Source organism: Tasmannia lanceolata, unplaced genomic scaffold (genome assembly GCF_043159265.1).
Source record: "Tasmannia lanceolata isolate RefF3 unplaced genomic scaffold, GAP_Taslan_0.1 ptg000020l, whole genome shotgun sequence".
Taxonomy (NCBI): domain Eukaryota; kingdom Viridiplantae; phylum Streptophyta; class Magnoliopsida; order Canellales; family Winteraceae; genus Tasmannia; species Tasmannia lanceolata.
The window spans coordinates 17,172,562-17,316,740 of NW_027518697.1; the positions used below are offsets into that span (position 1 = coordinate 17,172,562).

The 144,179-nt window shown below is 40.8% G+C and overlaps 4 protein-coding genes across 5 annotated transcripts; 3 read left to right on the forward strand and 1 right to left on the reverse strand.

The window, feature by feature from the left end:
• The first annotated feature begins 25,511 nt into the window (after window positions 1-25,511).
• On the forward strand, window positions 25,512-46,157 carry LOC143854209 (synaptotagmin-2-like). Its single transcript, XM_077364059.1, has 12 exons — window positions 25,512-26,040; window positions 30,681-30,779; window positions 30,920-30,970; window positions 31,087-31,210; window positions 31,322-31,440; window positions 31,643-31,744; window positions 31,851-31,925; window positions 33,127-33,203; window positions 33,301-33,547; window positions 33,671-34,024; window positions 34,433-34,561; window positions 45,843-46,157. The coding sequence occupies exons 1-12, from the start codon at window positions 25,930-25,932 to the stop codon at window positions 45,966-45,968; spliced, it is 1,614 nt and encodes a 537-aa protein (XP_077220174.1). The 5' UTR covers window positions 25,512-25,929; the 3' UTR covers window positions 45,969-46,157.
• A 5,840-nt stretch (window positions 46,158-51,997) lies between these two features.
• Window positions 51,998-83,404, forward strand: LOC143854846 (cysteine protease ATG4-like). Of its 2 annotated transcripts, none has more exons than XM_077364952.1 (9): window positions 51,998-52,139; window positions 60,733-61,198; window positions 61,299-61,384; window positions 61,761-61,811; window positions 61,977-62,362; window positions 64,288-64,426; window positions 82,169-82,224; window positions 82,344-82,414; window positions 82,852-83,404. In XM_077364952.1, exons 2-9 carry the CDS (start codon window positions 60,736-60,738, stop codon window positions 83,064-83,066), a joined length of 1,467 nt encoding a protein of 488 aa, XP_077221067.1. In that variant the 5' UTR covers window positions 51,998-52,139; window positions 60,733-60,735; the 3' UTR covers window positions 83,067-83,404. The 2 variants fall into 2 exon arrangements, with proteins under 2 accessions (XP_077221067.1, XP_077221068.1); XM_077364953.1 differs by having other exon boundaries at window positions 52,005-52,139; window positions 60,782-61,198.
• Window positions 83,405-90,036: 6,632 nt separating this feature from the next.
• APX3 (ascorbate peroxidase 3) lies at window positions 90,037-105,862 on the forward strand. The gene is made up of 9 exons (XM_077363423.1): window positions 90,037-90,341; window positions 91,152-91,276; window positions 99,659-99,708; window positions 102,446-102,511; window positions 102,636-102,684; window positions 103,378-103,460; window positions 104,307-104,386; window positions 104,513-104,615; window positions 105,455-105,862. Exons 1-9 carry the CDS (start codon window positions 90,229-90,231, stop codon window positions 105,644-105,646), a joined length of 861 nt encoding a protein of 286 aa, XP_077219538.1. The 5' UTR covers window positions 90,037-90,228; the 3' UTR covers window positions 105,647-105,862.
• A 22,075-nt stretch (window positions 105,863-127,937) lies between these two features.
• On the reverse strand, window positions 127,938-133,683 carry LOC143854903 (proteasome subunit alpha type-7-like). The gene is made up of 3 exons (XM_077365033.1): window positions 133,361-133,683; window positions 130,149-130,563; window positions 127,938-128,389 (listed from the first exon to the last, which is right to left on the reverse strand). The coding sequence occupies exons 1-3, from the start codon at window positions 133,531-133,533 to the stop codon at window positions 128,228-128,230; spliced, it is 750 nt and encodes a 249-aa protein (XP_077221148.1). The 5' UTR covers window positions 133,534-133,683; the 3' UTR covers window positions 127,938-128,227.
• Between the last annotated feature and the right edge of the window lie 10,496 nt (window positions 133,684-144,179).

Sequence of the window (144,179 nt, forward strand, 5' to 3'; positions counted from 1 at the left end):
GAGTTCAGTCACCATTTTTACATCACCCTTTCTTTTTACACCATTTTGCAAATATTTCCCACAACTTCATAACTTTCACAACTTCAAAACCTTCCAAAACTACAAAAATTCTTCAAAATAACTTTACCAACAATTTTCAAAAGATCTTCCCATAGAGTTAGGAGTCAGTCCTAGACTTTTGGGGTGTCTTAGAGTTAGGAGTCTGTCCTGATTTGTTGCTTTGTCATGTCCGGTCGTATGAGTGTCCCTAGAGTTAGGAGGCCTCAGGTCGTGGTCGGTTAGACACTTAGTCGAGCCGATGGCTAGACTAGAACGCGCTTAGATAGCCCACGGTTTTCCTTAGGACGCACAGCCTAGTCACACCTAGGGTGTAGGGTTCACTGGCATTAGTTAGGGCATACAGGGAGTCCTAAAAATCACCATTCACTTGAACTTAAGTAATGTCGCAAGAAGCTTTAAAAACTAGTCGGGTCTAGTTAATCGAGTCTAGGATAGCGGTTCTAGAGGGTTAGGCATTGTAGTTTAGAATAGGTCGCCGAACTACGTTGGCTCTGATTCTTCCCGAGGCCGGGATACGTAGTGCAGCTAAGATGGATGGCCATCTTGGTCCGAGTCAATTATCGCATTAGAGTTTAGAGTTTGTCGTGTGGAGTCGTGTTGTGTTGTGTGTTTTGCTATGTTTTCTTACTTTAATGTACAGATCCTATACTTTTAGCTGTAGCATGCATGTGTTTGTCCACCAGAACATAGACACCAATTAGGCATGACACTCATAACCTAGCTATCCTTAGGTGTCATATCTTTCATTTCTTTTTGTGTGTGCTTCTTATTCATCTCCGAGATATGCATGATTAGCTAGACGTTATCTCGGGGATATTCGTTCCCATTTCACATGATTTTTGCCCAAAACTCCTCAAAGTTAATAATAAATGGCATAAGAGACCAGGTGCTCGCACTTGGGCGAATCGGGGGCGCCTAATCCCTTCCCCATTCGTCATCAGGCACGGACCTTTTATATCTCTGGTTATCTGTTGCGACAGAGCACAGCATGGGATCCAGGGCCCACTTCCTTGGATGGCGACTCTTTCTTTGTTTAAGGTGCGTCTCGAATCCGGGCTAGTCCCCGAATCGAGAGGTATCTCACTTGACATCGCCGCTCATGCTGTGAGGGGCACTCTTTCGAGAGTTCCTTGGCGGAGCTCTCCTTCACGTGGATGATCCCGAGACTCGCGTGGGGGCACGTCCCCCCGCCCCTCTCGGATCGGGTTCCACACATGTCCATGGATGGCGACTCTGAGTTATTTTCAGATATATCTCGGTTTCGAACCTCGGTTCCGGATCAGGATGTATCTCTTTCGTTTTATATCGTCACTCGTGCTATGCTGTGAGGGTGGCATCCGTTTCGAGAGTTCCTTGGCAGAGCTCTCTTCCGTTGTGGAGATCTTAGAGGATTGCAGGAGGGATCTCGCGTCCCTCGGCACCGTCCTCTCAGGATCGGGGTCCACAATACTGTGTTCCCCCAAGGTTTGGGCTGAGGGAGGCGACAGAGGGAGATAGGGCCTGCAACGAAAGCTCTGACGTCTGCATCTACGATGAGTCGTTGAGGGCTGGACTCAGGTTCCCCTTGCACCCGTTATTCACCGCGGTGCTTCGATATTACGGACTGGCCCCAGCTCAGGTTGCCCCGAACTCGTGGAGGTTGCTGACGAGCTTTGTCTATCTTGTCCAGGGCCGGTTAGAGAGAAACTTATCTATGCCGTTATTCCGCGCTTGTGCCCACTTAAAGAGGCACAAGGAGGGGGGCAAGATTTACATTTGCCAGCGCCCAGAGTTGAAAATAATCACTGGCATTCCTTCTTCCATACACTTGTGGAAGAATAGGTTCTTCTATGTTGAGGACAGGGAGTCCAGCGAGCCCTGGCCGGTGCTTCTAACATGGGATGTTCCTGACACAGTGGCACTAAGTCGCAAGCCGCTTCTAGAGGACGAAGATATGAGGACATTCGCCCTAATGCGTGAGGAGGTGGAACGAGGGGGCCTTATTCATTGTGGAGAGTTCTCGGGGGAACCAGTTTTGGTCGGGCTGGGTCTTAGTACTGCGACCTCGGCACGTGGCTAGACTTGTTTTAAACTCCTTGTTTGTTTTCTTTTTGCTTCTGATTGTCCTATTCATGTTCACTTGCAGAGATGCAGCAACAATCAACGGTCGAGAGAATAAGGCAAGGGGCTTTTCCAAGGGCTCAGCAGGGGGCTCAACAAGTGGCCCAGTAGAGTCATGTAGACACCCCATTTTGACTAAGCCCTAAATCCTCCTGGCTTGTGCCAAATCCATCCGAATCTCAGCATTAGGGTCCCAAGCTTCACCCTAGTCTGGATTAGGGTCTCTCCTAACCCCCTGCAAAATTTCATCGAGATCGGAGCTCGTTTGCCTAGCAAAAAGGCTGAGAGAGCGTGTATAGTGCAATGAAGGGTGGCCCACTAAATTTTCATTTTCCCCTAAAATCCTTGTATTTTAGGAAAAATCCAAGTCAAATCAAGCCCCTAAATACCCATGAATACATTTTTAGAAGCCTTAAAACCTCAGAAATGCCCCGGCAGAGTTTCAGAAAAATCCGACAAAAAAATTCAGAAAAGACAAGGCAAGTTTGTGCAGATATCAAAAATAAGGGGTGCATTATCCGGGCAGATTCGTGCGTTTGTGCGCTCATCAAAATGGTGGTGCAGATATCAATTCTCTTATTTTCTCTATAAATACAAATCTAAGCTCATTTTTTTTTTTAAAAAAAAAAGAATTTTCATTTTCCTTTTTTAGAGAGAGAAAGAGAGAGAAAAGGAGGAGAGAGAGAGTAGATCTGTCATCATCTCCGGCCATTCTCCGGCCGATTTGCGGTCAAATTCCGGTTATTCTTCATCTATTACCTCTTAGTCTTCAATCTTTTTCAACTAGGAGACCTTAGATCATTGATTTTCGTTTTCAGCTGCTATCCAAAGTTTTTTTTTTTACTAATCATAAAGGAAAGGGGATCGGTATTGTCTTCTTTTTCTTCTCCGGTAAGGATCCGATCCTCTTCTCCGGTAAAACCGACGAAACTCCAGCTAACCTCCGATCAAGCTTTCTTCATCATAATCCTGCTGTTTTGATCTTCCACTGAGCCTTAAAATCTCTGACCTTTTCTGGAAACCCTCATTTCTTCATCTCATGCCCTAGATCTGGACATCTCTTACTTAGATCCGATTATTCTTGTTCCAAATCTTGTCAAAACTCTTATTATCCGATCATCTTCTCCGATCGCTTTTGCCGGAGCTCCGGCCAAATTCCGGTCGGATCTTTTCCTTCGATTCTATTTAGATCAACTATTACTCTCTTGTTAGACATCATTAAAACCTAGATCTATCCTCTGTTTTCTTATGCTAAAATCCTAAGTCCAATCCATAAAAAAATTCTAGAAATTGCAGATTTGTGTTAGAAAAAGAAATGCAGATAAAAAGCTTTATTGCTGGAGTTTAAAGAAAAGGGCGAAAGATTGGATCAGATCTAAGGTATTGAAGGTGTACTCTGCGAGTAATTCATCATTTCTGAAGAATCAAGATAAAAAAAAAGAGGTAGCAAAAGAGGTATTTTTTTCTTTAGTGCTATTTAATTTCGTTTATCTCTTTGGTGATCATTTAATAGTAAAATGCAGAAATAATATTATGATGAGTTTCTTATGCTTTGTGTATGATTTTATGAGGTTAATGTCCTAATTGATTTCCAATTTTTGTTTTTCAAATGCTATGAAGGATAAAATTTCAGTTCCATATGCTTTATGCGAAATCTATTGAACATTATAATTTTTTTTTTCGTGATGAGTCGATTATGATTCTTACTATCGCATTATCAATAATTTTCAGACATAATTTATATATCTTCAGGCCATTTGCATAATGTTTGTGTATTTTCTTTTCAAAAACATTTGAAACAGCATATGCATTCTTGATTCGTGTGATTGTACATGTATTTTGCTTTGTGTGACTGTACATTAGGGTGTTAGTGGCAAGAAGAATATTTATAGGTCTTATCTTTTATTTATTTAATTTTTTTTGGCTGATATCAATTTTGCCATGTCCTGTGGTTGTACTAAAAGTCATCTTGTAGAGAGAATTTATACAGTTATCAGAATATTTCCATGTCAATATCATTTGTTTTAACAAAAGGAAAGATGATCCTATTGCACAGGATTAGTAAATAAGGATGACATGTTTTGTTTGGGTCAATTTCATGGCTTTAAGAGGCTCTCTGTTTTGTTAGTATTGACTTTATTGTGCTTCTGCAATTACACCTTCTATTTTAGTTTATTTCCTTTTTCAATTTGGCTTACAAAAGCTGCTGTTTAGTGTATAAGTGGTGCTGTAAGTGCAAATATTATTCAAATTTTCAGGATTAAATGGTAAGAAATAATACTTTAGTTGTACATTTATATATTATCAGTAGTATCAGTTTAATGTATTTCTCTGAGTCAACTGTTACTTCTAATCTGGAAATTTTGAATGGAAATACGTTTATTGTCGTTGTGTATATGGGATAAAGGTCTTAGGATTTATTTCCAATTAACTTAAACTCCACTATATCTCATAAGGTTGATTGGGGCGGAGGGCTGTTGTGTTGGATCGATTCCATTTTTGTTCAAGATAGGCTTATTGGTTCAACAGTGCGATTGGAAATAATTTTCATCCAACTATATATCAGTTGATACTTGATATATATTTTTAGCTTAATATCAATATAGTAATGTTATGCTCGGTTATATGATTTATTTTGTATTATCTCACTTTATTTGCCTAGCATATGAGGTGGTTTAGCGAACTTGTTCATACTCTAATCTGTTATTATACTAATAGGTGTTTGCATTATATGTTATTGATCCAGTTATGGGAGTTGTTCATGGTCTGTATATCAGCTCATCTGTTCGAATTTCAGTTCATTATCTGTGAATTATAAGGGTAGCTCATGTATCCTTAGATTAATCCATTTTATTTTTATTTTTAAAAAAAAAAAAATTTAGCTTATCTGTTTGAAGTGGAGTTTATGTCTAATGTGTTGAGTTAAAATGAAAATAAAAATGGAGCCGTCTATTTCTATTGTGTTAAATTAAGAGTTCATGTGAATCATGTTCAAGTTTTGACACATGATAATTGATCCTAATTTATGCCTGAGTCAATGGCAGTCCTTATTTTATTTTATTTTATTTTTTATGTGTCAATGGTCAATTGTCTGTAGTTCAAAAATGCTTATAACAGTCCCTCCCTTGCTGTCGAGTCACAGTTTTATTTTGTCATTGAAGCCTAAATATCGTTCATTGTAGCTCGTCCATTTATTGTTGACAAGAATGTCGCCACGTTTTGATAATTATATAGCTTTACTTTAAGTCTTGTGAATAATTGTAATAAACTTTGGACAGTCATATAAGCATTGAAAGATAAGATGTCTAATTGAAAAGTTAAGAATAATGGAAGAGTTCCTATTATTTCTTTATCTAATTGCTTGCAATTACTTATAGAAGGTCATGAAAGATTATTAAGGTTTGGGTTAATTAGAGTTGTGGTGTCAATATTATCTTCTGGATCGATCGTTAATTACTTTGTCATATCTAGGTGATGTCACATGGTTGTACCTATTAATTGAAATATTTGTTCTGAAGGAAGCAAGGAAAATATCTAGATGAGTAACTGTGCCTTAAATTGGATATTGATGTTATCTATATGTAAAAATGCAAGCATTACTCTTTGGAAATAGATGTAATATTAAAGAGTTTTAATATTTTACAATATATTGATCTTTAAGAGATTCATCCTTAGGGGACCTGCATAGTCTGTATAATGTTCCCCTTTTCTGTTTTAAGACTTGCCCAGTCTTTTGTATCCCTTAAAGCATAAGGTCTTTCTCATTGCAAGGGCGATGAAGGAGTTATCCCAAGCCCATCTTTTAGGGTGATGTAAATATCATTTAATGTGTTTCTATAATCTGTTGGAAATTTAATATTTCTCTTTCATCTTATAGTTTTGAATTAGATTCTGAAGATAAATGGATTATTCAGGTGTGATTATCTCAAAGCTTCTTATACTCATTCCTATTTATTTAAATAAATTGTTAATAGGAAGAAGGAGATCAGATGACTACTCTGTTCGGTATTATCGACATGAGTACTGTCTGATCTCAAGGCGGGATTAGAAATATTATCATGTGTATTTGATATCAGATGATTACTTTGGCATCATCTGATTTCATTGGAGTCCCCGTATTGGGGTTTGTGGTTGGTTTTGAAGTGTTTGATATTGTTTTTATTTTATTAGGCTATCCAGCGGCTGGTCTGGACTAATTAATGTTGTTTATCATTTTATAATTGCTATAGATTGTGTATTGTTTTATTGAAAATTTTTCTTTGTTTAGTACTTGATTTATTTTTATAAGAATAGGATGGAATTTGTGATTATCTGGTAGACTTTCCTTCTCTCTTTGATAGACTAACACAGTCTTTTAGATTTTTGTTAAATTCTTTAGATATTAGAATTCCCTCTCGTTGCAAGGGCGATGAAGGCGCTAGCCTAAGCCCATCCTTAGGGGACTCGCTTAGTCCAAGTAGCACCCCTCTCATTTATTTAAAGACTTGTCTAAGTCTTTATGGTGTGTATCCCCTAGAAATTAGAAATCTATTCATTGCAAGGGCAATGAAAGAGTTCTCTAGAGCCCTCTCAGGGAGACAGGCTATGTCTCAGACAGAGAAAGTTGTATCCTTTAGAGACAAGCTTTGTCTCGTTAGTGAGTCCATCCTTAGGAGACATGCCGTGTCTCGTCAGCACCTCTCTTGGAGCTTATCTTTTTGTTTAGGAGTCTCACACAATCTCATTTTTCTTTCTAAACCTCATCTTTGTGCGTTTCTTGGTTTTTGGAAGAACACCTTGCTCGGCTTGGCATCATACCCCTTACCCTATGGGTATTGGGTTGCACATTTGTTGCACCCTAGGGCTAGGTAGCTGTCCGGCCCGGTTGAGTGTTTTACCTAAACCAAATATGCACAAGGTCTCTTTTTCCTTGTTCGCATTTTTTCTCTATCCTACCTATATGTCTAAGAGACTTGCCCAGTCTCATTCTATTAGCATCCTCCTCTTTGTGCATCATTTGGTTTTGGGAGAACATCCTACTCGGCTTGGCATCATACCCCTTACCCTTATGGGTATTGGGTTGCACATTTGTTGCACCCTAGGGCTAGGTAGCTGTCCGGCCCGGCTGGATGTTTTACCTTTGCCAAATATGCACAAGGTCTTTCCTTATTACTTGTTGAGCTTTATCTTAGTTTGATTAGTCCACTAGCACAGGAATCCGTCCTTAGTTTAGAGAGTCAATCCTCTTGTTCAGGAATCAAATTCTATCATCATAGGGGCTAGGATTCTATTCTACCTCTCATCGTATCATGTTTTTATCCACTCTTGCAAGGTATAGGATGCTGTCCAACCCTTGCAGAGCTGTGTTTCTGTTCTTTTCCCCCGCAAAGCATAGGATGCTGTCCAACCTTTGCGGGATATCAGGAGTCTGTCCTCCCCTTATGATGATAGGATTTGTCCCCCTTGGGTCAAAAATACTTAAAAACAACAAAAACATCTAAAAACCAAAAATCTCAAAAATCTTGAGTCATTAGGAGTAGTTAGGAAATCTGTTCCGAACTACGTTGGCTTGATCCCTTTCAACAGGGTACGTAGTGCAGCTTGGGATCCACATCCCAAGTCCAGCCAAACCTTTAAAAATAAGCATTTTAAATCTTTCAAAATTACAAAAAATCTTTCAAAATATTGTTTTTTCGAAAGGATCTTCCTCTAGAGTTAGGAGGTTGTCCTAGTTAGAGAGTTTTTGAGTCAGGAGTTACTCCCTCGTTCGTTGTTTGTTCGTTGTGTGTTTTATTTGTTTGTGTTAGAGTTAGGAGTGAGTCCTAGCTAGGAGTTTTACGCCTCCGTCCGGTCAGTTGGCGATCCACATCGCCAATTGATGACTAGGTCTAAGATGCGATAGATCCTACTGTTTTTCTTAGGATATACAGCCTAGCTACACATAGATTATAGGAACCAATTGCATTAGCTTAGGGCTAACCTGCATTTAGTTAGGGCATATAGGGTGTCCTAAAATCTACAATCCATTGGAATTTAAATAATTACACAAGAAACTTTAAGAACTAGTCCGGTCTTTTAGATCGAGTCTAAGATAGAGGTCTAGATGTCTTAGGCATCATAGCTTAGAATAGGTGCGAAGAACTACGTTGCCTTGATTCTCGTGGAGGCGGGGATACGTAGGCTTCTTTGGATGAACATCAGATCATCTAAAGACTCGGGCCTAGGTATAGATTAGAGTTTTAGGGTTGTATGGTATCGAGTCATTTTCTATGTTTTGCAGTGTTTTCTTACTTTATTGCGCAGACCTTATACTTTTTTGGTGTGTCATGCATGTGTTTGTTCATTAGAACTTAGACACCAATTTAGGTTTGACATTCATAACCTAGTTATTCTCAGGTGACACTTTTATTTCTTTTATGTGTGTTTATTATTCCTCCGAGACATGCATGATTAGATAGACGTCTTCTCGGAGATTTGTGTTCCCATTTCATATGATTCTCGTCCAAAACTCTTCAAAATTATTAAGTAAATGGCATAAGAGACCAGGTGTTTGCACTTGGGCGGATGAGGTGCTCTTTAGACCTTCCGAATTCGTAACCAGGCACGAACCTTATTTTATATCTCTGGTTATCCGTTGCAACAGAGCATAGTATGGGATCCAGGGCCCATTTGCCTTTTTCCTTGGATGGCGACTCTTCTTTGTTTAAGGTACGCCTCGAATCTGGGCTAGTCCCCGAATCGAGAGGTATCTCACCTTTTATATCGCCACTCATGCTGTGAGGGGCATTCTTCTTTCGAGAGTTCCTTGGTAGAGCTCTCCATTCACGTGGATGATCCTGAGACTGTTAGCGCGTGGGACACGTCCTCCGCCGCCTCGCTCTCGGATCGGGGTCCACAAGTCACAAAAGGAAAGCCGCCGAGATGGCGAGTCCGGCTCCTACCCAAGACACTGCGCCTTCCCTGCCTCCCAAAGGCAAAACTACGGTGAAACTAGTTAGTGCCTACGGCCGAGCGGCTGGCCCTTCAAAGTCTGGTGGCGCATCCGCGGGAGCTGGAGCCCGTCCTCCCTTGACAAGGACGGGAGACCATGTTTTTCGGCCCAACTGGGCCGTTCAGAAAAATGATACTGGCCTTGGAGAGAGCCGAGTAGCTGCCGAGATCCTGAGCAAGTGTATCCTCAGCAAAGACAAACAGCAGGTTCTCTTCACTTTATCAGGTAAGATGGCCAACGAGTATGCTCATTTTCTGTCCGTCTTTTGCTTCGCTTTCCTGTGTTAACACTTGCTTGTCTGTGTCTGTAGATTGGAGTGTACTTCAATGATCTTCAGGGGAAGAGTAAGAAGTTCTCTGAGGCGATCACGAAGTCAGAAGCGGAGAATGGGAAGCTGGCGAAGGAGGCGGAGGAGCTTAAAACGAACATCGGGCGGGTAGAGGCGGAGAAGAAGCTGCTTAGAGAGGAGCTGGCCCATCAGAAGCAGAAGGCAGCCGAAGCCCTCAACGCCCAGAGGGAGAGAGCTAAGGAGAGACAGATAGCGGCCGTGGCGGAAGCCGTCGCGGAGGCCATACAGAAAAAGGAGAACATCCGCGGGAGCTGGAGCCCGTCCTCCCCTGACGAGGACGGGAGACCATGTTTTTCGGCCCAACTGGGCCGTTCAGAAAAATGATACTGGCCTTGGCGAGAGCCGAGTAGCTGCCGAGATCCTGAGCAAGTGTATCCTCAGCAAAGACAAACAGCAGGTTCTCCACGAACCGCTAGCTACGGCCGAAGAGGCCGTATTCTCTTCACTTTATCAGGTAAGATGGCGAACGAGTATGCTCATTTTCTGTTCGTCTTTTGCTTCGCTTTCCTGTGTTAACACTTGCTTGTCTGTGTCGGTAGATTGGAGTGTACTTCAATGATCTTCAGGGGAAGAGTAAGAAGTTCTCTGAGGCGATCACGAAGTCAGAAGCGGAGAATGGGAAACTGGCGAAGGAGGAGCTTCAAACGAACATCGGGCGGGTAGAGGCGGAGAAGAAGCTGCTTAGAGAGGAGCTGGCCCATCAGAAGCAGAAGGCAGCCGAAGCCCTCAACGCCCAGAGGGAGAGAGCCAAGGAGAGACAGATAGCGGCCGTGGCGGAAGCCGTCGCGAAGGCCATACAGAAAAAGGAGAACATCCGCGGGAGCTGGAGCCCGTCCTCCCCTGACGAGGACGGGAGACCATGTTTTCGGCCCAACTGGGCCGTTCAAAAAAATGATACTGGCCTTGGCGAGAGCCGAGTAGCTGCCGAGATCCTGAGCAAGTGTATCCTCAGCAAAGACAAACAGCAGGTTCTCCACGAACCGCTAGCTACGGCCGAAGAGGCCGTATTCTCTTCACTTTATCAGGTAAGATGGCCAACGAGTATGCTCATTTTCTGTTCGTCTTTTGCTTCGCTTTCCTGTGTTAACACTTGCTTGTCTGTGTCTGTAGATTGGAGTGTACTTCAATGATCTTCAGGGGAAGAGTAAGAAGTTCTCTGAGGCGATCACGAAGTCAGAAGCGGAGAATGGGAAACTGGCGAAGGAGGCGCAGGAGGAGCTTCAAACGAACATCGGGCGGGTAGAGGCGGAGAAGAAGCTGCTTAGAGAGGAGCTGGCCCATCAGAAGCAGAAGGCAGCCGAAGCCCTCAACGCCCAGAGGGAGAGAGCCAAGGAGAGACAGATAGCGGCCGTGGCGGAAGCCGTCGCGGAGGCCATACAGAAAAAGGAGAACGAACTCTTTAGTTTGTCCAGTGAGGCCTACAAGATTGGATTCTTTGACTGTCTTGAGCAGGTCAAAGCGTCCAATCCAGCCGTGACCCTGACCGGCCTGAATATCCCTGATCCACCGGCGCTTGACGACGAGGAGCCGTTAACCACTGCTGCCATAGTAGTCCCGGAGACGGACTTACCTCGGGGCAGTAGTCACGGGGTCTCTTGAGCTCTCTTCTTTTTTCTTTCTGAGCCATCTCATCTGATTCTTTCTATAATGGTCCTTAGAGACCCAACTTTTGTAACAGCCTTTTGAGGCCTCACTTTTTGTAATGGTCCTTAGAGACCCAACTTCTTCATGAATAGAAATCATGTTTTGATGTCTACTTGCTCTCCATTTGTCTGCCTCTGAATAATAATACTGTTTGATTTCTTGATGTGGGCAGACATTTGAGATGAATTAACTTGCGAGTTTCCAAGTTTTGGTAAACCGGGTTTCCAAGCGTCAGATACCCAGGTTTAGAGAACTAGGTTCCAGATAAATAATAAGTACCTGAGTTTTTAGAGAACTGGGTTTCCAGATATAAGTACCCGAGTTTTAGCGAACTGGTTTTCCAGATAAAAAGTACCCAAGTTTTAGCGAACTGGGTTTCCAGATATAAGTATCCGAGTTTTAGCGAACTAGGTTTCCAGATATAAGTACCCGAGTTTTGGCGAACTGGGTTTCCAAGCGGCTTTGGTTTCTGCTGTCCGGGTTGGTTCCGGACCAGGAGTGAGCTCCCGGTCTTTGCGGAGACGAGCCGTGGCGAACCAAGCAGCGAGTACCCTAGTTTTAGTGAACTGGGTTTCCAAATAATAAGTACCCGAGTTTTTAGCGAACTGGGTTTCCATATATAAGTACCCGAGTTTTGGCGAACTGGGTTTTCAAGCGGCTTTGGTTTCTACTGTCCGGGCAGGTTCCGGACCAGGAGTGAGCTCCCGGTCTTTGCGGAGACGAGCCATGGCGAACCAAGCAGCGAGTACCCTAGTTTTAGTGAACTGGGTTTCCAAATAATAAGTACCCGAGTTTTTAGAGAACTGGTTTCCAGATAATAAGTACCCAAATTTTAGCGAACTGGGTTTCCAGATATAAGTACCCGAGTTTTTAGAGAAATGGGTTTCCAGATATAAGTACCCGAGTTTTTGCGAACTGGGTTTCCAAATATAAGTACCCGAGTTTTTAGAGAACTGGGTTTCCAAGCGGCTTTGGTTTCTGCTGTTCGGGCTAGTTCAGGACCAGGAGTGAGCTCCCGGTCTTTGCGAAGATGAGCCGGGGCGAACCAAGCAGTGAGTACCCTAGTTTTAACGAACTGGGTTTCCAGAAGGCGAGGGGATCTGCAAAAGAGTTTCCATATCATTTATATTTAACACGTATTTTCATTTACAAAATCACCTTTCACGCCCGACGTTTGGCTACTGATAGTATTTCCTGAGATTCTTGGAGTTCCATGCGTGGGGTAATAGGTGCTCCTCCAGTGTCTCCAGCTTATAACTTCCTGGGCGAATTACTTCTTTCACTCGATACGGTCCCTCCCAGGTCGGGGAGAGTTTTCCGACTTTCGTTGGTTGGGAGATGGCAGCTTTCCTCAGGACTAAATCCCCTGTTCGGAATTCTTTGGGGCGTATCTTTGAATCATGGTATTTGGATACTTTCTACTTGTAGGCGGCGACCCTGATTCGGGACTCTTCCCGGGCTTCCTCCAGCAAGTCGAGGTTCGCACGGAGCCCGTCATCATTGAGTTGCTCACTGAAGTTGGTGACTCTGGGGGATGGGGCGCCCACATTGACGGGTATTACTGCCTCCGTCCCAAAGGACAAGTTGAATGGTGACTCTCCCGTCAATGTGCGCGGGGTGGTTCGATACGCCCACAGGACATGATAAAGCTCATCTGCCCATCGGCCAGCCTTATCATCCAGTCTCTTTTTAATCCCCTGAAGAAGGATTCTATTTGTCATTTCTGTTTGCCCATTCGTCTGAGGGTGCGCCACTGAAGTAAACCTCTGCTCGATCTTCAGGTCAGAGCAGAATTTCCAAAAGTTGCGGCAGTCGAATTGTCTACCATTGTCCATTATCAAAACGCGGGGAATCCCAAACCTGCAAACTACTGACTTCCAGAAGAAGTTATGAACGTTTTGCTCTGTGATCTGGGCCAGAGGTTCAGCCTCCACCCACTTGGTAAAATAGTCAATAGCAACTACTACAAACGTGCGCTTCCCGGAGGCCGGTGGAAAGGGGCCTAGGATGTCCATCCCCCATACTGCGAAGGGGAGTGGGCTGATGATCGGGCCCATCGACACAGCAGGCTGGTGGATAGTGGGAGAGAATTTCTGGCATCTCTCGCACCTTTTAACCAGACTCAGTGCGTCTTGCCTTAAGGTAGGCCAGTACAGGCCTCTGAGCAACACTTTGATCGCCAGGGCCTTGCCCCCGAGATGTTCTCCGCAGATCCCTTCGTGCGTCTCTTGCAGGGCGTAAGAGGCGTCGCCGGGGCGGAGGCACTTTAGGTACGGGAGGGTGTACGATCTTTTGTACAGACTCTCACCACTGAGGGAAAATCGGGCGGCTCTCTGTATCACTTTGCGGGCTTCTTTCTTGGCTTCAGGAAGTTTACCACTGCGCAGGTATTCAATGATTTCGTCCATCCAGCACGACTCATTCTCCACCTGCATTACTTCACCGGCCTCACTTTCGATACTGGATTTTTGTAAGAACTCCATGCATATACTCCCAAGAGTAGTGTATCCGGAGGCGGCAAGCTTGGACAGCACATCTGCTTTTGCATTCTCTGTTCTGGGGATTCTGATGACCTCAAAACTTTTGAACTTGCTGGCTAGCTGGCGGACCTTGGAGAGGTATTTGATCATACGCTCGTCGCGGGCCTCATAGACTCCTTGAATCTGGTTTGCAACCAGCTGAGAGTCGCAGTACGCTTTAAGCCTCTGGGCTCTGGTATGGACTGCAAGATTCATTCCGGCGAGGAGGGCTTCATACTCTGCCTCTTTGTTGGACGTGCGGAATCCGAACCTCAAGGCATAATCTGCAGTGAGGTTATCAGGTCCGGTGAGAATCAGACCGGCTCCACAGCCACCCTTGTTCGAAGACCCGTCCACGTACACTTCCCAGAGTGGTTCGGCGGTCGATAGACCCTGCTCTGCTGGTGAGGGGATGAATTCTGCTTCAATCCCCCCTGCTGTGCATTCCTCAGTCGTGATTGACTTTTCCACAACTGGGGTTTGAACAACTTCAGATTCGGTGATCTGTTGGGGGATAGTGCACTCGGCCACGAAGTTTGCCAGTACTTGAGCCTTGATCGCTGGTCTTGGTATGTACTGAATATCAAACTCGCTCAGCTCTACGGCCCATTTTACGAGCCGTCCCGAGATGTCTGGTCTGTGGAGAACTTGCCTGAGCGGCTGATCAGTCAGGACTTTTATAGTGTGGGCTTGAAAATACGGCCTCAACTTCCTTGCTGCCATTACCAGCGCGTAAGCCAATTTCTCGACCCGCTGGTACCTGATTTCGGCGTCATGGAGAACTTTGCTGACATAATAGACAGGCTTTTGCTAGCGGTGCTCTTCACAGACTAGGACAACTGCTAGGGCGGTGGGGCTGACGGACAGATATAGGAGTAACTCCTCACCTGGCTCCGGCTTTGTCACGAGTGGTGGAGAGGACAAATACTGCTTTAATTCCTCGAATGCGGTTTGGCACTCCGCTGTCCAGGGCGCAGTCTTGAGTCATTTGACTGCGTTGAAGAAGCGTAGGCACCTCTCTGCAGATTTCGAGATGAAGCGCCCCAGTGCGGCCACCATTCCTGTGAGCCGCTGCACTTCTCTGATAGTTCTCGGTGGAGTGAGCTCCACCACGGCCTTGATCTTCTCTAGATTGGCCTCTATCCCTCGTTGGCTTACCATAAACCCCAAGAACTTTTCTGAGCTGACGCCGAAGGTGCATTTGGTGGGGTTGAGCTTCATGCTGTACTTTTTCAGGACCTGGAATGTTTCTCTCAGATCAGACACATGATCCTATGCGCTTCGGCTTTTGACCAGCATATCGTCAACATAGACTTCCATGTTACAGCCGATCTAGTTCTGGAAGAGTCTGTTTACGAGCCTCTGATATGTGGCCCCGACATTTTTGAGACCGAAGGGCATGACACGGTAACAGTAGGTCCCTTGATCTGTCACGAATGAGGTCTTTGGTATATCTGATTCATACATCCTGATCTGGTTGTATTCGGAGAAAGCGTCCATGAAGCTCAGCAATTCGTGACCTGCAGTGGCGTCAATGAGCTGATCAATTTTTGGGAGTGGATAGTTGTCCTTAGGACAGGCCTTATTCAGATCAGTGAAATCAACGTAGGTCCTCCATTTTCCATTTGTCTTCTTGACCAGGACTACGTTTGCCACCGCACGAATCAGGTTCTGGCCAGGCCGTCCTAAGATAGCGTTATAGACCGAAGTGGCCCTCACTACCAGAAAATTGACCATGGTGAAAGCTTGACAAGGTGGTTCTCCGACGAGGACTGGGAGTTCAATCTGCCGCCCCTCCACTTTTACGACCTCCCCTGAGAAACCGAAGAGATCCGAGTTCGCCGGCTTCAGACGGTCGTCACCTATCATCATTTTCTGGAAGGCGTGATAGTATAAGATATCTGCTGAACTCTCGTTGTCGACAAGAATTTTCTTCACCTCCCAGTTCGCGACGAGCATGGTTAAGACCAAGGCGTCGTCGTGGGGCAGTATCAGGTTGTCGAGGTCTGCATCTGAAAAGGAGATCTCATCCTTTACCTTCAACTTTTCACTGCATGTGTGCACGGCGCTTACCCGGCGGGCATATGCTTTGCTAGCGGCGGTTGATGTGCCCCCTGTAGCCGGTCCGCCCATAATTGTGCCGATGACTCCCCTTGGTTGAGATCGCTGCGCCTCTGGCTGCGAACTGGATGGCAGAGAAGACTTGTTCCGGGTAGTGGACGGCTGTGACCGTCGAGGGCTGCGACCCCGATGACTCTTCTCTCTTTTCTCTGGTCTACGGCTGTCACTTCGGACATATTTTTTTAAGTAACCCCGGCCTATTAGCTGCTCGATTTCTTCCTTGAGCTGCCAGCATTCGTCTGTGACGTGGCCGTGGTCCTTGTGGAACCGACAGTATTTTGATTGGTCTCTCTTATTTCCCTTGGAAATCATTCTGGTCGGCCACCTTACGAATTCTTCTCCGCTGATGGCGGCCAATATGTGCTTCCGGGAGGTGTTGAGAGGCGTGAAGTTCTCTTCTCTCCTCTGGGGGGACTTTTCTCTTCTGTTGGCCTTATCGTCTCTACGTTGCTTGGTAGGGTTCTTGTCTTCAGAGGTTCTCCTCCGATTCGAGTCGAGGGCTGCCAGTGTCTCTTCCACTGATATATATTCCTCTGCCCCGGCCATAAGATCTGCCAGTGAGTGTGGATTTTGGCGAGCTACTGACTGGCGGAAGTCGTTGGATCTAGCACCCGCGAGGAGCGCATTCATGGCAGCTAAGGGATCTAGGTTTGGCACTTGGAGTGCCTCCCTGTTGAAGTGGCGGACGAACATTTTCAGAGGCTCATTGTCCTCCTGGCGCAAGGCCATCAAGGAGGCTGTTGTTTTCCTTGGCCTGCGGCTACTAATGAAATGGCGGACCAGATCGTCCCCAAAATCTTCAAAGCTGCTGACGGAGTTTGGTTTGATCCTGGAGTACCAGTCCCGGGCCGCACCGGTCAGTGTTGTCGGGAATGCTCTGCAGAGGAAGCCATCGGACGCTCCGTGGAGGAGCATCATCGTCCTGAACGTTTCCAAGTGATCCACAGGATCAGTGGTTCCATCATATTGTGGGATGGTTGGCATTTTAAATCATCTGGGTGCTGGGGCACCCATGACGTCGTCGGTAAACGGCGTTCTGCTTGAGAACGCCCGCACAGTAGGCCGGCTCTGATCTCTTGCCAGCTCTTCTATGCGGTGGTCCATTTCTTCCATCCTTTGAAGCATTGGATCACCTCTGCGGTCCAGTTGGTCCAGTGACCTGTTTCTCTCCACTGATGGGCTCGCCGCAGAGCCGGACTGACTTTCCGGACTCCTTCGACGAGGCCGGGACTTTTCTTGTGGTGCGTGCCCTTCATGAGCTCGGTGCCTTTGTGCAGAGCGGGACCGCGGCCTCTGGCGGCGGTGTGGCTCTGTATGAGCATGCCTGGCTCTGGGGGGATGGACTTGCCTTGAGTGGTGAGTTCGGTCTTCTCCTTGGCGAGTTGACTCTCCCCCGTGGACATTCGACCTTTCCCGTATAGGTCGTGGAGCTTCTGGAGGAGGTTGGGGGGGCCTGAAGTAGTTGCTGGTACTGACCGACGAGGGCCGTCATCTGCTGAAAAAGGGCTTGAACTTGATCCAGAGTAGGTGCAGGATTGAGGTGTTCTGAGCGAGTAGGGCTATGTTCAGCTGTAGCAGAGGCTGCCACCATCAGCGAGGCGATTCGCTCACTTTGAGTCCTGCGAGGCAACACGGCTCGATCAGTCCGTGCAGTTGGTACCCGCGCACTCTTGCGCCCTGCCATTTTTATAAGAGATCTAAACAGCTTTTAGTTCTGGGGTCCCACGGATGGCGCCAATCTGTTAGGCCAAAAATCGGTAACAGGTACAGCAGTGACGTAAGGGCTGATCTGGATGACCAGAGGAACCGAAGTGAAGGAGTCGAGTTCGGCGGGATTGAAATGAAGTGGCTGTGTACTGCACAGAAGCAAACGAGGTTAGAAGACCAACCCGGGTGTTACTCCGGACAGGCCCTTCCACACTCAAGTCAGTATATGAGCATGAGTGCAGAGCTAGTTTAAGAGTTTTTTTGGGGAGAGGAAGGTTTTCATTACCCATTGGTTTGAGCTTTGAACCCCCTTTTATAGGGGGAAGATCGATGATGTGGGATGACCTACGCCAGGATAGGTGCAGACCTGCTATAGGCTGGAGTTCACCTACTCCAGGACAGGTGGCAGCTTGCTATAGACTGGAGTTTACCTACTCCAGGACAGGTGTCGGCCTGTGATAGGCTGCTGTTTTTACACCCCATCAAGCGTCCATGGCAAAAGGCATTGAAAAATGATCCTATGTGGTTGGTCTCACATGCGACAGACCATCTGCAAAATGGCTATTGCGATGGAAGCTAGCAAATCCCTTAAACTATATATATTTCTATATATTTTCCCTTCATGGCCAAAATCATACGAGTCGTGTATCCATGCACGTCATTCTGTTTAGATAAGTAGTGTTTGAATTTGTAAAAAAGAGGTATGATCTAGAAGATCCTGGCCCTTGCTTACATGTGGGTCCCGGTTTGATCAAGGTGAGCTTGTATGCAGTGACGGAGCCAGGATTTATACACAAGGGGGGCAAGCTTATACAGGCTTATACATAAGGAGGGCAGGCCTTCAAATTTTAAAGGTGGATGGACCCAATTGAGTTGGGGTTACTAAGGACAACAGGGCAACTGCCCTCCTTATGCTACATGTAGCTCCGTCCCTGCCTGTATGTGTAAGGTGGGACCTATGATCCACCATAATATGGTGAAGTCGAGCTCCATTGGATCGATCATTTCTCTAAGGCCCTATTTGTTTTAGATTTTGAGACCGTAAGTAGGACCCATGACATTCTGATGGATGCCCGATTCGAAAATGGAACGTGACCTAGACTCGTAATGTAAGATTAAAAAAAACACTTCAAAAAGGATCCTACCCAAAAGAGATCCGAACGGGTTGAGACCAAGACATAGGTGAATCCGATCCAAAGTGGATCCGAAGGTCCTTATCAAAGGTGGCGACCCACTATGCTCTTGTGTGTGCGCCTCATTGTATTACAATAATACAATGAGGTCATGACCTACTAAATCAGTCATCCCTCCCCCTTTTTGGTAGTTAATGTGGGATTGAACCTCTAACCTCTAGGTTGAAGAACAAAGCCTATGACCATTTTGTTAGAGGCTCAATCCCTCCCCTCTCTGGTTGGTTGCAGGCGTTTACCTTGTAGAGTAGTGGTATAAGTAGTCAACATGGAGGAGTGAAGCCTTGGATTTACCTGGAACTTGCCTCGTAGAATATTGGACAGTAGTGTTTTTTTTTTTTTTTTTGGTGATTAAGCTGGGTTAGGCAGGACCCCTACCAGATATCATTGGACAGTAGTGTTTGGTTGTCAGTAGAGTAGTGGTAGGGAGTGCCGAGAGAGAGAGAGAGAGAGAGAGAGAGGACTAATTTACTATAAACACCCTTTTTTCCACATTACTTCAACAATTGAAGGATGGACGGCAAATCCATCCAAGCTTTTAAAGCTTTTAAAGCTTTACTATACCAAAAGTGACTCTTTTGGTATAGATAACCGAAAGTAGATTTGTTTGGTTAAACAACATATTCAATGCTGATTAAAATTACTCACAGATAAAATTAGGGCAGCGATAAATCGACCCCCATATATCTTAAATCGACCCCTTTTAAATGTAGAACGTTAGGGCGTTGAAAGTTGCCAACAGCCGTTAAATGCCGTACAAGTGGACAACTCAAACGCCCTAACGTTTAAGGGGTCGATTTATCACTCTCCTAAAATTATTCTTAGTTAAGCTTTTTTGTAAATGGGATATTAAGACCTCTTTGGAAGCCATTAAATATATCATCTCTAACGTTGTTATAACCATTATTTGCAAATAATCATAATTAACTTCAAAAACATTTGCTATAAGATTAGGGTGATGATTTTTTCGCCCCCTGTAGGATAATGCACCCCCCTTTTAACGTGGATTCTGGGCAGACTTTAAAGCTTTTCATGTTAAAGGGGGGCGCATTATCCTTTGGGGGGGGGGGGGGGGGGGGGCGGGGGGAGGGGTGGGTGGACCATCTCCCTTATTGCAATTTGCAAATAGGATTTGGCCTAATTTGTTTTGGATAATATTGAGAACTGATTGTGAGTCCAAAATTGATTATTGGACTCAAATTAGGGGTTCTCAAAATCCAAAAACAAAAGAGCCCAAGTCATAGAAAGGTGAATTGATGAATGGTTTGGATCATTGACCAATGACCCACTCAATTTTTTGGCCCAGACAAACTTGTTATTGCTTCTCTAACGGGCTAAGTGAGCATGCAATGGTTATTGTTCCTTTCCACACTACTTGTAATTTGTAAGTGAGCATGTAATGGTTAGTGTTCCGTTCCACACCCATCTTGTAATTTCCATGTGGATCTAGATTCTTGACACGTTGCTTTCTTCTTATTCTCAATGAGGGGACTTCTTTACTCATGGTGAAAGACAACCCCCTTCTTGTCATCGTAGATGGAGAAAGACATGTAGGTTCTCTTATCTAATGACAACTGATGTGTATGAAAAACAACAACTAATTAGCTGTCGACACGTGGCCCCAGAAGGGCCCACCAGAAATCTAGCATCGGCCCAGGGGCAATCCGGTAATTACCTAAGAGTGGGTAAACCTAAACCCACAAAAGAGCCGACAATTGTCCTGGGGTAGGTAATCCAACCACCCCAGGTCTCCCTCTATAAAAGGCCTCTCAAGGCTCAAAGCAAGAGGTAATAACTTCTAAGCTACCACTCCTAAATTTTTGGCTCTGCACTCCTGCTCATACTGACTTGAGTGTCGAAGGGCCTGTCCGGAGCAACGACTCCGGATTGGTCTTCTGACCTCGTGTGCTCTTGTGCAGGACTCAGCTCCTTCACTTCGGCTCCTCGGCTCCTCCAGCTCAGCTCTTACGTCACTGCCGTATCTGTTATCGATTTTAGGCCTAACAACAACTATGGGTATGATTATGGAAGAAAACCATATATATATATCTCTTATCTTCTTCACAAATCTAAACTTCATTTTCTTGAAATGACCTTGCAACTAAAGTCTCATTACCATTATTATGGGTCTTGCAGAAATATAGAAATCAGAAATGATATCAACACTCCCCATGTTTTGATAATGACACTTTTCTCTTTAGTTTATGCTTTCAGATTAACTACTATGGGCTGGTACAATTCACAAAAGCCTATCAAAGCCCATTAGAAAGGGAGATTTGGTAGGCAAATTCACAGAAGCCATTTCGGGCTCACTTTTGCAGGAGAGAACAGCTACTTTAGATGAATTAGGTGAATAAGACAAAATCTGCTAAAAAGTGAGCATGTGTGGCCGTTCTCTCCTGCAAAAGTGGGCCGCGAATTGGATTTATGCGAAATTGCCTAGCAAATCCCATCTGACAATTAAGGTTTTGCTAATTGGTGGGGCCCATATCTTGACCAATTCCGATCACCGTACAGCTGAGCATGTAGGGTTAAGATTAGGGAGAGCCACAATTTCTAGATGTGGAGTGGATTTCACCACTCATCTCCATCCCAAAACCTGTTACCAACGGAAACTTGTCTCCTTATAAATGCTATAGCTAAGGACCATGTCCTCCACAGGACCTTGTCCTTTCATCATCGTAAATAGAGAAAAAAAATTTTCAAAAAAAATTTCCTTGGAAATGATTGCTCGAATGTTATGGTAAACTTATTTTTCATGGAAAATACTTTAACTAACTTGTATATGTACTTACTAGCATGCATGTTCCCACCATGAATGGTATGTCATAAATGTTGATGACATTGCACAATTGCCATGTGTACCACATACATACATACATACATATATATATATATATATATATATATATATATATATAGAGAATAGAGTTCCTAAGGTGTCACCTCATATAGCTTATATGAGGTGGCGCTTAATAACATAAGGGGCCCACTTTGTATGGATGATCCAAAGCATTCATTTGATAGGCCCTCACATAGATAGGGTGTGCCCAAAAAATCAACTTCATAGGATCATCCTAACCCTTCCATTTGTGGAGGTTGAAATGAATGGGTATAAACCTCCATAAATATGCCCATTTTTTACCTCCATAAATGGAAGGGCTAGGATGATCCTATGAAGTTGATTTTTTGGGCACACCCTATCTATGTGAGGGCCTATCAAATGAATGCTTTGGATCATCCATACAAAGTGGGCCCCTTATGTTATTAAGCGCCACCTCTTAGTCTGGTGCCACCATGATCGGATGATCCTAATCCTTGATAAAGTCGTTGATGAGATTAAAGGTTTGATTGCCTCATTGCTTTATCTAATGGATGGGATATACATTCCGCATGGGAATTGGGTATTGGTAGGACCATCATAGTCCGATGGATCCTTTGGAGATCCTTAGATCCTTTGGATCCGACTCCAAATGGGATGGAAATAAACAAATGATGTTGATCCCTTGGGTGTCTCGAGTGGGGCGACATAGATACAACAACCCTTACTTAATAGATGGGTCTAGACATTGAGTGTCTCATGTGGGACATAATGTGCGAGATTTTGAAGGTCGTATGAACTCTTTCCCTCACAATGATCTACATGAAGAGGCTTACATGAAACTTCCACTAGGTTTTTTTCGTATGGGGGAGACTCATATATGCCCTCTATGTAATATGGTCTTAAGCAGGCATCACACAACTGCTTTGAGAACTTCACTGATTTCTTAGAAAAACATTTTGATCATTGCTTTCATATTAAAGATCTCAGTACCTTGAAATATTTTCTTGGGATTGATTAATTTAACCATTACTCGACCAAAGATTACTTATTCTGTTCATATCTTAAGTCAATTCATGCATGCTCCACAAGAAGCTCATTACAATGCTCCTTTTACCGGTGTTTCAATATCTTAAATCTTCTCCGAGACAATGCATTCTTCTTCCCTCTTCTAGTGATATGACACTACGAGCTTATTTGCGATTCAGATTGGGCCAGTTGTCCCATTACCCGTTGATCCACTACTGGTTATTTTAGGGCCCGTTGGATGCTGAGAAGATTTTGATTTGCATTTCCCACATTTGCAGCCCTTTTTGTGTTGTGACTTGGATCCGGGTCAAATCCTTGGATTTCCAAATCAGCGACTGACAATGGAAAAAATCAGATTTCCAAATATGCTGTAGAAATAAGTAATTGGAAATCCACAAATCTGGCAGTTTCTTGCACCCTCTTTGCTCCACAACCTCTCCCCTCCCGTAGGAAGTACCCACTTCCCTCTCTGGTCTCCCTCAACATGAGCTGGCGGAACTATTCATTTTGTATTCAAAACTCAATTACAAATCCAAATACAAAATTTGAGGTATCCAAACAGGCCCTTACAGTATTTGGTTCCTGTCCAATTTCTTGATAGACCAAAAAACAATCTACAATCACGTTTTTCTGATGATGCTGAGTACTGGTCAATGGCAGCTGCTATTTGTGAACTTCTTTGTCTCAAAGCTCAACCTTTCAATCTTCATTCTCACCCTGTGGAACTATTTTGTGATAACCAGGCTCCTTTTTCAATCATGAACGCCTTCACTCTCAGGATATTGTAACTAAGTTCGTTCCAACTGCACATTGCCTAGCCGATATCTTCACTAAAGCTCTTGAGCAGGATCAATTTCATCATTTACTTAGCGAGTTGGGCATACAGATCCTCATGCTCCAACTTGAGGGGATAGAGTTTACTGAGACTCTCTTCACATTAGTGTTTGATGTGGGATATGTTGTATATAACACTATTTTGTTTAATAAAATCGTAAGTGGCTGTTTTCACCATAATGTTTTCACGCAAGGACTTGGAACTTGAATGTGCGGACGTCCAGGCTCTCGTGAACTTATGTGAAATTTGACGGGAACTTTGAGTCTCGTAGAATTTGAAGTTGCCCCTTAGTCTTAAGCAAATAAATGCACGAACTTTGGACTCTTGGAAGTTTAACATTCAATTTTTAAATGTTATGTATCCAAATATTATTGGGGTATGTGGACCCAAATAGTGAATCGAAATACTACTAGGGCCCGTTTGGATACCCCCCATTTTGTATTTGGATTTTGAATTGAGTTTTGAATACAAATTGAATAGACCCTGCAGCTCATGTAGAGGGAGACATAGAGGGAAGAGGGTACTTCCTAGTGGAGGGGAGAGGTTGAGGAGCTAAGAGGGTGAAGAAAACTCCCAGTTCTGAGGATTTTCAATTTCTTATTTCCACAGCAAACTTAGAAATCTGATTTTTTTCACTGTCAGCTTCTGAATTAGAAATCCAAGAATTTGATCCGATACAAATTACAGTGCAAAAAGGGCTGCAAATGTGAGAAATCCAAATCAAAATCTTCTCGGCATCCAAACGGGCCCCTACAGAGTTTGTTAATATTTTACCCAAATGAGAGAAAACAAGAGGTATTAGGTGGACACTAGTCTCGGGCGATTTGATTCTTGGAATTTCAACGAGAAACATAACAAGCTTGTTTCTCAATCACCCTTCTTCGCAAAAAACAGACTAATAATAAACAAAAACTATTTTGTCTTTGCAAGTGGCGGAAAACACATTAAAAATACTAGCTTTGTACCTAATTTTAATTAATTATGTTAAACAATATTAAAACCTTGGGCACTCCGATGACCACTAACTCTTAATGGGATCATGACGCTGATACAAAAAATAGGATCTACCAATCTGATCGAGTAAGTCACAACCGAATTAGGATTCGAGTGGCCATGGGACAGACATATGAGGGTTCCATCCGAAGTGGGTCCTTGGACAACCCTAGACATGCTTGTCCAAACTAATTTGGATCGATGAGCAAAAGGTCTGCCGTTGGATCAAAGGTCTCATCAATCAGACAATCTTTACCATTGGATCAATTGCCTACAAACAAGTCATAAAATAATATGACCACAAACATTTCACATTTAGTAAGAAAGAGTCCACCCAAACAACGGCTAAGATTGCTTGATATATGAGATTTATCAGTCTTGACTCATCCATGATAGGTCCCACCAGATGTTTGGGTTGCAGGAATTTTCTGGAAGAGCTTAAAATCAAAAAATATTTCTAAAATTTTCTACCTTTTTTTACCCACTAAAAAGGATAAATTGAACCAATCCTATCCATTTTTATTTAGAGAGGTTTTCAATTTATCGGGGGAGCGAATCAGGTCGATTTTTGAGAATTCGGGTTGAGCTTTTACCTTAAAATCGGGTCAGGTTCAGGTTGATTCCTATTCAATTTATGATGATATCCCTCTAAATTAACCATATTCATATTATTTTCCTCTAAACTGTCAAAAGAAAAAATTTTGCCTAGAAAAAGAGTTCCACCAGGAATGTTTTTCTTGCTATCCAAACATCAATTCTTGAACCCATTATCGGAATTTTCTAGAAAAGTTTGGAGAGAAAAATATTTTTCTAAAATTTCTCCATTTTTTAATTTTTTACAGACGAAAAAGAGCCAACCCTGTTCCATTTTTATACAGGGTCTTTCAAGTTATGATGATACTCCTCTAAATAGCCATATCTCTCCCTCTAAATCTTAGAAAGAAAAATTTTCTTTTCAAAAATGTTTTTCTAGCAATCCAAAATTCCAAACTGGGTCGGCAAGTGTTTGACCGAAAATCACGTGTGGGTGAATCTTAAATGTAGAAAAACATGGCGCACGTTAGCATCCACCGATGTAATAAATAGATGACCTCATTTTGGGAAGGCCCCACCACCCATCTATAATATAAAACTGTAATAAATTGGCGATTTGGATCGGTGGAGTTTATTACAAGGGTGGTGGAATTGGCAAGAAGAAAGAGATCATTTTATGCTCACCCACTTAAAACCCAAAACGTTAAAGTTGAAATAATCCAACAAAAAATGGAAAAAAAATAGAGAAAAAATGGTTTGGTTTTTCATTTTTACTTAGTTTCTTCTATGAAATAGTTTTGGTCTTTACACATGATCTTTGACAGTGTTCATTTGATCTTATAATTTACTTATTTCCAATCCTACCCCACGTCACATGCGTTACCGACATAGACCTTTTACTTGAAGATTGCAGAATAAATGCTCTCTTTCTTGATGGGTTGGTGATAAAGACGGCATAAATAGACTAAGGGAGAAAGTGGGTTATTGTTTTTGTTGGATTTTATATCTGGGTTTTTATTTTAGATGTTAGAGGAGTGGAGATTCAAGTGATTTGGAGATGGGGTTTTTCAGTTTTTTGCTGGGGTTTTGGGGATTTGGAGTGGGGATCTCCTTTGGACTTGTTATTGGTTATTTTCTCTTCATCTACTATCAACCCAATGATGTGAAGGTTAGTCTTTTCTTTTCTCTACCTTTTGGGCTGTTTTTCTTTTAAAAGCAAATATGGAGATTCTCCTTTTTCTTCTATGTTCTTTGACTTAATTTGGTTTGGTTCTCTTATTCTCTAAGATTTGTGTTTGTATGTGATGTGCTATCTTTGGATGCGTGTTTAGTTTCTTGGTTATAATCCAGAAATTAAAGATATGATACGAATTTTTCTCCCTGGAGAAAGCAGTAAGCACCAGAAAGAGAAGAAAAATCAAAACATACAATGGAAACAGCTGATGCATAAACAGAAGTTTAAGTTTGGAAATTGCCTTGGGGATTTATCTGAATTATAGAAATGTTTTTGAGGCATGTGGAGCAAAGTCTTATGGTGATGGGAGGAATTTCAGCAATTTGATTTCTGAACTGTGAAACAACCAATTACTCCAAAAGCCAAGCAATTAGAGTTAGTGTTTTTTAATCATCTATACTTAACACTCTCCCTCGCGGGTGGAATTTTCGTGCTAAGTAGTTGGGTTTTGAGCCCAAGACCTGTCGTGAGGCAATTGCTCTGATACCATGTGAACCAACCAATTAATCCAGAAGCTTAAGCTGTTAAGAGTTGGTGTTATTTATTCATCTATACTTCAACTTGAATGATTATCGTAATGTTCCGTGATTCATGTAAATTTGGTATGTGCTCAAATTACAATAGACATGCCGATTATTGTTTAATGAGGATATTTCAGTTTCACACTTTCACCATGTAGTTCGCTTTTTAGTCTTTGCTTGCCTATATTCTTGTGACTGATTTTGGATGAAATTTGCTTTCTCTGAATTTGGTTATGTAGAGTGATTAATATATAGTAACCCCAACTAGTTTGGGACAAATGCTTAGTTGAGTTGAGTTGAGAGTGATTTATATATGAACAGTTAGGGTCAGTTTGGTTGTAGGTAGTTACCTCATAGAGTAGTAGTAAGTAGGTGTTAAGTAGTCAACAAGTGTAATAGCTGTTAAAAGACTTGTTTCCATAATTGTTTGTGAGCGTTGTGCTAAAGGAAGAGTTTGTCAGTGATAACATGGACAAAAGGAATGAGAAGGTCATATGGAAACCTCAGTTCAAACGAAACTTCTTTGATCAAGAGCTTACATCCATTGCTAGGCTGTTGGAATTGCTAGAAGAAGGATACATTAAATAGGATGGGGAAGATAACGGGTTTGGATCTGGAATACCTCTGGTGAATTCACAGTAAAGTCCTTCTACCATAACTTAGCGGCCATCCCTGAGTCTGCCTCAGTAACTAGAGTGTGGACCTTCCATGCCCCTCCAAGAGTTAGCTTTTTTGGGTGGGCGGCTATTCTTGAAAGAATTCAGACTGGATTTTCTGCGAAAGAGGAAGATTCTCATTGTAGATCATTGCTCGTTATGCATAGAGAGGCAGGGGAATCTGTGGACCATTTACTCTTACATTGCAAGGTGGCTAGAGAGGTATAGTGCAAAATTTTATGCAAGTTTGGTATCCATTGGGTGTTTCCAACAAACCTAATGGATCTTCTTCAAGAATGGTAGTTTGTTCCTTGGAAGAAAAGAGGAAGGATTCTATGGAATATATCTTTTCTGGCTTCCTTGTGGGTCTTATGGAAGGAAAGAAATGCTAGAGTCTTCCCATCAAAGTCATTGCTCTCTTCAACAAAGACCCTCCCAAGTTTCAAGTTTATATCTGCTTATGCATTATGGGAAGGTTGGAGAGAAGAATGTTCAAATGTTGAGAGGAGATTGGGTCGCCCCTCCATCTGGTTATTTGAAACTCAATGTTGATGGCTCTAGCTTTGGTAACCTCGGCCCAACTGGGGTAGGCCTTTTGAGAAATGATCTTGGGGAGGTTTTGTGGGCGTTTGCAGGTCCTATTAGAATAGCGGATGCATTGGAAGTAGAGGTGTGCGTAGCTTACCTAGGTTTAAAGCTCTCAAAGACAGATGGCAATCCAATGTGATAATTGAAGTGGCTCTTTAAATGTGATTCGTTGGCTAAACAAATCTGCGAAACACCCGCGGCGGTTTGATAAGTTGTTCAATGAGATGTGTGATTGGTTAAAGTCTTCTTTGATGGTCTTCCATCATGTTCGGCGTTCTGCAAATTCGGTAGTAGTCAGCTTAGCTAGAGAGGGGGTCTCTAAAGAATCCTTGGCTCTTTTTTACTGTCTCCCTCCTTAACTTTTATTATATCTTGTATCTTTTATTTCTTCAGGCTTTCCCCTTTGATCATCTTGGTCATTTTTTCAATATAATGGCTATCATTTTCAAAAAACAAAGTGTAATAGCAGTGAAGTAGTCTCCTTGTAGTGTAGTGGTAGGTGTTTGGTTGTTGACTAAAGTAGTTTTCCGCCCTGGAGTGTCATTAACAAAATAAAGGGGCAGTAAGGGTGTCATAACCAATATAGAGAGAAAAGAGATTTAAAGAGAGTTAAAAGCCAAAATCCCGAGACTCTTCTTGCAAAAACCCATCTTTTCGATAGTTTTTTGCTTGTAGTGTGCTAATATGTCATGTGGGCAAACAAGGCAGAGACAAGCCAAGTAGTCTCCTAGTAGTCTGAATGACAACATGCAACAAAGTACTATTTTTAGATGACATGGCACCCCAAAACGGGTCAAAATACCTAGTAAAGCCGAAAAATTATGAAACCAACAGACCCTTAAGTGAAAAACTAGCATCTTCTTTTGGTAAGTCTGTTAAGAGTTTGCAGTACAAAAATAATCTTTCTAAGTATTTCATGAGTTTGGTCATGGGAAATCATCATGCCTTTTGTTTCATAGAATCATAACACAATCAGCGTTCTCATGGCAAATGATAAAGCTTATATTAGGCTAAAGGATGCAACTGATGCTGAACTGAAACATCATAATTGTTTTGCCATGTGGGAACGGGAATGAAAAATGGTTAACATGTAATGGTTATTTCCAGAGCAAACAGAAAGCATTGGAGAATGGACTACCATATCGTCTGGAAAATTTAAATATAGAATGTGGAAACTTACCGATGTCTCCAAAAGCTTAGGCTGTTGGAGAAAAGCAGTATTTAATCTTTTATACTTTAACATTCCCCTCATGTGTAGCTCACTTGGCAAACACGTGGCACATGTGGCCCCATTTCTTGGGTTGACCATTGCATGTGGATTTTTTATAACAAGGAGCTTTGAACTCAAGACCTTTGGCTCTGATACCATGTGGAAACTTACCAATGTCTCCAAAAGCTTAAGATGTTGGAGAAAGGCAGTATTTAATCTTTTATACTTTCACATAGAACGAACTCTTCTATCCTTCTATTCCAGTCTAGTAAAGGAGTTGTATGAGTTCTCTTGGTACGACCCTTGATCCGCCCAGAAACTAACCCACTTCACATATCAGACCAAGAAGCCCCTGAATTGCCCCTGAATTGTACAACATCAAAAGGATGTCAAAGGAAACATATTTGGTGGCTGATTATTTTTTCCTTAAAGATGAATGATATCCTCTATAATTACTTAGTCTCTGAATTTTCTTACTTTATTTCTTTGTGTTTATATCTTCCTTCAAGCTGCAGTTTGCTTGTCCAATGTGCATATAGGCATTTCTTAGCTTCATCTGATACCTGGTATCTGTGTACAACACTATTACAAGCATCTGCTTGTACATTCTTCCAAGAGCTCAGTAAAATGTTTTTAAGGCAATATTTTTGTAACATCTTTTTTTATTCATAAATATAGGCAATTTTCATTGCATCATTTTAAATGTTTCTTCCAAACATGGTTAGCTGAATTTTGAAGATATTATGAATCTGTTTTGAATTTTGGTAGATTAAATTTTGTTTATTTGGGTTAATGCAGTTTAGATGGCATGTTAGTGAGTTCAGCAACAAAAAGTTTCATGCTCTAGCTAATTCACTCTTCTTATACAACTCAACTCAACTAAACCTTTGTCCCAAACTGATTGGGGTCGGCTAATGAATCCTTTAGAAAATTTTCATGAAGAAGGTGAAAGGATCTACCCGGCTCCTATTGACTAAGTCTAATCCTGACACTAGTTGGGTTCGTCTACATGGATCATTTTCTTCCATTATCTCCTATCCAAGGTCATGTTCTTTGTTATGTTCCTAGCCCTCAAGTCTTTCCTCAATGTTTCTACCCAAGTTGTTTTCGGTCTGCCCCTACCTCTTTTTACTCCATTAACTTGGCACGGGTCACTTCTCACTGGAGCATCCAAAGGCTTACGTTGGATACGCCCAAACCATCTTAAGCGGTGCTCTCTCATCCTCTCCTCAATTGGTGCTACCCCCACCTTTTTTACGGGTGTCTTCATTTTTAATTCTATCTAATTTACTCCTCTTATGTGAAACATTTTTAGGCTGACTGAATTTTGCTGTTAAATAAGTTTATTGAGTTCTTTTTTCTTTGTACAAGAGAAAATATAAGCAGCTCTTGTGGAATGTTCTCACTTTGTTTCTTCCTTCATCGAGATCTTTTGATTACCGGTGTTGGGGCTGAGTATATTAATTATGCTTCCAGAAAGGAACTACATATGTGTTGGTTGTTAGAAGTTGTTTAATTTACCTATGGGCCTAGTCTCAAAAGAAAAGAAGAAGCTCTGCATTCATTTAAATGGACTGATAAGTTTTCACTGTTGACCAGGATCCTATAATTCGACCACTTGTAGAACAAGACTCAAAATCTCTTGAGCGCATGCTTCCAGAAATACCCCTATGGGTGAAAAATCCGGACTTTGATCGAGTATGTGTATTGAAGTTACTGGGCTAATCTCGTGATTCTACTTTTATTTTTGGGAGATTTAAATATTGGAGAATCCCCTTTCTCCTTTCAATTCATTATTGTCATTTCTAATTACTCCTTGATGTTTTGTTTTCTTGAAGGTTGATTGGTTAAACAAATTTCTGGAACATATGTGGCCTTATCTGGATAAGGTGTGCACGTTTGGTCCTTTTCCTGCAAAATTTTTGAAGCTTTTTGAATCTTCTGCGGTGTTCATGTGCTTTTCTCACTTCTATTGATTATTTATGAGTCAACCTTCTTTTTTTAGGCAATATGCAAAACAGCAAAGCAAATTGCAAAGCCAATTATCGCCGAGCAAATTGTGAAGTACAAAATCGAGTCCGTTGAATTTGAATCGCTTACCTTAGGATCACTGCCACCCACTTTTCATGGTTAGTTTGTGTACCTCTTAGCTTTTTATTTTTATGCATCACATTCATGGTTAGTTCTGATTTATTTTCATGGGACTTTGAACCCATAATTTGTTGTTTAATTCTTGTCAGGTATGAAAGTGTACTCCACTGATGAAAAAGAGTTGATAATGGAACTGTCCTTAAAGTGGGCAGGAAATCCAAATGTCGTTGTTGCGGTTAAAGCATTTGGGCTAAAAGCTACTGTTCAGGTTTATTGACTTGCTAAATGTTTTGTTAAGATGAATCAATATTTAGTATCTGTCAAAATACATCTTTGAAATTCCAAAAAATTAACTCTAATTCCCTTAAGTTGTCAGCATGAAGGTCTAGAAGGGGTTCTCTCTTTTAAATTGTGAATTGTTGCCCTTTGTTCAAATGAAAGTTTGAATAGCTTATGGAAGAGAATTTCAGGTGGTGGATTTGCAAGTCTTCGCTTTACCACGTATTACCTTGAAGCCATTGGTTCCAAGTTTTCCTTGTTTCGCAAAAATACTTGTCTCTCTCATGGAGAAGGTGTGTGAGAATGGAAAAATTGATTTTCTTTCGCCCCCAATATTTAGCATCTACTTATCGTATGATCCTCTTTATTTTAATAGAAGAATTGTCTTTGGTTTCACAGCCACATGTTGACTTTGGATTAAAACTTTTGGGGGCAGATGTTATGTCAATTCCTGGTTTATACAGACTTGTTCAGGTATGTTAATTTCTCTTTGGTGGGATGGTAGTAGTTGTACCATATTGTCGAAATTGTACCTTACGTATGTGTGAAAACATTGGTGTACTGTATTGTTGATCTTGTACCATTCTTTTGTGCGAAAACTGTTTGTTTTTGGATTTTTTATTAAACCGCTTGACGACCCCCATTGCAACTATGTTTGGATGGATTGCTGTCTATTTACCTCTAATGTCATTCTTTAGACTTTGCTTCTTCTTTTTTATTTAGTTGTATTTTAAAATATAGAATTTGTGTTGGGGAATCCAAATTAATCTCAGTTTTTCATGCTTTGTTGTTTCTGTTCATATGATAATATTGCCAACGTTTCTTATTTCGTTTCTTATCGTGCATAATTTTGGCTTTGTTATCTGGGTTTATAATTTCTTTTTTATGGATCGGCTGTGTGCAATATGTATTGGGTGCTGGTGCTTTTAGTTCTAGGACATTGTGTTGATTTTGTACCCGATTAAAGGTACTTATTTGTTCTCTTTACAAAAGGCTCACTAAGTTCAGATAGGCTTTTCATAGAACTTCGGTTTGTATACCTCATAATGATTTCTTATTGAATTCACCATCCTTGATCTTGTCCAACTTGTACAAATGTATGAGTGAGGCAGACTTTAGAAATGAAATTGAGTATGATTTGATTTTAAAATTACTTAAAAGAAGTAGACTTAGCCCTAGAAATGTAGTATCACTTTTTGAGGTGGGCATGTATTAGTACTTTCACATACTCATCATCGTTACCATACTTGGGTAACATTCGGGATTTTGGAGATCGCCAAACATTGTAAAGAATGCCTAACGGTGGATTACAGATCTTTTCCGTGCTTTCGTTTTGATGAAATTTCTTTCATGTTACATAGATCTTTTGGCTTCTCTACTGTTATGTCGTCGCCCTGCATACATTTTCTTGTGAAAATACTAACAAACATTAATTCTACGCGGCTAAATATTTTGTATCTTTATAAAATAATTCCATCCTTATTGACATAATAGTTTTGTGCTTAATAAATCTTATCTGTATAACAATAAAAAATCAAGGATAATGAGGTTAAGTCAATTGTTTTGTTGTCGTCTCTCACACACACGTGTATGTATGTATATATATATGCATATATACATATTCATGTATGTATCTATATATTTAAATTTTGGTCCCTTTGACATCTTCCTACAGGAGATTATCAAAGATCAGGTTGCAAAAATGTATCTATGGCCGCGAACTCTAGAAATACCAATCATGGATCCAACAAAGTAAATTCTTGCATTTTGTTTCTAAATTCTGAAGTATCATTTTCTGTAATTTATTGATGATTGCCAGAGGCTAATCAAACACTTACGAATTTTGCAGAGCCATGAGGAGGCCAGTTGGAATTCTCCATGTTAAAATTATCAGAGCAACTAAACTTAAAAAGAAAGATTTATTGGGGAAATCAGACCCATACGTGAAACTAAAGCTCACAGAAGACAAGCTTCCAGCAAAGAAAACAACAGTGAAACACAGTAACCTAAACCCTGAGTGGAATGAGGAATTTAATCTGGTCGTTAAAGACCCAGAATCTCAAGCTTTGGAGATTGCTGTTTATGATTGGGACCAGGTATGACTTTTTTTTTTCTTGTGTAATTTTTTTTTTTTTTTTAATTTTTTGGGGGGATTAAACTATTATAAGTTATACATCCTTTTCGGTGATGTTCTTTAAGCTATGTTTCCTTTTCCTTAGGTTGGAAGACATGAAAAGATGGGTATGAATGTGATTCCTTTGAAAGATCTTACCCCCGACGAGCCAAAAATTTTGACACTTGATCTGCTTAAAAATATGGACCCAAATGACAGTCAAAATGAGAAGTCGCGTGGGCAAATTGTTTTGGAGGTGACATACAAACCTTTTAAGGAGGAGAATTTGGCAAAAGAGTTCAGTGAAGATACAAATGCAGTAGAAAAGGCTCCTGAAAATACTCCATCAGGTGGTGGTTTGCTTGTAGTTACAGTTCATGAAGCTCAGGATGTTGAGGGAAAGCACCACACAAATCCATACGTACGGATCCTTTTCAGAGGAGAGGAAAGGAAAACCAAGGTATCACCAATGTGAAACAACCAATTACTCCAAAAGCTCAAAAGCTTAAGCTTTTAGAGAAGGCGTTATTTGATCTTTTATACTTTAACACCCCACCTCACGTATGGCCCCTCTTTTTTGGGTTGGTCTACACATGGCACATGTACCCCCTCTTTTGAGTTGGCCATTACTTGTGGGTTTTTAAGGAGTTTTGGACCCGGGACCTTTGCTCTGATACCGTGTGAAACAACCAATTACTCCAAAAGCTTAAGTTGTTGGAGAAGGCACTATTTAATCTTTTATACTTAAACAAACAACTATGTGTTAGGGTAGGAGGCCAGAGTTCTTTGTCTAAATTCTAGAGATGGTGCATTTCTTTGGTGCATATATTTTGTATTTATTTAAAGATCCTGAATTTTGTTGGTGCAGCATATTAAGAAAAACAGAGATCCAAGATGGGAAGAGGAGTTTCAGTTTATGTTGGAAGAACCACCCATCAATGATAGAATGCATATAGAAGTCATCAGTCGGCCTTCAAGTATTGGCATTCACTCTAAGGTACACATTTTGCACCTTATCTTGTCAGCATGTTGAATGCTTTGGTTGATTTTTAACTGGCGAGCACTGATTATGATGGTAGGTCCTTTATATTTTTGTCCCAGTGTTCTCTTTTACATGTTGATTTTTCTTGGAGAGTGTTGATGATAAAGTATTTAGTAATTGTGGATCGAAGAGTTGTAACATGCTATGTAGAAGTAGGACTCATATATCTTCTATAAGAATTTGTAATAAATCTTTATAACTCCCACAGTTTTTAGAAAGCTGAAATCAAGGAATGTGAAACAGGATAGGGTGATGTGCCTAGAGCATTTGATTTTTTTTTTCGAATGACAATCAACAAGATTAACCAATGGAAAAAAAGAAATACACAAAAATTGCATGGATCCTCTTGGAGGAAGATGATCAAAATAAATTCGTATTGTTATCCTTGTCGCCTCTGGGATGAGCAAGCTGATCTGCCTGGGGTGTCTGAATTGTTTTGGAATCCCAAGTCATCTATTTTTGGCGTCTATGCATTATTCTTTTCAGTGTAGGCTGCTAAAGGTCAACATCACCTCCTCCGTCTTGATCTTCTCCTCCACTCTACGTTCTATTTTTAGACACTGAATATAAGTCTTCTTCTTGTAGTATTTCCACCCGGAGGAAATAGGCCATGTTTCCATTTCCCTTTCAATCCAAGTTGCCCTCGAATTTCACTCATTTCCTCCCATTCTAACAAAGATCAATATTCCTTGCAAGTTGCAATGCATAATTTGATCAACTCTCTCTTCCTTCAAAATATACTAGTAACCAAGGCTTCAAATGTCAGTTTCAGTATGGACTTCACTCTCCACAAAAGTTGAAGTACTTTTTCGATGTCCATGGAAATATTGTAAAAATCTTGGAAGTTTGTGGAAGTTCATGGAAATAATGAAAATTTACAATGACACTTCTGGAAATGCGAATACGCACAAAGACACACCTGAAAACCATCAAGTAAGCAAGACATTCATCCATTCTAAACATAGATCTTTCACATGTTTTGAAAGAGATCATGCCATTTCTTTTACTTTTCGACTTACTCATTAATAGAATGCCATTAATATGTCTAGGGTATATGGTGTTCTTTTTGGTTATGTGAGTGCGTTGCAAGGAATCAAACTTTTGACTTCCATCTGAACTTCGGTTCCCATGGAAGTCGACATGCATTGGTTATGTGTTGGTGGAAGTTCAAAACCATGCAAGTAACTTTTATGAGCTTGGCTCCCTTTATTAGAAACCTCTAATTGATTGTTGAAAGCTTTTTTGAGAATTTCATGAGTTTTTAACTACAAAAAAGTGTAAACAAAGGGAAGAGTGTAATTATTAAAACATGTGAAAGCGGATATCAATTCCCTTTTTAATTTTTCTCTCTCTTATATTTGTATCTCATGTTGTGAAATGTGAAGAATTCAAAGGCGAAGGTCACATTCTTTTAACCAGCTTCAGATCTTTCATATGGATTTGTGAGATAGGTTTTGGGGTGAAGGTGACTCAACAATGTGGTTCTTTTGGCTTTGTGTTGAGGTCCCAATCTATGGCAACTTTCAAGCAAGGTTTTTTAAATTTCGGTTGGCACGAAAATGAGAACATTTCAGTTTCGGTGCAAATCTTGTAAAATCATGGAAATGTATGGAAACATATGCAAATGATGAAATTTTAAGATGAAACTTTGGAAAATGCTATAATAAGCACGAATACGTACTTAGAATCCATCACATAAGCAAGGAAGCCATCTCAATCGCATTGAAAACCTAGTGACATGCATGTCGCACATGTATAGTACAATAAAGTCAATAAAGAAGTACAATGTAATGAAGCATAAGAAAGTACAATGATCAGTCTCCCCTCCAAGGACTCCAACTCTATGGTAATACCACATAGAGTTGCGACGTTGCGAGGAAAAATGTGTTTTTTTATTTGCAGTGTTTTTGCGATTTACATTCGATTAAATGATGAATTATTGGGTTTTGAGAAAAGAATAGCTTTATACGATGGAAATTATAACTAGGGGTGCAACTTGGGTCGGGCTCAACCCGAACCCGATGGGTTCAACTTTATTTGGGCTTGGGGTTAGGGTTGGGAAAAGCCAACCCGATTTAATTTCGGGTTGGGTTAGGGTTGAGGCCTTGGGCAACCCGATCTGAACCTGAACCTGACTTCCATCCTCTAATTTTATCGTGATAACTTGGGGTTGTGTTTTTTTTTTTTTTTTTGTGTATTTTTCTGGTTGACCCTGGGTTAACCTAGCTCGATTTGGAAAAAATAGGTTGCACGGGGTGGGTTAGGGTTGACCATCCTCGACCCGAGGCTCGGGTTAGGATTGAGGGAATGCTATCTTGGGTTGGGCTAGGGTTGGCCTCAACTGATCCAACCCGACCCGAGTTGCACCCGTAATTATAAAATCTTTCCAGTTTTTTGTTGTTCCGACCATTTTGGTTGAATTTCGGAAATTTCGGTCAATTTCGAAGGAAATAATGATGCGGAAGGAATTCGTTGAGATTTCATTTCTGTGGGGATGGAAATGGAAACATTTCGGTCTTTTCGGGCTGGTTTATTTAAAACCCTGCTATTATTAAGTATGTGATCTATGTAAGGGACTTAATATTTCTTTTTATTTTTTGAATGGTGTTGAGAATAGTTGGGTATTACCCACTTAAAAGGGGTATTTCTGTCACACATAGACAACGTGTGGGAGGGGAGACACATGACTATCTCTCTCTCTCTCTCTCTCTCATTCTTTCTTCTCCATTCTATTTTCTTCTCTTCTCTTCTCTTCTCTCATTCCACCATGGAAGATAGGATACCTCTAACATGGTATCAGAGCTTAAGGATAGAGGATTCAAGATGCAAGATTCTAGAAGAGCTCACCCTTTCTCTTTCTTTTATTTATCCTTTTTCTTTTTCTTTTTTTAGTTTTTTTTCTCATCAACCCAAACCCTAGCCGCACACCCCACCTCGACAAAGTTGTTTTCTCTCCCACACCCCCATTGTCACCCCTTCCCACCACCACTATTTTGCCTCTTTTCTTAACCATAAAATTGCCACAACCCTCAAACCCACTACTTTTTGCCCTTCCACCATTGCTCCATCCCACACCAATCATTCCTTATTTCCTTGGATCTTCCATCCTAACCCTAATCGCCCGTGCCCTAATCACTATCATTGCACCCCCCCCCCCCCACCCGGGGCCATACTTTTGTGTCTTTCCATCACTAAAACCTAACCTAGATGCTCCTTCCTTTTTTTGGGTTTCTTCAAACCCTAACCCTAATCGAATTCCCCAAACCTTATATATTCCCATTTCCGCCCCATGTTGTATGTAGGTTGTCCAAGGCCTTGTATGGCTTTAAACAGTCTCTTCTTGTCTGGTTTGGGAGATTTAGTGAGGCAGTGATACGATTTGGCATGACACGGTATGTTGTGGACCATTCAGTATTCAGTTCTCAGTCTAAAGATGGTCGGATCTTCATGGTTGCTTATGTAGATGACATTGCCATTACAGGGAGTGATAGTGCAGGTATACAGAGGCTGAAGGATTTCCTTTAAAAATATTTCTGTACCAAAGACCTTGGTCGTCTAAGGTACTTTCTAGGGATAGAGGTAGCATATTCACATAGGGGACTATCTTTGTCACAAAGAAAGTATGCACTGGATATATTAGAAGAGATAGGTCTTCTGGGAGCGAAGCCAGCTGAGACACCAATGGACCCAAATGTAAAACTTTCTCCTAATCAGGGGGATTTATTGGAGGATCCGGGTGGATACAGACACTTAGTTGGGAAGTTGATCTACCTCATTGTCAAACGTCCAGACATTTCCTTTGCAGTTAGTGTGGTCAGTTAGTTCATGAGTACACCAGGACAATTCACCGGTCAGCAGTCACCCAAATAGTGAAATACTTGAAGAAAGCTCTTGGTAAAGGATTGTTCTTTGGGAAACATAGTCTTATGAGGGTCGAGTGGTATTCAGATGCAGACTAGGCAGAATCTCCTGCTGACAGGAGATCTACTATCGGCTATTGTACTTTTGTTGGAGGCAATTTGGTATCTTGGAAGTGCAAGAAGCAGGATGTAGTATGCAGGTCGACTATTGTACTTTTATTGGAGATTGGGTTGCCTTACTCGTCACCTTCTTCACTTCAGTGTGGTAATAAGTCAGCTATCCATATAGCATTGAATCCAGCCTTCCATGAGAGAACAAAGCACATAGAAGTGGATTCTCACTTTATCCATCAAAGGATTCATAAAGGGAAGATCTGCATTGTTTTCATGAGATCAAATGATCATATAGCAGATACGTTCACCAAACCTCTAAGTAGAGCGAGACTAGGTGACTTATGTAACAAGCTCCAGCTTGAGGAGGAGTGTTGAGAGTAGTAGTGTATTACCCACTTAAAAGGGGTATTTCTGTCACACACTCACACACACATATTGACGTGTGGGAAGGGAGACACATGACTCTCTCTCTCTCTCATTGTTTCTTCTCCATTCTATTTTCTTCTCTTCTCTTCTATCATTCCACCATGGAAGATAGGATACCTCTAACAAATGTTAAGGAATTTTATTACTCCTTCACTTCAGTGTGGTAACAAGTCAGCTATCCATATAGCATTGAATCCAGTCTTCCATGAGAGAACAAAGCACATAGAGGTGGATTGTCACTTTATCCATCACAGGATTCAAAAAGGGAAGATCTACACTGTTTTCATGAGATCTGTTGGATATCTATGTGTGTTTCTATGTATGCATACCATAAGGGCATAGTAGTCTTTTCCTCTTTCCCATCTTATATATACTTGAGTGAAGGGGAGAGACCGTAACTCATTCCATTCTCTCATTTTGGTTCTTCTTCTAGGGACCAAATTGGAGATTCTTCTCCTCTTCTCCTTCTCCTTCTTCTTCTTCTTCTTCTTCTTCTTCTTCTTCTTCTTGCCCCCCCCTCTCTATTTCTTCTTCTTCTTCTTCCTCCTCCACTCCCCGCCCCCACATGCTGTCCCTCTTTCTCCACTCCCTCCTTTCTCTATTTCCCTCTTCTTCTCCCTCCTAAAACCCCAAAATCTCCACTCCTAATTTCCCCTTCTTCTTAAAGCCCTAAATCCTCTACCTCATAAAACCCTAAATCCCTCACCCACTCCCTATTTAATGGCCTAAATCTCCTCTTTCTATTATTCATCTTCTTCGCGGCTTCGATTTCCTCTCGGCATTGGCCCGAATCTTTCTCTCTATGCTCCTTCATGTGCATTGTCTCTTTATGCCTCTCCTCATTCTCTTGTGTCGTCGGAGCTGCGCTCGTCTGATGGAGTCGCCATTGTGACTTCTCTTTGTCTCTTCTATTTCATCTCCTTTCGAGCCGTCGTGGCTTTTTCTCTTCCGATGGATCCATCGAATACTTCGGATCCTCCTCTCTCACTCTCCCTTACTGACAGTGTGACTGATCCTCCCGGGGCTCCTTCGCCTTTGAGCTACCATCCCACAGTGTACTCTCCCTCTGTTGAGCAGTCATTTCCCCAAATGACTTCGGAGCGCCTTGACGGCTCCAATTATCTTAGCTGGAGGAGGGCTGTTGAGACCTATCTTCTCGCTCGTGGCAGAGTGTCTCTCATTGAGCGGGGTCCTCCACCCTCCTCAGATCCATCCTATGACCGGTGGCGTCAGGATGATGCGATGGTTCGCATATTACTATTGCAGAGCATGGCTTCTCATATTTCTCGCCCAATGATGGACTTGGCGACTGCCAAGGACATTTGGGAGCATGCTGCTCTCATGTTCTCTGGGGTTGATAACCTCACTCGCATCTGTGCGACCTACTCTGAGTGGATTCGTCTTGAACGTCGCGACTTATCCCTCTCCGACCATTACAGTTAGTTGATCTCTCTATCCCAGCAGCTCGATGTCTTTATGCCCCTCACTTTAGATCTGACGGTTCTAGCTCGTCTGCGGGATCAGCTTAGGGCTACACACTACCTTGAGTCCTTGGGCCCAGACTTCTTACCATTCCGTCAACAGATGATTCGCTCAGGGGCCATCCCCTCTCTCCCAGAGATTTACTCCCGTGCTCAGCAGTGTGCCCTGGGAGGCTCCTCCACTATGCTTCCTTCAGAGGGTTCCACTCTTGCTTCTTATGATACTGGGACTTCTTCCACGCGTGACACTGGTCCTTTCGGTCGTGGCACTGGCTCCTTTGGCCGTGCTCGCGGCTCCTTTGCCCGTGGTCGTGTGATGGGTGGTGGTCGTGGTAGGCCATATTGCACTCACTGTCAGAGGGATGGTCACCGTGTTGATACTTGCTTCGTGCTTCATCCAGAACTCCGTCATTCCCGCGCTGCCCACCTCTCTGCTGCGTCCCCTACTGATGGCACATTCTATTCTTCTACTTCAGATCTTCCAGAGGAGCCTTTTGAGTTCACCAGAGCTAATTATGAGGAGCTTCAGCATCTCCGCCTTAGCAGCCACCCTCCATCCGCCGCGGTTGCCCAGTCAGGTAGTGCACCTGCTTCCTTTCTCACTAGCTCCAGCTCCTGGATCATTGATTCTGGGGCATCCAACCATGTGACAGGTAACTCTCAATCCCTTACATCATTTCAGTCATTTCCTTCTCATTCTCATTTTGTCACTCTGGCTGATGGCACCAAAGCTCCCATTTCTGGTACTGGTTCTCTGTCACCCCATGAGGGTCTAACTCTATCATATGTCTTGTGTGTTCCCACCGCTCCTTTTAATTTGTTATCAGTCAGCCAGCTTACTAAATCTTTGCATCGCTCTGTCTCATTTTTCCCTTCATATTGTGTTTTTCAGGCTCTCTCAACTGGGAAGACGATTGGAACGGGTCGTAAGCTGGGCGGCCTCTATCACCTCCAGTGCCATCCCTCTCCCACCATTTTGAGCAGCTCTATTGATGCCTATCAATGGCATTGTCGTCTTGGTCATCCATCTCTTCAGCATCTCAGGCAGACTTCCATTGTCTCCTCTAACCTTCAGCCATTTCAGTGCGAGTTGTGTGAACTCAGGAAACACCATCGTGTGTTGTTCCCTTCTAGGCTTGATAGTAGAGTTTTGAGACCTTTTGCGTTGGTTCATTCAGATGTATGGGGTCCCTCGAGGACCAAGTCTTTTTTTGGATATACATATTTTATTGTCTTTGTGGATGATTTTAGTCGAATGACAAGGGTTTACTTAAAAATCGTACTAAAGTGTTTACTGCTTTCCGCACCTTTTATGCTGAAATTACTACTCAATATGATTGTTCCCTTAAGTTTTTAAGAACAGATAATGCTAGAGAGTATTTTTCCTCTTCGAGTAGGTTTCAAGACTTCTTAGCCACTCATGGCATTCTACACCAATCCTCATGTGCATACACCTCTCAGCAAAATGGTGTTGCTGAGAGGAAGTTGTGCTACCTTCTGGACATGACATGTACTCTTCTTGTTCAGATGCATGTTCCTAAGGTATATTGGAGTGATGCCATTTTTACGTCATCCTTCCTCGCTAACCGTCTTCCTTCGTCAACCTTAAGCAATCAATCCCCATTTTCGGTCCTTAACCCTCACAGTGAACTCTTTCCTCTTACCCCTTGTGTGTTTGGCTGTGTGTGTTTTGTCCACAAACTGGGCCCAGGTGTGGACAAACTAGACCCCCGGGCTGAGCGATGTGTATTTCTGGGTTACTCCCGCACCCAAAAAGGATACAAGTGTTACAGTCCTAGCCTTCGTCGGTGCTTTGCTTCTACCGATGTTACCTTCTTCGAGTCTGTTCCGTATTTTGCGAGTCCTCCTCCACAGGTCCCTTCGGTTCCTCTTCCTATCCCCGTGCTTCCCGATGTGGTACCCTCTCTTCCTGCCCCCATGCAGGCTCCTCCGTCTCCACCTCCTCCTCCGCAGGTTCTCGGCCCCGTTAGGATCTACCAGCGTCGATCTCGTCCTCAGCCGTCTCCAACTCTGCCTGCGCCAATCTTGTCCAACCAGAGATCACAGCACCTACTTCACAGGTATTGCCGCCTTCTGGCCTTCCACTAGATTCTCTCATTGCATCTCGTACACGCTCACGTACTACTGCTCACCCGCTATCATCTTATGTCTCGTATGACCGTTTCTCACCTGCATTTCGTGGCTTTGTAGCTTCGTTGTCTTCTGTCTCCTTGCCTAAGTCTTTGTAGGAAGCACTGGCACACCCTGGCTGGCGGGCTGCTATGGACGATGAGATGAGCGCCCTTCAGGCGAATCAGACTTGGGCTCTTGTTCCCCCTCCTCTTGGAGTTCACCCAGTTGGATGCAGATAGATCTATGCCATCAAATACCTTCCTGACGGCACAGTTGAGCGCCTCAAAGCGCACTTGGTTGCTAAAGGATACACTCATACTTATGGGATTGATTACACTGCCATCAAATACCTTCCTGACGGCACAGTTGAGCGTCTCAAAGCGCGCTTGGTTGCTAAAGGATACACTCATACTTATGGGATTGATTGCACTGACACATTTTCCCCTGTTGCCAAAATACCCTCTGTGCGTATCCTTATCTCATTGGCCGTCAACTATGGGTGGCCTCTTCACCAACTTGATGTCAAAAATGCTTTTCTCCATGGCACTTTGGTTGAGGAGGTGTGTATGGAGCAACCTCTAGGGTATGTTGCTCAGGGGGAGTTGACCACCTCTGTCTGCCGTCTTCACAAGTCCCTATATGGCCTCAAACAATCCCCTCATGCTTGGTTTGGCAAGTTCAGTGATTCTCTCATAGGATATGGTATGAAGCAATGTGAGGTGGACCACTCTGTCTTTAGCCTCAAATCTGATGCTGGATATGTCATTCTCATAGTCTATGTAGATGACATTATCATTACAGGGAGTGACTCTTGTGGCATTCAACTATTGAAGAGTTTTCTTCAGAAGTAGTTCTCTACAAAGGATCTTGGTCGCCTTCGATACTTCTTAGGGATTGAGGTATTGTACTCTGGTACAAATGTTTCCCTATCTCAGTGAAAATATGTTTTGGACCTTCTGGATGAGACTAGATCCTTAGGGATCAAACCTGCTAGTACTCCCATGGAACCAAATAAAAAGCTCCTTCCAGAAGAGGGAGACTTATTAGAGGATCCTGGCATATAGGAGACTTGTTGGAAAGCTCATATATCTTACTCTCACTCGTCCTGATATTTCCTATGCTGTAGGAGTGGTCAGCCAATTCATGAGTGACCCTCGTACCTCTCATTGGGCAGCTGTAGTGCATATCCTTCGTTACTTGAAAAGTGCTCCAGGGAAAGGGCTACTTTTCAAGAAACAGAGTCACATGAAGATAGAGGCCTTTTGTGATGCTGATTGGGCTGGCTCTCCGGCTGACAGACGATCCACTACTGGATATTGCACCTTTGTTGGGGGAAACATTGTCTCATGGCGTAGCAAGAAACAAAATGTTGTATCTAAGTCAAGTGCTGAAGCAGAATACAGGGTTATGCCTCACACTTGTAGTGAGCTCATTTGGCTACGTTCTCTACTATCTGAGATTGGGTTTCCTCCATCTTCTCCTGCAGAGTTGTATTGTGACAACAAGGCGGCTATCTATATTGCGAACAATCCTATGTTTCATGAGCGCACCAAGCATATTGAGGTGGACTGCCACTTCATTAGACACAGGATCCAGTAGGGCGTGTTACGTACTATTTTCACTCGATCGGCCGACCAACTAGCGGACACCTTCACCAAACCATTGAGCAAAGCTAAATTTATTGATATTTGTAACAAGCTAGGAATGTGTACTATATACATTCCAGCTTGAGGGGGAGTGTTGGATATCTATGTGTGTTTCTATGTATGTATGCCATAAGGGCATAGTAGTCTTTTCCTCTTTCCCATCTTATATATATTTGAGTGAAGGGGAGAGACCCTAACTCATTCGTAGTAGTGTATTACCCACTTAAAAGGGGTATTTCTGTCACACACACACACACACACACACACACATATTGACGTGTGGGAGGGGAGACACATGATTCTCTCTCTCTCTCATTGTTTCTTCTCCATTCTATTTTCTTCTCTTCTCTTCTATCATTCCACCATGGAAGATAGGATACCTCTAACAAATGTTAAGGAATTTTATTACAACTTAATATTTATTTTTGTTCACATTTTGTTATTTTGGCAAGAGAAGTTGATAAAGTAGATATGATAGCTGGAGGTGTAAATAGTACTGGTCTTAGCATTTTTTTAATGCTAAAAATTTTATTAAAGAGGGGGCAAGAGCCCAATGACTAAGATTGTCAAACATACAATACAAGTGAAATGACATGGGAAAAAAATGAAAACAACACAGAAAACAAACATCCCAACTCTCAGAACAACCTCAAGGAGGAATATAATCTAGTAACAAAGTCGCCTCTGTGTCGACATATGAATGCGAAAGTGAGTCCGCAGAAGAGCGTGAACCTCCACCTCATTAGGCTCCATCTCCCCGATAGGAACTGAAAAAGCCAAGATCGCTTCTCCAGTGTGATCGTCCATTTATCTAGATATGGGGCAAAGTGCGCAATGGGATGGACATTCTCCGCTAGGAATGCTTTGACTAGAATCCCAGCCAAAAGCGATTGGTGTGAACAAAGCCAAACCAAGGGGTTGTTTTTTTATCATTATTTGTTGCTTTCCTCTCTTTTTTTAAGGATTTGTTGCTTTCCTCTTTTATATGGATTTATTAATAGATATGTTCTGCTTGTTGATAGTTGATTATAGAGAAACATTTACAATTACCCCTGTTCCATATCAGTTTGCCCTAGATATAAAAAAGTAAATGTACATCAAATAAGACAACTTACATTGGGAATCTTTGTCAACATTATACATTGCTTCTTCTTTTTTCAGTACTTATTATTAGATATGTTGATGTCCTACGTCATATGTTCTCTTTGGTGATATGATGATTATTTAAGGGGATCCCTTAAAATAAGTCATGCAGTTTGTCCTATTTGTGAAAAAGTATACCAAATAAGACAAACTGACATGGGATGTGCCTAAATCCATGGGTGCCAATATCCATCCCCTTGTTATCGTTATTGTAACTATTACATTATGTTGATGACAAGTTACCATTATAGTGGTTTTTCCTCTGCTTGAGTTCTTTATTATGCTTTCTGTTATACTAGATATGTTGCGAATCCTTTTGTGCAAACCAAAAAGTGGTTTACTTCTAACCATCTCGTTATTATTTCGGTAAATTTTTTATATTCTAAGTTGGATTTTCCATACCATTTGGAATTATCTTTTTCCATTCATTCAGGAAACACTTGGATATATCGATATCAACCTCGCAGACGCTGTCAACAACAAACGGATCAATGAGAAATACCATCTCATTGACTCGAAAAATGGAAAGCTTCAAATCGAGTTGCAGTGGAGAACATAAAGCGCGCGGTACCACTTTGTTGAAACTTGAATCCACAACAAAAAACTCAACTGGTTGGCAGTATAAAACATTCCATTGGTTTCCTAGTTTCAATTTCAAATTTCATGTTGTTCCACAGGTATAATAAGAGGAAATTGAATCCCTGTAAATACAAGCTTGTTTTTTGATTAATGTAATGATCTTTCTGAACTCTTAGAACCCCACTTATTATTTGGTTAGGTGTGTTTGCATAGGGTTTTAATCGCAGGTATAATGTGACTCGCCAAGTCCAGCCTTTACAAGTATCAAAGTAAAGATTGGCCTCTAGACATGGCCCAAGCTTTATTCTCTTATCTTTGCAACAAGGGGTTTCGAGGTTTTAATTCTAAGAATGTACAGCTTATGAGCAATACAAGTGAAAAAAACTTCGGATTGCAGTCGAGGTAGAAAAGTTTCCCCCATGTCTGATTAGTGCTACTGCATTTATGAATTTGTGTTTCTGTTTTTGATAAGTAAGCTGAGATTTCTGCTAGAATTGCCACTATATTTATGCAATGGATATAAATCTCATCCTGTTTAGCCGGAAAATAACTGCTAAACTGTTGTTTATTATCATTAGCTGCTATATTTTCTTCTCCCAGTATTGAGTCTTAACAAAAATTTGGGTTAAAAGATTTTGGTTATCTATTTTTTTTCTGCCAAAAGCTTTTGAATGATATTTTGATGCTGTCAGATAGAAAACAAAACTGAGATTATTGTGATGTGGCAATATGTGATGTGGATTGCACAAATGAATGGTTCATCTTTTCTTGGTGGAATCCTATATAAGGCTGGATAGAGGTTTGATTGATCAACGGCCTAGGATCATCCGATCAAGGTGATCTCAATGCCATTTGGCCAGCCTTATGGTTGCTGTTTGGATCAATGGATCTGATCAAATAAAGGAGGCAAAAATGAGGCTCAATAAGTGTCTTCTAAGGAAGGAGTGTAGAAATGACTTTTTTGAGCATTTTCCTACGAGTTAGTATTATGTTTTGCTGTGAAAAGTTAAAAATTATAGTTTCACAGAGTGGATTTCTTACCTCAGAAGGCTCTCATAGAAAGACTAGACATGGTTTAGGTAGATGAGAAAGTCAAGTCTAATGAGGGCATTTTTCTATGGATACACTACTACGCACTAACCCCCACCCCCTCACACCCCACATGTGCGCGCGCACACACACATGCCTTTTATGGGTAAGCTGGGGTTAGGCGGACCAGGAACAAGATCACCGCCCAATCACTAGAACAATGTTTAAGGAAGAGGGAAGATCAATTAGGGACATGCCCTTGAAGGCAAACTCAAAGCAAGCAAGAGAAAAGAAAATACAAGGGATCCCTAGAGCAGGGCCCCATACTCAGGTGAAGCTATGTTTACTGTGATCATGTGGATACACCGCAGTTTACCATTGGCAAAGCTCACTTCCATTGCTAATTGCCATAAAGAGTAAAGTGCTAATTGGCAAAAGTTTGTGTGAATGGGAAAGTAGACCTCATCCTTTCTATAATGGAAATGATTCTTGCATGGAAAAATGCCTTTTAAAACCCCGTAGTAATATACATGTAATGTCTTTTGAAATTGAATTGTTCTATTATCGTTTCAAAAAAAAAAAAAATCAAATAATGAAGATTCCCTCATATTATTATTCTTTCCCTAAAGATTATGAATTAACTTGCCACCCAAGATCATCTTACACATGGTTTTGTTGCCAGATGATCTGAGCCAACGATATGGCGGTCACCACCACCACCTATCATCGGATCAGTGGCATTCGAAGGGACAGTCATAAGCATCCAGTGATACATATTCAATTGGGAAATTTTTTTGTACCACAAGACATACATGGTCGGGTGCACAATGTGAATTGGAACTATTTTATTCAGGCTCTGCTTCTTTCGACGTAAAAAAATTTTATGTCCATTTTCCCACTTAAAAATGGGCGTAAAACGAATTTTATGCCCATTTTTCAGTTAAAAAATGTGCCTAAAATTTATTGCATGCACCCATTTTATGTCAACAGAAACAGATCCTGAGTAAATAAGAGAACAGATCATGGAGACCAGACTGAGGGGTTAAAAAGAGGCCAAACAAAACAAGTACAGCCTCAAGGACCAAGAAAATAAATAAATTCCAAACCGGGTGTGTGGTCTTATAGATCGGGCAGGCTAGCTAGTTGGCTCTAGTGTAAACGAGTAGCCATAAATACTCAGTAGGGGGCTGGCCCAGGGAAGAAGAGGGGGAGAATATATAGTTGCCCTTTTTCTTATGTGTATTAATGAATCATCAAAAGAAGAAACTATTAATTAAACTATCTAGCCCAAAAAAAAAAAAAAATTCTTGTCTATTGAGTAAAGAAAATGTGGTTTTCTAGACTAGATTTAGTTCTTAGGACCTTTACATTTGCATTTGTACCTTAGCTTTACAATTCAACAATTTTGCTCAAAGTGGTTATAGATAAAATAATACCAAGACTAATCAAAATGCAAGCTTATTTATAAGGTAGCAAAGAAAACCTCATAAGCTTCCAGTCCTCCAGCAATGAGAGTCGCTTGGAAGTAAGGGTGTCAATTTTGGCTCGGGCTCGGAAGCTCGCTTGAGCTCTGCTCGAAAAAAGCTCGGCTCGAATCCTTAACGAGCCGAGCCCGAGTTAGGCCAGGCTCGGCTCGGCTCGGCTCGTTAAGAATTTAATATATTTAAATATATATTATATATTAATATATACATTAAAAGGGTTGTCCATGGAGTGAAAAGTGGGGGCAAAATATGTCACTTCATTTTTGGAACCCCATTTGTTACTAGGACCCACCCCCATAGTGTAAAAAAAGTAGTCAAATTACACTAGTAGGGCTGTCCAGGGAAGATGAGGGGTGTGAACATAATATAGCCCGAGCTAGGTAAGGCTCGCGAGCCCGAGCCCGAGCCCGAGCCCGAGCCGAGCCTCACTTGTGAGCTTAACGAGCCGAGCCGAGCCTGGCCAAGCTCGGCTCGGCTCGGCTCGTTTACACCCCTACTTGGAAGACTATATATTCCATAGATGTTAAAGTAAAGACAGAATCAAAGTGCAGGTCAGGTTTGTTCTCAAAGATGTGAAACAACCAATTACTCCAAAAGCTTAAGCTATTAGAGTTGGTGTTAATTAATCATTTTTACGTTAACGCTCCCCCTCAAGTGTGACACCTCTTGTTGGGTTGGCCGTACAATTGGCACATGCGGCCCCTCTTGTGGGTTGGCTCTACATGTGGATTCTTTCTATCAAGGAGTTATTGGGTTTTGAACCCAGGACCTGCCGTGAGGCAATTGCTCTAGACCATGTGAAACAACCAATTACTCCAAAAGATTAAGCCATAAGGTGTTATTTAATCATTTATACTTCAACAAAAGACACCAAATATCGGGCCAGTTCAATCGATGTATGTTCAACAACAGCCTGAAAATCCCCAAACCTTCTCAATGATTCATATATCAAAATAGGATTTTAATCATATGATTGATTGTCATGTTCTCTTCATGTTTCTCCAAAGGTTTTCGCCTTCGCCGAATCAAAGCTCCTTACACAAGAAAAGCCCAACATATAACCAAAAGTTTTCATTTCGACTCGGCTATTCACTCCTGTGTTACCAGGCAGGGGGGTATCCCGAAGAGCACTTTGAGTTTTTCGAGACTCCTCCACTATAAGGGATTCTAACGAGGTAGAGGTTCAGGCTAGATTCAATTCACTGAGCTATACCAAATCATCATTGAGGGAGACTCCCTTGGCCCTGTTCATTTAAGATCACGACAACAAATTATGATTCCAAAACCAATCATTGGACTCAAAATTAAATGTTGGTTTTTTGAATCACAATCGATTATCCTAATCTTAAACAAACATGGCCTTAATATCATCATATTGGTGAGACATGGATTCCATGGATATTTGCAGATGGTATAGAGGAGATTCTGGACTTGCCAAAGGGCCACTATATAGAGATTCATCATGTCCGGTGATCGGCTAATTCATGATCTGTATGGTTGCCAGGTTTTTTTTGTTCCCGGGAGTTAAGTGGGAGAAAAAAAATACCCTGGGAGATAGGTGGGAAAAAAAAAGTCTTGGAAGTATCCTGGTAAAATAAAAATCCCATGTTTAGTTATGTGGGGGAAAAAAATACCCTGGGAGATATGGTGGGAAAACAAAAAACCTTTGTTTGGTTGCTTGAACTGTTGGGTAGAAAAAAATTCTTCTCAAGCATATTTTTGGTTCCTGAGTTTATTTTTGTTCCTGGGGTTACTTGGGATAGGATGAAAAGGCAATCATTACAAAAGTGGGATTAAAAAATTCACCCCACAAGTAATCATTACAAAAGTGGGATTAAAATAAACCTAGTGCTAAAAGGCAACCAAACATGGGATGGGACCAAAATTTAACTTACTCCCCCACAAAACTCCCAGGAACAAAAAAATCCCGGCAACCAAACAGAGCATCAGGGATTGGAAGATGGTAAATTTTATTATTTTATCACAGGCCTCCTTGATTGTGTAGGGATTGTTGTCTTCTATCTTCTTTTTTTTCTCTATATTTGCTTTTGCATTTATGCGGTTATTATCGACCTCTTGCCCTTTTTCTTTATTAAATTTTTTGCTAATAGAAAAAGGGAAATGATATCATCAAAACCATATTTTGATATTTTCGCAAACCATCTTGTCTTTAAGTGTTTAAAGAGCTGTCAAAAAGTCATTGCACTTCCCAAAAAGCTCTCACGAGCCAATTAAAGAAGAAAAGACACCTGGATTTGTCCAAATATCAAAATATGGTTGTGCTGATAGCATTTCCCAAAAAAAATTTCAGTCCTTTATAACGACACATTTCCTATTCCTATTTCCACCCATCCAAACTCCGGCGAAGGCGTGGAAGTGGGAGATGAAATGAGCCTTTTCTCAATATTTTCCAAGTATTTTTTTTAAGAGTAATGCTAGGGAAGCGGATTTTACAGCTGGTTAGGAAATCAAACATATCAGTTATTTCCACCACATCACAAGGACTTACAACTCTTCCTTTAGACTTAGGAAATTCACCAAAAAGGCAGTCTCTTTTTGTATCGTTTTCCTTTTATTAACATTTGCCGCATAGAATTATTCCCAGGAATTTTGCTAGGCAATTTCACATAAAGCCATTTTTCGCGGCTGACTTCTGCATCAGCAAGCAGCAACACATACTCACGTTTTAGCCGATTTTGTCTTATTCATTTAATTCATCAGGTGAAATTAGCATGCAAATCCCTTATTCCCAAATCTGAACTTTGTGACAATCATTGGCACCATATAATTTCTCATATACAGGACCATATAAGTCAAACAAGAGATTGAGAGAACCGCTATATACAGGGGAGAAATAAATTCACGATTTTTCTACTTGGGACAGTTTATGACTACTCTTTACACAAGAGGGGCTGTCCCAACTGGTCATAAATACACTAGATGGAGCTCTCCCAAGGAAAAAAAAATGGGGTGAATACATCATTTCCATCTATTCTCCCCCTTTTTTCCCTGACCATCTCCTTGTAGGGCAAAAAGGGTAGTCCTAGGTCCTAACCAAGGTTTTAAATTTTGGCTGAAATCCGAAATTTCAGATTTCGGTCGGGACCGAAACCGAAATAGCCGTAATTTACCAAATTTCGGTGAAATTATTGATAAAATAATAATTTTTATTCATTTGCCCCAAAATTTTGGCTCAAAAAAACGATATTTCGAGTGCCTCTTTCGAATTTCGGCTGAAATTATGGGATTTTGGCTAAAATTTCAGTTTCGGTGAGGACCGAAATTTAAAACCTTGGTCCTACTTCCTAAATACATTAGATGGGGTGGCCCAGGGAAGAAATGGGGGTGAATATATCACTTCCCAAATTCCAATCCCCACACGCACGCACATGAATCATAATAGATGTAAAGTGGGCCCATCTAAAGTTGGCCCCGCAAAAAGGTACGCGAAAGAGATTCTGGCGAAGGAGACTAGTAATTTTAGTAGTCCTCTTATTGGCAAATTCCTTAGTTTCCAATTTTCCACTACTTCGGTACCTGATGTAAAACACGGGGAAAGTCCCAGATTTCTCTCTCTCTCTCCCTCTCTCTGTTGGAGATTCTTCAGTTTGGCGTTGGATTCGCACCCACCGTTTTAGGTATTGCCATACCCTCTGAACCAATATTGCTTTGGGTTCCTTCTCTCTCTTTGATTTTTTTATTTTGTTTTTGCCCTATCTAGAATCATTATTGACGTTCTAATTTTATTAAACTAGGTAGATTTATAAATTGAAGATTATAATTGGTACTGAATTTATCGTTCAAACATGTCAGGGATTGATTTGATTTCACTTAGGCCCTATGCCAACCGATTGTGAGCCCAAAACCAGTTATTGGGCTCAAAATTTTGAGCCCAATAACTGGTTTTGGGCTCACAATCGGTTGGCATAATCTTAAACGAATAGGGCCTTATGAATTCTCCATGCCTATCAAACCACTGTTATGAGATTGAAACGCTGTAATTTTGAATGAGTTTCTTGTCAATCTAAAAAATTATAGAAGGATCGAGTCCTTTTAATGTGACAGTTTTTTTTTTTTTTTTGGGACACTGGGAAAGATAGAGGCTAGTTTGGATGTGTAGTCTAATTGGATTGTGGGTGAAATTTGTGTGTAAATTTGCAATCTAAATATGGTTTGTGTGGACAATCTAATTGGATATTGGCTATAAGGTACCCACAATGCTTACCCCCTCCCCTTTAATAGGTATTTCTCATGTTTTACATTTTGTTTTCTTCAACTACGGGTTCTTCAAGCTTGCCTCTTCTACATGTTTGTCTCTTTCTAAGAGGCAGAACTTGAGTTGGTTTGACAATTAGATAGAATTTGGGGTGGGTTTCTATTCAATATTTTTGTTTGTTCTTTCAGTTTCATCTATAGTGATCTATGAAGACAATAGATTAAATCCATGCGTGAGGTTTTTGTTGGGGTGAAGCCTTGCTGGCTGTGGTTGTCGGTGAGGTGATAGAACAGATGTAAGAAACTAGACCTTTTAGTCTTAATTCTTTTTGTGTGTGTGTGTGTGTGTGTGTGTGAGAGAGAGAGAGAGAGGTAGATCAAACAGATGACGGGGACAAGGTATACCCACCACCCACAAATCGCCAGATCAAATAGGTAAATCAAACAGATGACGGGGACAAGGTGTACCCACCACCCACAAATCGCCAGATCAAATACAGATAGAACACTAAGACTGGGAAACTTGTCCAAAAGTTGCTGCCATGCTGAACAAATGTGGATTGGATCCCCCCCACACGCTTTTTGTCCACTCCAGATCTCGTCAACTCATTGGCTTTGTCATTTGCGGACCTATACATATGCGAAAAGCGTGGACGAATGACCTTGCAACACTCACGAATTTAAAAAATGATGCTTGAGAGCTTCCAAAGACCCGATGCCGATCTGCCCGCCCAAGTTTGGCAAGGTAGATGAGATAGGAATCATCTTAGACCCCACAATAGTGCTCTCGCTTACGCCTCATTAGATTCGTAAATCCCATCTGGACCGGAAAATGAGAGTAGAGTGGACACTCCACATCAGTATAAGTCCATCAATCCTTGTCGGGCACGGTTTGCCTTTTCACTACTGTCAAAGTTGAGTTTAAGCCATCCAGTATGGGGGAGCTTTCAATTAGGGACCACAATAATGCTTTCGCTTACGCCTCATTAGATTTGTAAATCCCCACAAGACTGGAAAATGAGAGTAGAGTGTGACCCTCTGCATCCCTTATAAGCCCATCAATCCCTTTTTGGCCCGGTTTTCCTCTTGCACTACTATCAAATTTGAAGTTAAGCCATCCACTAGGGGGTGGGGCTTCCAATTAGGGCCAGGGTGGTTTTTAACACTGTTTTCCCTAATTATCCACCGCCAATTCCTCAAAATATCAGCTGATGAGTATGATGCCAAAATATCTTCAGTTTTTCCCAAGTCACGAGATCTATCTTGACCTCCAATACAATCCTCCTGAAACATTTTCCTTTCTCTTCAAAGATCCTCCTATTTTTCTCTTGCCAAATAGGCCAAGTGAAAGCGTAGAGTACCCAGCTCCGTAGGGATCAGCTCGTCTTTTCAAAAGGGCTACTAGGACAATATAACATTGTTCTTCTGATGGATCTGTGGAAAACCCAAGAGAAACCGAAACTTCTGATGACAGCCCTCCACAAAGCAGAGGAGAGTGGGGCAAGGAGGAGGACGTGATTCAAGGATTCTTCTTTCGACATGCAAAGGGCACACCGGCTGACAAGCGATACATTGCGCCTCTTGAGATGGTTGCATTCGTTGATCCGCTTGTGAGCCATTGTCCAAGCTAATGGCACCACCCTGGTTTTCTTTTTGGTGGGAGGGTGGGTATGGGGGGAATCACCTTAGAATTTGGACTTAGTGCCATCGCCGCCAACCAACTTGCAGAAAAAAGGAGTGAACAAAAAACATACTAGAAATGTCAGGGACCAAACCCTACCATCATGACAGGACTGGGAACAATACTAAGACTCAAGGAGGGAGAGAAGCTGAGAAATTCTGACTATCTCATGGTTCTTGAGGTCTCTCCTAAGTTTAATGATCCAATCTACTCCCCCCTCGCCCCCCTCCCTTCCTACCGCTCCCTTTTTTCTATCCATATAATCACAAACTCTTGTCCCATGATCGGACGCTAGCTGATAAAGGCCTGACAAAGCGTGGCATAAATGGGAATTTCCCATCCGTCGATCTACCCGGAGCTGAGTACCATCCCCCTACCCTCTAAACGTCTTCACAATGCTCAAAGAATCGTCTGAGACACAAATAGACTTCCATGCTCCCTCCCCTACCCACTAACCGTCTTCACAAGGCTCAAAGAATCATCTGGAGATGCAAATAGACTTCCATGCTCCTGAACCTTTTACCTATACAAGGGTCCCTACACTCCCAATCCCTCCAACTTGGCCCCTATTTGTCACCGATGATGTTAAGCCATAGTGCCTCCTCCTCACCGTACTGCCGGATCCATTTCCCTAAAAGGGATATATTCCTCATCTTGATCTGACCTATGCAGACCCCTCCTTGGGGTTTCATTCTTTAATCTTATTAGATAGAACAACAAATGATGCAGCCATTGATAACAATCTAGCTAGGGCTTTGAAAAGTGAGTTACACTAAGTGGAACAGATAAAAGCAAAAAAATACCCTCTACTAAGCTTTAAACAGAAGCATTTTGTTGTCATAGGGGTTTGCTTGGTTGCCTTGGTGCCTAGGCACTTAGATGGGGATAGAAACCTTACAACAAGGGGCCGCAAGTACTACTCCTAGAACGGTAATGACATCTTCTCCCCCAAGAAAAAGAAGGGGGGGGTGGGGGGGGTCTCAAAATAGTGAAGGGTGTAAGATCAACCACAATACACAAGTATCCACACATCGGATTGGCAGATGGTTGAGCTGTAATAGAGTCCAGTCGATAGCCAGAAAACTAGAGGCGAGTATGAGAACCGGAGTCTGAAACAAGTGCGGAAGACGAAAAATGGTTGATTCCAAAAATCTTAGTTTGGTGCTGCACTGGTCTGATGCAGTAACAATCTGAAAGCAGGATACCTGTGAAAAAAAAAACCTGATCCATTGTCTTATCCCAATCTGTCTGCAATTTTCTGAAATAGAGGAGTTGGATGTTGAACCTTTTTTTTTTTCTCTTTTATGTTGAACCTTATTTTATTATCCAACAATCTTCTAAGCTGGGATATTTACACTTCCATGTCAGGTTTGAAGAGTTATTCTCATAAATTCTTCTCTTTCTGCATGAGCTATTTTCTATTTTGGGACTCCACTTCCAAATTCTCAATAGCTGTGATTTTGTTAATGTTCTGTAACCAATAATCCCCAGTTCTTTCTCACCTATGTGATGTAAATGGGGACATGATTCGGTATTAGACACGATACATCAGGCAGGAAACAGTGTGAGAATAATACCGTATTTTTATTATTAAAAAATGTATGCAAGTGCAATTAAATTGTAAAAAAAAGGTATTATTAGGCTATTTTCTTATCCCATTATCTGACTTGCTCTTGTCTAAAAATGAAGTGGATTATATAATCACTCAACACCACTGATTAGTTATGTTCTTTTCTTAATGTGCTTGGCGATTTTGGGTATATTTCCATATTTTTGTACCACGGCTGTTGAGCTATTTCATACTGTAGTTTGAATGCATTTCTCTACATTTGTTGCCTCTGGACTGAATATGGTATCCACATTTTGACTCGCTTCGAACTGGTTTTGTTATTTTTTTGAAAGATGACATATTTTATTGATATTAAAATAACAATAGGGACCAGGAGTCCCTTCCTGTATTACAGAATATGAACAAGAACTGGACCGGGCATACCCAGAACCCGTAACAAAGCATCCAAACAAGCAATTACAGTTACGTGTCTTCTCCTTCCCTTCTTCCTATCAGTGACAACCTATCTTTTAAGACTCCAAGTACGACCTTCTGCCACTTGGAACCTCTTTTTTAACACAGGTCCTATTAAATCTGATCACATAACAAGAACCCAGATTTTGAAGCTCTAAACTAATCACCACACCCTAGGAGATAAAATAGCAAATCAAGAGTATCCTGATTAAGTCTAGTTTAAGCGAAACACATAGTCTCTCAAGCCAAAACTTGTCGAATTGCAGTTCCTTTGTATATAGACCAATTACATTCTCTTTGCTATGTAACCATGACTCTCTTCCTTCAATAATAAAAAACTATGACCATTCTCCCCAAAGCTCTCCCAGACTTACACATCTAACAACCTTCCGGCAAAATTTGAAGAACTCTTGTCAACCATCTATGCCATGGCACCTGAGGCAGTCTCCCCTAAATGACGAAATTTCTGAATTTCTGGATTTACACCAAGTTACTATGTAAAAGCACAGAAAGACCTACTTTGGGAAGGGAGGTCATTACTTGTCAAGGATCCCCTCCCCAGCCTTCTTCTCAGCCTCTTTCTCTCTTTCTTTCTTTTTCTTCTAAATCTCTTGCCGCCATAGCCAAGAACATTTCTTTAGTCGACCCCAAATCCTCCTCATATCCGATCCCAAAGACGTCCCCCATTAATAACAAGTCATCAAACTCCTCCGAGAATGACCCTTGATCCCCAGATTTTCCTGAATTATCTACCACCATTTTGCCCTTACCATTAGTATCCACAAAAGGCACCAAGCGCTCCCCAATTAGCTGACTTACTTCCAACCACAGTGAATCACGGGAGACAATAGGCTCAGCAACCGGGCCGGCCTGCAATTGCTTCAGGTCCCTGATTACAGCTCTCTTTTCTTCCTCCCAGCGACGTCTATGGGTGCGCCTTTCCTTCTCTAAGATTTTACTAAAGATGGGGAGTTCAAGAAAGGGGACATGCAATTCCTTATCATTTGTCTTCTCAGATGAACTATGGCGATTACCCTCACTGCTTCTGGAGTCAGTCCTCAGCTGAGCCCATCGCTTTTTTAGCGGGCTCGGAGAAACCTCACATGGAGTGCGGAGTTCCTTCCTCGTCAGTTTCTCATTATAATTCAGGTCTTTCAGGAGGTCTAAGTCTCCAGCTTCGAATGTAAAGTCGTGAACATTCCGTTTGTTACTAGTCTGGTTCACTTCCTCCCTTGACATAGGTGGATCTGGAAATTTATCAAAATCTTGAAGAAAATGTTGCAAAGCGGATATGAGTTTTCTCTTCCTATAATCCTCTTTCCTAAAGATGCCACTGAGTCTTCTTTTAAAAATAGAAAGTCCACCTCTAGTAGCTAGCAACTGTGCCTCTGGTTTAGAACCTCTTACGTAGACGCTTCTCCTTGATGTTTTTACTCTCCTTATAGAATCTGCTTTTTATTTTTATAGCTTTTTTTCTCTTTTGCCGACTTCAGTGTACAACTGTCAGCAAGGTCTTTTCGAAGAGCCTTCCCATTCTCGCCACGTGCTGCTACATTTAATGTTTTCTGCACCGCTCCTTTTCCAGGCTCCCATGCACAACAACATTTCTGCTATCTGTTGAAGCAGGTGAGGGGCTAGGCAATTCAAAATTCAAAAATGGGCCATCCAACGGCTCCCTGCCACCGTCAATACCCTCGGGATTAACATCTGCCACCTTTTCCGGTAGGGCAACCATTGCCGGCGATGCCCTGTCGGATGCCTGCATACCGGGACTCTAAAAAAAAACCGAGTTAACTTTACTGCTTGATTCCCCCACTATCAACAACGCCTAGCTGTTAATACTATCCTTGGAAATCACCTTAACTTCCACCGAATAAATACTGGAATCTATCCGTAGATTAATAAAAGAAGGGATAGATTTCCAAAGGGGTGTCATGACCAGGGCCGAGGCAAAAGCCATGTAGTGATCATGGTTGCCATAAAGTAGGGTCTGGATCACCTGACCCAAATGTTGACCAAGGGTCTCCACGGTTGACGTGGACCATGCATGAAGGGGGATATCATAGAATCTGATCTTTGTAGTTCTAGTGTCTGTGTTATATGTAGGAAACCAAGGCTGAAGAGAAAATAGGTATCCACCCAGAGCATCTTCTCCAAGCCTGAGGATAGAGGTGGCCTGGGATTCCGATTCATAGCAAAATAGGATGTCGAGGCAAAAACCATTGCCTCCGACGCCTTGTCGGATGCCTGCATATCGGGACCCTAAAAAAACCGAGTTAACTTTACTGCTTGATTCCCCCACTACCGACAACGCGGAAAAGTTGTGTATTAATCCTGGGAATGTTAATGGCACATAGAAAGATATCTATGTATATGAATATATCAACCATTTCTTTATTTTCCGATCGCCTGGATCGGACAAAAGAAACATCTTGTTCGAGAAAGAGTTGGATCCTTCATGATTGATTGTCCCCAACAATCTGTTGAAGATGTAGATGTAAAGAAGTTGACTGTTAATATTATCCTTGGAAATCACCTTAACTCCCACCGAATAAATACTGGGATCTATCCTTAGATTAATAAAAGAAGGGATAGATTTCCAAAGGGGTGTCATGACCAGGGCCGAGGCAAAAGCCATGCAGTGATCATGGCTGCCATAAAGTTGGGTCTGGATCACCTGATCCAAATGTTGACCAAGGGTCTCCACAGTTGATGTGGACCATGCATGAAGGGGGATATCATAGAATCTGATCTTTATAGTTCTAGCACCCGAAACCAAGGCTGAAAAGAAGATATGTATCCACCCAGAGCTTCTCCTCCACGCCTGAGGATAGAAGTGGCTTGGGATTCCGATTCAAAGCAAAATAGGATGTCCACTGAGTTGATGGAAAAAGGTTTTTGCAGATCGGGGAGACCCCAACATCGACTCGCCCACGCCCAAGCATCATCCAAAAGCCATGATCTGGACTTCAAACTCCCAATGAGGCAACTCTTGAGGTTTTTTTTCCTTTCCTTCACCAGGCTAACTGGGATATCGAGTGTCGGGTGGTCATCGTGAACAAAAACCTGAGGGGGACCCTCTTTAGGCCTCCAAACCATGGATGGAGCCAGCTTATTCTTAGGTTCTGAGCATTTCCTACAGACATTGCGTGAGCCAAAGTTTTTATAGTGGCACTTCAAGCTCATCCAATCGCTGCCATTCGAAGGCACACTTCGATTGAACTCAGAGGCTCTGCGACTAGGGACTTTTCTGGCCCCAAATTCCAATCTTCTCACTCTAGTATCCCTGTCCTCAATGCTCCCCAAAGATCCAGAGTGGGATCTTGGGGGAGCCCATTGGGATCTGACCAGATTGTCCCCTTGCCCAAACAAGCTTAAAGACCGTCGGCAACAAATATTGAAAACCCCCAGGGATTCAAACACTTCCAAGGCATGATAACCGGACTCTATAAAATTTTAAAAATGCCCCGCTAAACGGTCAAGATTAAGACCGCAATGGCAAATGAGAGTATCCGGCAGGAGACCAGGGTCAGGAGCCACCAGACAAAGAATCGGGCGGCCACTGAAGAAATCCCTAATGGTCATCTCTCAGGATCACATGCAAGTGTCCCCTTTCATTTGCTGCAGAGATTATGTTCCATGAATTGGTTCTGTTATTGTATGCATAGTTTTAAATTTTGGCCAAAATCCGAAATTTCTGCCATGGCAGAAACGAAATACATCATGAATCGGATTTTTACAGGATTTGCCGAAATTTCGCCGAAATCCCGAAATTGGTTGAAATTTCGTCTTCAACATTATTTACAAAATTTCCACCAAAATTTAAAGATTTACCTATGAAGCACGGGTACTCTCCGGAGGCCCACGCACCCATATTGGTGATGTTATTGTTATTTGTTTGTTCTCTAATTAATTTGTTTGAATTCTTTAACAAAATATTTAATTTTTTAATTTTTATAATATATAATAAAATATAAAAATATATTATATTCAGCGTACCCCCAACGTACTCGTATCTTTTTTTTTTTTTAAATCACGTATCCACGTACCTGTATCGTGTCGTTCCCGCACCCCGTAGCCGTATCCGTTCTTCATTGATTTCTGCTGAACTTGCCGAAGTTTCCTCCAAAATTTTTGAGTCTTTGACATTTCCACAGAAGTTAAAAAAAAAAAAACTGAATATATTAACCTAATTTTACATGATTTCAGCCGAAATTTCCACAGAAACCGAAATATTTCAATTTCGGTGGTGGCCAAAACCGACACGGAAACTGAAATTTAAAACCTTGATTGTATGCTTTTGTATGATTAGGTAATGAAGGGCTTGCCTGAGAGGGCTGTGGCTTCAAAATCTCCTGCAGGAAATTCAACTGATTCCACAAATAGTGATCCAGCATCTGTTTGTTCGGACCCACAAACGAGCCATACTAAGTCTCCAAAGGGTTCCTTATGGTCAAGTTTCTTTGCATCTACTTTCTCTATCTTTGAAGCATACTCTGAGTCATCTAATGGTGAAAGAAAAGCTTGTAATACTAGAACATATGGGTGGACAACGGCTGTGAGGAGAGCTGTAACTAGTGGCTCAATGAGGAGACTTCAGGAGCATCTGTTAGGGCCGAGCAAGACTGGTGTTTCTAGCTCAACTAGTGAAATATGGCTTCTGGGTGTATGTTATAAGGTTTCACCAGAGGAGTCATTCAGTGATGTAATTCTTGGAGATGGGTTGGTTGCATTCTTCCAGGATTTCTCATCAAGAATTAGGATGACATACCGGAAAGGTTAGTTGTATGTGAAGGTTTATTATTCAGTTGATTTTATCCTCCAACTTAATCCCTACAAAAAATGACAAAGATGAATTGATTGATTCGGCTCATACAGGTTTTGAACCTATTGGCGATTCAAAGTTCACCAGTGATGTCAACTGGGGTTGCATGCTGAGAAGCAGTCAGATGCTTGTTGCCCAGGTATGGTGCTTCTTAAGCATAGTTTTAAATTTCGGACGAAATCCGAAATATTGGCCGAGATATTCGGTTTCAGTTTGGACTGAAACCGAAAGTACATTGAATCGGTTTTTTAGAGTTTACAAGATTTCCACTGAAATCTTCAGATTTCCATAGAAATTGGTGAAACTTCCGAAATGTTTAAAAATACCGATTTTTTTTAAAATACTGACATTTAAAACCTTGTTCTTAAGTTCATATGCATCCCTAAATAGTATTAAGCAGCGGATCTTTGTATTTCAAGGTCATTTAGTTATAAAATTTGCGCATTTAGTGCTTAATGCTTATATTAAATTCCTTTTTTCTTACTAGTTATATACTGCTGGTTGTATGCTTTCAGGCATTACTTTTTCATCGTTTAGGAAGATCTTGGAGAAAGCCCTTGCAGAAGGTGAGATGGATGGTATACATGAGGACATCACAGTCTCATTAATAGTTTATTTCAGATCAGTAAAAATTAAAACCTGGCTTGTCATTGATATATAAAGGATGATAAGGTTCTTTAATTTTAATTGTAGTGTTGGGTTGCTCATGATGGTTACTGTTGATTATGCAGCCATTTGATCAGGAGTATATTGAGATTCTGCAGCTTTTTGGTGACTCAGAGGAATCTGCTTTCTCTATACACAGTCTCCTTCAAGCTGGGAAGGATTATGGCCTGGCTGCTGGTTCTTGGGTGGGCCCATATGCCACGTGTCGCTCATGGGAAACTCTTGCACGTGCCATGAGAGAACAGACCAACCTTGAAAAACAAAAAAATGCCTTGCCGATGGTTGTATATGTTGTTTCTGGCGATGAAGATGGGGAACGAGGTGGTGCACCAGTTCTCTGTATTGAAGATGCCGCTAGGCTCTGTTCCAATTTTTGCAAGGGTCAGGGTGCTTGGGCTCCTATTCTCCTATTAGTCCCTTTGGTTCTTGGACTTGACAAACTTAATGTGAGGTAATGTTCTGAATGGTGCTGTGACATCTGCAAGGTTTGAAATTTCAGTTTCGGTATCGGAGACCAAAGCCGAAATTTTGGATGTGGCCGAAACCGAAATTCTAGCCGAAATTCGGTAAAAAAAAAGCAAATTTCTTTAAAATCCGAAATCTATGCTGAAATTTCATTTTCGGAAAAAGTAAAAAATGATAAATATGGTAGAAAATTCTGAAATTTCGGCTGAAATCTGGGCCAACACAGAAATCTGTACTTTCGGTGTCGGCCCTGGCCGAAATTTAAAGCTATGTCTATCTGAAGTTTGTTCTGTCTCTAATCTCTTGTGGGCTTCCCATTTTCCTGAGTGTTTTATGAAGCAGTGGGTTTATAACTTAACTTTTGCATTATATACAATGCCAGTTAATTTTTAAACATGATACTTTCTTTACTTGTTGGTAAGTCGGTTCGAAATGTGAATCCTGGCATCCTTCCTCACTAGGGATTGCTTTTTACCACTCACTGCTGAGGACATTTGCAATTCTTTGATAGTTTGGCTGATTTTGTTTCGTTGTTTGTATTTAAACTCTGTTCTTTTAACCGGATAAAACCCTCTTCCCACACCATCCAAAACAAAAATATCCTTTCCCCCACGAAAACACATGGTTCCCAACCACTTCAAATACATGGCATAGTTTTCAGTACATTTTGGCCTTTAGGAAGTCATTAATATCTGTCTTGACTATGTAATGGTTTTAGTTGCCATGGTTCAGTCTAAAAGCACTTTTTTTTTTTGATGTGGAATGTGTACATATAAGCTAATTTCTATAGGAAAACTTCTTGTGCATTTATTCTGTTCGTCTCGGCAAGTTCTTTGCATCTGCTTGTCTTTATTCTATGGGAAGTGGGGACTTGGATTTCTCGTTGTAAGTTGACTCACATGGCATGCGCTTGTTGTGTGTCATGTGGTGCTTAATCCCCTTTTCACATTTTTATTGCTTTTGTCAGTTTTTTCTTTGAGTCTATTCTTTGAGTTTTTTCGATGAGATTCGGTCATCCTTTTGTACATTTGTATAGGATCCTAAAATCATTATACATTATGAAGGTCATGGGATGGAAAATAGAATCTTATCAGCTCGAAATTGTTGAAACTGAAGCTAACCTAATCTAAACGAGCCGAGGCAATACAAATGGCATCTCGAGTCAGTGAGGTAAGCCACCACAAAATCTTTTGAAGTGTATATTTTTCTCTTGCATTCAAACAATTGCTTAATCTGCTGGAACCCCCTCCCCCCTCTCTCGTTTTCTCAACCATTGGCTTTCTTCATCAGAGGCATCCACTATAGGATACTGTCATACCTTTTTTGGATTTTTGGCACTCATGGATTGAGAAAGAATCGTACGGTTGTTTCCAGTGATTTGTTGGAATTTTGTCTGTTGGAATTCATACTTTCCTTTAAGTATGATATTTCTTATTTTAGACGTACAAACACTCGCTAACTATATTTTATGTATATTTTTTTCAAGTTTTTTGCGTTAGTTTATACTGCCATAAGTTTGAAATTTCTGGGACTTAATGGGGTGAAAATTTCTTTTACTGATTGTAAATACCTATGTCTCCTTAATTGTGTTTGTACTTGCTTCTCTTTTCTTTACATAATCCCATTTCCAACGTAAAATGAAAAACGAAAATCTATTTCAGATTACACCTTGTATGAAAAATTGGATGGTTTAACTTGAATCCTACAGTTTTGGGTTTTGACTTCGATCAGAATTTCTTCCCTCATGAGTGTTAAACCTGGAACACATAAATGTTGCTATCTGCTTTCAATTCTTTCTTATATTCTCACCCATATGATTTAAATCTATTAATAGGCGGAGCATGGTACTTAACTTTGGAAGTTTTGTTACAATTTAGTGCCCCAAATGTTCACTTAGTTGAGATCTTACAGGTATATCCCACTGCTATGGGCAACATTCAGCTTCCCTCAGAGCCTTGGCATCTTGGGTGGGAAACCTGGGGCCTCAACTTATATTGTTGGTGTGCAAGACGGCAACGCCTTCTATTTGGATCCCCATGAAGTTCAACTGGTATTATATAATTATGAATCTTTTATTGTCTCTGTCTAGCAATTCATATGTACTGTTACGCCTTTTACTTGTTTGATGCCTTATTTGTTTCAAAGCAAGCTATTGCAATAAGACTTTCTTTCTTTAAGATTAAAGCCCGGCCTCACAGTAGTTAATGGTTTAACTCTGTTATTTTTTCTGTCTAGCCATTCATATGTCCATTCACATGTACTGTTATGTCATTTACTCATTTGATGCCTTGTATGTTTCAAAGCAAGCTATTGCAATGAGAATTCCTATATTTAGAATAATGATGCAGGACTACCACCACAACAAACTTTCTTTAAGATTAAAGTTCGGCCTCACAATAAAGAGAAGAGTGAATGGTTCATACTGTAGAATAACTCAACTCAACTCTACTCAACAAAGCCTTTGTCCCAAACTAGTTGGAGTCGGCTAAATGAATCCTTTAGAAAAAATTCATGAAGAAGGTAAAAGGAATCTACTGGGCTCTAATCCTAGTTCTAGTTGGGTTCTTTTACGTTTATCATTTTCTTCCATTCTATCCTATCCAAGGTCATGTTCTCTGTTATGTTCCTAGCTATCAAGTCTTTCCTCATTGTTTCTACCAAAGTTGTTTTCGGTCTGCCCCTACCCCTTTTTACTCCATCAATTTGGCACGAGTCGCCTCTTCTCACCGGAGCATCCAAAGGCCTACGTTGGATATGTCCAAACCAATTTAAGTGGTGCTCTCTCATCTTCTCAATTGGAGCCACCACCACCTTTTTACGAATGTCTTCATTTTTAATTCTATCTAGTCTTGTGTGGCCGCACATCTATCTAAGCATTCGCATCTCCGCTACACTCATCTTATGCACATGCTGCTTTTTGGTGGCCCAACATTATGAGCCGTACAGCATGGCTGGCCTCACAGCTGTCTTATAAAACTTTCCCTTCAACTTGGTAGGGATTTTACGGTCGCGCAGAACTCCTGAGGCAAGCTTCCACTTCAACCAACCTGCTCTTATTCTATGGTTAACATCCTCTTCAATCTCTCATTCCTTGTATAGAATTGAACCAAGATAGCGAAAGATACCCCTCTTAGGTACCTCCTGTCCAGTCATATTTACTACATCCTCGTCCCGCCTCCTTACATTACTAAAGTTGCATTCCATATATTCTGTCTTAGTCCAACTCAGTCTAAAACCTTTAGATTCCAAAGTAGTTTCTCCATAACTCTAATTTAGTTATGTCATCTGCAAATAACATACACCATGGCACCTCATCCTGGATACCCTCTGTAAGCTCATCCATAACTAGCATAAAAAGATAAGGGCTTAGAGCCGATCCTTGGTGCAATCATATTGTAATTGGAAACTCACTAGACATTCCATCCATGGTTCTGACACTAGTTACTACTCCATCGTACATATCCTTAATCACATCAACATATTTAGTAGGCACTTTTTTTCTTTCAAGGACCCACCACATAACACTCCTGGGAACCCTACCATACGCTTTCTCTAAATCAATGAAAACCATATGAAGGTTCATACTGTAGAATACTCAGATTAAATTTCCTACAGTTCTGAAATTCCAAGGTATATAGGAATAAGAGAATAAGTCAAAGATATAATTTTGGGTAAAGGTATAAAGGTTAAGGTCGAAACAAAGGGGATGGGGACCATCCTAGGGCCCCTATTCAAATTTTTATGTGTCATTCGGGTGTCTTTTAAGTCCCTTAAGTTATAGGAGGGGTACCACCGTCTCTTCCCACCTATATCACTTCTGTTTAAAATGAGGCCTACAAGTGTATTACGAAAATCACAAGTAACAACTAACAAGGGCACTCAAGTCATTAATCTTATTAATTTACTTAAGTTTTAACTAACAACTAGGGCCCACATGACGTAATGTGACATTATGACATTATGCCATTTAAGTAATTTCTATGATCTACATTGCAATATAATGGAGTTTGTATTTGTGGGACTTGAAGTGGGTTAGTTTATTTAGATGTCTTGGTTGGTTTGTGTCTTAGTAGGTTTAGGAAGTCTATTTTAAGAAGGAAAGCTCAGGGAATGAGTCTTAAGTTCATAGGTTTCCAGTTTCCTTGATAGGATAGAAATTGAGGGTTACAACTTGATTTGGGTGAGTTTTAGGAGTCCTAATTCTACCGTAATGTTGAATTTTGTGGGAAGCACTTTGCCTGTGGCCTTACTTCTCATGTTGGAAGATGAATACTATTTTTTTTTACTTTGAGTTGATGTGATGCCTTCTTGGCTTAGGTTTTGATGCCTTGGATCCTATTTTGTGATGCCTAGTAGACCCCTTATGTGATGCCTAGTAGACCCCTTATGTGATGTGAGGTTATTTTCTATCCCTAAACATTTTTCTTTATTTCTTCTTCTCTCCTCAATTATTCTTCATTTTTCTTTATTTCCTAGCCAATCATCACCTTAATGGCTTAATCAATTAACCTGATTCAACCTTAAATCCTTTGCCCACACCCTTATCCATATCCTTTACAACCCAAATTAACACACGATCTCTTTCCTTGTAGACTATGAACCACCAAACCACTCAAGAACCAATCTTATATTAATCTTCCCCCCTATAGAACTAATCTTTATCCTTTCTTTATATTCTTATTCTTTATTACATCATTAACTTTCTTGAACCTTTTGCCATTCAAAAAAGAAAAAAAAACTTTCTTGAACCTTTTTTAAACCTTTTCAGGAATTCAGAAAACTTTTCAAAAATACAACGAACTAACCTTTACCATTGATCAACCCGTCCTGCGTCAATCGGTATCAGATCTACATATCCAATGATCTTTTCCTATCCGTGCTACATTAATTTGGTATCAGAGGCTAAACCTGGCTTCGGCATGTTGCAGTAGGATTTCTATGGAGAGGATGGCGTCTGTTCAAAGGAAGAAAACTTTGTTTTTCAATAAGATATTTGGGCCACGCCCTAATCTACAATGGGACCAATAAATGAATGGTTTAGACCATGCAAATCGATGGTTTAGATCATCCAAATCCGTGATTTAGATCATGCAAACAAACATCAATATTGTAAAATATAATTTTTATAAGCAGTAGAACGGAATAACTTATGAGTAATGAAATTTTACTCTAAAGAGTAAGTTTTGGGTTCAGATGCTATACTTCTTTGAGGTGGGTATGTATCTGAGAAGAAACAACTTGTGAGAATGTGGAAAGTTTGGGGGTTATATTCTCATTCATTGTCATCATAAGTGAAGGACTCAAAATTAATAAAACAGTAAGGAACGATTAAGATATACATGTAGACTAAATAGAGAGATACAAAAAGTACTACCGTGTTAATAAACCAAAAAAGAAAGAGAAAAGTCTCACAACAGGCCTCCCTGAATTCAATCCGACCCGTTCTAGAAATGCAACCAATCAAGCTGTGTTCATCTTTTTGAGGAATGCAACCCATGTTATTCTTTTACTTATAGAATATGATCCCATGGATCTTTAGCCATTCAAATCCATGAAAATAAATGGTAAACAAAGAGAAAACATATACCTGCATCCATTATCTGCTCCTCACTTTTCCTTGGTTTGATTGGAGGACTTTCTTTTGTTTTCCAAGCTTCAAGAATGTCCAAGAAAGCTACCCAAGGCCTTCTTTCCCCTTTACTGACAATCAACTGATGGAAAACCTCTCCTTATGCGTGATTTCACTCTAATTTTAAGTTTTCAATACTGAGTACAGGAAGAGGGACCTTGGGCCATATTTATACACCACGTGGAAAGCTTCTATCAAGGTCTCTCACTATCTAAAATTGGCTCTTAATCTTAGAAGTTGGTTAAGCCTACAATAACTGGCAATGTCATGTTGCCATTCTCAACACTTGCCAAACTTTGCCAAAGGCTCACACTCAGGGACCTATAATGGAAACATTCTAACAACCTAACCCTTTCCACCTCTTCTTCAATTCAAACACCTCATTCAAAATGACAGGCCTCCCTGAATTCCCAGCAAAATAAACATTCGCTAGTCCTACTCTTGTAATCTCTGCAATCTCCCTTTGCTTAAATTCCATCTACCATTAAATCTATCACCTTTTCTCCCTAAAACTCCTGAAACATGAATCTAAGATCCCTTCATGTGAATCTCAAAAGGAAGAAGAGGGCTGCTGATCTTGATCATGCCTTTGTTCATGTTAAAGTATAAAAGATAAATAACGCCTTTCTCCAATAGCTTAAGCTTTTGGAGAAGTTGGTAAGTTAACATGGTATCAGAGCCAAAGGTTTCGAGTTCAAACCTCTTGGATAGCAAAAATCCACATGCGATGGTCGGCCCAAAGTGGGACCACATGTGCCACGTGTTTGCCAAGTAGGCCACACGTGCGGGGGAGTGTTAAAGTATAAAAGATAAATAACGCCTTTCTCCAACAGCTTAAGCTTTTGGAGAAGTTGGTTAGTTAACAGTTAACATAGATATATTCATAAATCAATGCAGTTTAAACTTAAAGCTCTTGAGATTTTCACATATGGGTCTCTTCAAACCGTTTATTTTTAAACCAGTCTTGAGATCCCTTGAGGGTAATATGATCTTCGTGTTTTCTGCATGTCTGAGCTTCTCCGCCTTCTAGGGTTAGCTCCTTGCTCTGTTATATGCTGGTAGATCTTTCTGCATCTGGAAATCAAAGGAAACTGAAAAAAAAAAGAGTGAAGAAAAAGAAAGGAGTTCTCTTCAAAAAAGAAAAACGAAAAAGAAAGGAGTTTGGAGGAGAAGAGACAGAGGAATAAGTTTCAGTTTTGAAGGGTTTTGAAGAGAAGGTTTTTAAGGAGGCTAGGGTTTGCAGATCTGTGAAATGAGGGGGATTTGTGGGTGTATTTCTTTTGTATCTACAAGGAGCAACACACTGATTAAAAATTCAGCAAACAGGGGAGATAAAAGACCATAGGCAAACAATAAGTCTAGTGGGGACAACATTGTATAGATTCAACCGTATGATTGTGACCCATAGTCGTATATGCACTATATCACAAGTATAATTAAATCCATTAATACAAGTAGGTACGAGATTTTCATACTCAAAATACAGTAGCATAGAAGAACAAGATTCGGTATTGATAGTAATTTTAAGTTATTATTTTGTAATGATGAGGAACCTTGACTTAAAAGTTTATGTAATTTGGATATGAGACTTTTTCCTATAAAAATCCTCTAAGATGTGATCTTTGGCCACATAGATCTGCTATAATCCAAGCTTGTTTTTTGTCACAACAGTCCCCTTTTCTAACCACAATCATAACATTCTTTCAAGCTTGTTTTTTATCACAATAGTCCCATTTTGGCAGCAGTTAATTTTCTGCTTCTAACAGTCCTATTTTTCTAAATTTAATACTAGGAACAGCAAGACATTCAGGAATAAGCAACTGGTTTCTAAAGAAGAAAGCTAAGTTCTGAACATCAAGAAGTGTAGAACGGCAAGCAAATGGCTAGGGGACTGTGAATCAAATAGAAACATACATGTTTTGGGTCGTTTTCCTTGGTCTTACTAAGTCTAGTCCCGTATGGAAAATTGTTGGTGGGTTCTTGGGCTCAACAAAGATTGAGGAGGGAGAGGAGACATGAGGTGAGAGAAATAAAAGAGGGAGGGAAAGAAGAAAGTCGGGATAAGAAGGTCTGATCTCGAGTTTGTAGTTGCGTTCCGTCCCGACTTTGCATCCCGTCTCCGCCGGGCGCCGGCTATGAAAGGGTATGCTACGTCTCCCGAAATAGGGTAGCGGAAGCCACTTACGGCAATTTTTCTAACATTAGACTATTGGAACAAGCATTCATTTTGGTTAGCAGCTAAATGAATGTTTTACCCCCTATTTCCTCACTAGAACAAATGCTTTATTATTTCTGACGTGGAAAACATTAATGTCCCACGTGTAGGGGTTTTTCCCAACTTTTCTATGGATCCCTTTTCCGTCGTTCAGTAGCGAAAAAGGGTCATTTTCGCTCGACGGGAACCCTTGAGGACCGACCTCTTCCGCTCTCTCTCACTCTAGAAAACCGCATACGACCATATGCTCTCGTAGCAGATTGAAGGAGATGGGGTCTGTAATAAAATAGAAAATGGCGATGTTGAGAGGTAGGCAAAATTGAAGGAGATGAATGGGGTGAGGCGATTTTGAGAGGGATAAATGGTAGGTTCTTTATGAGGGAGAGAGAAGGGAAAGTTGTGTTTGCGTTTGGAAGACAGTAGGCGATGAATCCGGAAATCTGGTTTTTTCAGCGTCCAAGCCAGTGATCCTGGTCTTTTCTCCCCTCCTAAATCAGATGTGTAAAGTTCATCATCAAAATCTGAATCACATCTCGAGGATCAAGGATCAAAGAAGAAAGGGATTAAGGAATGTTAATGCAGTTTTATTGGGCATTTTTCTGCGAAAGAACAAATGACGATAAGCCAGAGTCGATAAAAAAGAGCGGTCAAAGGAAGAAGAATATCTGGAAGAAGAAGAATCACAGAAGAAGACAAAGAAGGATGTAAAGGGTATTTTCTATTTTGTTTTAAGGAGGCAAGATATGATTGTCTTTTAGATCTATTTTTAATTATTTTCTTTTAGGTTTCTTTTTTGCCATGTCATTTCTCGGGGTTTTCGAGATGAGGATGACAACTGCACAGACCCCGAAGGTAGGAGGGTAGGAGACAGGGACGGAACCAGGAATTTGCTCCACGGGGGGCAAAGAATGGTGTTATAGCATGTTGGAGCCCACCATTTTAGACTTCAAATTTTTATAGGTGGGCCCACCATCTCCCCACTATCCCATGCAAAAGGTGGAGCCCAAAATTTAAACCTCATATTTTGATATAATAGGGCCCAATATTTACACCTCATGTTATGATGGACAGAGTCTACTAATTTTACACGCATGCACAGCATAGCCCAAGAAAAAAAAGATCCCTTTCTGCTATGAAAATCCAAATAATTCTCCAAATTTTATATGTTACCCAGACATAGTTGTCCAATATTTTTCAAAAAGTACTGAGTCCACTTCATAGGATGATCCAAACCATTCGTTTGTTGGGCCACAACATAAATGGGCTGCAACGAATAAATAATCTCCATAAGATGATCCTATGAAGCAATCACATTGTAGATCAGAGCTTTAGTATCATCCTATGGAGACGATTCAAGGAGTGCAGCCTATTACATTGTGGCCTAACAAATAAACTATTTGATTCATCCTATGAAGTGGGCCACAGTGCCACACAATAGTTTTTTGAAAAACATTGGACTTCACTCGCAGACAACATATAAAATTTCATTAATTACCTATCTCATAGTTTTTTGAAAAACATTGGACTTCACTCGCAGACAACATATAAAATTTCATTAATTACCTATCTCAGTTATGAGTTTTGTGTTGGGATGTATGGTCCACCATTTAACAAAAAGGACTGTACAGCCCACTTCATGGAATGATCCAAAACCGTTCATTTGTTGGGCCCAACCATAGATAGGTTGTGCCCCAAAACTCATTTCCATATGATGATCCTTACCCGCTAATCTGTAGAGGTTGTCCCTTTTAGATCGGAGGGTTAGGATCATCCTAGAAAATGATTTATAGGGCACAAACTATTTACATTGTGGCCAAACAAATGAACGATTTGGATCATCCCTAGAAATTAGGTACAGTCCTTTTTGAAAAACACATACCGTCACACACAATATAAAATCTCAATTATTTCTGCTTTTGGCCCTCAAATTTCTAAGATATTTTGTTGTTAAAAGACAGAGACAGGTAAGAAAAAATTGATGTAATATAGGTGCTTACGGAAAAAAGTGCTTAATAAAACTCACTTCACGGACAAGAATCCTGGGATTTACCAAAAAAGGCTTTTTCCCAATTTTTAGGGGGGGCAATTGCCCCCCCCGGACCCCCCTTGGCTCCGTCCCTGGTAGGAGAGGAAGAGGGGAAAACAGGGCAGCAGTGTAACAACCCGGATTTTCAGAGAAACCCGAATCGCTACCAAAGACAGAAACTAAATGCAACTCCTAGGAAAAATGTTAAATAATTTGTTTTTTCTTTGATAAATTACAAATAAATTCAAGTAATATCGATCTAAATCAAACTTGGAGAGTTTAGCAAGAGTAAACTGACGTCACTAATATAAATGAAAAGAGTTTAGACACTCCAATGACTCTGCACACTCTTTTTACTCTCCCCATTTATTTGTCGTTTATTGTAGCAAAACCTGTGAGGGATTTTTAGGTATTAGTTCAAAGAACTATGTAGATTCATTTGGCACCTAAACAAATATAATTAAGCAACTTTTGAATTTAAAAGCATACAACTCAATAGTGAACATGTAATAACATTTATTTCCAATTGAAACGTGAAACATTAATAAAGGAACATGTCATAATATCCATCAACGTGAGTGAGTCAGCTGATCTCATAAAACATACAACATTTTACATTTGAGAGGCTTATGTTTATTATTAATTTAACGCTTGAGACGACTCCCCCAAGGCAATCCAGCTCCTCATATCTTGTTACCTTGCCTTCATTACGTTTCACTATCCTCGTCTACAAGTAGTGGACATGGAGGACTTTTTACGACATGCTTAATGGCCACTCCGCCTCTTGACATCATGGTCTAAGAGGATGCATTTACCGCCAAGGGGGTGCGCTAAAACCCAAGGCCGATGCGGAATTTCATTATTCCTGGACGACTCATACCTTCGCCCAATCCACCAATCGTAATTCCCAATGCCTTTAGTTCCATTATTTATTACCAGTTTTTCTCGTAAATCAACCATTTCCAATATCTTAAACATATCCATTAACAAATTTTCTTGCTCCCAAAATATTTTGCTTTAACAAAGAATTATAGTCTTCCATCATTTGTAAGCATTAGCATGTCATTATTTGTGGACATGGCATGCTACTAACATGACAAAATAAGAAAATAAAAAGCATATCATTCAGAAGCAATTATTCCCACAAGTAATTATCATGAACCACTAAGAATCTTTATTGTATACAATTAAATCAATCATTGTCCAAGAGTATGTTTAGAGTACTGTCACCTACATTGAATTTAAACCTGAGTTATGAGAATGTCTACAATTTCTCTAAGTCAGAAGAGAATGAGAATAACCTGAAAAATATAAAGAATCACATATGTCAAGTTTTCCAAAGTCTCTAAGTCTCCCTTTTAGGGTAAGTTATACAAGTCTTTTGTGTTTTAGTGTTCTCTTGCTCTAAACTACCTCTCTACTAAACTTGTAAATCCACTCTCTCTCTCACACACACACACACACATATATATACTAAATTCATAATTTTTTAATGCAAATATACTTATTGTTTAATTTTTCTCTAAATTTATAATATGCGAAAAACATATCTTTTTAACTTATCTACTTCATTATAAATTTTTAGATTTAAAATATATGTGAAAATTACCATTTTTAATCTATTTATTAATTATTTTATTTTTTCAAGATTTATTAAACATCTAAAAATTCAGTTTTTACTATATATTATTTGTTGTTTTATTTTCAGAATTTATTAAATATCTGAAAATATAGTTTTGGATTATTAAATATTAGAGAATACAATTTTGAATATATTTTATTTAACTGTTTTTTTTTTTTGGATTATTTAAATCCAAAAATTCAGTTTTAATAAATATGTATTTACTGGATTATTTAAATCTGAAAATACAGTTTTAAGTAATATATATATATATTAACTGTTTTTTTCTGGATTTATCAAATCCGAAAATACTAATTTTTAATATATCTTTCAACATTGAATTTTCTAAGGTTATATAAATTTGAAAATCATGTTTTAATAGATAAGTTTCAAGTGTTGGCTTTTTGCCTTTAATTAATAATACGAAATCATTATTTTTGCTACAAATAAATTGATAAATTTTTAGGGATAAAAATAAATACAAAAATCATGATTTTGGATTTATTTAATTACGAAAATCATGTTTATGTGTCCTAGATTTAACAAAAATCATGTAGATTATTCATAACTTGTCAAAAATATGGATTGAAACCCTAAATATTTTGTCAAATGCACTTTAGAAAGAAAAAGAAACGATTAGAGTACTTAACCGAACAAGATTAAGGCCACGAAACGCTTCTTCCTCCTCTCTTTCTTCTCTTCCTTCCTTTATTTTCTTTCTTTCTTTCATTTTTTTTATTTCTCACGTTTTGAATTGTATGGGAGAGGTGTTGTGCGCACATACATATAGGTTTTAGGTATTTGATTCCTTCTCACTTTCTATTTTCTTTAATTTAGTCTATCTCTTTTCCTATGTGACATGATTCTATTGGTTAAAATATTCATTATGATGTGGCAAAGACTCCTTTAAAGAAAATAACACTAATTTTAATAAAACTAGGATGTTAAATTAAACAAATGGGTCGCACTTTCCCTTAAAAAATACAAATCCCGTAATTATCCCGTTCCCTTATGGTAAATGGGCTATAACTTCACAAAATTATGTCCAAATCGCGAAATCTTGGGACTGTTGGATAGATAATTAGATAGATAATTGAAAAATCCATCCAAAGAAACCAAAATAAAGTCAAACGGACAAGATTTGATGCCCCAAAATTAAGCTACAAATAAAGTGATGGGAATTCACTATGAGACCTCGATTTTCCGAAATCTCTTAATCTCTTGAAGATTAAGTGGGATCGATACTCAAGTGACATGATGTGTCACACACTCAAGCTTGATCGACAATCCGAGGGATCCGGTAATCAATCCAACGGTCCGAAAGACTCGAAATCACAAATCTAGACCATTGATCTTTGATCAAAGGATATATGGCCAGGAATTAATTAAAATTTTTTACTTTTCCTACCCTTGATGGGGCCGGATATTACATTCTACCCCCTTAAAGGAATTTCGTCCTCGAAATTCAACTCCCTAAATTCCCTTAAGTTAACAGTTTTTCATGTGATAAAGTTACAAGTCTAAGGTTATATGCGAATAACACAACCAATGGAGAGTGTACCTCTCTAAACAACTTAAAAACAATTCACAAGTTAGATACGGTTTATGAATTTGAAGGAAAAAATTAATAGTTAATAAACAATGTATTATGGAATTCATTAGTTCTGTATGTCTTTTAAGTAAATAACACATTATGTAATTTAGTTATTACACAAATAACGCTTTATGATGCGATGCTGGTCCATTATTGGTATTATGATCAAGTTATATATGTTGGTGTTGTGTTTTCCTTTTAAGTGTATTATGAAAATCATAAGGGAGGTGCATAGCTTTTAATTAAGTTCTGTCTAACTACCCTTTCCTAAGACGTACCCATACTCATACCGTATCAAATTTCTTGAAAACGTAAAACAGCTCATTTTATTATGTGGGACCATATATCCTTCGATCAAAGATCAACGGTCTAGATCTGTGAGTTTGAGCCTTTCAGACCGTTGGATTGATTACCGGATCCCTCGGCCCTTCGATCAAGCTTGAGTGGCTGACATATAATTTCGCTTGAGTATCGATCTCCCTTGATCTTCAAGAGATCAAAAGATTTCGCAAAATTGGCGGCTCATAGTGAATTCCCACCACTTTATTTGTAGCTTAATTTTGGGGCATCAAAACTTGTCCATTTGACCTGATTTTGGTTTCTTTGTATGTGTTTTTCAATTATCTATCCAACGGGCCCAAGATTTTACAATTTGGACATAATTTGGTGAAGTTATGGCTCATTTACCATAAGGGTATGGGGTAATTATGGGATTTGTAATTTTTAAGGGAAAATGGGACCCACTTGTTTAATTTAACATCCTAGTTTTATTAAAATTAGTGTTATTTTCTTTAAATGAGTCTTTGTTACATCATAATTAATATTTTAACTAATAGAATCACGTCACATAGGAAAAGAGATAAATCAAATTAAAGGAAAGAAAAAAAAGAACAGAAAGGAAGAGAACAAAGAGAGGAAGAAGAAAAGTTTTGTGGCCTTAATCTTGTACTGGTAAGTGCCCTAATCATTTTTTTTTCTTTCTAAAGTGTATTTGACAAAATATTTAGGGTTTCAATCAATATTTTTGACTAGTTATGAATAATCTACATGATTTTTGTTAATTGTAGGGCACATAAACATGATTTTCGTAATTAAATTAATCCAAGATCATGATTTTCGTATTTATTTTTATCCTTAAAAATTGAACGATTTATTTGTAGTAAAAATAATGATTTTCGCATTATTAATTGAAGGCAAAAATCCAAAAGTTGAAACTTATCTATTAAAACATGATTTTCAAATTTATATAACCATAGAAATTTAATGTTAAATGATATATTAAAAAATAGTATTTTCGGATTTGATAAATCCAAAAAATAAAAACAGTTAATATATATTAATTAAAACTATATTTTTGGATTTAAATAATCGAGAAAACAAAACAGTTAAATAAAATATATTAAAAACTCTATTTTCTGATATTTAATAATCCAGAAAATAAAACAGTTAAATAAAGTATATTAAAAATTGTATTTTCAGATATTTAATAAGTCCTGAAAATAAAATAGTAAAAAATATATTGTAAAAACTGAATTTTCAGATGTTTAATAAAACTAAAAAAAATATAGCAAATAAATAGTTTAAAAAGCGTAATTTTCACATATACGTTAAATCTGAAAATTTATAGTGAAGTAGATAAGTTAAAAAGATATGGTTTTCGCTTATTATAGATTTAGAGAAAAATTAAACAATAGGTATGTATATTTGGATTAAAAAAATTATGAATTTAGTATATGTGTGTTTGTGAGAGAGAGAAAGAGAGAGACTGGATTTACAAGTAGAGTTTGTAGAGAGGTGGTTTAAGTAAGACAACACTTAAACACAAAAGACTTATATAACTTACCCTAAAAGGGAGACTTAAAGACTTTGGAAAACTTGACATATGTGATTCCTTATATTTTTCAGGTTGTTCTTATTCTCTTATGACTTAGAGAAATTGTAGATATTCGCATAACTCAGGTTTAAATTCAATGTAGTTGACGATACTCTAAACTTATACTCTTGGACAATGATTGATTTAAGGGCGATGATATTTTGACCCCCTGCAGTACGCATTCGCCCCCCTTTTAACGTGATCTGACATCAAAAAGTGTTAAAGTTGCCCATTGTTCATGTTATATGGGGGTGAATGCGTACTGCAGAGGGGGTGAAAATATCATCTTCTTTAATTTAATTGTATACAATAAAGATTCTTGTGGTTCATGATAATTACTTGTGGGAATAACTACTTCTCAATGATATGCTTTTTACTCTCTTATTTTGCCATGTTAGTAGCATGTAATTGATTCTAAATGATGCCATGCCCACAAATAATGACATGCTAATGCTTACAAATGATGAAAGACTATGATTCTTTGTTAAAGCAAAATAGTTTGGGAGTAAGAAAATTTACTAATGAATATCTTTAAGATATTGGAAATGGTTGATTTACAAGAAAAAACTGGCAATAAATAATGGAAATAAAGGCATTGGGAATTATGATTGGTGGATTGAGTGGAGATATGAGTCGTCCAGGAATAATAAAATTCCGCGTCGGCCTTGGGTTTTAGTACACATCTTTTTGCGGTAAATGCATCCTCTTAGACCTTGATGTCAAGAGGCGGAGTGACCATTAAGCACGTCATAAAAAGTCATCCATGCCCACTACCTATACGCAATGGTAGTGGAACGTATTGGAAGTAAGATAACAAGCTATGGGGAGCTGGATTGCCTTGGGGGAGTCGTCTCATGCATTAAATTAATAATAAACATAAGCCTCTTCAATGTAAAAATGTTGTATGTTTTATGAGATCAGCTGACTCACGTTGATGGATTCTATGGCATGCTCCTTTATTAATATTTCATGTTTCAATTGGAAATAACTATTATCACATTTCACTATTGAATTGAATTGTATGCTTTTAAATTCAAGAGTTGTTTAATTATATTTGTTTAAGTACCAAATAAATCTACATAGTTCTTTGAACTAATACCTAAAAATTCCCCACAGGTTTTGCTACAATGGACGACATCGAGAATAAATGAGGAGAGTAGAAAGAACGTGTCGAGTCATTGGAGTGTCTAATCTCTTTTTCATTTATATTAGTGACGTCAGTTTGCTCTTGCTAAACTCTCCAAGTTTGATTTGGATCAATATTACTTGAATTTATTTATAATTTATCAATGTAAAACAAATTATTTCACATTTTTATAGGAGTTGCATTTAGTTTCCGTCTTTGGTAGCGATTCAGGTTTCTCTTGAAATCCAGGTCGTTACAGTTGGTATCAGAGCCTAAGATTTAGATCCCTAGGGCTAGTATCTAGAAAAGTTGAGAGATGGTAAAACTAGGCAAGGAGCACATAGGATTGACACAACAGATTCTTGTATGCCGGGGACGCCTGGTGAGCACATGATTTACTTGTGTTGTGCCGCATGACAGACTCACGTGCACCGGGGACGCCTGGTTCGACATGTGAGCGAGTTATGTCGGCAGAAGCCAAGAAGGTTAGCTGGGAGCTCCAAGGGCAATTTAGTCTTCTCACATAGATTCAGAGTGTGTCTACTACCTTGCGTTGTGCCAACAAGGACGTTGGGCCTGAAGGGGGGTGGATTGTAAGATCCCACATAATAAAGTGAGTTGTTTTAGGTTTTCAAGAAATTTGATACGTTATGAGTATGATACGTCTTAGGAAAGGGTAGTTAGACAGAACTTAATTAAAAGCTAAGCACCTCCCTTATGATTGTTCATAATACACTTAAAGGAAAACACAACACCAACATATATAACTTCATAAACCAATAATGGACCAGCATCGCATTATAAACGTTATTTGTGTAATAACTAAATTACATAATGTGTTGTTTACTTAAGATACATATAGAATTAATGAATTTCATAATATATTGTCCGTTAACTATTAAATTTTTCCTTCAAATTCATAAACTATACCTAATTTATAAATTTTTTGAAAGTTGTTTAGAGATGTACACTCTCCATTGGTTCTGTTGTTTGCATGTCACCTTTGACTTGTAACTTTATTACCTGAAAAAAAAATTGTTTACTTAAGGGAATTTGGGGAGTTGAATTTCGGGGACGAAATTCTTTTAATGGTATAGAATGTAATACCCGGTCCCATCAAGGGTGGGAAAAGTTAACAAATTTAATTAAATTGTTAACTTTTCCTACCCTTGATGGGGCCGGGTATTACACGCTGTCCTACTGATTGCAGGCTAGGCAAAAAGGAATAGTGGGGAAAAGAAAGAAAAGTTGTGTGCATCGTGGTGGTGGTGGTGGGGCGTGGCGTGGGGGGGTGCGGGGGGGGTGTGGGGTGGGGTGTCACTAAGTGGTGAACACCTAAAGGGGGCCAATAGTTTAAAATGTGAGTTAAGTGAGAAAGTGGTGGGCCATGAAGTGAGTTTGTGAAAAGATGGGAAAAATAGAGGCCATTTGTGATGTGGACATCTCCCACATCTAGGCCTAGGAAACTAGAATGTTAGCTGGATCACATCACAGTGAAGAAGAGGCGAACAATTCGTTCGCCTTTGCGTTTTCTACTTTTATTCACTGGATAGCTATCCCCATTCCGAGCGTCACAAAATTCGACGATTATGAACAAAATTCAAACGAAAAGGGATGATGAAATCTGAAAATTTCACTTGGAGATGATGAAATCCAAGAGAAGAAACACATATGATTCAAGCTTGAAGAAGAGGAAGGTAATGAGAGATATCCTACCCGAACTTATACAAAATAAACGACCAATTCAAGTAAGATTTATGAACGAGGATATGAATATCTTCCCCTTTTGTTATTTTTGAAATTTGAACATCGAATGCTTGAAGAAGTGTGTGTGTGTGTGTGGGTGGGTGCGTGGGGGGGGGGGGACATAATATATGTTGGGCCTTCGTCTAAGAGAAACACTCAAGCCAAAACTCATCCCCCCCATGACTCCAAAATACAGCCATCACCATTTTGCATCGCCTTGGCTGAGTTTGAGCTGAGTTGACGAGTTTTGAAACATTGCTTCTAACACTTTCAACCATGAGAAGAAGGTTGTGATGGAGACACAAATTGCCAACGTTGTAAGTGCAATGAACACACTCAAGGAGGATATTTCAAGCTCTTTGATGGGGACCAAAGAGATAAGAGGACCAAGATGGTGATTCTTGACTCGAGGAAGAGGCTATTGGAGTGTTGATCTCTAGAGAAATCACTGAGGTTCGGGTTATAGATCCCAATTACTACGGTGGTGCTAAAGATGCTAAAGACTTGGAGAACTTCTTATGGCAGATACAGTAGTACTTAAAGGCGGCAAGGCTTGAGGAAGAGGACAAGGTGAATACTGACACCATGTACCTCGAAGGATGCGATGCTTTGGCGTAAAAGGTGTATTAATAACATAACGAAGGCAATTTGCAACATCAAGACATGGATCTCAAGAGGGGAATGTAATTTCAATTTTTTCTTGAGAATGTGAAGTACTTTGCTCTAGAAACTTGTGCGACTCATGCACACAATATTGATCCATACGTAAATGGTGTAGTTCGTGACACTCATGCTTGATGTTCCAAACATATCTGAGAAGAATAAGCTCGTCCTTTTTATGTACGGTTTGCAACCATAGGCAAAGTAGAAACTCCCATGCTGTGGAGTGTAGGACATGGTTTCAGCCTTGGCACCTGGCAGTAGCTGGGGTATTATTTGAGTTCACCAGAAGAGGGGAGTTGTCTGATCTAACACTCGCGATGGTAAAGCTTGGGGAGGGGAGGGAGAGCAAACGACGTGTGGTACACCACGAAAATTTAGTAGCAATCGCCTCCGTGTAAAATTTGCTACCCTTCAACCCATTTGTGTAAGCCAAGCTTTGTACATAAATGAAGTTCTGCACAAGCTTAATAAGTAGGTCTTGTTAAAACAAACTAATAAGCTTAGAATTGTGTCGAGAGGCTACAACATTTTGGGGTGATCCTTATCATAAGATGATTGCCATGTGGCACGGTCCAGGCCATTGGTGTAGAGTTGTGGGCCTATAAATGGTTGATAGCTCATCTTTTTTAGAAAACCTTAGAACCTCAGAGATGTAAGCATTTCCATTGTCTTATAAAAGCACTCTTTCCTAGTCCATCTCTTGTGTGCTTCTTTTGGCAATTCATGTTTATTTTTTTCACATCTTCCATGAGGCCAATGGGCTGGCAGATATTTAGCTAGAGGCGTTTCTAGAAAGTATTGTTCATCAGGCAATCTCTGCACTTAATTTGATTTATAGTCTTGTGCTCTTATGGCAATCTGTTATTTTGTTTGGCGTTACGTTCTTGTTTATAATAAATTTGGTACTTATCAAAAAAAATTCGAAGAGATGCAGACAACATTAGTATGCTACTATACTCTTGAATGTCAAATTTGGCTAGCCTGGCACTGATTAGTCAGTCAGCAATGCAGGTGAGGCTCACATCCTACAAATCTTAGTTGGACTAACATATAACTTTCATTGCGACTAGCAGAATGTGATGAAACCAACAAGACCATTCTCTGCATTGTTGATCTGTTTCCCTATTGGGTCGTCATTGATTTCTTGTTTCTTTTTTTCTTTTAAAAAAAATTATGTACCTGCAGGTTTTTGCTTTTACCAAATAGGACCAATTAGAGCTATTTATAATTCCCATTTACAGTTTGAGATTTTTAATTCTATAGTAGAATGGTGATTAATATTTTTACCTAATTAATCAGGCGGTTGACATTGCGAGGGATAATCTAGAGGCTGACACTTCCTCCTATCACTGCAAGTATGTTTTGATGTCCTGTTTTGAGTTTCTTCATTCCATGATTAGAGAAAAGGCCAAAATTTGTGAATATTACCCATTTCTGTTATAATTATCTTTGTTTCTCCGTTAAATGGTTTCAGTGATGTACGGCAAATGCCACTTGACATGATGGATCCATCCCTGGCAATTGGATTTTATTGCCGAGATAAAGGTTGGTTGGCTGCTCTTGATCAGATTTCTTTTACCAGATTTTATATGGTGTAAGCTCGTCTAGTCCAGTATTTTTCAAAAAATTACCGTACAGCCCACACCATAGGACGATCCAAACCGTCCATTTGATGGGCCACAACGTAAATAGGTTGTGCCCTAAAAAACATTTCCATGGGATGATCTCAACATTCTGATCTATTATGCATCTCCTCTATAGATCAGAGGGGTAGGGTCATCCCATGTAATTGATTTTTGGGGCACAACCTATTTATGTTGTGGGCCATTAAATGGACGGTTTGAATCATCCTATGGTGTGGGTTGTACGGTAATTTTTTCAAAAATACTGGACTATACGGACTTACACCATATAAAAACTCTTCTTTTACTATCATTTCAAATTGCTTTTTTCATGACTTTAATTTATTTAATAATGTGCAGATGATTTTGACGACTTCTGTGCACGAGCTTCTGAGCTCGCAGATAAGTCTAATGGTGCACCACTCTTCACAGTGGCTCAGTCCCTAAATATGCCAAAACCAGGCCAACACAAGGATTTGATGGTTGATAAAACTGGTGGGGATCAGGAGACCTTTGATGAGAAGTTGAACAATTGTGAAGGAGACTCTAATGAGGATGATTGGCAACTGTTATGAAGAAGGATCATACACTTCTGAGATTGGGAAGTGTGTTGATATCAGTCAAGTGGGAAGGAATGTGTGTGTGGTGGTTGGCTAAGGCCTCCCTCTGGAAATCCAGAGCCAAATCCCTCTATCTACTTATCTTATCTTTTATATTTGTGTAAGCTGTTTGTTTGATGGTTTTCTTTTCTATTTTAATTTATCAATGATTTGTTAGAGAGGTGTGTAATAAAGCAAAATAGTTCTCCCCATATTATTTGTTATGGCAACCAACCACTGTATGATATGGAGGCCCAGCCCTAATGGGGTTTGGGGTTAAAGAGTTTCAGGCTCAGGCTTCTTGTTCTTCTTTATTCTTCCTTGTCGTTCTTTGGATGTGGGAAAAAATTCTGATGTTTTTCCATGAAAAATGAATATTTCAGTGTTTGATATACTCATTTCGCATGATTCTTTTTTCCAAAATCAGGAATTTTCCTTGTTTTCAATGAAAGTTACAAACCTAATAAACCTTGGAATTTTGTCTCTGCGGAGTATTTTTCTATAGAAAATATTCTCCATTATTTTCTTTTCCCTAGATCCAAATCCCCATAAGGTTTGTCCAAAACCTTAAGATTGGCATTCATTCACATTGTATCTAATCAAATAGTGTTGTCTCGGACCTGCCTCTGAGTTGCATGGTGCAGCCATTGGAAAAAAAATCTCTTCTTGAAAAGGATGGTAAGAAGGGAAATGTTGCATTAGCTGTTTGTTTGTAGTTAGCAAAACATGGATTTTTATTTTTTTTTCTGAAGTTTTTGTACAACTTCGGTACCTTTTCGATGGGACTTTGATACTCCGAAGAAAAGAAAAGAAAATGAAGAAATTCCATATTCCATTTGATATGTTCACTTTTGAAAAAAAAAAAAAAAAACTCCCTGCTTCAATGGAGGCAAAATTTATCTATGCATGGACTTTGGTTAACTCATATTTCATGCATTCTTTTCCAAAATAAGAAAGGGTGATGATATTTTCACCCTCGCCCCCTGCATTACTTGCACGCCCCCTGATAACGTGATTTGACATAAAGTTGCTCACTTTTCACGTCAAATCAGGTTATGAAGGGGGTGTGCAGGTAATGCAGGGGGGATGAAAATATCATCTCCCATAAGAAATATCAATGTATTTAAGGGAAATTACAAACCTACTCGCCCCTGGATTTTTTGGTTACTTTTCTGCATATCCAAGACAACCCCTATAATTCTCTTTACCATGGATTGTTTTCCTTTATTTTTTGCTCTCTACTGAGTACCTAACCAACATACCAAAAGCTCAAGAGCTGATGGAATGTGTTAGGCTAGGTCTTTTAAACCTTTTTCATATCAGGCCAAGTGCCACCTAGTCCTTTACCAAGGCAAGCCCTCACTTAGGACCATAGCATTTCACCACACTTTTGCATATGATGTCCTCGACACTCCGGCTTTTTCCTCCTAGCCCTTTCCACACATCGTCCCTTCCGCAGCAGCCTACCCGGGGATAACTTCACTCGGGTGGCTTTAATTTTGGCTTTTTTACCATGCATTCCTCTCCATGGGTCACCTCTTCCTTGAGTTGAACACTAAACATGATAGCTACTCTGATACCAAATGTTAGCACATCATCCCTTCCGCAGCAGCCTACCCTGTGGTAACTTCACTCCGGTGGCTCTCATTTTGGCTTTTTTTACCATGTATTCCTCTCCGTGGGTCACCTCTTTCTTGAGTTGAGGGCTGCTCTTATACCAAATGTTAGGCACCTAATAAATACGCCAAAAAGCTCGATGGAAGGCATAAAGCTAGGCCCTTTAAACCTGTCCTCCCATACCGGGAGAGATCTATCTTAGTCTCATTCCAAGGGCATGCCCCCTAATTAGGACCGTAACACCTTTCATCCAAACTGTTACAGACCTGAAAAAGTCTCACTTTTCGTAGGGTTACTTATCTTATTTCCTCCGCCCCTTGCCATTTTACCCTTTGAACTTTAATAAAGTTTTCTCTGTGATTATACATTAACTTCAAAAGGAAGAATGAGTTTTCAATCATTTGGTTAACTAATTTCCATGATTTCTTCTCCCCAAAATTTTTTAAAAAAATTATTAGAATGTTCCAAGTAAAGCCCTCTTTATAAGTCCCCACCTCTCGTCCAACAGCCCACTTTTTATTATTTTTTTTCGATGACATAGGGTATCCCCATCCCATTTAGGGGGATCCGAACTTTCATCTATGGGGAACAAGTCCACAACACCAGCCTACGTGCCAACCCCTTAGCAGCTAACAGCCCACTTTGTGATGGCTTTTACTGTAGTCACTAGCCACTCTCATTCTGTGACTCCAAAACATAGGACATAGGCCATGTCTGGCTGGATTTTTTTTTGTCATGATAAAGTAGCGTTTCCAAGTGAGACAGGGCAGGTGAGAATTGAGAGGGCAATTTTGAGATGAGGCTGAGAAGTAACTAAACATCAGGAAAAAAATCTATCCGTTTTTAGTAGTGTTTTGTTTCCTGATTTTTAGCCAGTTTCTCACCACTTGATACACTTGTTTCTAATCCTGATTTTTAGCCACGTCACCACTTGAAGACACTAGTCTATCATGGGGAAAAAAAAATTCATGGCAGCCAAACGTACCCACAATGTTGTTTCTTACAATTATTTACTAGCCAACCAGGCAGGATCCTAACACTTTTTATTGGATTTTTTTAGGTAAAATAAAAAATTACGACATTAGGTTAACTAATTTTCCAAGGATATTTTATTCAAAATAAAAAAATTTCCTATTTTCAAGGAAAATTGCAAACCTACCATTTGGTTGCCAGTAAAAATTTTGTCCTAGGAAGTTTTAGTAAAATTTTGGTCCCATCCCATGTTTGGTTGCCTTTTAGCACTAGAATTTTTTTAATCCCACTCTTGTAATGATTGCCTTTTCATCCCATCCCAAAATAATCCCAGGAACCAAAATAATCCCAGGAACCAAAAATAAGCTTGAGAAGAATTTTTTTTCTTCCCAACAGTTCAAGCAACCAAACAAAGTTTTTTTTTCCCACCATAGTCTGGTCAACCAAACATGGGATTTTTATTTTACCGGGATACTTCTAGGACTTTTTTTTCCCCACCAATCTCCTTGGATTTTTTTTCTCCCACATAAATCCCAGGAACCAAAAAAAAACCAGGCAACCAAAAAGAGCAGGGAAAATGATTTAAAAAATGGGTCTTTTAACTAAAATTATGAAAATGGTACTTTTTCTAAATTATGAGAAAGGGGTGAAGCGGATCCCAATACATTTTTTAAGACAAGAATGCCCTTTACTTGGTTTTCCCTTCACCAAGGTAAGAAACAGATCCCAATGCATTTCACCAACCCTTTTCAACTTTTTTACCTTCTTCCCCACGCCAAGTACTGAAACTCCATTGCCTTATGTAAAAATCCATTAAAACTCCATTGAAGACCGCTGAAACTCCCCTTGAGAACATGTAAATTTTATTGGCTCTCTTTATTTTCTTTGGATATGAAACCTAAGCTCTGGTAGGTCTATTGTCATACATTTGCTTATGTTTTACATGTTCTTTACAATGTTATGGTGTATTATCATCATCCTCTTTATTTGTTAGGGATTTGTTTTGGTTTTTTGCTATGGTGTATTGTCATCATCCTCTCTCTCTCTCTCTCTCTCTCTCTCTCTCTCTCTCTCTCTCTCTCGCCCTCTATGTTTCTGTTTAGAGTAAAACCCGGATGGAACTCCTATCTATATACAATCAGAACCATTATTTAAACGTGTAGAACCAATATTTAGACCTCGGAACCACCGTTTATATGTAGGAACCAATAATTTGTCCTCGCAACCACTAACTAGTGGTTCCAATGGTATGAATAGTGATTCTGATAGTGGAAATACACTCATGACCCTATCTAAAAGATCAGAAACACTATTTAAACACTTAGATAATCTATTTATACAGTCAGAACCACTATGTAGACCTTTGAACAACTATCTAGTGGTTCCGAGAGTATAAATAGTGAGAATAAAAAGTTATACAGTCAAAACCACTATAAAAAGTGAGAATGAGTGTATAAATTGCGCTTTAAACACTCAGAACCACTAATTATACAGTGGAAACCACTATGTAGTGGTTCCGAGGTATAAGTAGGGGTTCCAAGGTATAAATAGTGGTTCCAAGGTATAAAATAGGGGTGCAAGTTTGGCCCTGTCAGCCCTGACCCGCCCTGAGCCCGAACAGGGTCTGGGTTGGATTTTCCAACCCTAAGGGCGGGTCAGGGTTCATTTTTTAGGCCCTGACTCAGGGGCGGATCGGGTTAAGGGTTAATACCTCGGGTCGGGACCCTAAGTTTTCTATTATAGAATTTAACCATCTGTGCATATTTCTTTTGCTAATGTTTTCTATTATCTTGGATTGATATTTCTTTAGATTATTATTATTAATTGTCTCTGTTGCCCGTCATGTTGTTGAATTCATATTGTCTTATTTTGTTCTCTTTCTTGGTTTATTGATCATTTTTTTCTATATGATATGTGCTTGCTTTATTTTTGGCACTCTTAACAGGTATTTGCACTGGGGTCAATCAGGGTGGGCCAAGGTCGCGCTGAGCCCTGTAGGGTGGGAAATGGGTTGAGGTTTTCCGGCCCTAACTCAGGGTCAGGGCCGAGATAATGGGATCCGGGGTTGGGCTAGGGTTTTGAAAAATCCGACCCAACCCGACCCTGTTGCAACCCTAGTATAAATATTGGTTCATATAGTCTAATAGTATTTCATTGGGTCTCAAAGTTGTCATGAAGGGAGTTCGGGGCCCCTAGTTTCAAAGGTGATTGATTATTGGAGCGCAGAGCTGGTATAGGTTGACTGGAATACGGCACAATTACGCTTCGGAAAACATTGGGAGCTTCATTCAAGTCCACTTCAAATATGGGCAATGGTGAATTAGAATAATGGGTGCTAAGTCCATCGCCATGTCTTCCCTCATTGAGAGGAGCTTCGGATGAAACGGGTAAATTCGGAGGGAGTGTAGAGACAGAATTGATCAGGGAGCCCAAAGCCGATGCAATTGGAGTACAATAAGGAGAGACACCAAGATTTATACGGGCCACATAATTACTTCCTCCAACTTTATATTCTTTAGTTATATTGAGGCCCAGAGAATTAATCACATTATTGTCAAAAAGCATCATCACCAGCTCAAGGTCATCATCATTTCCAAGATCATATAGAATGATTTGAAATGTGTCTAGGATATACCGACATTTTATAGACAGTGCAACTTCAATTCCTATAGTCCCAATTTTGTTGTGAATTAGGGTCTCTAATTCCTAGAATTTAATTTTTCGATTCACTATTAGAGGTATCTTTTTCCCGCCAATGTATTCGAAGGATATTGCATCCTTCAAGCATCCATCAACGTGTAGGATAAAGGAAGCCCTTCGCTCTACCATATTTACAAACCCTACAAGGATAAAATAGGAATGAATGAAACACCTATTTTAACACTAATAACCACTATTTAGTTACTTATAACCACTATTTAACAATCTCAAGAAATGTTTTAATACTAAGAACCACTGTCTTAACCCTATGTACCACTGTTTTAACACTAAGAACCCCTATTTATCATTCCAAACCACTATTTAAACACTAAGAACCACTATTTAACAACCAAAACCACTATTACTAAGAGCCACTGCTAAGTTAATTAGAACCACTATTGAACACACACAACCACTGTTTTAACCCTAAAGAAATACTATTTAACACTAAGAAGGAAAAAAGGTAGCAATCATGACAACAAAGCAAAAAGGAGATTTTTGAAAAATGTGTAAAAGGGATGATTGGATGGGGAATGTTCAAGAGGGAAGGGGGGTATTTTCGTCCTTAATTGGGCTAAGTTTTCTCCCTCCTCCCTTCTTTCGTAATTTAGAAAGGTAAGTGATATATCCACCCCTTTTGATCACCAGGAACACTCCATGTCAATGTTTGTGGCAATAAGGGGCATTGAATTCTTCTGACATAAGTACAATAGCTAGGGGTGCAACTCGGGTTAGGTTGGGTCGGGTTGAGGTCAACCCAACCCAACCGAAGAGCTTAACCTCCAACCCTAATCCAACCCAACCTAACTTTCAACCCGGGATGGCTAACCCAACCCAACCCAAATTCCCAAGTTGGGTCGGGTTTAGACATTTCAGATGAGATATTTAGTAAGGGAAAATGGCACCCAAGTTCAAAACCAAAGGAAAAAAAACAGTAAAACACTACTAGAACACATGCACATATTAAATAACTGTAAATGATGCAAGGAAAACATGACAATGACAATCACAAGGATATGCGGGTGTTTAGTCTAGAAAAAAGAAGGTTGAGATCATCCAATCAATCGATTTTTGCATGCTTCAATCTTGCGGTTGAGATCTCTTATAGGTTAGGATTTTTACTTTAGTGACTTTAGCCCTTTACTTTTTGTTTTTGATAAGTATCTATTATTATATTTGCAAAGGATGGAAAGAAACAACAAAACGTCAGAAGCTACAAAGTACAAAAAGTAAAAAACGTGTATTACTCTTTGTCGGGTTACGGATTCGGTCGGGTTGCCTGATACCCATCCCGAATTTTAGTCGGGTTGCCAAATCCCAACCCGGACCCGAACCCAACCCGAATTTGGTCAATCCAACCTGCCCAAAAATCGGGTTCGGGTTCAACCCAACCCAAGGTGCACCCCTAACAATAGCCCCATTTTTTAGTCATTGATACACAGACAGGGGTGTTTCCGGTGATCAAAAGGGGCGGATCATTTCCCTTTATGACAATTTCAGAGAAAAAACATTTTTCTGATATTTTCCCAATTTTTTATTCTATGGATTTTTTTTTCCCATAAACCCTATTGTGCCACACGTACCATGCAGACTAGGGCCACTATATATAGAAAAATAAAAGTGAACGGATAAATAGATATGTTTTTCTAAGAACGTGGACAACGAAGTGCCTTTTTCTATGTGATCCGAAAACCAAGAAGGCTACAAAACACCAACTGAAACCGAGAATTTCATTCATTTCTTACCAACAAGTTATCCACTCCCTCTTTTCCTTTCAAAACCCATTTCCTAGGGTTAGGGTTTGGTTCTTTCTTTTCCTTATTTGAAGCTTAGTTTTTTAGAGATTCTAATGGCTCCTCCAGTTGTTGATGCGGAGTATCTCACGGCCATTGAAAAATGTCGCCGTGATCTTCGTGCTCTTATAGCAAACAAGAACTGTGCTCCCATCATGCTCCGTTTAGCGTAATTTCCCTTTTCCTTTTACATTTTTGGGTTTTTTTTTCTTGGGTTTTGTGTGGTAGACGATTTTTTGGATGTTCGGTTATTGTTTGTTTTTACTTTTCTCAATTGGGTTCTCATTTTTTTTTTTTCATTCTATTTGATGAGTTCTTCCAGTCTCAGTGAATTGTCCATTTCATTTCTCTTATTGACTTCTTCTTAGTTAGGTTTTCTGCATCTATTTTTGTTTTTGCAGGTTTATTTTAGGTATTTTGGGTTTTGGGTTTTCGTTGATTTTGGCCTGTTGGGTCTTTTTTATATGTTTTTGGGCGTTTTATCCTGTTATTTCCTTGGTTTCTCCAGTTCTGTTCTTGGAAACTCGTTCCCGTATTTTGTATCTTTGCCTTTTCCAAATTGTATTCCTTTTTAAATTTTTTTTTTTTTAACGATTTTTGGATGCATTAGTGGGTCATTGTGCCCTTCTTGTGGAGTCTAATTTGATGGTTTTGTTGTCTTTGAGGGGTTTCATTTGCTGTATTGTTTTTGATTCCTAGGGAAATGTTGGTTTGCTTTTGTGTCAATTTGGTTTTTGGATTTTAATTCAAGCTATCTAAGTCCAAAATATTCTTGACTTTCTTCATTTATTATTGGTTGTTTTAGTTTAATAAATATTCTTTTTTAATGGTTTTAATAAATATTCTGTTTATCTTGTAAATCTCTGCCAGACCATTTGTATTGGCTAGTTTGTAGTGGTAGTGTAATCCTTCATATAAGTTTATCATCTTGTTAACCTGAGGTGTGCAGAGGAGTAACACATGCTTTTCTTTCTTGTAGATGGCATGATGCTGGCACTTACGATGTTAACACTAAGACTGGTGGTCCTAATGGTTCAATCAGGAATGAGGAGGAATCTAAACATGGTTCAAATAATGGCTTACAAATTGCAATTGATCTTTGTGGTAATTTTTTTGTCGTATATATACATTTGGCAAGTTTGTTATGTACTTTGTTCTTGACGTAATCTTTTTTGATGATGTGTGCGCTTGTATTACAGGATTTTGATAATTTAGAAGTTTTAGGGACAATACAAGCATTGATTCAGGCTTAATGGGTGCCATAATTTATTTACTAGTTATTTTCTCATTGGTGAACTCACACTTTTAAAGCTGACTAGGCATGCATGATATATTAATATTGCATGCAAGAGGCAATATGCTTATTGTTGATACCATATTTAGTTGGTTGATATTATATATCTAGCTGACAGTTCTTTGGAGCATCAAAATAGATTTACATGCCAAACATCTGTCTAGTAAAAATAACAATTCCATTGAAGGTGCCTTGCACTTTTTTTTTTGAAATGACTCATAGTCAGACCCAAGAGATCATGCTTGTACACATTAAAGATCATCTGTACCGATAGGAATGGTTTGGAAAGCGGTGAAATCAATCATCATGTCACTATTTTTCAGACAACTTGGATCGGTAGAAAAGTAGGGTCATCCTACGTAACTGTCCATTAAACATCAAAATCAATATGATACACTAAGATCGGATTAATGCTTTAATTCTTTCTTAGGCTTGTCTCACACAACTTTGTGTTACCCAAAACATGGATGAAAGCATTAAACTTCTCTTGATCTAGTCTAATCCACTTTTGTGCATGGACTTAGTTTGTTTCTTTATTTCTTTACTTTGTTTCAATTTCACTCAAATGGTGAGTTCGCCAGATTCACTGCGCCACAAGAAGTATCTTCTTAATGAAAAAAAATATTGATAAATTCATAAAATGAAATGAATAAAATAATAATAAAAAAGTCAAAACCATTGTAAAATAAAAAATCTTTTCCATAAATCAAGAATGACATGTGTCAATTGTACTTGGTAACTTACTGTGTCAATTGTACTTTAATTCCACTCAACCTAAACCACTGCATGTGTGCCTTAGGACCCTTATAGCAAGGTTTGTCAACTATGGTGTCTTGGATCCAAAGCGGATCCATCAATTAGCTATAATAAGCAGTGGATATTTTATTGGAATTAGATAACAATAATGCATGATGAATAAAGAAATCATGCAAGACATCAATTTAACTAACAACTAAATATTAAATACATAAAAAGTAAAAATTTCAAACTATAATATACGTGGAGAGCTCTTGTTTCTTGTCTCAATGGCCGTTGGGGCGACAAACTCTCCCTCGGTCATGTCATATAAATCCAGTTGGACATCCACTAGTGTACACTTTTAAGTAGCCATCCCAGTAGCATATCCATACACATGTATTTACCATCTTTTACGTCAACCACCTCAGAGAAGCCATCTGAGTATCTGAGTTGGGGAATTAGGTGATGCAGATTGTAGGCCCAATAAGAGGGATCTTTGCCCAATAGGACTTTTAGATATTTATTTCCATGTTATTTTAGTTTCTAGGATTTTATTTTCCTTGCAAGTGTTGCTAGAAATCTTAGGAATCAGTAATCCAAGGGAGGCGAGCTTTCGCCGGAGGAATTGAACTCTGGAGACGATGAGGAGTAATCCAAGGGAGGTGTTTCGGGCGTAGAATTGGACTTCTCTTTCTGAGAGGCGGATGAGGTATCAGACTTCTGAGAGGCGGATGAGGATGGGGAATCCGACGACGAGGAAAAGTCCAATTCCACGCCTGAAATGCCTCCCTTGAATTACTCCTCGTCGTCTCCAAAGTCCGATTCCTCCGGCGGAAGCTCGCCTCCCTTGGATTACTGATTCCTAGGATTTCTAACAACACTTGCATGGAAAATAAAATCCTAGAAACTAAAATAACATGAAAACAAATATCTAAAAGTCCTATTGGGCAAATATTCCTCTTATTGGGCCTACAATTTGCATCATTAGGTAGCTGACAACTGCATGTAGAGGAGAATGTAACTGGTCCGTCCATCTCTCACCTATCTTCCTCTAAATAGGAAGATAATTTCTTTTGTTGCCCCCCACAATTTAGCTGAATCCAAATGAGCTGGTTGTAGTATGGCTACGGAAGTGGAGCTGTAGAAAGGATACGATGGGGAATAGGAATCAGAAAGGATACGATGGGGAATAGGAATCGGGCGGCCAGGACTGATAGACATAAAAACTTTAAAGGTGAGGAGGATCAACTTTCGAAAAGATATGCTTTGTACCCCAAATCTGGAAATCATGGCAGGAAAGAAAAGAAGTATACGAAAGGCCTTCGTAATGCCTAATGCCCTCATCCCCCCGCATGCATCGTGGTTATGGTTTTGAGCGCAATCATTACTCGAAGCCGTCCTCTACAAGAAACCAAGGGGTCGGTCGTTTTCTATATAAAAGGCGGGTGAACAAGCAGTCTGTAACCTCAAAAAAGATAAGAGAAAAAAGAAAGTTTATCTCCTCCGTTCTCAACCTAATCAATAACTTAACATGTCTGGCGAGGTTCCTTCCTCAGGAGAAGACAAAAGGGGCGATGTGAAAAGAAAAAGGAAAATGGCGCGGGAAGTCGGTTTAGGAATAGAGGAAAATGTTTCTTTTAAAAGGGAGGGCCAAGCATCCATCACAAGAGGGGAGGTGGCTGAGGCTTACTTGGACATTCCAAGAAGAGGCAAAGGGTAAGGAAAAAGAGCTTGAAGAGCTAATTGGTAAGAAATCCCTGGCTGAAATCTTTGTTCCATTGCATGAACTCCCTTTCTTCAGGAAAAACTTGGAGGATGAAACGAAGGCGATAGAAGACGGTTTATACGAAGAGGATGCAGAGGATGCAAAGGACGAAGGATTATACAAAGAGGAAGCAAAGGATGAGGGGTGTGAGGGGCCTTCTCTTGAGGCAGGGCTTTCTAGAGACTCTATGGATGTAGATCTAAGTGGTCAGATCAAGGACTGTTTGGGAAGGGTTGATCTTGAGTCGGAAGGGGAAGTTGAAGAGCTGTCTGAGGAGGAGAAGCAAAACAAGGAGTTCGACGAGATGTCGAAAGTGGGAAGGGCCCTAGGGATTGGCTTCGAGGAGAGTTTGGAGAAATCAAAAGATATGTTCCTGGAAATTGAGAAGAGGGATGCGGGAGAGAAAGGGAAGACTCCGGCCAGAGGCAATAGGGAGCTCAAAGCCCTAAGGAAGTGATGGTCATGGGTCCTTTAATTTCTGTGAAGGTTTCTGTTAGAATCTTTGTTGTGGTCTGTTTCCTTCTAATTTATCAGTGTTTCTTTTAGGGCAGATGTGGTGTATCTAAGTATGCAAAAGGACTTTGTTCTTTGTTGCTTGCGGGATTTATCCCTCGGATACTCTCTGTTCTGTTGGTTATATGAGTCTTTGGTTTGACTCAGGGGTGGTTTGGAGAAAATTTTTTCGTGGAAAATGGTGTAAGGGTGGAGTGAACCACCAGTGAGGCGGTAGCAACTTTTTCTTTTCCTTTTTATGTGTTTTTTGTTTTTACCCTGGATTATATATGGAGGGGGATGAATTGTGTGTTATCCAAGAGGAGGTGCTTGAGGAACCTTGGTTCTTCGCTGCTCACGATTTCTCTTGCCCGTGGATGGAGCAAATGATTCTACTGAAGAGATGTGGACCCTAAACATCAGAGGGTATGTTTTTGGTGATGGTGGAGGTCTTGAAGGGTGCCAACTTTTTGGGTCTTTGGGCGAAATTGAAGCTTGGTTTCAGTTCGATGGTGCAACGTGGGTTAGCGACAAAAGTTTGTAAGTTCTCTGATGATATACTTTTTCTTTATTTGTTTTTGGGCCTGTGGAGGGTTCTCTACCGGCTGTCATGGTGTATGTAATGGGGTGGGACCACTTGTCCCCATTCTTTGTACATTTTGATATTATGAATATATATGTCAATTTTCAAAAAAAGAAAGAAAAGGAATCGGGCCTTTTTTTTTTTTTTTTTGGAATTGTAGGAATTGGGCATGTTAGATTAACATTCAGGTACTGGTTCGGCAGTAAATCTAATTTAGGACTGTTCGGACTGGTTTAGAATATTAAGGGACTGTTAGCAGCAGGTTTAGGGGTGGAATAGTTAATGTGAATGTACTGATTGAAGGTTTAGGACCATTACTGGTTTCTGGGCCTGTAATAGTTCTATGTAAGGACTGGTTGGTGGGGTTAGGTAAAAAGGGTCTTACAGGTGTAACAAATAAGGGCGATGTAAGGGGGTTTCATGAACCTGAATAGGTTCATGATTTGGGCAGGGTGAGGGGATATGTGGGCTGATCAGTTAGGTTTAACAGTACATAGGGACTGTTTAGTTGTAGAACGGTGTTAGAAGGAGCAGAGAAGGGTTCTTGGAGGTTATGGTGTGGTCAGTGGGTGAGGGAGTAAGGGGTTAAGGGTTCTAGAGGCTGTAGGTTGCATTTGGAGGGACTGAGGAGGGGATTTTCTGAGTATAAAGTGTCGTGGCTGGGTTTCTTCTTGGGTATAGGGTTGGGGCTGGGTTTGGTAAGGAGTTGGGTGATAAGGTGAGGGGTGAGAGAGAGGTTGGGCTGAGGGGAGTGGGTGAGGAGAGGGCTGAGGGGATGGAAGGGTTTCGGGTGAGGGACTAGTGGCTGGTGGGGCTTGCAGCCGCAGGTCAATGGTTTTGGGCCTGCAATTGGAGGGTGCTGGGTGAGGGGAAGGGTGAAGGGTCTTGCGGCAAAGGGGGTAAGGGAAAGAGTTTTGCGGCAAAGAGGTTAGAGAAAGTGGGTTACGGTACTGCTGTTTAGCCGTGGGGTTGTTTTGTGGCAAAGAAAAAAATGAAAAGGAGAGAGAGAGAGAGAGAGAGAGAGAGAGAGAGAGAGAGAGAGAGAGAGAGAGAGAGAGAGATCTGGGCTACCAAGCTTCGAAGCAAAAATCTTTTTTCTATTGTGTTCTCAATATAGCAATATTAACCTCCTACTTCTAATAAGACTTGAACTTAAAATTCCAATCTAACTTGAACTTAAAATTCTAATCTAACTTGACTAGGTGTAATCCACCAATTATAATAAGACCCAAATACTAATCTAATACAAATTATAACTCCTTATACAACTAAACTAAATATCCCTACAAATTAGAACTCTCATTTCATGGACATTTCCTTCCACAAATAGACTGGTAGGACTTCTTTAGATTGCAACCTTGAAGTCAACAACTTGTGATTAATTACAAGTGGCTTAATTGCCCTATCACTTAAGATTTTTTAGTACACTTTTTGGGCACCATTTTAAACATTGAGAACTTAAAGAAACCAAGTGATATTGGTAGCAAAGACTGTGGTACCCAGTGTTTAAAAACTCCTTGACTCGACAAGGAACTCGCCCGAGTCGACTCCTTTTTACCTTGGCCACGTTCCGCATTGCACCACATCCGCATTCAGCGTCACATCCGCGTTTTTAAACACTGGTGGTACCCCTCCTATAACTTAAGGGACTTCAAAGTCACGAAAAAGACACTGGAAAATTAAAATACGGGCCCTAGGATGGTCTCCATCAAAATTCCATAACAGGCCTCCCCTTTGAATCCACCTCTCTAATCATGCTAACTAGTGACATTTAGTCTTAATGCAATAATTTACTTATAACCAAAAGTTAGGATCAAACAATACAATTGTATGCCTTCCCACCATTAACCTTTTTGGTGTAAGAATTGGTGGTATAAGCCTTGGAGGAAAATAATGATACGAGAGGTTGCTTATGTTTATTATGTAAGCTCTGCATAGGCAGTGACAAAAGACTGACATATCTGGTAACCAGGGGACGAAGAAGCTCATGGTTCTTTGTCCATGTTCTCATCAAGCTAAAAATGCATGCATATCCGTATATAAACTTTGTCACTTGCCTTGCCTTCTCAATAGTCACAGCGCTCACCTTCATCTTAGTGATGCTCTCTAGCATCAAGTCAATACAATGAGTAACCCAGGAATCGAATACAATCTATCCGTCTCCACCAACTTCTTTCTTGGCCTCACATATCTAGAGACAAAGTATCTACTTTTCATTCTTCATAGAACTCAAAGCATCAACAAATTTTAAAAGTCATGCCCTGCTGAACCACTGACAAGAAAAATAATTAGGCATCTATGCTTTTCATTTGTCCATCTATCTAGCATGATATTACACCCATCCTTGGCCCATGCCTTCTAGTGATCTTTGATTACACCTCTAATATTCTTTACCTTTTCTTTGAGGACTTATGTCCTCATCTCATGCATGGAATATGTTTTTAGGCTAAGGCCCATATGCCGCTATCGCCTCAACCATAGACACAAAATATGGGCTATTCACAATCGTAAAAGGAGTGACATTTTCAAAGACACATCTTTCAATCTTCTTGCAAACTTAAAACATTTTCGTTCTTATTCCACATCGAGTGTAGGGTAATTTGTTTAGCCTCAACAGTGACAAAACAATCAATGGGACCCCTTGGCCTAGGTGATTGAGAAGCGCACCACTGATTGGACTACTGGAGTTCCCTCACTACTTGGGCAGTTGGGCTATCACTCACAAAACCCCTTCCATTGTCTATTAGGAGTTTGTTTCTTCTCTCTTTTTTGCTATTAAGTTTTTTTAAACTTTTTTGAACATTCATGAATAACTTCTGGTGGACACTTATGTACGACATACGATTATATTCTGCGATGTGTCCCAACCAAATGATTCTTTAGGCGTCTAATACTCTCCCCCACTTGATCACAAAATACACATCTACCCCCCCACCAAAAAAAAAAACCAGCAGCAGCGCGCGCGCACGCCCACACACACAATCCAGAAGGGCCAGGGTTATCAAGTTACTGTCGAAGTTAATCTTTAGGAAACCCGCAAGCGGGGGTTCCCACTTAGTCAACACTTTTTCGTCTTCTTTCCTCACCACTGCAGATCTCCTTCCATCCGGTGCAACAAGCTTCATTTTGATTAAAGAAAACCACGAGAAGTGACAGATTTTGATTCCACTAACAGTTGGAGAGAAATTGCAAAAGCAAGATATAGGGGAAAAAATGTCCAAAACCCAAAAAGCTCTAGACTCTCAAAATATTTATTTGATCTTCAAATATATCTTATTAGACCATACTTAACCAACTTAACTATTAATCAGTGCTTAGTGGAAGAAAAGACAAAACGGTTAAAATAATAATTTTTTTTAGGTACAGATTGTGTAAATCACAATTTTCTTGTGCATACGTGAAAGGCATACACCTTTTGTTGGAGGCTTGTGCCTGAAGCGAAAGGCGTATGCTTTTTGAACAAATTTTTTTTACGTCTTAAGGAATTTTTGCTACTCCTTTGAAAACACCGGTCAATTTTAATTCCTTCATACGTTATAAGGACAGAAACAAACCATATAATACAAGGACCATTGATGTAAATGGAGTGGATGCATGTTCACCTCGCATTCCACATTGAGCATACGCAGTTACTGCTGAAATTGAGGATGTATATTTTTGTCTACTACCATTAAAAAAAATGTCTACTAGATTGGACATGAACAAAGAGAACTCCTTGGCAGTTTTGAAATTTTTTCAGCAAGATGTAAAAATTTAGTTATTGGATGTCCATGCAAAAATAATCCCTTGTAGGCAGTTTTCAAAATTTTCAAGGAGATGCAAAAATTCAGTTGAAGGGAAAGTTTTATAAGGCAGCTGTGAGGCCAGCCATGCTGTACGACTCAGAATGTTGGGCCACCAAGAAGCAGCATGTGCATAAGATGAATGTAGCGGAGATGCGAATGCTTAGATGGATGTGCAGCCACACAAGGCTAGATAGAATTAAAAATGAAGACATTCGTAAAAAGGTGGGGGTGGCTTTAATTGAGGAGAAGATGAGAGAGCACTGCTTAAGATGGTTTGAACATATCCAACGTAGACCTTTGGATGCTTCAGTGAGAAGAGGCGACTCGTGCCAGATTGATGGAGTAAAAAGAGGTAGGGGCAGACCGAAAACAACTTGGGTAGAAACAATGAGGAAAGACTTGATAGCTAGGAACATAACAGGGAACATGACCTTGGATAGGATAGAATGGAAGAAAATGATCCATGTAGAAGAACCCAACTAGAACCAAGATTAGAGCTGGGTAGATTCCTTTTACCTTCTTCATGAATTTTTCCTAAAGGATTCAGTTAGCCGACCCCAACTAGTTTGGGACAAAGGCTTAGTTGAGTTGAGTTGAGTTGAGATGCAAAAAATTAGTTATATCCAAAATTGTAGGATAATAGCTCCCAAAGTTGGTTCACGGTGGCGATAGAGTGGACAAGATTGCTTATGCCATTTGTTATTGGATAAATATCTGATTTTTGTGACAGGTTATGGATGGCTTGTGTTTTTATCTTATATTTTATGTGTAAATGAGCTTATTGGAGATTGAAATAATTGACTTTTTACTTTTTTTGTCCTGATATCAGGGGAAGTGAAGAAAAAACATCCAAGTATTACATATGCAGATCTTTATCAGGTGATGATTAGAATGGGGATACAATTTCTGCATTTGTTGTCTCTGTCAATTCATTGATAGATTTAGCATTGTAGCTTTGTTGATTCATTTAGACATGATGATCCCTAGAGAGAGAACAATTTTGTTTCATCCTTAGCTTGAAAATCAGCAATGTAATAGTTCATAGAAGAAAAGGTAACAAAGGATCTTAAACGGATTGCTTGTACAACAGCTACTGTTAATGCCAAAGTTCATCAAACTTTTGTAGTCACTTATTTCATTGTTATTACCATCGCTACTTGAACAACTCTCTTCTTTTCTTGTCAGTAGATTTGATTTCTCTATCCCAATCATTCAAGCTTGCATCGTGGTTCATTTTCTATTGCTGGACTGATCTCATCAACTCTACATGGGACACTGAAAGCTGGGTTTACCAATCATGCTGATCACCACCCAGTGGTCAACTATTCCCAACTATATGTTTTATGAAATATAGAATTTCTTACATGTGCTCACCCAATTTCTTTATCACAAACAAATTTTATTACATTTCTGTCCAGGAATCGGCACTCATTCAAGATGTAGAAAAAACCCAGAAATAACTTGTCGAATATGGATCGAACACGATGTGCGGCAAAATTACGCCAAGAAACGATGCAAGAGCACAATCACACAAGAAACACATGATTTCCGTGGTTCAGCAGTGCCTACGTCCATGGGGGGAGATTTTCACAAACTCTCTTCTTCTTGGCCAAGAAACACAAAGAAAAAACTCAAAACTGTAACCTTAAAATGTGGCTGATACATCAATGCCCCTACATGAAGAAATTTACTGAAATACCCTTTAGAAGAAAAAGCTCGACCCGCATGTGTGTCGCGCATATTAGTCTGTTAGGGTCCTGTGTAATGCCAGAATACAAGACATCTGCACAAACACAAGACTTATTTAACCAATTGGTCCTTAATGAACTCGAGCTTTTGTATGTTTGTGTTTGCTTGGTGGAATATTTCATTAGGCTTGTTTAGCTAATTTGGGCATTGCTTTTTATGATGAGGCTTGCATCCTTTGTGGACTGAAAGATGAAGCTAGATCCCAATTATTTCATGAGTGTTTATTTGGTTAATGAATGAGTGATTCTTTTCAACACCCTCAATGTAAAATTCAACACCCCCACAATCGATCCTTCTTTGCATTACTTCTCAATCTGAGGATGTTGAGAATTTTTTTAAGAGTATTTTTTTACCCTTTATTACTCTTCCATGATCTTCTGACCCACTATATAGGAAATTCAGAATGAGAAAAGTGATAAATAGTCGTCAATTCTCTATGAGTTTAGAACAGTGGGGTGGCCAAGGGATTGCCAGTTGATACTTTTGTAAGCATGGTTTAAATTTCAACCAAAAGCGAGGCCATGCTGCCATGAAATAATGTCGTGAGTCATGCTGTGTATATATCTCCAGTTTTTTGCATTTGATTTTGGTTGTTTTGGCTAGAAAATTACTGTTTTTACCGAAGCATTCATGGAGACATGCAGATTCATTTAATGTTCAACAAAATTATCATCAGAGAATGAAAACATTTTCTCAGCCACTTTGCTCTATTTTTTTATTTTTTTTGCTAAAAAAGCAAGGATGTATAGACACTTGACAAACTTACAAGTTGCAACCTACAGATCACTAGATTGTTACCAAAATCTGATTAATACTAGATTGTCTAATATAGGAAGAGTGGATGATAACTATGTTTTAAAACTCAGACTCGGATGAGAAATCGGCAAAGGTGAAAGGGAGTTAACTCTGGCGAGTCAATTTTTGATGCGTCATGGCTCAGACGAGTCAAAGATGTTTTGATTGACTTGGTAGGGCAAAACATGAGCTCGTTCTAGAACTTGGCCGAGGTGAAAGGGAATCAACTCGGGTGACTCGGCGATTGATACGGGGGGTTTTAAACAGTGGATGAAAGGATAATATGCAATAAAGCTAGGAAAAAAAAAGAAAACACAAAAGTAAGAAGGTAGCATAACATGTAATTTTTCATACTAAACTGAAATGTTATATTTTTTCCATTTCTTTTCCTAATTTGATAAGCTTTTGGGATTGTTTTGGGTCAGAGAGTTATGACTCGAACGTACATACTTTTAAATGTTTACTCCAAAACTGATACATATCCCAATACTAGTGTTATAAAGGTGACTGTTGTGTAGTCCCTGAGGCACAAACAGTCCTTTAAGGCATCCGTTGCAAACCCATGCGGCGCATGAGGTGTACACATCAAGTCTAAGGCATTAGCCTCACCAAGCCTGTAGAAAATCAGAGAAATACTTCTCAACACGGATCGAACACGATGTGCAACAATATACCAAAAGAACGATGCAGAGAAACACAATCACACAAGAAACACAAGATTTTACGTGGTTCGGCACTGCCTACGTCCACGGGGAAATATTTTCACTATTTCGGTCTAGGGTTACAAAGTCTCTTCTTCTTGGCCAAGAAAACGCGAAAGAATAAAAACCTTATCCCGCAACCTTAACATGCGTCGCGCACATGAGTCCGTCAGGGTCCTTTATAAATGCCAGAATACAAGACATCTGCACAACAAAACCATGACCTTAAAAAATCAACTTTTTTGTCTTTTTGAGTTCCACATTTTATTGCTTACGATTCCTATTCGTTGTGTTTATCGTGGTAGTTACTCTATCATAATTCAAAATTTTGATCATGAACAAACAAATCTCTAACATATTGGAACTTTCAGCTTGCTGGGGTTGTTGCAGTCGAGGTCACTGGAGGACCAACTATTGACTTTGTTCCGGGTAGGAAGGTATTGTAACATGGCATGTTATTGGGAAATAGCTGGTTTTTTTTTTTTTTTTTTTTGGAATTGTTGGGAAATAGCTGGTTATTAAAGCATTGCTCATTAATATCAATTGTTGTCATGTTGTCAGGATTCATTGGCTTCTCCCAAAGCAGGACGGCTTCCTGATGCTAAACAAGGTTTCTTGATTCCATATTCTAACATTTATGCATTTGTTAGGTTTCTCCTTTGTACATGTATGATGTTTAGTATTTCATCTTTACTTTGAACCCTTGGAGTTTACATAACCAGATAGTAAGCATAGAGCCCTTGTAATTTTTGTTCACCAGTTTTTATTATTTTGGCACTTTCCAGACGCCTCAGTCATGTTATCTGGTTGTTCTAAATCTTTCATTTAATCAGGTTGCTCCTAGTATTGTTATGTAATTGAGAATTTGAGATATCATGGTATTATATCTCTCAATATGGGTCCTTGCTTGCCAAAGGTAGTGTACTTGACTTTTGTTGAACAAATCACATTTTAATGGTGGATGAAAGCTATCCATATCAGTGATGGCACATACTTTACCCTACTTAATACTCTCTAAAGATTGTATAGATATCTCCTTTCTTCTTCGTCTTCGTAACCCAATGTACCCAATGTTTGCTCTGTCCATTAATTCTTCTAATTCTCCATATAAGGCAGCATGTGTTACACAAGACTAGCGTGCTCATAAACTTACACTTACTGCTCTGTGATATATTCCAATTCAAAAGTCAAATATGGATGGTTGACGCACCTGGACAAAAGTCACTTCATTTTTAAATCACTTTCCAAGATTTCTCTAATTCGAAACTGTTCAACTTGACCATTGCTATTATGTTGGTTGTAGGTTCGCAGCATCTGAGGGACATTTTCTATCGAATGGGTTTATCTGACAAGGACATTGTGGCATTGTCTGGTGGACACACACTGGTAATATAGACATATACACACACACATGAGGTGACAGCTAGAAACACGGTGGGCGCTTATATGAGGTGACGGCTAGAAACACGGTGGGCCCACATTTTTGGGGTGATCCAAACCATTCATTTGATAGGCCCTAACATAGATAGGTTGTGCCCAAAAAATCAACTCCATAGGATCATCCCAACCCTTCGAACTGTGGAGGCGAAAAATGGGCAATTTGGGCAGATTTATACCCGCCCATTTTCGCCTCCACAGTTCCAAGGGTTGGGATGATCCTATGGAGCTGATTTTTTGGGCACACCCTATCTATGTCAGGGCCTATCAAATGAATGGTTTGGATCTCCACAAAAATGTGGGCCCACGGTGTTTCTAGCCGTCATCTCATATAAGCTTATATGAGGGGCTGCTCATACTCACTTTAGAAAAGTGTATCTACACGATCAAGTAGATAACTAATCTGCTCCGTCGGCTTAAAATACAGTGGGGCCCACATTGTGTGGATGATCCAAAGCAATATTATGATGAGCCCTCACATAGATAGGGTGTGCCCAAAAAATCAGCTCCATAGGTTCATGAGTTCATCCCGATCCTACGATTTGTGGAGGCAAAAAATGGATGTGTATGAACCTTCACAAAGCTGTTCATTTTTTGCCTCCATAGTTCGAAGGGTTAGGATGTTCCTATGGAGCTGATTTTTTGGGGACACACTATCATTCTGAATGCGCATTTATACATTACATAATTTTTTTAAGCATAGCCTCTCATTTCAATGCCCTATGCATGAGGTCATCTCTACTAGGTGAAGGCTCATCTCACATCTGTATGTTGTACGTGACTTTGCTGTTGTAGGGAAGGGCACATCTAGAGAGGTCAGGCTTTGATGGTCCTTGGACCAATGAGCCCCTGAAATTTGACAACTCCTACTTCGTGTAAGACTAACGACAAATTAATTGTCTTCATGTCAATGACATCTTTGGTGTTAATCCCTTGATTTTTTATACTTTAGTTAATTGAGTGAGGGACCGAGGCAAATTTTGCTGTGAATTTTGTATCAGGGAATTGCTGAAAGGGGAATCCGAGGAGCTGTTGAAACTTCCCACGGACAAGGCTTTATTGGAAGATCCAGAGTTTAGACGTTATGTTGAGCTGTATGCCGAGGTAATGTTTTTTCTTTCAACCTCAAGCATTCAAGTACAATATCTTACATAAAACAGAAAAAAGACTCGTAATTTCCTAATTTTAACGTCTGATTTCCAAATTCTGAACCAGTGTGAATTGCATTCATATATATATATATATATATATATATATATATATATATATATATATATATATATATATATATAGGAAATTCAAAATGTTTCATTCCGTAAAAAATTGCGAAAATATAAAGTATGTTTGTGAGCTTTTGACACATCATACTGTTTGTTTGGAGAGGTGTGAATGTGTTCCAACTAGAGAGATCTGTCAGTACTTTCCCATGTATTTTCTCTGCCAGTTTCCAACCCAGATAGTCCATTAAACCTTTTACTGAACTACAAGACTTAGGCCCCGTTTTGTTTTCGATTATGACAACCGATTGTGGACTCCCCAACCGATTATTGGACCGAAAATTGCACTAAATTTGAGCCCAATATTCGGTTGGGGACTCCACAATCGGTTTTTCATAATCTAAACAAATAGGCCCTTAGTGGATCGACTAAATGTTGCCTTGCTTATGCTTTTTGGTACTTCAATTACTGGGCCTGCTATATATATCAAAAGTTGGAGAGAATATAACTGAATTTCTTATATCGTCCACCCAGAAAGTCTTTCTAGTTTTGCTGTGTCAAAGAAATTACAGCGTAGAATAGTAGCTGCCAGAAATTATCCTACAAAGCAGAAATATATAGTCTTTATCTTGCTCACCAACAGTAAATATTTTTTTTTATCAGTTTTACACTAGTTTACCTTTTTGTTTCCGAATATCACTAATTTTTCCTCTTAAACTTTGGCAGGATGAGGATGCATTTTTCAGAGACTACGCCGAGTCACACAAGAAACTTTCAGAATTGGGCTTCATTCCGAGTTCGGCCACCAAAACAGAGACAACAACCAGTATCATATTGGCGCAAAGTGCTGTAGGAGTCGCTGTGGCAGCTGCGGTTGTGATCCTTAGTTACTTATATGAGGTCAGTAAAAGGAAGTGAAATAGCACATTATATACAAATCAGCAAGAGAAACACATAGTTGCTGCTTAATAATATAGAGAACAAGTAGTCCTAAGAGCCTAGATGAGCTTGTTGTTTGTCTGCTGTAGACCCATGATGGAAAGCTACAAATTAAACTTATCTTTCTGTTTTGCAATAAAAATGTGGTCAATGGTATGAAAATGATAAATGGGTTTTACATAGGCCCTTTAAATACTCTCAAACTCTGTTCCATGAAGTTTTTGGGGCTGTTTGGATCTAGGAAGACGAAATTTTATTGGAAAAATATTTCATGAGAAAAGATAGGGAAATTTTCTCCTCTTGCGAATGAATGAGACAGAGATTGTCCTTTACACCATAGACTTAGTGGGTCTTTTCTCCTGGTCAAGAAGATATTGTTTTTCTAGTAGCGGGAAATGATATTTCCGCCTCATTTTTCTTTGAGAAAATGCAGCTAAAAAGAGGTGGTGATGTTTTTTTAAGAAAAGAAACGAATAGGGGTGAAAATGCAGAGATGGGTGGTGGAAATATCATTGCTCAAGATAAGTGTACATGGTTTTCTAATAAGAAACAATTAATACCATTAAAAAAAAAAACAAAAAACAAAGAAACAATTAAATTAATGTTCCAGAGCCAACATCATTTAGTTAATGTTGACTACACTGATTTGTTTTAATTAGTCCTAATTAGACTGGGAACCCCAAGAATCTTTGTGTCTGTTTAAAGAAATGCACAAGTACTCATTGGGGAAATTACCTTGAAAAATATCTCTGTAGAAGATGGTAATGATAATTTTCCATAGTTTAAATTTTCAAAGAAAAAAAAAATCCCGAGTTTAAAAAATGCACAAGTACTCATTGGGGAAATTACCTTGAAAACTGGGAAAATATTTTATTTTTGAAAATTATCTCTGTAGAAGATGGTAATGATAATTTTCCAGAGTTAACATTTTCAAAGAAAAAAAATCCAAGTTTAAAAAATGCTGGAAAAATCATTTTCCATGCATCGAAACAGTTATAAGACTTCCTAATGTGTTGGATGAGTTTTGATCTGAGTCCAAATCGTATCCTACCAAGTCAATCAAAAATCATTTAATTGGTCCGAGTTCAATAAATTGAACGTGTCATCAATCAATGACTCACCCGATTTGACTCCTGATGGGGTCCGGACTCAGCACTGAGGGAATCCGGACTCAGCACTGAGGGGTCCGAACTCAGCATCCAACTAGCTGCTGGCACGTGGCCCTCACAAGGACCGTTGGAAGGCCAACACCTGTCTCCACTAGGTGTGGCACCTGGACCAATCAGGGACCTCCACCTGCCCTTCTAGGTATGAGACCTGGTCCATACAGAGCCCACCACCTGTCTTGGACAGGTGGCTCAGAATTACCACCTGTCCTAGACAGGTGGCTCAGAATCACTATAAATAGCCTTCACTTGTACTAAGGTGAGGGTCCTGGAAATCTGAGAACCAAAAACTCTAAGCTTTTGCTCTGACATTGCTCTGCACTCCTGCTCATACTGACTTGAGTGTCGAAGCGCCCGTCCGGAGTATCACTCCGGGTTGGTCCTCTGACTCTTTTCTTTCTTGTCTGTACTCTTGTGCAGCGCAGGACTCAACCAGTCCCTCAGTCGTGGCTTGTTAGCTCGGACCACCCAGCCCTACCATAACCTGTTACCGATTTTAGGCCTAACAGATTTGACGCCATCCGTGGGACTGCGCAATAAAAAGCTGTAACGACCCGATTTCCGTCGTGTCGCTACGAGCAAAAGAAAGTAAAAATCATGGAAATATTTTTTTTTTTTTTATACAAGCATCAACGACGATCCCGATAGAATCTTATTACAACTTAAAAATGATACATGACGTAAGACGTCAAAATGCAAGGACTCCAGGAACGAACTCTCTGATCACACAGTCCCTTATCCCATGGTTCCTTCATTTGCAAATGCTCCGCCATCTAATGCCTCAACCCCTGTGGTGGAGGAATCAACGTCAAAGCAGGGTCATCCAAAGACCGAGCAAAGTAAAAGAGACAATAATAACAGTGCATACAATAAAATCCACATTTCAATAATGTCTAGAATAAAGATTACAATGCCCATGGCAATATAAATCAAAGGAGTGACAATAATTTCAATGTATGCTATGTATGCATGTATGCAACAATTTTATAAAATGAGACAGCACATTCCCCAGGTACATCCGGCTTTTCCCCCATTTATTTTTCTGTCAGTTCTTTTCTGACTTTTTCATTTTATTTTTCTGCCGGTGTTCTTGCCGCACGGCTACCCACTACCCCTGTCTGAAGGCAGTGACGTTATGGACTTGGATTACGGTCTCGCATGTAATGCCGAGCCGGGGATACTATCCCTCGGGGATACTTTCCCTTTTTGGTTGGTTTGCCAACGAAAGGCAGTACACGCTTCTCGCGTTGGCCTTTGGACCTTAGGTCCCAGGATGATTCCACCACACCCTTAAGTTCCCCTTCACTCTCCCCCATGTAACATGTATGCAATTACTTACCTTTGCCTTTCTTCCTGCATTCATTTCAATTCATTTGATTCCAGCATTCATTTCAATTCATTTGATTCCAGCATCCATTTCAATTCATTTGAGTCCAGCAAGCAAGTATAAAGTAACTCAGCAGGTATTTATAAGACAATTTATAAGCAGAGCTACATTGCATAGACAATTATATTGAATACCATTACAAGACAAGGTCTAGCTGTCACCTGCCTTTTCTTATAGTCGCAGTAGGACGAGATGGCTCCTGTAGGCAAATAAGTGAAATAGGTCAACTTATTTTAGTCTAGGTCCTTTTAATATCACACAGACAACACTTGTCCTTTCTGTGTCCATTTATGTCCTAAAATAAGGTTCCCTGTGTTCACTATTCATGTGGGCCCCGCATGTCACTATTTATGTGGGCCCCATCATGTCACTATTCATTTCACCATAAGTTGATAAAGTTTACTTTACGGTTACTATGCTAGTATTTCACCGTTAAGTATATAGGTGGTAGAACCAACCATTACTTTATCCATATAGGTGGTAAAACCAACCATTACTTCAAATAAAATATAGGTAGGTGGTAGAACCAACCATGAAAGAGATCATTAAATAATTTAGGTGGTAGAACCAACCATTGAAAGAGATCATTAAATAATTTAGGTGGTAGAACCAACCATGAAAGAGAGACTATTATAAAAGACTTACTTGGTAGTGGATTTTCTTTTTCCTTTTTCTCTCTCTCTTCCTCTTTCTCTTTCTTCTCTTCTCTTCCTCTCTCTCTCTCTCTTCTCTTCTCTTCTCTTCTCTTCTCTTCTCTTCTCCTTTTCTTCTCCTCCTCCTCTATTTATAGACATTTTTTTGCATAGTACTTTTTGCATAGTAAAGACTATTTACTATTTTAAATTATTATTTCTGTCGGTCAATAGTATTTTTGCATAGTACTTTTGCATAGTAAAAACTATTTACTATTTTAAATTATTATTTTCGTCGGTTAACAGTATTTTGCATAGTTAATAATATTTTTTTATTATTAATTTTGTCGGTCAATAGTATTTTTGCATTTTTTTATTATTATTTTCGTCGGTGCGATGATATTTTCGTTTCCACTAGGGATGGGTCCCGCTGGTGGTAGGACCCGCTGGTCGTGGGGCCCGCTCGTGTGGGACCCGCTGATGTGGGACCCACTGGTGTTGGATCCGCTTATGTGGGGCCTGCTTGTATGGGGCCCGCTGATGTGGGACCCGCTTATGAATAGTACTCGGTGGGTCCTACTGTGAATAATACTTTTAAATAGTGTATCTCAATAGTGAACTTGCATAGTATTTCTGCATAGTAATCTCGCATAGTGACTATTGTGAATAGTAATTGTGAATAGTGACTATTGGAAATTTTTAACATATATATATATCTATTCCGTTTTTGTTGACATCTGGGGCGGTGGCTTAGTGGTAGGAAGCCGTTCAATCTTAGCTTAGACTTGGGTTCGAATCGTGTACGCCCCATTATGCCAGATGTCCTCATGCCCGATTAACTTGGGGAAAATGAGTAATGGCCGATGATTACCCACCTATGAGGCCATTTTTATATTTATATATATATATATTTTACCGGTTCTTACATTCTACCCCCCTTAAAAAAATTTCGTCCCCGAAATTCCTACGCCCATAACCTAGATATCTTGATAATCAGAATCTCGACACATGATAATTTAAGATCATCTCCTTTACTTTGTAAATCTTAATTTTGATTAGAAATTAACGTCTTGTGAAATCCATCATAATCTGCACTGCCTCTTAAATACTACTAATCTTCTATTCTAGGCAGACATTTTACTCCTATGAATTCCCTTGTTTCCCATAATCCAAAATTTATAAATAAGTTTTCTGACCTTCTGTTGCCCCATCCTGTACCTCGTTGTCATCGTTGATTAGGGCGAAGAAACGCTTTTCAGTTCCTGGCTGTGCGTTCTTATCTTGGGTAAGAGGGCGGTACTGATTTCTTCTTCCCTGGTTCTGCTGATTTGTTTGCATTGGTTGATATTGTGGCGAAGGTGGGCGGTTTTGGATGAAGGCTGGTGCCTTAGGGCAATCCCTTCTTTTGTGGTTAGGGTCTCCGCAGTTAAAACATACTGCCATGGTTCTCCAGCATTGCCCAACGTGAATCTTTCCACAGTGGGGGCACAAGGTCTTGGATTGCGAACCACCATCCGTCCTCTGCTTTTTGGGTGGAGGTCCCTGATTCCTGCTAACAATAGATTGAGATCTAGCTGCCTGTACTGACTTCTCACAGTCTTCTGCCACCTCGGCCTTCTCACAGGCTTCTGCCAAGGTCCTAGAACCAAGGTTAACGATACTCGCCTTAATGGAAGGGCGAAGACCGCTAACAAATTTCCGAACCCGATCTGCCTCTGTTGCTGCATATCCAGGTGCAAAACGAGACAGCTCTCTGAACTTGGCTCCATACTGAGCCACAGTCAAAGCCCCCTGCTTTAGTTCTGCGAACTGCCCCGCCAATTGATCTCTTATGCGCTCCGGAAAGAACTGCTCATTGAAGCGAGACTTGAACTGTCCCCAAGTCCCTGACAAGACTGCGGGATAGTTCTGAATCATAGTCCGCCACCAGACACCCGCTTCTCCCTTCAGTAAGAAGGAAGCAAAACGCATCTTCTGAATACTTGAGCACTCCATTACTGCAAAGATCCCCTCTATCTCTGTAATCCAATGATCTGCCGCTAAGGGATCACCTGAACCAGTAAACTCAGATGGATGGTAGTCTCGGAACTGACGATGCATCTGAGAGGCATCCTCACGAGGTCTCGACTCCTGACGATTCCCGAGATTGGCTGCAATGGCCTGAAGGGCGGTCTGATTAGCTATCTGATTCTGTCTAAGAATTTCTGCAAGCATTTGCAGACTATCCTGATTAGGTTGAACGTGGCCATGCGTAACGAGCTGAGATGGTTCATGTCCATCATTAGTAGGGACATTCGCCTGGTTAGCAGCTCCCCTCCTCTGATACATCTTCAAAAATGAACAATACATAATCTTTTCATTGCTAGGAAGTACCAAACTAATAAAAGACTTTGTTGCCATTAATGGAGTAATATTAAAATTTAGTACTGTGTCTTCCCTTTAAGGTTATTAAGGATATAGAAATCAGAGTGCATATAATTTGGTCGACAAGTCTTAATTGTCTACCCCAATCCTATAATCTACCCACTCTCACGAAGTCCAGGTATTTCACAAAAACCCAGAGCTCTGATACCACAACTGTAACGACCCGATTTCCGTCGTGTCGCTACGAGCAAAAGAAAGTAAAAATCATGGAAATATTTTTTTTTTTTTTATACAAGCATCAACGACGATCCCGATAGAATCTTATTACAACTTAAAAATGATACATGACGTAAGACGTCAAAATGCAAGGACTCCAGGAACGAACTCTCTGATCACACAGTCCCTTATCCCATGGTTCCTTCATTTGCAAATGCTCCGCCATCTAATGCCTCAACCCCTGTGGTGGAGGAATCAACGTCAAAGCAGGGTCATCCAAAGACCGAGCAAAGTAAAAGAGACAATAATAACAGTGCATACAATAAAATCCACATTTCAATAATGTCTAGAATAAAGATTACAATGCCCATGGCAATATAAATCAAAGGAGTGACAATAATTTCAATGTATGCTATGTATGCATGTATGCAACAATTTTATAAAATGAGACAGCACATTCCCCAGGTACATCCGGCTTTTCCCCCATTTATTTTTCTGTCAGTTCTTTTCTGACTTTTTCATTTTATTTTTCTGCCGGTGTCCTTGCCGCACGGCTACCCACTACCCCTGTCTGAAGGCAGTGACGTTATGGACTTGGATTACGGTCTCGCATGTAATGCCGAGCCGGGGATACTATCCCTCGGGGATACTTTCCCTTTTTGGTTGGTTTGCCAACGAAAGGCAGTACACGCTTCTCGCGTTGGCCTTTGGACCTTAGGTCCCAGGATGATTCCACCACACCCTTAAGTTCCCCTTCACTCTCCCCCATGTAACATGTATGCAATTACTTACCTTTGCCTTTCTTCCTGCATTCATTTCAATTCATTTGATTCCAGCATTCATTTCAATTCATTTGATTCCAGCATCCATTTCAATTCATTTGATTCCAGCAAGCAAGTATAAAGTAACTCAGCAGGTATTTATAAGACAATTTATAAGCAGAGCTACATTGCATAGACAATTATATTGAATACCATTACAAGACAAGGTCTAGCTGTCACCTGCCTTTTCTTATAGTCGCAGTAGGACGAGATGGCTCCTGTAGGCAAATAAGTGAAATAGGTCAACTTATTTTAGTCTAGGTCCTTTTAATATCACACAGACAACACTTGTCCTTTCTGTGTCCATTTATGTCCTAAAATAAGGTTCCCTGTGTTCACTATTCATGTGGGCCCCGCATGTCACTATTTATGTGGGCCCCATCATGTCACTATTTATGTGGGCCCCATCATGTCACTATTCATTTCACCATAAGTTGATAAAGTTTACTTTACGGTTACTATGCTAGTATTTCACCGTTAAGTATATAGGTGGTAGAACCAACCATTACTTTATCCATATAGGTGGTAAAACCAACCATTACTTCAAATAAAATATAGGTAGGTGGTAGAACCAACCATGAAAGAGATCATTAAATAATTTAGGTGGTAGAACCAACCATTGAAAGAGATCATTAAATAATTTAGGTGGTAGAACCAACCATGAAAGAGAGACTATTATAAAAGACTTACTTGGTAGTGGATTTTCTTTTTCCTTCTTCTCTCTCTCTTCCTCTTTCTCTTTCTTCTCTTCTCTTCCTCTCTCTCTCTCTCTTCTCTTCTCTTCTCTTCTCTTCTCCTTTTCTTCTCCTCCTCCTCTATTTATAGACATTTTTTTGCATAGTACTTTTTGCATAGTAAAGACTATTTACTATTTTAAATTATTATTTCTGTCGGTCAATAGTATTTTTGCATAGTACTTTTGCATAGTAAAAACTATTTACTATTTTAAATTATTATTTTCGTCGGTTAACAGTATTTTGCATAGTTAATAATATTTTTTTATTATTAATTTTGTCGGTCAATAGTATTTTTGCATTTTTTTATTATTATTTTCGTCGGTGCGATGATATTTTCGTTTCCACTAGGGATGGGTCCCGCTGGTGGTAGGACCCGCTGGTCGTGGGGCCCGCTCGTGTGGGACCCGCTGATGTGGGACCCACTGGTGTTGGATCCGCTTATGTGGGGCCTGCTTGTATGGGGCCCGCTGATGTGGGACCCGCTTATGAATAGTACTCGGTGGGTCCTACTGTGAATAATACTTTTAAATAGTGTATCTCAATAGTGAACTTGCATAGTATTTCTGCATAGTAATCTCGCATAGTGACTATTGTGAATAGTAATTGTGAATAGTGACTATTGGAAATTTTTAACATATATATATATCTATTCCGTTTTTGTTGACATCTGGGGCGGTGGCTTAGTGGTAGGAAGCCGTTCAATCTTAGCTTAGACTTGGGTTCGAATCGTGTACGCCCCATTATGCCAGATGTCCTCATGCCCGATTAACTTGGGGAAAATGAGTAATGGCCGATGATTACCCACCTATGAGGCCATTTTTATATTTATATATATATATATATTTTACCGGTTCTTACAAAAGCTGTTCGAAATCTCACTCAGATAAAAATGGTAGGACAGACCGGCAAGCGAGCACCTCCGACTTCTCGGGCTACTCGGGCTACGGCCCCCCGTGAAGGACGAAGTGAGCGGCTGGCCTCGCAGGTGGAGGTCGGGGCGGCCGTGGAGCGGACTTCGCCCCACTCGGACCGTTCAGACCCTACCCCGACCCCAAGGGAGATGCGGGCCCTTTTTCAAGAAATGACTGCTGTAGTTGCGCAGTTCAGGAATGCAGCCCCCGCACTCCAGCAACACCCAGTCGAGGTTTCTCGACCCGTTCAGAGGGGAGAAAGCTCCCGCAGAGAACGCGCGTCTCCACCCCGGGACCAAACTCGTCACTCCACAAGAAGAGACCACCGCTCGCGGGACAGGAATGTGCGCCCTGAGCCTCGTCAGCATCACCGGTCACGATCTCCCTCCGTGCAGAAACGTGGCAGCAAGAGAGACCCCACGCACGGAGAGGGATCGCGGCACCGGCGAAGGAGTCCCCTCAGCCAATCCGGATCCGCAAGGAGCCCATCAGCCGTAAGGAGTAGACCTGCCCGTCTGGCCGAACAGAGGGATGATCCGATGTTACTGAGGATCCAGAAGATCGATAATAGAATCGAAGAGCTGGCTAGAGATCATGGCCGCCCTGCTTCAAGGATCTTCAGTAGCAATCCCCCTTTCACAGACAGGGTACTCGGTGCGGCAGTCCCCTTGGGCTTCAAGATGCCGCAGATCCCGCAGTACGATGGGACCACCGATCCCGTGGATCATCTGCAGACCTTCAGGACCACGATGCTTCTCCACGGGGCGTCGGACGGGTTCCTTTGCAGGGCACTCCCCACCATATTAATTGGAGCCGCGAGAGACTGGTACTCGCGGCTGAAGCCCAAGTCTGTGGACAATTTCGACGACTTCGGGGACGACCTGGCCCGACATTTCATGAGCAGCAGAAGACCTCGAAAGACAACGGCTTCACTGATGGCCCTGAGGCAGGAAGACGGTGAGGCCTTAAAAGCGTTCGTTGGCCGGTTCAACAGGGAGGCCCTGCAGGTACCCAACCTGGACCCCTCCGCGGCAACGAATGCTCTTCTGGCCGGAGCCCGGTCCACCGACTTCAGAAGAGCAGTCGCTCGACGCAATCCGCAGTCCTTGGCAGATCTGATGACCGGGGCGGAAGAGTACATTTCCGTCGAAGAAACTCTCGCTGCCCTGGATTCCGTCAGCAAGAGAAGACCAGAGGAGAAGAACCCCGCCAAGCAACGTAGGGATAACAGACCCCAGAGGAAGGAGAGCAGCCCGTCCCGGAAGGAAAGGAGCTCCCCCCGGCCTCGAAAGGAGAGGAGCCCCCCGACGAGGGAGCGCTACACGCCGCTCACCGCATCCAGGGCTCAAATTTTGGCAGCCATTCGGAAAGAAGACTTCATCTGATGGCCGAAGAAGCAGACACCAGAGGCGGGCACGCAAGATATGTCCAGGTATTGCCGGTTCCATAAGAGCCACGGCCACGACACCAATGCCTGCATTCATCTCAAGGAGGAGATCGAGCAGCTGATAAGCAGAGGGTACCTCGGGAGGTACTTAAAAAATAATGACAACAGAAGGGAGCGCCAGGACAACCCGAGGCCCAGAGACAGAAGCCCTCGAGACGCCCAACCCCTGGGCGACCGCATCCAAGCTCCTGCCCCGGCCGTTCTCCCTCCTCAGGTACCGCAACCTCAACCTCAACCTCATGGTGTTATTGGTACCATTTCAGGAGGGCCGACCGCGGGAGGGACCTCTTCATCGGCCCGCAGGACCTATGCCCGGCAGGTCAACGCCGTCCATGCCTGCAGCAAGAAGGCCGAGCCGGAAAATGAGATATCCTTTTCGGAGGCAGATCTTGACGGTCTGATCCTCCCGCACGATGATGCCCTGGTCGTCACCATGCTAGTGGCAAACTGGGAAATGAAGAAGATCCTGGTCGACAACGGGAGCTCCGCCGACATCCTCTACTATCACGCCTTCGAACAGATGATGATCGGAGCTGACCGTCTGAAGCCGGCCAACTCAGATCTGTTCGGGTTCTCAGGAGAAGTTGTCAAGGTCGAAGGGCAGATTGAGCTTCCAGTTCTTATCGGGGAGCCGCCCCGCCAGTCCTTTGCCATGGTGACCTTCCTGGTGGTTAAGGCCAAGTCAGCCTATAATGCCATTCTAGGACGCCCTGGCCAGAACCTCCTCCGAGCTATTCCCTCCGCTTATCATCAGAAGATGAAGTTCATTACGCCAGGAGGCGTAGGTGAAGTCAGAGGGGATCAGCCTCAATCAAGACAATGCTATGCGGCAGCGCTGAGATGGAAGAATGCGTCTGAGTCTCTTCCAATCGAGCTGTACGATCTGAGAGACGAAGCGCAGGTCACGGTCAACGAGCCCGCAGAGGACCTCATCTCTATTCAATTGAACAACGGTGACGAGCAGAGGGTTGTCCAGATCGGCTCTGCCCTGCCAGAGGCCGCGCAGCAGGATCTCGCTCAGTTCCTCAGAGCCAATGCAGATGTCTTTGCCTGGACTCCTTCAGACATGCCCGGCATTGACCCGTCGATTAGCACCCACGAGCTCGGTGTCGATCAGACCTGCAAGCCCGTGAAGCAGAAGCGGAGACACTTTGCACCAGAGAGGCGGAGAGCCATCAGAGAAGAGGTGGAGAGGCTTTTGAAGGCCGATTTCATCCGTGAGATCCAGTATCCGGACTGGCTCGCGAATGTGGTGATGGTGAAAAAGTCCAATGGGAAGTGGAGGACCTGTATAGACTTCACAGACCTGAACAAGGCCTGCCCAAAGGACAGCTACCCACTCCCAAAAATAGACCAGCTCATTGACGCTACAGCAGGTCACGAGCTGCTCAGTTTCATGGATGCTTTCTCAGGATACAATCAGATCAGAATGTACGAGTCAGACATCCCGAAGACATCATTCGTTACCGACCAGGGGACTTATTGCTATCGGGTGATGCCTTTCGGACTGAAGAATGCAGGAGCCACTTACCAGCGTCTCGTCAACAAGCTGTTCAGAAATCAGATCGGTCGGAACATGGAGGTCTACGTTGATGATATGCTAGTAAAGAGCAGAAGTGCTTCCAACCACGTCTCCGACCTCGAAGAGGCCTTCCAAGTCTTGAGGGAACACAACATGAAGCTTAATCCGACCAAATGTACGTTTGGCGTCGGAGCAGGCAAATTCCTGGGCTTCATGGTAAGCCAGAGAGGAATAGAGGCGAATCCGGAGAAGATCAAGGCAGTAATGGAGCTGACTCCTCCCAACACTATCAGAGAAGTACAGCGGCTGACCGGGCTGGTGGCAGCTCTGGGGCGGTTTATTTCTAAATCCGCCGAGAGATGCCTCCCGTTCTTCAATGCGATCAAAGGTATAAAAACCGCGCCCTGGACTCCGGAATGTCAAGCAGCGTTCGAGGAGCTGAAGCAGTACTTATCCTCCCCCCCCTTGTTGTCCACGCCGGAGCCAGGAGAAGAGCTGATTCTGTACCTCTCAGCGGGACCCTTGGCAGTTGCAGCAGTACTGATCAAAGAAGAGTCTAACCAGCAAAAGCCGATCTACTATGTCAGCAAGGTCCTCCACGATGCAGAGACCAGATATCAGCGAGTAGAGAAGCTCGTGTGCGCCCTCATTATGGCGGCCCGGAAGCTAAGGGCGTACTTCCAGGCGCACACAATCAAGGTCTTGACAGGGCAGCCTCTCAGACAGATCCTCCACCGACCAGACACTTCGGGCCGACTTGTCAAGTGGGCCGTGGAGCTCAGTGAGTTTGATATCAAGTATCTACCCAGGCCGGCGATCAAAGCTCAGATTCTCGCAGACTTCATAGCCGAGTGCACAGTTCCGGACCAAGACCCCGGGCTGGTAGCAGTTCCGTCTCCAGAAGCAGAGCTGGCTGTACCGGAGCCTCCAGTCGTTTCCAGAGCATCACCGCCCCCCGGGACTGAGTCCGTCATCGCGCACCCAGTTTTTGACGAAGAGCCGCTCTGGGAAGTTTATGTGGACGGGTCATCGAACAAGACAGGGTGTGGTGCAGGACTAGTTCTCACTGGACCAGAGGACTTCGTCCTGAACTATGCCCTGAGGTTTGGTTTCCGTGCGTCCAACAATGAAGCAGAATATGAAGCGCTCATAGCCGGGATGAATCTCGCTGTGCAGACCCGTGCTCAGAGGTTAAGGGCGTACTGCGATTCACAGCTGGTCGTCTGTCAGATCCAGGGAGTATATGAAGCCCGTGAAAAGCGAATGATCAAGTACTTGGGAAGGGTTCGCAGTCTGGCCGTTCATTTCAAGAGCTTTGAGGTCGTCAGAATCCCCCGAGCAGAGAATGTAAAGGCAGATGTGCTATCAAAGCTTGCAGCATCAGGTTACACCGCCCTCAGAGAAATTCGCATGGAGTTTCTGAAGAGGTCCAGTATCGATGCCCAGTCCGTCGTGGTGATGCAGATTGACGATGAGCCGTGCTGGATGGATGAGATAATCAGGTATCTGCGCAGCGGAGAGCTCCCGGGAGAGAGAAAGGAGGCCCGTAAGGTCACGCAGAGGGCAGCGAGGTTTTCACTGGATGGCGGGACTCTATACAAGAGGTCCTATACCCTCCCGTATCTAAAGTGTCTTCGCCCCAGTGATGCCTTGTTAGCCCTGCAGGAAACCCATGAAGGAATCTGCGGAGAGCACCTCGGGGGCAAGGCCCTGGCCATTAAAATCCTCCTGAGAGGTCTGTACTGGCCTACATTGAGGAAGGACGCGCTGAGCCTTGTGAAAAAGTGTGAGAAGTGCCAGAAGTTCTCTCCGACCGTCCACCAGCCACCCGTTCCGATGGCCCCGATCATCAGTCCTCTTCCCTTTGCAGTATGGGGAATGGATATTCTGGGCCCCTTTCCGCCGGCCTCGGGAGGCCGTGAGTTCGTCGTTGTCACCATTGATTATTTCACCAAATGGGTAGAAGCAGAGCCTCTGGCCAAGATCACAGAGCAGAATGTACAGAACTTCTTCTGGAAATCAGTGGTGTGCAGGTTCGGAATCCCCCGGGTCCTCATAACGGACAATGGCAAGCAGTTCGACTCGAGGAACTTCCGAAAGTTTTGTTCTGACCTGCACATAGAGCAGAGATTCACATCTGTGGCACATCCTCAGACGAATGGGCAAACAGAGGTGACGAATAGGACCCTCTTGCAGGGGATAAAGAAGAGACTGGATGGCAAGGCCGGGCGTTGGGCAGACGAACTGTATCATGTGCTCTGGGCGTATCGGACTACTCCGCGTACGGCCACAGGCGAGTCACCCTTCAATCTCTCCTTCGGAACAGAAGCAGTGATCCCGGTTGACATCGGCGTCCCCTCCCCAAGGATCGTCCATTTCAGTGAGCAGCTCAACGGGGACGGACTCCGTGCCAACCTTGACTTGCTTGAAGAAGTCCGTGAGGAATCTCAGATCAGGTCGGCGGCCTATAAGCAGAAAGTATCCAGATATCATGACGTCAAGATCCGACCAAGAGAATTCCGTGCCGGCCACCTAGTCCTGAGGAAGGCCTCCGTTTCCCAGCCAAGAAGCGTGGGCAAGCTCTCTCCGACCTGGGAAGGATCGTACCGAATCAAAGAAGTCATCCGCCCAGGAAGCTATCGGTTAGAGTCCCTCGACGAACAGATGCTACCACACGCCTGGAATTCTAGAAATCTTCGGATCTACTATCAGTAATTTTGTTTGCCTTCATAGGCTTGTAAAGAACTGCTGTAATCATCCAAGTTCTGGAATGAATAAAATAAGTTTCCCGAACAAGTGTCCCTCTTTGAGTCACTTATATAAACATCAGCATAGAGTAGTGGTGCACTCCGGCTCATCCTAGCGGCTTGGAGATCAGTTCCAGCCAGGACGCCCGCAGTGGAAACCACCTTCAAATATTTCCTAAGTGTTTGAGTACCAAGCTTCCAGCTCGGTTCTCGCAGACTTAGGACGAGCAATAGTGGTGCACTCCGGCTCATCCTAGCGGCTTGGAGATCAGTTCCAGCCAGGACGCCCGCAGTGGAAACCACCTTCAAATATTTCCTAAGTGTTTGAGTACCAAGCTTCCAGCTCGGTTCTCGCAGACTTAGGACGAGCAGTAGTGGTGCACTCCGGCTCATCCTAGCGGCTTGGAGATCAGTTCCAGCCAGGACGCCCGCAGTGGAAACCACCTTCAAATATTTCCTAAGTGTTTGAGTACCAAGCTTCCAGCTCGGTTCTCGCAGACTTAGGACGAGCAGTAGTGGTGCACTCCGGCTCATCCTAGTGGCTTGGAGATCAGTTCCAGCCAGGACGCCCGCAGTGGAAACCACCTTCAAATATTTCCTAAGTGTTTGAGTACCAAGCTTCCAGCTCGGTTCTCGCAGACTTAGGACGAGCAGTAGTGGTGCACTCCGGCTCATCCTAGCGGCTTGGAGATCAGTTCCAGCCAGGACGCCCGCAGTGGAAACCACCTTCAAATATTTCCTAAGTGTTTGAGTACCAAGCTTCCAGCTCGGTTCTCGCAGACTTAGGACGAGCAGTAGTGGTGCACTCCGGCTCATCCTAGCGGCTTGGAGATCAGTTCCAGCCAGGACGCCCGCAGTGGAAACCACCTTCAAATATTTCCTAAGTGTTTGAGTATCAAGCTTCCAGCTCGGTTCTCGCAGACTTAGGACGAGCAGTAGTGGTGCACTCCGGCTCATCCTAGTGGCTTGGAGATCAGTTCCAGCCAGGACGCCCGCAGTGGAAACCACCTTCAAATATTTCCTAAGTGTTTGAGTACCAAGCTTCCAGCTCGGTTCTCGCAGACTTAGGACGAGCAGTACTGGTGCACTCCGGCTCATCCTAGTGGCTTGGAGATCAGTTCCAGCCAGGACGCCCGCAGTGGAAACCACCTTCAAATATTTCCTAAGTGTTTGAGTACCAAGCTTCCAGCTCGGTTCTCGCAGACTTAGGACGAGCAGTAGTGGTGCACTCCGGCTCATCCTAGTGGCTTGGAGATCAGTTCCAGCCAGGACGCCCGCAGTGGAAACCACCTTCAAATATTTCCTAAGTGTTTGAGTACCAAGCTTCCAGCTCGGTTCTCGCAGACTTAGGACGAGCAGTAGTGGTGCACTCCGGCTCATCCTAGCGGCTTGGAGATCAGTTCCAGCCAGGACGCCCGCAGTGGAAACCACCTTCAAATATTTCCTAAGTGTTTGAGTACCAAGCTTCCAGCTCGGTTCTCGCAGACTTAGGACGAGCAGTAGTGGTGCACTCCGGCTCATCCTAGTGGCGCACTCCGGCTCATCCTAGTGGCTTGGAGATCAGTTCCAGCCAGGACGCCCGCAGTGGAAACCACCTTCAAATATTTCCTAAGTGTTTGAGTACCAAGCTTCCAGCTCGGTTCTCGCAGACTTAGGACGAGCAGTAGTGGTGCACTCCGGCTCATCCTAGCGGCTTGGAGATCAGTTCCAGCCAGGACGCCCGCAGTGGAAACCACCTTCAAATATTTCCTAAGTGTTTGAGTACCAAGCTTCCAGCTCGGTTCTCGCAGACTTAGGACGAGCAGTAGTGGTGCACTCCGGCTCATCCTAGCGGCTTGGAGATCAGTTCCAGCCAGGACGCCCGCAGTGGAAACAACCTTCAAATATTTCCTAAGTGTTTGAGTACCAAGCTTCCAGCTCGGTTCTCGCAGACTTAGGACGAGCAGTAGTGGTGCACTCCGGTCCATCCTAGTGGCTTGGAGATCAGTTCCAGCCAGGACGCCCGCAGTGGAAACAACCTTCAAATATTTCCTAAGTGTTTGAGTACCAAGCTTCCAGCTCGGTTCTCGCAGACTTAGGACGAGCAGTAGTGGTGCACTCCGGTCCATCCTAGTGGCTTGGAGATCAGTTCCAGCCAGGACGCCCGCAGTGGAAACCACTTCTAAAGAATCTATGTGTTTGCATACTTAGTTCCCAGACTCGGTCAACGACGCAGCACAGAAATAATGCGTACAAAAAATAAGAATGCCGTACAGACAGTTGAACAAAAGTGTATTTGTATTCAGTATTCATATTACAAAATTGCTCTCTTCGCCGAGCTGGCTTACAAAGAATGGGCATTACAAACTGTGCAAAAAAACATATCACCAAAAAGAAAGAAGGCTGCTACTCAGGCCTCCTCGTCGGCCACCACCTCGGTGACGACCTCTGTGGGAGTGAGGGTTGCCAGCTCGCCGCCCTCAGCAGAGGAGACTGCGGCCACAGTCACTTCCGCATCCACCTCAATAGGCCGGGAGGAGTCCGGTCCGTCTTCCTCTTCATCTTCCTCCTCCGGAGGTGCATACGGAACGGTCAGCCCGTCCAAGGAGATGCCGGGGTGAAGCCTCTTCACCTGCTCGGAGCAGAGAAGGAAACCCGCCCTGTAAGCCTGGAGGCCTAAGTCGAAGTGTTGAGCCTCCTTCCTCTCCTCGGTTTCCTTCACGGCCTTCTCCACGGCCGCCTTCTCCTTCCTTCCGGCCCTCTCTGCCGAACTTAGGAGATCCTGCACGGCCTGGTTTTTTACCCTCTGCAGTTCGTCCTGTAAGCTGTTGAGTTCGGCTTCTTTGATCTGGACGGCTTCAGTGAGCTCGCCGTTCTCCTTCTGGAGCTGGGCCTTTTCAGACTCGATCCTTGTGATCGTCTCAGAGAAGAGATATCGCTTCTTAGCCATATCCCTTGAGTAGACCTGGAGTTGATAGAGGGCGGAGCTGATTGCCGCTTCGCAGGTCTCCGGCACCTCTTTTTCGACTTCTAACCGGTCGCGTGGGAGGACGCCCTTGTACATCAACTCTGTGGCCACCCGGGTATCCCCCAGACCGGTGTCCGTTTTCTGCACGGCCCAGTTCGGGCGGAAGACGTTGTCGCCTCCAACCGATGCGGCGGCCGGAATACCCAGTACTGCCCCGCCGTGTTTTGGCCCTGTCGCCGCTCCGGACTTGGAGCTCTGACCCGGGGTATCTGCCCGGCTCGATAGGGCAAGCTTATGCGTCGCCCGGCTGCTTTTCAGAGGCTTAGCCAGTGCGACCATCGGCGGAGTCGACTCCGACACCTTCCTCTTCTTGCCCTTTGTTTGGGGCTGCTCCTGCGCTGGGGACGCGCCAGAGGTCTGCTTGATTCTGTCCAAAAGGGACATCTGCTTCACCATTTCTGCAAAAGAGAACGGAGTGCAGTCAGAACTATGAAAACTGAAGAACACTTCAGAAAAACAAAATGTTGTCCTAAAAAATCTACGTACGTGCCAGCGTCGCACGACTGACCCCGAGTGCGACCAGCTCGGCCTCATCTTCGAACTCTGAGCAGTGTATTGGACCTCGCTTGAGCTCCTCTTTGATCAGAGCGAAGGTCATATGGTCATAGTCCTCGAGGGCTGGTTTCTTACTAAGGCGGCGAGTGTCCGGCGTTCTCCATTGTAATGAGAACGGCCAGTGCGAGCCCGGCACGGTGTCCTTTACATAGAAGAACCTGTTCTTCCATGTGTGAATGGAAGAAGGTATCCCAGTGATCATCCTCATTTCAGGCCTCTGGCTAATGTAGATCCAGCCGCCGTCCTTATGCCTCTTCAGGTGCGCACACATCCTGAAGACGGGCACGGTGGGGTTCCTACGGAGCCGGACTTCAAGAAGGTACAAGAAGCCGATCAGCGTTCTCCAAGAGTTTGGGACGACCTGTGTAACTGCCAGCCCGTAATAATTCAGTACGTCCGCAAAAAAGGGGTGGAAGGGGAGCCTAAGCCCGGCCCGTAAGGCCTCTTCATATACGCAGAGGTCTGCACTATCGTTGCTGGCCCGATCCCCTTCGACAGCCGCCCTCAGAATGTACCGGCTAGGAATACAGTATTTGTCCCTGACGATCTGAAGCCTGCTCGGCCACAGATGGTTCACCTCGTATAGGGCCCCGATGTTATACTGTGGGTTGGCTTCCATCTGTGCCTCCGCTATCACCTCGACTGGCATGCGCGACGATCGAGGAACTGCCGCTTCGACGTCCTCTTCATCGTCGCTGGTTTCTACCCGGTCCGGTCCGTCCCCACAGGCCGGGATTGTGTCTAAGTCCACACTCATTTCCTCACCGCTCTCCTCGTCTATTACGATTACTAGCTCTTCGCCCTCAATACCGGCCTCCACTATAGGTGAGGCCGGCACCGCCCTCTCCGACGCCCCGGACCCCGTGGTGGTACTGGTCGAACCGGACTCCTTTGAGCTGGAGTCCGTCTCCGAACTAGTGCTAGACATAAAAAAGGGAAGAAAAGAAAAGCTAAAAAAGATTACCGAACTGAAGTGTTGGACGAGGACCTCCGGGCTCACTGATCCGAGGCGGGCAGAAAACTTGAATAGCCGAACAGAAGAGGAGGAGAGTAAAAGATGAAAAGTAAGAAATGAAGAGTAAACTTCAGTATTTATAGAGAGGCTGGGAAGAGCGGGAAAAATCCCGCCCCTTTCCCGCCAGCCGGAGTGCGCCACGTCGCCTGTCGCATTAAATACGCCGTTCGCATTAAATGCGCCGTCCGCATTAAATGCGCCGTTTGCATTAAATACAAGGCACAGGCCCCAAAGCGCTAGAAGACAAAAGACCTGTCCGGCTGTCCGGACAGGATATGGCGCATTCAGGAGACAAAAGACCTGTCCGGCTGTCCGGACAGGATATGGCGCGTTCGCTAGACGACAAAAGCGCTAGAAGACAAAAGACCTGTCCGGCTGTCCGGACAGGATATGGCGCGTTCGCTAGACGACAAAAGCGCTAGAAGACAAAAGACCTGTCCGGCTGTCCGGACAGGATATGGCGCGTTCGCTAGACGACAAAAGCGCTAGAAGACAAAAGACCTGTCCGGCTGTCCGGACAGGATATGGCGCGTTCGCTAGACGACAAAAGCGCTAGAAGACAAAAGACCTGTCCGGCTGTCCGGACAGGATATGGCGCATTCAGAAGACAAAAGACCTGTCCGGCTGTCCGGACAGGATATGGCGCGTTCGCTAGACGACAAAAGCGCTAGAAGACAAAAGACCTGTCCGGCTGTCCGGACAGGATATGGCGCGTTCGCTAGACGACAAAAGCGTTAGAAGACAAAAGACCTGTCCGGCTGTCCGGACAGGATATGGCGCATTCAGAAGACAAAAGACCTGTCCGGCTGTCCGGACAGGATATGGCGCGTTCGCTAGACGACAAAAGCGCTAGAAGACAAAAGACCTGTCCGGCTGTCCGGACAGGATATGGCGTGTTCGCTAGACGACAAAAGCGCTAGAAGACAAAAGACCTGTCCGGACAGGATATGGCGCGTTCGCTAGACGACAAAAGCGCTAGACGACAAAAAGCGCTACAAGCAAAGACCTGCCCGGCTGGCCGTTCACAGCCTTAGCCGAACAGGACCGCATAACCTCCTGAACCAAGGACGTCCAGGAAGCCTGGCTGCCCAGACCTCTGGTCAAAAATTTAGCCGTACTGGATAGCCGAAAGCCTTCTGCCCGGCCTTACTCCTTCAGGCCAAACTCCACGGCCAGGCCAGGGCGCCCGGAGTCTCCTGTCCTGCCACTATTTCTCCTAGCTGAGTCTGAGCCCGGCCTAAGCTGCCTGGAGGCCTTAAGGCCGGCCCGACGCTGTCTTTACCTTCTCTTTGCTTCTTCTAGCCACTTTCATGGCTTGAAGAACCAGGGGGCAACTGATGGGGTCCGGACTCAGCACTGAGGGAATCCGGACTCAGCACTGAGGGGTCCGAACTCAGCATCCAACTAGCTGCTGGCACGTGGCCCTCACAAGGACCGTTGGAAGGCCAACACCTGTCTCCACTAGGTGTGGCACCTGGACCAATCAGGGACCTCCACCTGCCCTTCTAGGTATGAGACCTGGTCCATACAGAGCCCACCACCTGTCTTGGACAGGTGGCTCAGAATTACCACCTGTCCTAGACAGGTGGCTCAGAATCACTATAAATAGCCTTCACTTGTACTAAGGTGAGGGTCCTGGAAATCTGAGAACCAAAAACTCTAAGCTTTTGCTCTGACATTGCTCTGCACTCCTGCTCATACTGACTTGAGTGTCGAAGCGCCCGTCCGGAGTATCACTCCGGGTTGGTCCTCTGACTCTTTTCTTTCTTGTCTGTACTCTTGTGCAGCGCAGGACTCAACCAGTCCCTCAGTCGTGGCTTGTTAGCTCGGACCACCCAGCCCTACCATAACCTGTTACCGATTTTAGGCCTAACAACTCCCTTTTACTTCGATCAAGCTCTTGTCCGAGTTAGAGTTTTCGAATACTAAGGCAATGTTTGGCAAGCAGGAATAATTTTTCATGATAAATTAGTTTCTCCTAGTGGTGAGAGTGGGAGGAGAGACTTGAGAGGGTGAGAAGTGGCTAAAAAATCAGGAAACAATTGATCAGATTTTAATTAGAGATGTTTTTCAACCTTTTCTTACCCTCTCTTGACTCAGTCCCTCTCATATCTATCCCTCCCCCCCACCTTTGGATAAGCTAATATTCTAGGGAAAAAAAATTAAGGGGAGCCAAAACATTTCCTAATACACACCAAACATCAGTGTATAAACTCATCGTGAGAAGTATTATCACGCCGTCCAGGTAAACACAGAATATTTGGTGTATATTGCAGCTGCACTAGTGATTCCTTGAGAGAGAGAGAGAGAGAGAGAGAGAGAGAGAAATGGTTCTTTATCCAATTTTTTTCATTAGTACATGGGTGTTGTAAAATGGGTTTTCCGATATTTGATTCTTTTTTATTTTTCCAATTTCGTATTGGTAAGAGGAAAATCAAATAAAAAACATGATATTTTTTCTACTAATGGAGAGCACATAACATAAAGAATAATATAATCTGTGTCCAAGGATCTCATCACCATTGATAAGTGGCACATAGCACACTAGTGACCCCATTTCGGATCCTGATATCTTTGCGGGCAGATTACCGGATCAGTTAGTCCTTTCCAATTCAGTGAAGATGCTGATATATGATTTAGAGAGCTTCATTGAAAGCATAGTGTATGTCAGTATCTACATGGTTTTCTTGAACGAAGTTACCGTATACATGGTTTTAAATTTCCATTGAAATGATAAATGTTTTTTGTTTTGATCCCAACCTATACTGAAACTGAGACCAAAATGGATGGTTGTCTTGCGGATGTGGACTTTCATCTTTAAATTATATCATTAGCATATGTTCATCTTTATGTAATAGTTCCTATATGCTTTCCATGATTTTTTACATGATTTCCACCAAAATTTTCAACTGAAACCCAAATGTTTCCGATCGAAACCGAAATTTAAAACCATGCCTCTGTATATCTAGCATGAAAAAGTAAAAGATAGTAAGCATGATTCTTCATGGTAGAAATTATCAAGTCTATGTATCTAATAAAAATACAAATGGAGTGGATGGAAGGCACCCCAAGCTACCCTGATCAGAAGGCAATCAAATCAAATCGAAGGGATGCATAAATTGGTACCAAAGGTTCCTTCGCATACAGAGAAAAAAAAAAGTTAAAACAATGGGGTCTTTGGGTGTTCACAAGCAAGGGCGGAAAAGATTTTTATCCAGTTTGTATTGAATTAGATTCCCTTAATCAATTCACATTAAGACTTTGTAATTTGGTAGGTAGCTTTGAATTGAAACGACAGATTTGAAATTCAGCGAGTTAATATTTCAGAACATAGTATGACCCAGCTGTAGCACCTGATGAGTCAGGAGCTCGATGACTGTTTTAATGTGGATTCTGAAGTTTGGAATCGCTTGGGTCGCAAGCGCCACAAAACAGAGAATTGAATGTTTTGGGTCTCTAAATAAATTCGCAAAATAATAAATAAATAAATAAAAATAAAACTCAGTGGTTTTTTATGGGTTCTCAGTTTGGAATCATTTGACGCACAAGTGCTAAGAAACCAGAGAATTGAATGTTTCATGTGGTTAAAAAAATCTGAAAACCCCAAACCTGAGCGGTTTCTTGTGGCTTTTGACTTTGGTTACATACTTACATAAGGGTCACAAACTGAAGAAACAGTGGCAGTTTGAAACCAATGTCAATGCAGAATAATCATACCACAATGGCAACGAGAAGTCAGATAATAGTGGTCAAAGGTCAGTTCCAATATGCAAAGGGTGAAAACAGCAGAACAAGTAGCACATAGTAATCCAACATGTAAAAACATAACCCAAAAAAATAGCTCATACAAAACAGCAACAGGTGATTACATTGTCCATGTATCATTGAATCTTTGTATCCTGTTAGGGAAAGAAAATAAAATCCTTAATAAAAGAGCCAATGCATTCAAGAGTAAAATATACCTAATTTTTAATTTAAAGCCTTGGAGGAATTGTAGAAAGGCAGCACCATATATCAAAACAAACAGGCAAGGTCAGGTTTCTCTAGAAGGACCTTTCTTTGCAGCTTCAGCTGCTGCTTTCTCTGCTTCAATTTCAGCAACAATAGAATCAATTTCAGATTCATCAAGTTGACGCAGTCCATGCTCTTTTGTCATCACAGCAATCTCTATGTTCTTTCCCCCACTCTCAACAACCTAATTTTAAAAATGTAATTTAAAGTTATAAAGATAAAACAATACAGATCACACAAATGTAATCTTACAGGTGTGTGTTACAATTGCATACATAAAGATTATATATGCAACGATAACCTAGAAACACGTGGACATGATCAAAAGATTGGGGGTGTATATGCAAATATTAGTATGATACTAAGAGTGAACATAAGAGAAGTTTTCACATGGGATTTCAAATATTAAAAGATCATCAGAACTTCATGAGTTGCATCATGGAACACAAACCATAGGCATCATCGGTATGCAACGGTATCATAAATCACCCATGACAAAAAAAACAATAAAATCAGCCACAGGATCATCACAAGATGATGAAAGCTATGTCACAAATATCTCAGATAGGTTTAAAATATAGCGATTTTAACAACAAAATCCCGAAATAATCCTGAGAATTAAAAAATATAGCAATATTTTCATTTACTGCGATAATATCATGATATTTTTAAAATATTTTTTTATTTTTTATTAATTTTTATATATATATACATATATATATATATTTAATAATTCTATTTTATTGTTTTTCCCTACATAAAGGAGAGAAAATATAAAAAAATTAATATATCCCGAGATTCTCTCTTGCCAAGAAATTCCCGAAAACGATATTTGTGACATAGGATGAAAGTAGCAGGTGAATCTTCCAAAAAATGTGGCCACACTATAAAATGGGATAGAGCAGTAGAAGTATTGAGCACATCATAAGAACTACGAGATGGAAGTGAGCAAATGCCATAACGAATATAGAATAACTTCAAACTGTGAAAAACATAGTACCACAACTGGGATGGGATGACAGTTCACACCACTGAAAGGACAGGGCTTTCCATGCGACCATTCAATTAAAAAGGACAGGGCACATTGCATGCATCAAAAGAAACCAATTATATTATTAAGTATAGTAATCCCACAAACTTGCGTGAATACAAGGTTTAAATGCAAAAATGAAAATGAAGATAACTTTGCTTTCAGCCATGTGTTGATGTGAGGGCGTGCACACTACCATTACCAGCCAATAATTATTTAGATTAGTAAGTGGAGAGTTAGGTAAAGAGGTTTTACCATCTGCACATGATGGGACTGGAGCATGTTTGTATTCCAAAACAATCTTACATGGATTTGTCACTATGGATTGAATGAGCCCTCTAGTGTGTATAAGATCCTTAATGTTTAAATTCATAACGCCAAGTATTTTTCACTAACCCGGGCAAGCCAAAGGAGTCCTAATTAACTTGGTAAAGCAAAACTTAGACTCAACTCGGTAAGGCAAAACTCGGACTCGGATAAGAACTTGGGTAAATTGACAGTTGACTAGGGAAGTTTTTAAACAATGGCCAAGAGCCCAGATTGAGATCCGTCCATTTAAGGGGAAGCTATGTGGTATCACCAACTTGAATAAGATGAGAATGCTACTTTTCATCCAGACCACATACATCTATCTAAGGAGGTAAAGAAATATCACAATGAAAACCAACAAGTAAAATATAAGCACAGGCCAGTAACTATAGATAAAATATCCAACAAAAGAAATAGAGTATGTGCTCTGAATGAAAAGTAAAAAATAATCAAACTGATTTCTTTAAAAGTAAAAAATAATCAAACCCTTGTATTTACATGTGCCTACAAGGTGGCGTGGGTGGGTGTGTTAGCATTTTCCTCTAAAAACATACAAGTTAAAGATTGGGCATCACAGCTTCAGAAATGGGAAAAAGTAACATACTTCAAGCAATGCACGAATGGCGAGCTTTACAGTTTCTTGCCCAGAAGTTTCTTTATAGTTTTTCTCCAGAAATTCTCTCATAGAATTTGAGTTCCTCCCTGTTGCATTAGCCTTCCAGGCAGAAAAAGTCCCAGATGGATCTGTCTGGTAAAGTGATGGAACAGCAGTGTATGGGTCAAATCCCACAATCAAAGTTGAAAGGCCAAATGGTCTAACACCACCACTCTGTGTGTACTTCTGTTGGAGGCCAGCTATATACCGTGTGATATATTCAACAGTTACTGGATCCTCAACAGTGAGCCTATGACTCTGGCATTCAATGCGGGCCTTATTTATCAACACCCGTGCATCTGCCTTTAGACCAGCACATGCCAATGCAATGTGATCATCCAGATTTACGATCTTCCTAACCGATCTGCAAAACAGATCTGTCTGAATTAGTCAAAACATTACACGAAAACAGGCATTATTATGTCTGTGCTGAAATCCAGAAAATGAATTGGAAGACTAAAATAGTGCTATTCAAATTTTGTTTGAAAGAGGAAAACAGCATATAAAGACTCCAGCTAAAAAAAATCAGAGCAGTAAAACTCTACAAGGGTATTTGATTCCCATATCTCAGCGCTAAAGTTAATTTAGAAGTGCCCACTTAAGCGAGCAAATCCGCTTCCTTGTCAGACCCCTTTGTTTTGGTAGGTAAGTTGGGATTGAACCACCGGCCACAGGGTTGAAGAGCATGGTCTATACCAATTGAGCTAGACGCTCAATCCCTTATCAGAACCCTTATTAATGATGGATAGAAACCTGAAGGGCATGCACAGGTACAAATCGCTGCAAGGAGTCCCATTCCATTCAATGACTAACGGACCGAAGACTGAGCAAACGAAAACCAAATGCCTTGCAAAAGAACAATCATCTTCATCTCATTTGGCACTCTAAGGTCAAGAGGACATGATAGGCAATCAACCCACCACTAGATGACTCCACATCCCAACTCCCATGGCAAAAAAAAAAAAGAACTCCTTAAATCTATTCGCTACCTAAAAACTGACTCAAAGCATCTAAGAGTGGCACAGCCGAAAAAGCCATCAAACCGCCTCAAATTTTGACAGTTTGAGCCTGGAAAATCCGAGTTCACCACACATTGGTGACACCCTGCGCAATGTGAATTGGGAGATTGTTTTTGGCTTCTCTGGCCCCTTTGGAGTGCATGATTCTAAAGCTGCGGAAATGCAAGCAATTCTCATGGGTATCCGTCTTATTGAACTCGATCTTCTGGATGCCCTAGGGCTCTCCCAATGTGATTAGATATATTAAGGATGGAGATAGAGAGATAGGTATCCGTGGCACTTTGTGTATGCTATTGACAAAGTAAGGGGCAAGGTCGAAGGTCATTCGGTGGGTTTTCAGCAGGTTTAGCCCTAGGCCAATCCCAAGGCCGATGCACCTGCTCGGTCCGGAGTTGCTAGGAAAAGTTAGAGACTTTTGAATTCTTTCCTCCCTGACGGTGTGATGGGATGGCTTTCTATCTTTATTTTCCTTTTTTGAAATGGTCTATCTTTATTTTTCTTTTCTTTCTTTTCTTCCGGTTGTCTCTGTACGCTCGGACTCTCTCTCTCTCTCTCTCTCTCTCTCTCTCTCTCTGCTTTAGCTAATGAAATTTACCATTAAATAAAAAGCAGTCTTGTTCGTCGCGATTTTGAAAGTCAAAGGTGGTGGGGCAGATGGACACGGTCGGGATCGGATAGTTGTACCAATCACCTCTCTTACGCCATCACCACTAATCAAGCGGAACGCAGCTTCACTTATTATGTTTCCAACAACAACTAGCGATTTGAAAAAGAGGGAACCAGAAGTCTGAACCTCCTACCCTTTGTAAGTACAGGGCCCCACTTCTGTTCATTGCATTGAGAAAACAATTATTCCCAACAAAACCCAAGGACAAAATGAATTCTGGTTCCAAACTCAGGCACCTTCAACTCTAAAGACAGAAAGATCATCAAGACAACAGATTCAACAAAAAGGAAGTCCATGGCCTACCTAGTCTCTACATTATTCGCAGACTGAAAAGAAAAAGCGAGGGAGCACTCTTAGGAAAATGAGGTTTTACAAATAAACACTTCTTAGAATAAGATTTTGATGCCAATTTTTAATAGCAGGGCCTAGTAAAAGTAGCTAGAAAATAATCATGAGCAGTGGAACAAGCGAGGAGGCATTTCTATCTTCTCAATTTGAAAACTTCTCCAATCTTTAGAATGCTGTGTTCTATTCTCCAAAACCAGGAGGGAGAAGTGGAAAGCAAGAGGAGTTAGCACATTACATAAATTTCATTACTTGGACACACCCTCCTTTTTTTTACCTTTTCTGTTTTTTTTCTCCTAATACACTAGTGAGGATTGAACCCCCTCAGTTCAAATTCAAAAATTAAGGTCACCAGTAATAGGGTAAAAGACTAAACACAATTTAAGGTAGCCCAAGAACTTCAAAGCATTGTAATTCTACACTTCCATAAATCAAGCCTCTTGAACTTCGACAATAACCACGTTAACAAAAACCCAAATTAGAATGAGTCTATTTCCAATTTCCAACATTACACATTGATGCAATCCTGGAGCTTAGCGAGCAATTCTGGGACAAGTTGGACCAAGTTTAGCGACCACAGAGTGCCAGGATCCGACCACAAGCTGTTTGACACCGTCTTCCACTGCTTTCTTATTTTTTTTAATTTCTTATTTTACACAGATTTTCTTTCCTAGTTGGTTTGTATTTCTATTTTTGTTTTGTGATTGAGGCTATATAAAGCCCCAAAAACTCGTGGTAATGGGAAGTTTCATTGTCTCTTAGCTTTGAAGATTGCAAATAAAATTTCTTTTCCTTTGGGAATTTTCACAACAATTTTTTGTAAATCTATCTTGGCTCGCTCTCTTAATGTTCTACTAAGAATCTAAGCACATATTGATTGTGGGTTTTCTCTAATCCTTTCCGGGATTACATCACACATTTAAGCAAGAAATCAAAAACATCAATCCCACACTTTCGAAAGAGAACAGCAAATCAAAACTAATACTAAATCTCAAAAGTCTCAAAAGTAGCTCCAAACCCTAAAATCTCCATCCAGATTGCTTCAATTTCTACAATACACATCAAAGATTCAAAATCCTCTCATCATAAACCCTAATTCCAGATCAAAAAAGAGAGATTGGAGATATTACCTAGAGTCCTGGAGCTTTGCAGTAGATTTCTTTTCAACACCGAGAACGATGGTGTCTGTTCCTCGGACACCAACGGCGGCGTTCCCTTTACGCACGGCTTCGAGCGCGTATTCCACCTGGAACAGATGCCCGTCCGGAGAGAACACGGTGATTGCACGATCGTATCTAGCCATTGATTTTCCCTCGATTAGGGTTAGGGCTAGGGTTAGGGTTTTTTCGTTCTTCTATTTCGTTTGGCTTGGTTTCTTTTCTTCACTGCAGAGAATGCAGAAGAAGGGGGGGATGGGGAGGAAATGAAAGGAAATTAACTTGGGTTGCAAGGGAGTGTTTCTCTTGGCGAATTACAAAAATATCCATGAGCTTATACTTATTGACTGAGCTTTTAATATTTTCTGAGGAATTTGCTAGCGTCCATCGCGTAGATGGTCTGTTGCATATCAGACCAGCCACACAGGCTCACTTTACAGCAGCTTTTGTCTTCATTCATGAGGTGGCTGCTCGGACATGCAGCAGACCATCTGTGATGGACGCTACGCGATGGACGCTAGTAAATCCCATTTTCTTAATGATGGAAATGTCCATGGCTTGCATTATAATCAAGTTAGGGACTTTACGCATTATAGGGGTGTTAGTGTCATTGGCAAATTCTATATCTTGCATTATAATCAAGTTAGGGACTAAGACCACGTTTGGATACCCACAAAATTTAGATTTGGATTTCTCACATTTACAATTGAGATTTGGAACTTGATTAGATCCTTAGATTTCCAAATCAGCTACAACAGCCAAAAAAAAAAATAATCCGATTTTCAGATCTGTTATGGAAGACATTATTTGGAAATCAATATCAATTACCTTCACCCTCGCTGCTTCTCGACCTTGCTGTAGCAGCAGCCAGACATCCCTCCCTCCCTCTCTCTCGTACAATATGAGTATGAGGATGAATGGATGATTAATGTATTTTGTATCCAAAACTCAAATCCAAATCCAAATACAAAACATGAGGTATCCAAACATTGCCTGAACTCGTTATATGGGTGTTATTGTTCTTTTTGACTTGGCAAATTCTGTACTTCATGAATCATGCCCAAGATTTTACATTGGGACCATGCATCTTGAGCAGATACTGAGATACATGCTCAATTCAAATTGTGGGTACCATTGTGCACACCTCATTTTGTTCGTACCTGAACTACCACTAGTCTTCTTGAGGTCGCTTGTCTTTCTAACGCCCCGTTGTTGAGCCCAATAATCGGGTCGGGTTGGGGCTAACAATAGGATGTCACAATCTAATCTAAAACGAACGGGGCCTTAATATGTCAGAGCATCTCTTGAATGGAGTTTAGGCCAAAATTACATTAATTTTTTAAAATTTAACCTGTTTTTGTAACTTCTCAAAAATAACCTTAGATATTTAACCTTTAGCGGACCTACATTTCAAAACATAAGTTTTATAAAATACTTTCAAATGGTGTAGAATACCCTGAGGATGCTTTCTCTAGAAATTGTCGACTTTCCCAAATCCAATTAGACTCAATCAATCCCTAAGTTTGGAGGTTGGTCGACGAGTTCAAGAGTTGATTGGCACCAGGGCCTTTAAGTAACAGACACAAAGTTCAGAAATTTTTCAAACTGAATTCAAAGTGATTGTTTCCAATTGGAATTCTTCAAAAATAATATCCTTAAAAGCAAACCTCTATGAGCACTAAAACTATTGCAAAACCCAATTTTAATCCTATCAGTCAAATCAAAGCAAAAAATTAAGCATTTCTATGATATTTTCACTCCCCTCCACATTATGGCATGCCCCCCCCCCCCCCCCCCCCCCCGAAAACCTGATTTGACGTGAACAGTTAACGCTTTTTGATGTCAAATCACATAATAAGGGGGCGCATGCGTAATGCAGGGGGAGTGAAAATGTCATTGCCCTTTTATAAAACTCTACCCAAATCATCCAAGCTTCAAAAACCACTCTTAATATCTCTAAAACTAGTGTCAAGCACAAATTTTAGTCTTTTTATTGCTCTTGAATTTATTTTTCTAAGCACTAGACTCTATAAAAGGGTGCTCTAAGGTGCATGATAGCAGAGGACAATTTTCATGAAAGGAGACATAAAAACTGGGTGGCGAGGCTTTGATCGGCAATTTTGTTTTCCGATCATCAATGATCGGCATAGATATCACTTCCCTAATAATATTATGTTGAAAACTAACTCCTTAGATAGGAGTATTTTTTTTTTCATATTATGTGACGTAGGGCTCTTTTATTTTATTTTATTTTAAAGATAGGGGTGTTTTTTGTTATTTTCCATCCTTGTCTTGCTTACAAAAATAAATTTATGTTTTGAAGGACTTTTCCAATTTTATATTTTAAGAAAGTAGTAGGTGCTGGGTTAGAGAGAGAGAGAAGAGAGAGAGAGAGAGCTTGATAAACTTAAGAATTCAAGTTAATTTCACAAAAATCAAATTCATACTACTACATCCTGTTGGAAAAATATTTGGGGTCAAGATGATTAGTTCAACAATCTACTCAATATGTGATCCGGAAATTGAAATTGAAATTACCTTTGTTGATCTTAATGTAAACCTCAAGCCCATTAGCAAGAACCAAACTAAAAAAATAATGAAAATGAAATGAAATTTCAAATAGAAATGAGTTGAGTGGTGTAGACACCTCATTTTGACCGTGCCCTAAACCTTCCAATTTTGTGCGAAACCCCATCAAATCAACTAGGTAAGGTCCCAAACTTCACCCAAAGCTAGATTAGAGTCTCACCGAGGTCCTCTCAAAATTTTGTCGAAATCCGAGCATGTTTGCCTAGCGAACTAGCCGGGAAAAGACCGTAGTGTAAGCATGAAAGAGGAGGGTTGAATTAATCAGGAAAGGGGTTGTCCATGGGGGAAAAAGGAGATATAAGTGTCATTTTCATATAAGAGGGAGGGTGCATAATCCCGTCTGGGGCCGCGTTTGATTCGCGCGCTTATCAAATATTGGCGCCCACCATTTCTGTGCGCCCATTAATTTAGGGTGTGCCAATATCAGCAGCTTTTATTTTATACATTTTCGTAAGAGAAGAAAGAGAAAGAGAAATCCCCAAATCCCCAAACCCTAGTTTTCTTTGTTTTCTTTTTCCCCGATCCATTCTCTCCGGCCTAACTCCGGCCGATTTCCGGCAAAGCAAAATCTCTTCATTTCAATGCTCTTTCTTCAATCTTGTTTCTTGCAAAACCTTAGATCTCAACCTTAAACCTTAGATCTCCTTTAGCAGAAACCTTAAAATTCGAATTCCTTTTTCATATCTTCTTCTCCGATCGGATCTGGTTCAGATCTGATTTTTGATTTCTTGAAATTTTAGTTCAAATCCATAGCCTCTACTCCTTTTCTCTTATAAACTCTAAACTCTTTGATCATTTTCCTCCGGTAAAAATCTGTCAGATCCGGTCAAATTTCCGGTCGATTCTTCTTCGCCAGTAAGCTCAAGATCTGATCTGATATTTGAGTGAGTAATTTTGTAATTCAAAAGAAAAAAAGAGGAAGAGAGATCAAGGGAATTGAAAGCTGAAAAAGATGATCTAAGAGAAAGAGGAGTAAATGAAAATCTAAGAATCCGTGGATCAGAAACTTGTGCTAATAGCTGTAGCTACAATTTCGATCAGGCTAAAATCTACCAGCAGATCAGTTCGTTTCTTGTCACAACTAAAGAAAAGAGGTATTATTTTTCTCTAATTATTTGTATTATTTATTTTTGATTTTCTATTACAAAAGTTATAATTTAATAGATATGTTTTCTTTCTTGAAAGAAATGAGCAATTTGCAAGATCATCAGTATATAAATAATATTTTTTTTAGATTAATCATGAAAATTTGGTTCGATGCAATTTTTTTTTATTGTGTGGATTTATTCATTGTACGAAGAAATTTAGTTCTGATCAGTGATTTTGAAAGTAGTTTGTATGTCATGACTGTTGGAATAGTTGACATGATAAAGACAATTTTTTTTTAGTATAGATAGCTATAGCAGTGTGGTTACACAAACTAATGTGTGATTGTAAGAGTTGAAATGAACATATAGCTATCAAGACTGAGTTTGATTTGTAGTTTTGTTTAAGCTTAAATAAATGGTTGATTACTTAGTTAAAGAGGTTAAGAGAGTCCTGCATATTTTTAACTTATTGATTAAGGTTAGAAAGGTGCTATTTGTTTGGATTAATCAAGAGAAAAGAAGTCTTCACTGAACAAGACCAAAGATTTTGTTAAGCAATATTAATATTGCTTATTCATTCATATGGTTGGCCTAAGTTCATTTTTTTTATTGGAAAGATTAACCTACAGTCTTTGCTCTCACATTTGGTTTCATAATTCTTTTTACTCACTGAAATGTTGTCTTTATTCATTGTCATAATCAGGCCTTGCAAGCTACTAAAGTCCCATTGGTCATAGTCTGTCTTTGCTTTGCTATTGTGTCATTGTTGGGTTTGATTTTGCTATTCAAAAGATAAGTGTATAGTCAATTAGATAAGTTTTTGAAAGCATGTTTGATGTATTTGGATTAGGTTGTCTTATATGTTGTGAACATGATCTTTCTGTAGACATGTTGAAGTTGAAATTTCTAGTCGTTTTAATTATAGTATAGTTCAGATTTTTGTTTTAGCAATCAAATCTTGTTTAGTATATGTGCTAAAAAAAATTAGGGGCGCCATTGCAAAAGGGTGCTAATTTGATACATGCTCTCTAGTAGATCTTGTTTCATGTTATCCTTACTCTTCTTCTTTTACTTCTTTATGTGAAAGTTGGCATTTATAGTGCTGTTGGTTTTCAAATATGCCCAGTTTTATACAAGTCTTACTCAATATTCTGTACAGATTTAATCCTTAAATATGCTCAGTTTTGGTACAAGTGTTGCGCATTTTCTGCACAATAATTTGGTCTCTGTTTTGAGTGTAGTTTGGTCAGCAATTTAGCCCATGTTTAAGCATAATTCAACCCATGAATCATTACATAATTTGACACTGTTTTGACATAAATCCAGCCTTTGATTTGGCCCCTGTTTCAACACAGATCCAATCCCACTTCAACCCTTGTTAGAGCACAGTTTTCACGCCACAAATCAGCTCCTGTTTGTTCATTGATTCAGTCTTTGTTTTATACTAAAATTTGTCCATATTTAGTCCCTGTTTTGAACAACAGTTCACCATAGTTCAGTCCCTATTTGTACAACATGAATTCATGGTTCAGCACAATTTAACTCATTTTGATCCATGCTTTGGTCCTAATTTTTTTTTTGTACAAACCAACCTATGGTTATACTCCTTGTTCTGGCAGCAATTATTTCCAAATTCATATTGAGGGCATATATGAAAGAAAGCATTTATAGTTTTAAGCATTTACTCTTTCACAAAATTTTGATAAAGGAATTTAGATTTTTATGGGAGTTTTGTTCATGAAGTTATTGCAGCAGGGAGATTTAAAAATGAAATGGCTTATCTGCAACTGTCAGGAGGTGAGGTAGAAGGCATTTACATATTAGTAAATGGAGTTCAAGTAATTGGGCATGATATTTTCTTTTCACCTTCAAGTGTAATAATTAGAATAGGAGTGTCTTAGCATTATAGTCACAAAAATAGGCTAAGATAGCATAAGGAAAGGGTATACATGATTGAGGGTTATGCTCGCAAGATAGATAAAGGTAGAAAGGTATATGAATTTTCAGTTAGCTTAATCATTCAATGCTGAAATCGATTTGTTGAACTTAAAGTGTGGCTTTAAGCCTTTTTCCACTTAATTATCAGTATTTGACCTTATTATTAATCATTAGAACTTTTTCCTTCGGGTTGAGGCGTTGGTAAGAGGTCCTTTAAATCAGTCATTTTAGTCTATGACGATCTTTTACATTGTGGATAGTTGGTCTAAATGTGGAAATAAGATTAGCCTCTCAAATTTTCGTGTTAGTGTAATTAATTTCCCATATTAAAATGCCTTGAATACCACTCATCACTTTGGTTTTAGTAATCATTGATTTGATATTTGCATCCCTTTCTTGCATTTTGTACTTTGGCAGTCATCATTTCACTATAATATTGGAAGCCCGTTGTTACATTTTTCACATATTTCTACCCTTATTTCCTTCTCTTTACAATTGATATTTCCAGCCCTTTTACCTTATTCCCTAGCCCTGCTATATATATGAGAGGGTTAAACCATGTGGAGTTGATGAGATGAGTGGTTTTATAAAGTAATACTATTTTCGAGAGGGTATTAGTGAAAGGATTTATATTTCAATTAAAATGATTGTGGTGATGGAAATAAATTCCATGCATGTTTTATACTTTTGATATGATTCAGATAGTCTTTTGACTTGAATTTAAAACTGTAGTTTTGAATTTCTGTTTTCTTAGTACTAGTTATATTCTTGATTTTTATTTATTTCACTCCCAATTCTTTACATTATATCTGATTATTTATGACTCTTTATGTATATGATTATTATGCACCGTAAAAAAAAGAGAGTTAGAACTGATTATGGAGCCTGTAAACTTTTATACGGCATTGATTTAAAAGAGATTCAGCCTATAAATTGTTTCTCCTTGAAAATTTTGGGTACATTCGTCTAGAAAGTATATACTATGATTTCCTTGGTGATTTTGTAGTATTGCCAACAAAACTTTGAAACATGTAACTGTTTGCTCGCTTTGAATATATTTGCTACTATTGGTTTATGGTTATACAACAACATTGCTTGTAAATATTAGGCTGTTGAGCTCCCTAACTGTATTGCCTCAAGTTTGAAAGGTTGGAAGGATTTTAAGATAGAATATCCCATGTTTTTTTCACCTGTTTATTAGTCATAGCAATTTAATTATATTCCTAGTTCATTCTCCCTTATCTATTTGTGTGGTTCAATGTTGGCTTAAACTTATTAAAATAATTATGTACAACCTGTTAGTTTTAAAGTCACAAACTAATTAGATATTTAGGTAATTGTTCGCATGGTCTAAATTATTTATTGTTTTCATAAATTCAATATATATATATATATATATATATATATATATATATATATATATATATATATATATATATGTTTAGAATGTATATGCTTATGTCATAAGCGTTCACAAGACACTACACTTTGAAGTCTTGCTTTATTTCCTGTTAGAATGTATCCTTTGGATGGATGAATGGAGTGGAGGTCTGTTAAGCTTCACTTTGGTCCATGAATAAAAGAATTTAAGGAGAGAGTAATAAGGTGTAGGAGTTTGAATCATGGGCTGATGCTATGGTTAACCAACCAAGGCAGGATCATTGAGTTTAATAATTATTGAATACATATATGCTCTGTTGGTAAATGTCCACATAATGTGTTTGTCTTTATTATGATTTAGATTTGCTTATGAGGAACGTGTCTAGATGAATACGCATCTTTTAATCTTTCTTTAATTTGAAAATGTCACACTGTTGATATTGTCTCACATTGTTGATATTGTGGTGATAATGGATATATACTGACTGGCAGGCATACTTATAAAAGCCAAAAGATAGAGTTCTCTAGTTAAGATTTTTTACTTTATTTTGACAACACTTGTGTTGCTGCCAGGTGCATCTTCATTGTTGTTATGGCATTAGTAAATACGTATTTGGATTGTTTAATGATATTTTAATTTCAGAGATATATATGTTTTGTTCCCATAATGACGAGGTATAATTGACTCATATGGTGTGTATTTTGGTTTCAGTCATAAATTTGCTGTAAATTTTCTAGTCATAATGTTTTATTAACGAGAGTTTTTCATGACCATTGTCCTTGTAATTGGCTACAAATACAAGGCCAACAGTCATTGATGTTTCGTAGTCAAGCTTGCATAAGTATACCAACTTAATCTAATTTCTTAGGGGAAAATAATGTTAGCACCATTCTGCTTTGGGGAAAGCCATGTTTGAAATCAATGGGTCTTATAGCTGCTGCAGTTAGGTTTGGTAAGTTGAAATTGTCTCAAATTATCAGAGTTAAAAAGGATGTCAACCATGCCTTGATAGTTGCACTCTCTAGTAGTATTTCTTTCTCTTTAATCAGTTAATAATAAAAAATTTTGTGAATCACTGTATAGATGTCATTAATGGTCATTTGCGGATTCTACACCTTATGGATGTCTCATAATAACTCTATGTGAGAGGATAGAGATAAATTGGCATTTTGAGCCCCGCTATGGTATGATCTTGGATAATACAGATAGAACATTTAATTCTATGTCTTAATGGTATTCCAACTTGTTTCAGCACTTGATATGCATAGTTAATTTTGTTTTCCTGTTCTAATCTCACCTACTTCTTTGTTCTTCTAATGCATGTATAAGATGAAATGGGAATCGTATATGGAGCTATTCTTGGCTGCATTCCTTTTGTGTAAAATATATATTAGTAAGTGTGAATATAGGTGAGTATATATATATATATATATATATATATATATATATATATGTATATGCATATCCTTGCCATTTTATTTTTTATTTTTTTTTATGGGCGATGAAGGCGCTAGCCCAAGCCCATCCTTAGGGGACTTGTTCAGTCCAAGTAGCATACCCCTCCTTTGTATAGTAGACTTGCCTAGTCTTTTAGACGCCTTTTAGATATTAGAACCCTTCTCATTGCAAGGGCGATGATAGGGATACTTGGAGCCCTCTCTTGTTTAGGAGACTTGCCCAGTCTCGTTGATCCTTTGTCTACATCCTTTGTGTATAGGAGGCATGTCATGCCTCATTTATGGAGCCCTCATAGGAGACAAGCCTTGTCTCGTTTAGAGAGATACCCATAGGAGGCATACGATGTCTCATTTATAGAACCTCCCCTACTTGTACCTCAATTTGTAATCCCTTTTTAGTGTCGCTTGATTTAGAGGTTTATCCTTAGAGACTGGCGTAGTCTTGTTCGAGTTTGATTTGTTAGAGACCTTATCCTTTTTCTTTTACTTTAGATTTCAGTTACTAGTTTGTGGTTTAGTTCAAGTGTCTTTGACACTAGTTTGCTTGTTCGGGGTTTCCCCGTAGCTTTAGGGTTTTGCCCTAGTTTGTCGTTTTGCGTGTTCTCTTTAGGTCTTTGATCAAAAGAGTGAAAACGTTTTAAAAATCTAAAAAAAACACTTGAATACTTTGAAATTTAAAACAAAAATATTTGAAATATCTTAAAATTCAAAAACATATGAAAACTTTAAAAAATACCAAAAGCTTTTAAATCATTTGGAGTGTTAAGTTTTTTTTTAATGGTAATTAGGAGAGTTCGCATTTCGAACTACGTTGGCTTGATCATCTTTCACGAGGTACGTAGTGCAGCTTGGGATCTTTATTCCAAGTCCAGCCAAACCTTTAAAAATAAACTTTTCAAACCTTCCAAAAATACAAAAACTTCTTCAAAACCTTTTTCAAAGAGATCTTCCCCTAGAGTTAGGAGTATGTCTTAGATATTTGGGGTGTTTTAAAGTTAGGAGGATGTCCTGATTTGTTTGATATGGTGTGTCCTGTCGTGTGAGTGTCCCTGGAGTTAGGAGGCCTCGAGTCGATCGGTTAGACATTTAGTCGAACCGATGGCTAGACTAGGAAGCATATAGTCAGCCCATGGTTTTCTTTAGGATGCACAGCCTAGTTACACATAGGATATAGGGCCCACCTGCATTAGCTTAAGGCTAACTAACTTGCATTAGTTAGGGCATATAGAGAGTCCGAAAACTTACAATTCATATGAACTTAAGCAATTGTGTAAAAAAGATTTAAAAATCAGTCGAGTCTAGGGATCGAGTCTAGGATAGCGGTTCTAGACGGTTAGGCATCGTAGTTTAGAATAGGTCATCGATCTACGTTGACTCCGATTCTTCCCGATGCCGGGATACGTAGAGCAGCTGTGATGGACGGCCATCTTGGTCCGAGTCAAGTCGCATTAGAGTTAGGACTTGTCTTGTCATGTCATATATAGGATTGATTTGTGTTTTATGTTTTGATGTGTTTTCTTACTTTCTTGTACTGATACCATACCTTTAGCTGTAGCTTGCATGTGTATGTCCACCAGAACTTAGACATCCATTAGACATGTCACTCATAACCTAGCTTTGCTTAGGCGACACATCTTTTATTTCATTTTGTGTATGCATATTTCTTTTTCTTCAGGAAATGCATGCTTAGGTAGACGACTCTTGAGGATTGTTCCCATTTCATATGATTTTCGCCCGAAACTCTTCGAGGTTAATAATAAATGGCATAAGAGACCAAGTGTTCACACTCGGACGAATTGGGGGTGCTTTCAGACCTTCTCTATTCGTAATCAGGCACGAACCCATATATATTTCTGGTTATCCATGGTATATAGAGCATATTTTGTTTAAAGGATCCATGGCCGTATACCGTGGATGGCGACTCTGAGTTTGTTTAGGTACGTTTCGAATCCGAACTTGTTCCCGAATCGAGAGGTATCTCTTTTATATCGCCACTCGTGCTATGCTATGAGGGTGGCATCCGTTTCGAGAGTTCCTTGGTAGAGCTCTCCTTCACACGTGGATGATCTTAAGAGGCCGCTGGGGGCTCGTCCCCCACCTCTCTCTCAGGATCGGGGTCCACAAGTGGTAGAGGCACGTTACGGATTAACGCTACCCTTAAGATAGATTATCGCCCCACCAAAAATCGGTATGCAACCGGGTTCCTTGCGACCTATCTCCAGGATACAACACCACTATCTATTGTCTTTGACGGTGTGCACGCACTGGCTCGGACCTTGCCAACACAATTGATGCCGAACAAATTGCCCAACGATAAACTAAATCTTGAAAAAGCTTAA

Coding starts and splice junctions, on each gene's coding strand:
- LOC143854209 (XM_077364059.1), top strand. CDS start 25,930: ATGGGGTTTTTCAGTTTTTTGCTGGGGTTTTGGGGATTTGGAGTGGGG. Junction 30,971..31,086: donor TGTGGCCTTATCTGGATAAG/GTGTGCACGTTT, acceptor TTCTTTTTTTAG/GCAATATGCAAAACAGCAAA. Junction 31,441..31,642: donor GGCTAAAAGCTACTGTTCAG/GTTTATTGACTT, acceptor AGAGAATTTCAG/GTGGTGGATTTGCAAGTCTT.
- LOC143854846 (XM_077364952.1), top strand. CDS start 60,736: ATGAAGGGCTTGCCTGAGAGGGCTGTGGCTTCAAAATCTCCTGCAGGA. Junction 61,199..61,298: donor TAGGATGACATACCGGAAAG/GTTAGTTGTATG, acceptor CGGCTCATACAG/GTTTTGAACCTATTGGCGAT. Junction 64,427..82,168: donor ATCCCCATGAAGTTCAACTG/GTATTATATAAT, acceptor CTAATTAATCAG/GCGGTTGACATTGCGAGGGA.
- APX3 (XM_077363423.1), top strand. CDS start 90,229: ATGGCTCCTCCAGTTGTTGATGCGGAGTATCTCACGGCCATTGAAAAA. Junction 102,512..102,635: donor ACTTTGTTCCGGGTAGGAAG/GTATTGTAACAT, acceptor TCATGTTGTCAG/GATTCATTGGCTTCTCCCAA. Junction 103,461..104,306: donor TGTCTGGTGGACACACACTG/GTAATATAGACA, acceptor TTGCTGTTGTAG/GGAAGGGCACATCTAGAGAG.
- LOC143854903 (XM_077365033.1), bottom strand. CDS start 133,533: ATGGCTAGATACGATCGTGCAATCACCGTGTTCTCTCCGGACGGGCAT. Junction 130,564..133,360: donor GCAAAGCTCCAGGACTCTAG/GTAATATCTCCA, acceptor TCTGTTTTGCAG/ATCGGTTAGGAAGATCGTAA. Junction 128,390..130,148: donor CCATTCGTGCATTGCTTGAA/GTATGTTACTTT, acceptor TTTTAAAATTAG/GTTGTTGAGAGTGGGGGAAA.